At 36.8% G+C, this 135,350-nt stretch overlaps 4 protein-coding genes and 4 long non-coding RNA genes across 9 annotated transcripts; 5 read left to right on the top strand and 3 right to left on the bottom strand.

Annotated features, from left to right (window-relative positions):
- The first annotated feature begins 14,088 nt into the window (after nucleotides 1–14,088).
- LOC105447297 (beta-1,4-galactosyltransferase 6-like) lies at nucleotides 14,089–23,615 on the top strand. The gene is made up of 8 exons (XM_030975091.1): nucleotides 14,089–14,249; nucleotides 14,902–15,009; nucleotides 16,868–16,900; nucleotides 17,447–17,733; nucleotides 18,714–18,830; nucleotides 19,461–19,651; nucleotides 20,695–20,916; nucleotides 23,037–23,615. Exons 1-8 carry the CDS (start codon nucleotides 14,114–14,116, stop codon nucleotides 23,218–23,220), a joined length of 1,278 nt encoding a protein of 425 aa, XP_030830951.1. The 5' UTR covers nucleotides 14,089–14,113; the 3' UTR covers nucleotides 23,221–23,615.
- A 13,088-nt stretch (nucleotides 23,616–36,703) lies between these two features.
- LOC115920305 lies at nucleotides 36,704–38,457 on the top strand. The gene is made up of 2 exons (XR_004062324.1): nucleotides 36,704–37,065; nucleotides 37,105–38,457. It is a non-coding gene; the product is annotated as an uncharacterized LOC115920305 (long non-coding RNA).
- An 8,620-nt stretch (nucleotides 38,458–47,077) lies between these two features.
- LOC115920221 lies at nucleotides 47,078–57,798 on the top strand. The gene is made up of 2 exons (XR_004062267.1): nucleotides 47,078–47,337; nucleotides 56,077–57,798. It is a non-coding gene; the product is annotated as an uncharacterized LOC115920221 (long non-coding RNA).
- A 94-nt stretch (nucleotides 57,799–57,892) lies between these two features.
- LOC115920220 lies at nucleotides 57,893–60,781 on the top strand. The gene is made up of 2 exons (XR_004062266.1): nucleotides 57,893–60,395; nucleotides 60,483–60,781. It is a non-coding gene; the product is annotated as an uncharacterized LOC115920220 (long non-coding RNA).
- A 4,332-nt stretch (nucleotides 60,782–65,113) lies between these two features.
- Nucleotides 65,114–65,572, top strand: LOC115920219. Its single transcript, XR_004062265.1, has 2 exons — nucleotides 65,114–65,188; nucleotides 65,276–65,572. It is a non-coding gene; the product is annotated as an uncharacterized LOC115920219 (long non-coding RNA).
- LOC752270 (E3 ubiquitin-protein ligase Su(dx)) lies at nucleotides 65,509–107,380 on the bottom strand. The gene is made up of 21 exons (XM_030975522.1): nucleotides 107,217–107,380; nucleotides 100,067–100,171; nucleotides 90,442–90,592; nucleotides 84,768–84,892; nucleotides 83,851–83,988; nucleotides 82,563–82,784; nucleotides 81,298–81,703; nucleotides 80,792–80,887; nucleotides 80,339–80,516; nucleotides 79,580–79,637; nucleotides 78,940–79,030; nucleotides 78,398–78,532; nucleotides 78,056–78,209; nucleotides 77,599–77,687; nucleotides 76,867–77,026; nucleotides 76,266–76,399; nucleotides 75,569–75,709; nucleotides 74,535–74,655; nucleotides 73,226–73,427; nucleotides 72,398–72,470; nucleotides 65,509–71,942 (listed from the first exon to the last, which is right to left on the bottom strand). The coding sequence occupies exons 2-21, from the start codon at nucleotides 100,110–100,112 to the stop codon at nucleotides 71,843–71,845; spliced, it is 2,820 nt and encodes a 939-aa protein (XP_030831382.1). The 5' UTR covers nucleotides 100,113–100,171; nucleotides 107,217–107,380; the 3' UTR covers nucleotides 65,509–71,842.
- Nucleotides 107,381–108,882: 1,502 nt separating this feature from the next.
- LOC587761 (L-methionine gamma-lyase) lies at nucleotides 108,883–119,430 on the bottom strand. 2 transcript variants are annotated; one of them, XM_787472.5, is made up of 10 exons: nucleotides 119,297–119,430; nucleotides 115,448–115,735; nucleotides 114,819–114,977; nucleotides 113,396–113,530; nucleotides 112,722–112,894; nucleotides 112,091–112,202; nucleotides 111,496–111,609; nucleotides 110,914–111,051; nucleotides 110,100–110,245; nucleotides 108,883–109,659 (listed from the first exon to the last, which is right to left on the bottom strand). In XM_787472.5, exons 2-10 carry the CDS (start codon nucleotides 115,700–115,702, stop codon nucleotides 109,596–109,598), a joined length of 1,296 nt encoding a protein of 431 aa, XP_792565.4. In that variant the 5' UTR covers nucleotides 115,703–115,735; nucleotides 119,297–119,430; the 3' UTR covers nucleotides 108,883–109,595. The 2 variants fall into 2 exon arrangements, with proteins under 2 accessions (XP_792565.4, XP_011682587.2); XM_011684285.2 differs by lacking the exon at nucleotides 119,297–119,430 and having other exon boundaries at nucleotides 115,448–115,816.
- Nucleotides 119,431–120,874: 1,444 nt separating this feature from the next.
- LOC578115 (GPI transamidase component PIG-T) lies at nucleotides 120,875–134,045 on the bottom strand. The gene is made up of 10 exons (XM_030975726.1): nucleotides 133,848–134,045; nucleotides 129,673–129,853; nucleotides 128,995–129,122; nucleotides 128,122–128,231; nucleotides 127,131–127,412; nucleotides 126,099–126,258; nucleotides 125,203–125,400; nucleotides 124,389–124,554; nucleotides 123,896–123,970; nucleotides 120,875–122,884 (listed from the first exon to the last, which is right to left on the bottom strand). The coding sequence occupies exons 1-10, from the start codon at nucleotides 134,038–134,040 to the stop codon at nucleotides 122,533–122,535; spliced, it is 1,845 nt and encodes a 614-aa protein (XP_030831586.1). The 5' UTR covers nucleotides 134,041–134,045; the 3' UTR covers nucleotides 120,875–122,532.
- Nucleotides 134,046–135,350: the final 1,305 nt, after the last annotated feature.

Genomic DNA, 135,350 nt, shown 5'->3' with positions numbered 1-135,350 from the left:
AAAGTACCCCTTTACCGGACATTTTGGCAACACGCATGCGGTCATTTCGACCTCTGAGTGGGGGGGCCGGGGGGGGGGTTAACATTTTTAAATCGGGCCGAAAATTTCGCAATGACTCAGCCAGCCTCTGAGTGACCTTGGACCGTGTGCGCGCACGTACGTGCGCCAGGGTGACGATCCCCGGTCTCCGCCGTTTTCCAAAATACTCCAGGGTGTTGTGACCGAAGACTGGAGACCCATGTACTATCATGATCGACTATCGGAATGCATGCGCTTGTACGTGTAGTGCACCTGCGGGAGGAGAGAGAGAGAGGGGAAGAGTCGATCCCCGGTTTCTTCGACACCTCCCCCCCCCACCCCCACCCCACCCCCCCCCCCCCCCCCCCCCAAAAAAAAAAACGAAAAAAAAACGGGAAAAAAAAAAATAATAATAATAATAATAATAAAAAATGAAAATAAAATGATAATAATGATAATAATAATAATAATAAATAAACAGTAAAGGAGTAAAAATTGTTTTTTCTTTTCTTTTAACCAAAAAGAAAATAAAAAAACATGAATTGAATCACGTACAAATTATATTCAATAACATGTCCTGATGGAAAAAATGAAGCCAGTTTTGACTAATAAAGACATATAGGGAAGTTTGGTAGTTTGTAAACTCTGTCCCCAGAATTCCAAAATATGGGCCGAGACCTGACTACTATTATATTATCCCATCAAGGTCACTGAATTCTTCGTTCTTCGGAATCACTCATGCGTGACCGTCCAGACGCCCTTTTGTATGTTTTAGGCCTTTCCCATCTTCCTTTGTCCTATAGGATCGAACTCAGTGTTATTTTGCTCTGGTTCCTAATGTTATGAACCAGAGCAAAATTACACTGCATGAGTTCCTAGCTAGGACATCTATTTATTCAGATGGTCATATCTCAACCATATTCAATTGGTTTTCGACATTTGGACATTATTTTTTATGCTCTTTCGGAAAATGAAGAAAAATTGAGAAATTATAAAAATAGTTTTTTTGATGACGTCACACTTTACCACTCTTATCATAGCACGCATATCGTTGTGACACGATTGCATTTCTAGTCAAAACTTTTTCGCGTTCAACTGGAATTCATAACGATGAGCTTTTTTACTTCCTCGTATGTATATACATGTCGGCCTGTTTGGAACGGGGAGTTGACATTGGAGAACTATCCTACTTTCTCAACTCAAGCAGTACAGGTTTTTATCGGATTTGGCCACTTAAATGATTTTAATGGCGGCAATCAAACGGCCGGACAATTAAGAATTCGACTGGAATTATTATTCAAAATCAAGTCTCGCCACAATTTCGCAGTTAACACCCATTTGAGCTGCATGCACCGCTGTTCTTAAGTTCGGAATTTATCACAAGGACTTTTCGTAAGGACTATCGTGGAATTGTTAATCAGCAGTTTATAGTTCATTCAGGAAGGTTCATTATTCCTCAATTATTATTATGTCGAAATAACTCGCCGTGCACCTGAACTAAAGGCGGTGAATGACGCCAATGATCTGCACTGTAAGGCTTATACTCCTGGATTACGTAAGTAGTTCATGCCGTTACATATTTTCAAAAAGCAATTTATTGTAATGCAGAAGTCATAGAATTAGATCGCTATTGACCTATACATCATCTTTACATTAAAGATTTGCAACTCCTGAATAAATGGTATATTTTGATACCTTTTTTTGAGGTAAAATTATCGAATAATGCATTGAGGTGTATCTGCGTCCTTGATGTAGTATATATATCTTTCGTGTTCTTCTCTTGATGAAGACCTTTTTTACTCTTCATCTGATTGGATAATTATGTAATAAATGTATTTTAAACTAATTACCGTTTTATTCAGAAATCACTGCTGAGGAACCTGAAAACATTAATCATGTAAGTGATAAGAGAAGTAATTTTTTGTGAGAAAGGGTTAGTAAATTTTAAAAAATGGTAAAGGCTTTTAATCTCTCATTTAAACGTTAGAAGTCTCCGAAACAAGTCGGACCATATTTGTCATTATCTATCCGATAATAATTATGACTGTGTCAGAGAACTGGCTTGATGAAACTATTGAAACACAACAGTTGAATATAGAAGGATATGTTTTTGAACGGAAAGATCGAAATGCTAGTGGCGGTGGAATTGGATGTAATATCAAAGGCTCAGTTTCTTACACTAGAAGGTCTGATCTTGAACACGAAAATCTAGAAGTGTTATGGATAGAGATCAAATTGAAGCAATCACAACCATGGTTTGTGTGTATTGTATACAGACCTCCAAATAGTACAATGGACTTTTTTTAAACGTTAGAAAATACTATAGAAAGAGCTAATGATAATACATCCAACATCATCGTCCTGCCACATTCTTGCCAAAAACACATGTACTAGAAAAATACGGAACTTATGTGATTGTTTTAATTTCCGTCAGCTTATTAGCAAACCAACCAGTCGATCATGTATTGTTGCCAAAAAACACATTTTCTAGAAAAATACGGAACTTAATTATGTGATTGTTTTAATTTCCGTCAGCTTATTAGCAAACCAACCAGTCGATCATGTATTGTTGCCAAAAACACATTTTCTAGAAAAATGCGGAACTTATGTGATTGTTTTAATTTCCGTCAGCTTATTAGCAAACCAACTAGTCGATCATGTATTGATCTTATTTTTGTACGGCCCGTTGAGAGTAACTTCCATTCAGATGTAATTTGTTTGGGGATTAGTAATCATTCTTTAGTGTATGTCTTCACGTAAGAGGCATTTTTTAATTCAAATTCCAGGAAATTGCATGTTCTTTTCAGGAAACTCTTTTTGAACGAGTGAAAGCGCTGGCGGCTCCGTTATAAAAAAGACTGTAGCAGCTCTCTTTGGATCAGATATATAGACCTGAAACAAGCCTCAAGTGTCCAAGGAGTACCGGTGTCATGATTAAGCCTACTGCAGTGTCCTAGAGACTTTCTGTTACAACGGCATACTATAATATAATCCATGCGGACTGCACATAGTCCCGCTTCTTGTGTTTACAGTCTTTTCTCCTAGAAATCCAAGGCTTATCATAATTTTATGCTGGAAAGAGTCACAGATTTAAAATAATATCCTGGCAAAAAGTATACACCAAATCGTACGAATTGAGTTTGAAAATTATTGGGGGGGGGGGGGGGCTCCTGTCCTCACAAGCGCAGAACGCGGCACTAATGCGCCACTGAATAATAATATTTTCTTACGAATCCCCCCCCCCCCCCCACTCCTCGTCGCCGGCTGGATCCGCCCCTGCCCTTACCCTTACCCTAATTCATAATCATGGATGGTAGATTATTCTGCAGTTAAGCCCTATGGGTGGTTTACCTGATGCTACGTGTGACGTTACACGTAGCAGTCCACTATGTCGACGTGCAAATCTAAAAGTCCCTAATAAAATGCTACTCCCTACCCATTTATATCCAACACAAGCATGATAGTTGGTTCAATGGTGGTTCAGTTACCTGTATATAGGTGAAGTTCAAACTTTAAACAGGATTGTGATGATGATTATTTGATTTGATTTAGGGTTAGGGACCGTCTAGTTTATGGTTGAGGTCTATAATTATTATATGTAAGAGTAATAGCGTTAGGGTCAAATATTATTGTAAGACCCAATATTACAATCCCTTCATTCCCTTAATAACACAGCACCCTTTAAAACAGTAGTTTCTTAGTAGTGTAAATAAATGCAAGATCAGCACATTCCATTATAATATGTCATCCCACTTTCTAGTCAGAAATAGCACTTGACCAAGACCATTTATGGTCATGAAGGCTTTATGTTTAATTCATGAGTAGTAATGTTTAATTCATGAGTGTTAATGTTTAATTCATAAACATTGACCATGTCCAAATATGGTATGAAAATGTTGCATGACAGACCATTGCTGGGACTCTCCGAAAAGGTATAAAAAGGGATGCTGGAGTAAAATCAGCTCTCTTACCAGGTCCTCTCTACCTTCGAGAGAGGAGCTGCTAGTCATAAGTTAATCTCCATACTTATTATATTGTTACTCATTATAACACACATTGTTTATTTTAATAAACTATCTTTCAAAGTAGAGAGCACTATCTCCTTTGTTTTATTTGACTGTGTGCGGATAAGTGACACTCGAAAATACGCCATCAGGAACAATCGTCATTATCATTGCAAAATATAGAGTGTTACACTGGTGGCAGCGGTTTAAGTGGAACTTTTTACTTTGAGACCGCTTGTATTATGTCATCATCTTCGTCCTCGCCACGTGGGTGCTGATACCTCTTCGTTTTTTTTCAACTTGACCGTTACTTATTGTCGTTCCCGTCAACGTGAACGTGACTTATTGTCGTTCCCGTCAAATTGGACGTGATGTCTTGTCCTTCCCGTCTCAACGCTTCTTCTACTCTTCAACTGACTTTCTACAATATCTGCATCATTTTTGCGTGAACAGGTAGTTCCTCTTCACTATTATACAGTCTGTGGAGGTGATATTCTCGGTTACCTTCATATCGTCATTGGCTGCGTCTACAAGTTCTACTACCTATCCCTGTTACCTTCATATCATCGTTGCTGCGTCTACAAAGTCTACTACCTATCCATGTTACCTTCGTATCATCTTTGATGCGTCTACAAGTCCTGCTATCTTCCACCTTGACTTGATTTTGGGACCTGTCTGCCAGAGGGAAGCTGATTTCGTTCTCTTTCTTCGGTGCCATTATCGTATGCTTTATTCATCCTCACTTCGTCATTCTACATATCGATTGGACCTTGAAGAATTTTCGTCCTCGGATTCTCTCTTAACTGTTTTGTGCATATTTCATTGGATATTATGTGCTGTATGATTAGTTTGGAAATGCTTTGGGCTGCCTTTAAGTAAGTTTGTTCCATTCCTTATCTTTCATGTACGATCCTCTACAATATTGTGTACGAATAATTTTTGTTTTCCCTTTATTGTAGGTCATTTAAAGCCAGCTGCGACTGTCGAACATTCATGGTTTTCGTTTGATATTCATTTAGTCTCCCGCCTATTGTTGTTTTTTATTTTGCAGGATAATATTTTTATTTTTCAATATACTTGATATACGATTTCATGTCAGTTGTTTTCTCGGGTGCCCTAGTTAAAAATATATTACTTTGTTTATACTAATGTTTTGATTTTGGAGTGGTCTATTAGCCCATTCAACCAGGCTTGTTTCCTGTGCTCTACACATACTTTTATTTTACCTGTGAATTTACATATAAATTATGCTACATTGTCATTCTCGTTGTGCAGTTGTGGTAGTAGTGTGATTTTTATCACCGCTGCTTGTGTAATATATGTTGGCCTACCTTATTTGCATTAGTTTGTTGCATTCTTTGGGTCTATATTTTTAGACATACATGTACGACTTTATGTATTGACGGGGGACCTCTTGTAATACCATTGATATTTTGTTAATCTTTCTTTTCTTCTTATTCCTTTGCTGTGTGTTTTTCTTTCTCTATCATTGACATTGTTGCCTGTTTTCACCATGCCCGACGTTACAACACCTACTGCCAATACCCCGTTGGATACTGATGTCTCTGACCCCCCTGTTCCATCTAACCCTCACCCCATAATCGACCCACTTACACCTGTCTCTCCTACCCCTAACATGGACGCCCACCGTCCCTATTCTTCCTCGCTCCCTCCTACGATTCGGATAGACCTTCCTCCTCGTTTCTCTGGCGATGGCGGGGAGGATTTCTGCCAATGGTGTCGGCAGCTGGAAGTTGCGGTTAATGCTTGGCCAGGAGCTGGAGAAAATGTGGCTCTGGTGCAATTGCTGCCATCCCGCCTAACCGGCTCAGCATTTTTGTTGTGGGATTCTCTGCCCACCGAGACAAAGAATGATTTCAGCATGGTAAAAAGGAAGTTGTCCTACGTATTTTCAAAAAAGGATGAAGTATCCTCCTTTCGGAGTGTGCTTACAGCACGCCCTCGGCTCTCTCGGGAACCGCTAGAGGTCTATGTGGCTGCCCTCCGTAGGCTCACCCTTGCTGCTTTTCCTCATTTTGATTCTACAGCCCATGACGATGAGGTCTTCAGGCGTTTTCTTGTCGGCCTCAACCCAGACCTCCAGCGAAAATGCCACGAGCATGGGGCAACAAATATAGTCCATGCTTTACGCATAGCCCAACAAGTCGAGCGGGCCGATGAAGCTCTAAAATTTGCCCCACCTTCTTCTGCAGCCTCTATTTCGGTGGTGGCTGCAGCAGTCCCTCCAGTAGACCCTCTTAAAGATCTAACCCAGACTGTGGCTAGTCTCCAATTACAAATAAGAGAACTGGCTGATTCTGTCAGACACGGGTCGGTTCGGCCCCCTTCTCCTTCCCCCTATGGCCGTCAATCCTCTGCCTCATTTTCCCGCCGTCAATCTCCTGCTCGTAATCCTCCTAGATATGACCGCCCCCCTAATCGTTCCCCGTCTCCTCGTCGTCCAGAGGGTTTCACCCCATATCGCCAACGGTCCCCATCTCCTTTTCGTCGAGAACATGAATTCCGTTCTAACTACAGCCATGACCGGTCTGAGGGTGATAGGAATTATTATCCCGAGCGTTCCAGTCGTGCCCAGAACAGGACTTCTGGATACCCCCCTGCTCCTCATAATCAATATGACCCGCGATCCAATGAACGATTTACTTCGTCCCGTCGGGTCTCTTTTTCTGATACATCGCCTCACTCGGGAAACAGGTTCTAGCTGGTAGTGTGGGTCATCTGCCAGCCTCCCCCACTTCTGTTGGACCCAGTCTCACTCCTCCCTCTCGGCCTGAAGTTGCCCACCTCCTTATTTCTGTTGGAAATGTACAAATTCCGGCCCTCGTTGATTCAGGCGCTGTTTTTTCCCTGATTAGTGACAAATTGCGGCTCTCTCTTCCTTCACTTTCACATCGTCGGTGTACACCGCTCTCTCATAGAGCCTCGTCTGTGACTGGCCATGAACTAGACATTCTTGGGTCCCTCCCTATTGACTTCTGTTCACACTCTCAGCAATTTTCTTTTCCTTTCAGGGTGGTAAGGGGAATTCACCCCCCGTTCATCCTTGGATGTGATTTCCTCTATACCCATGGCGCCATCATTGACATGCGAGCGTGCTGTATGACGATCGGTGATTCAGTGTTTCCCTTTATGTCTACTAATGATCTCACCCCTCTTTCATTTGCAGCATCTGTTCATGAAGGAATTGTTGTGCCTGCTTCGAGTGAGATGATATTGCCTATCCCGGTCTCCTCTGACTACCCTCTCCCTTATGATGCTCCCCTCGAAGGTGTTCTTGAACCTGTTACTGACTCCCCTATCATTGTTGCATGCTCTGTTGCGTGTGTCGAGGATGGAATTATTCCCGTCCGAGTGGTTAACCCTACTTCATCGCCCATATCTCTCTACGCGGGTATGCTCCTTGGGGAGTTTCACCCCATTCTGGGCCGACCTGCGGAGCATTATTGTGCAGTGTCGCATCAGTCGTCACCCCTCCCCCTCCCCCCCCCCCCCCCCCCCCCCCCATGTATCATTCGACCCTGCCTCGTTTGACCTATCTTCCTCTACATTGTCGCCTTCTCAACAGACTAGGGTCCAAGCTCTTCTCCTAGATTATGCTGATATTTTCAGTCGCACATCTGATGACTATGGTCGTACTGACCTCGTCCGACATAGTATCCCGACGGGTGACGCTTCTCCTATTCGCCAAAGAGCTTATCGTGCCTCTCCTGTAATACGGGATGAAATTAAACACCAATGTGACCGTCTTTTGAAGGCTGGAGTAATTGAACCTAGTTCCAGTCCATGGAGCTCCCCTGTTGTAATGGTCAAGAAGAAGACAGGGGGTTATCGATTTTGTGTTGATTACAGACGGTTGAATAAGGTCACTTGCCCAGACTCACACCCTCTCCCGCGTATAGATGATACCATAGATGCCCTTGCTGGCAATTGTTTTTTCAGTACTATGGATCTTTCTAGTGGGTACTGGCAGGTTGGCATGCATCCTGATGACATGCCTAAGACGGCTTTTACTACTGGATCTGACCTCTTCCATTTCAAGGTTATGCCCATGGGGTTGCGCAATGCGCCATCAACCTTCCAACGATTGATGCAACTGGTACTTCGTGGTCTACATTGGGAATCTGTTCTAGTTTATCTTGATGATGTAATCGTCTTTGGGCGAACATTTGAGGATAAACTGAGGTGTCTTGGTGAAGTTTTTGATCGTCTTCGGACTGCGAATCTGAAACTTCGGCCCGAAAAGTGCTTCTTCTTCCAGAAGAAGGTCACCTTCCTCGGACATGTGGTATCATCGGAAGGTGTACTACCTGACCCAGGTAACATTGCGAAGGTGCGCGACTGGCCCACTCCTCGGAATGTTACAGAGGTCCGAGCATTTCTTGGCTTAGCTAGTTACTATCGGCGGTTTGTCAAGAGTTTTGCTCGTGTTGCACAACCTCTCTCTTTTCTTACTAACAAAGGTGTCCCCTTTGTTTGGTCTGAGGAATGTGCCCAGGCTTTCAATGTGCTCAAACATACCCTCATCACCCCTCCTCTCATGGCCTTTCCTATCTTTTCTCAGCCTTTCTTTCTCCACACTGATGCATCAAACGCAGCTGTGGGTGCTGTCCTTACTCAACGCCTCAACGGTCTTGAACAGGTCATTGCATATGCAAGTCATAGCCTTTCTAAGACAGAACGTCGCTGGTCTACCTATGATAGAGAGTTGTATGCTATAGTGTGGGCAGTTCGTCACTTTAAGCATTATTTACTTGCCACCCCTTTCACCATAATCACAGATCACAAGCCACTTAATTGTCGGTTTGAGGAAACTACCTATCACCCATGACAACTCTGGAAGGCGTAGCCGATGGGCTCTTGAACTTGACCCTTTTGATTGGGTCATCGAACATAGAGAGGGCGCCAAGCATGCCAATGCTGATGCCCTGTCTCGGATCCCAGATCCTGAACTTGATGTGGCAGCAACTATTCAACAAATAGATGTCCTTGCCCCTATTTCTTCTGGCTACCCTGTTGGTCTTCCTTCTACCGCTCCTCCTTCCCCTCTTCTTTCTCCTCCTAGTACTATACTGTCTCCAACTCAGGACTCCATACCATCATCCTTACATGGCCCTCAGGAGTGTGTAGACTTTGTATCCCCGTGTGATAGTTCTGATCTTTGTTCTTTGCTGGTCAAAGATGGGTTTCGCCTCCACCAGGCTCAGCACCAGGATCCCTGCCTCCAGGAGGTTATATCATGGATACGCTCACGTCAGCCACCACCACAGTCTTCCATTCCTAGTTCAGATCTAACCCTTCGTAAGTACCATTCAGATCTTAGCAGTTTTGTCATGCAGGATGGACTGCTTTGTAGAGTCAGTGACCCTAGCTTCTTCTGACCCTCCTGTCCAGCAAGTAGTAATTCCTAAGTCGCTAGTCCCGCACGTCCTACCATTGTTACATGGCTCCCCCTTGTCGGGCCATTTCGGGGCGGCAAAGGCTATTGAGAAAGCTAATAAGCTGTGTTACTGGAAAGGAATGCGGCGTGATATCACTGATTTCTGCACACGATGTGTACATGCAGTGTCAGGAGCGTAGGAACCCAACCCCTACACTCAAGGCTCCCTTGCAACCCATTCCCTCCTCCCGTCCTTTTCAACGGATTGCTGCTGACCTCACGGAACTCCCCCTCACTGCTAATGGAAATCGTTACGTCCTGGTGGTTATGGACTACTTTACCAAGTTAACCTTTTCCCATTGCCCGATCAGAAGGCATGCACAGTTGCCGATTGTCTGTTTGATAAGTTTGTTCGTCAGCATGGAATCCCTGAAAGTCTTCACACTGACCAGGGGCGCCAGTTTGAGGCACAGGTTATCCAAACCCTTTGCCAGAGAATGGGGATAAGGAAGACACGCACTACCCCATACCATCCCCAATCAGACGGGATGGTGGAACGTTTCAACCGCACGTTGAAGCGTGAACTAGGTAAAAGGCTGTCCGAAGCTGAATCCTCTTGGGATCACGTACTGGGCCAAGTAGAACTTTCCTATAACACGACACCCCACTCTTCCACAGGCTATACCCCTTTTTTCCTTGTGCATGGACGAGAAGCACGCCTCCCTCTCTCTATCCTTTCCCCACCCACTTCTCTCTCTTCGCCGGACGATTATGCCAATAATTTACTGCGTCGCATTGATTTTGCCTTTGACGCTGCATCTACTCATGCATGTCATGCACGTGAAAGTCAAAAGAAGTATTACGACTCGAAGACCCGGTTCACTCCTTACAAACAAGATGACCTTGTTTGGATGTCGGACCCTACAATGTCACGTAATAAATTGGCTGCACAATGGAAGGGCCCTTATCGTGTTGTCAGTGCAGACGATAAAGGCATTCTATATCACCTATCTAATCCTTCATCTCCTTCCTCACCCATAAAGGTTATACACTATAATCGGCTGAAACCATACCTTCCCCCTCCTTCTCCTCCTTCACCCCCGACATCTCTTGGGCATTCTGAAGCCCCTTCACCTTCTTCCCCTTCCCAAGATCCCCAACCGTCTACCAACATTTGGACTATCCCTCCAACAGCACCTAACATAATGTTTCCTGAACCCGTCACCAAACCTCCTGACATTGACTTTGTCCTACCCCCTCCTACCCCATCGTCTGATGGCCATGCCCGTAATCATGACCCGGGTGTTAGAACACGTAGTGGCAGGACCATAACTCCGCCTAAATACTATGGATGTCCTGTTTCTTACTAAGATTTGTTCATTCTTATAACAATTATTGATGCGTTTTATGCTCCGCCTCACATTTTGTTGACTCGTGTTTAGTGATTTTGTATACGTGTAGTATTTTTTCTGTCATTTTGGCATTTTGTAGGTAATCTCTATACCGATTATATGTAAGGCATTTTATTTTTATGTTTTAGAATATTGGGTAGATTGGTTTTGCTTATCGTGCCGGTTTTACATCCATTTCGCAAAATTCTGGTAACGGCGCTAATAACGTGTATGTTTAGTTTTTAATATTATCTATGTATATCTATTCGTAATGACATTTGAGATGTATTTTACATATTTTTGGGGCTACGACGGACAACTTTTGTATTCTTTTCTATTCACATTGAATTTGAAGTTATGGTATTTTAGATTTTAACGCTGCTTTGGTAAATACTTTGGATAAATTACACTATTTACAGCCATAGACCGCAATTCGGTGTATTATTCGCCTGTAACTGCGAATAACATTTTATTTTGTATATTTATAAGTGTTTACATGTCAATGCTATCGCCTCTGAATTTTTTTAAACGAGGACGTTTCTTTTCGGTAGAGGTAACTATATGTAAGACCCAATATTACAATCCCTTCATTCCCTTAATAACACAGCACCCTTTAAAACAGTAGTTTCTTAGTAGTGTAAATAAATGCAAGATCAGCACATTCCATTATAATATGTCATCCCACTTTCTAGTCAGAAATAGCACTTGACCAAGACCATTTATGGTCATGAAGGCTTTATGTTTAATTCATGAGTAGTAATGTTTAATTCATGAGTGTTAATGTTTAATTCATAAACATTGACCATGTCCAAATATGGTATGAAAATGTTGCATGACAGACCATTGCTGGGACTCTCCGAAAAGGTATAAAAAGGGATGCTGGAGTAAAATCAGCTCTCTTACCAGGTCCTCTCTACCTTCGAGAGAGGAGCTGCTAGTCATAAGTTAATCTCCATACTTATTATATTGTTACTCATTATAACACACATTGTTTATTTTAATAAACTATCTTTCAAAGTAGAGAGCACTATCTCCTTTGTTTTATTTGACTGTGTGCGGATAAGTGACACTCGAAAATACGCCATCAGGAACAATCGTCATTATCATTGCAAAATATAGAGTGTTACATTATTGATGATTTATAGCTATAACTATAGGGTTTTATCCTATAACGTTACAGCGATAGGTATAGGTTTGGGGTCAAAATTACGGATTAAATTTAGGTTCAATTCTAATACGATGGTTTTGGTAAAAGATACATGCAAACATGACTTTTTTTTTTTTTTTTGGACTCCAAAAAAAAAATCGCAACGACTCAGCCAGCCGAAAAGTCGCTCAGTGGGTGGGGGGGGGGGGGGGGAGGGTAAGGTCACCTTTTTAGGTCAGCCATGTGCATAATTTTTTTTTTATAATTAAAAAAAAAAAAAAAAAAAACCCAAAGGGGGAGGGGGGCGGGTTTTTAGGTTTTTTTTAGGGGGGTTTACACACATAAAAAAAATCAAAGGGGGGTTCAACCCCCCAACCCCCCCCCCCCCTGCGTACGCGCCTGACCGCTGCTCAAAGTGGTAAAGGCTCTCTATTGAATCTTTTTAGGCCAAGGTCCAATTATCTGGAACAAATTACCACCAAAACTTAAACAGTGTGCATCTTTAAACAGTTTAAAGCTTATTCTAAAACTTCACCTGATATTATACAGAAGCTTTGAATTTGACAACCACGCTTTTTAATGTGTGTAATTACTAGTGTATTATTGTATTATTTATTTGTCCCTTTTATGTTTGTGTTTTACTTTTTAGGATCATAAGTTACTGTAACTTTTTTGCTAATCCAACCACTTCGTAATTTCCTTTAGTGTATTTTCTATTTAATTGGCTTATCTTTGTTTGTAAGAAATATTTTATTGTATTCTTTGACATTGCATGTTTTTATGAAAATGGTGAATAGATTCAATTCAATTCAATTCTTTTTGCAATTAAACCAAAAGAAATTAAACTATGAACAGTAACTTATATTCTTCTTCTTCAGGTTCGTTTACTATTTGTTTGTGAAGCATTATTTGACCTTTCATCACACAAAGTAGAGACAAATCAGATCACAGCAACATCGGCAGTAATGTACCACATCAAACTTTGATTACCAAATCATCTTAAATAAAAGGGTGCATGTCAGATGTCTTAACTTGAAGAAGAAAAAGAAAAACAAGTTTGGTTAGTTGCTATACCCGAAAAAGGCTGCATTTTCACAAATTTATTTTACATGTACATTTCATGGACGACTACGGTGATTATTTAATTTGGTCATCAATGCCGATCAACGTAGTGTTCACATGTGACCAACGTTTTGAAATATAAAAGTTTTATTTTTCAAACAAAGAACGAGTATTTAACTTTAAATGAAAATAAGATTTCTCACTTGACCAACCATACATGTATATGTGCCACGCCCACGATGCACATACATGCCCTGAAATATTGCATGGTTTATGTGCTATAAAGTCACCATAATGATGGGACTATTCTTTTGGAATACTTTTACACTAAAATATTTGTTAAAGTTCATTTGCAAATACAACGTGCTTACTTTGTACATGTTCTTACATGTTATTTCAACATCAGAGACATTTATAAAACAAATACCTGCCACTACTTATTTATTTTAAACCTTTTTGAAGCTATAAGTCCTGCAACCTGTGAATGAAATATTAATGATAATGTCAAATACATACATGTATGTAAACAATATCACTGGTAGCTGGAAATCCCCACCTCATCCCTTCATAATTATCCCGGACGAAACTTGTTTTATTTGTTATACTTATTGCTTTAAATTCCAATGCACATGTTCGCATAGCGATTGTTTTATTTTGATTTTACTTAATCATTTATTTTATTTTATCATTTCTTTATTTTTATCATTTTTTTTTTGGGGGGGTGGGATGGTTTAGGCATGATAATCGTCCAGTTATTTCTATTATCATCAATTTGGCCTGAAACCAGATTATTTGCCTCGACGGGTGGGATGACGAAATGAAGTGGAATTCTCGGGGCGTAAAAAGGAAACATTAAACTAAAATGCACCAATTATCTTGTATTATGAAAGTGGATTAGCAAGCGTATAGGAAACACGTTAAATTTGAAATCGTTTTGACTTTTTCTACCTCATTCACTACCTCTCTATAAGTCAAAGCTACTTTCATTTCCCTGAATCCGTTCCCTCTCTACATTTTGAAAACTAAGTTCTTGATTTATTTTGGTTACCAGTATATTTGCAGGGCTCTATCCTTTGTTGCTGGTGCAAGCAACATGAACACGAAGCTATTTCGGCTATTCATCGCCCTTTCAGTCGTCGTCGTCGTCGCTTTGTACTACTCGATGATGAGCTCTGACTATGACGACGTGAATGTTCACATCGAAGAAACACCCTTAGTCGTATTAAATGGTAAGTATATCATTGACGGTCAGCCATGCACAAAGAAGACGAAAGACTTGATGCATGGCTGATCGTCTACGAAACGGAGTTAAGTCTTTTCTCAACTCTGTTTATTATTGATACGGCAGGCAGTCAGTGAAAACGAATTAGTTTAATCAAAATATGGAAATGCAAGCATTAATTTAAACAAACAGAACCCCCCCCCCTCAATTTTTTTTAAATTAAAAAATGTGCTTACCCCCCCCCCCCGCTTATTCAGCGGCTGGCTGAGTCGTTGCAAAATTCAAATTTAAACCCCCCCCCCCCTCGAAAAAATCCTGCGTACGCCCCTGGTGCCAAGTGCAGATAAACATATTGTGTTTGGTCAAGTCTTCACACGACCCCACACATATTCGTCATCTTTGCATAACAAAATTAAAAGAGTATTATTATTATTATCATTATTTTTAAAATAAATATTACTATTATTGTAATTATTTTTTATCATTAATATTATTACTGTTTTATCATTGTTTAATATTACTATTCCAATTACTCTCCTTATTGTTGTGATTATCATCATCATCATCATCATCATCATCATCCTCATCATCATCAGCATCTCAGCCATCTTCATCATTATTTATTATTTTTTGTAACTAAATAATTGTCTTACTTGCAGATTCAGAGCTACGTCGACTGAAGGAAGAACGAGCTCTCCCACAGAACGTCATCCCAAACCTCCATTCCCTTCTACGTATTAAATTCGTGCACATGGTATCCAGTCAAGGTATGTATTACCTAGCCCAGTCTTATAAAGAGTTACGATTGATCCAAATCAATCGCAGGTTTGCAGTCTCATATCTTTTATAGTTGCAATTTATCGAAACCCTTCCCAGGTCTCATGTATAAGACAATACAACCAGTGCAACCAATTTCCTCTGGAAGGGTCTACTTTCAGTTCACACCCAATATATTTTCCTTTGATTATCAGATGAAGGTATCCCATAGGGAGTCGCCCTGTTCCGCACCTGAGCGACTTAGTATTAGGTATCATAAGAGCGGGTTTGTCAGAATGGTGCCGAATAAGAAAGGATAGGATTTGGTCACCTGGCATGATACTATAAAAATTAATCAAACAAAATAGTAATGAAGGACCCCGACAAAACAGAAAGGAATACTCAAAAGAAAAAAATATGAAAAAAGAGAGAGGTGAATTATTTTTTATAATAAAAGTTCCTACTAAAAAGTAAAATAAAATATTGGTGATAATAGTCAAATTTGACTGATTGCCATTCAACGCTGAACTCACCAACATCAACAACGTCCTCGAGATTTTAGTTTCATTGTCAGTTTTGCTATCTACTTCTTTTATTTAATTTATCAAAACATATATATATATATATATATATATACACATACATATATATTACCACACGTGAAGTATATTCACCAAGTTTATTCATAGACCAACACGCTCGTGACCGTATATATCCAGAAGAACATTATTATCTGCTTCTTTTGTTTCAGTTATCAAAACACATACAAACATAAACACATAATTTGACCACACATGAAGTATATATACCCATACAAAGAATATACAAAATATACAGACGGCACACTCGTAGAGGGCAGTTCATGTCCTAACCTAGAAATATAGAATAATAATAATTTTAACAAAACGGTGCTTATAAAGCGCTTTCCACCAACAATTATAATTTAAGCCTACTCAATTTTTTCGAGAACATTGTATCTACAACCGCCCTTCATCTTTCAAGCTTCATCCAAGTCTCAAGAATATTGTTTTAATTATTAATGAGAGCGTATGGTTTACAATCAACGAGACATCTAAAACAGCAAGAGAGCTGTCCAAGGGTCACTTCATCCTATGATACGAGTCACAAGATTCCGTCATGCCCATGAATAGCCTTGAATCATCCCTTTCAGTTCCTATCTGAAAACAAAATTGATATTTCCCCGTGAAATTATTTGTCTTAGAATACAAGAGTAAGTGTTCTTCACAGTAATTTTACTTTAACTTAATTTGTTTGAAAAAACTTAGGACATAGTAAAACAAATAAGAGGTATTATGTACTACTATCTTAGCAAAAATGTTGCAGATTATAACCATCATTGGCTCCAAACCAAGTCCCGTATTTACAACTCAAAGAGAGTTCGGTAGTAGAACATCTAATTTGTAAAATAAGGTTCTTTAGCACCTTTCCTCAATATCACGGTGCAGTCCAGAATAATCAAGAGAATCTCTATACCTGTGGAGGTGTCGTGGTATAGGGGTTCACTCACTTGACTCTCGGTCCAAGGGTTGAGAGTTCGAATCCCGGCCCGGCACTAACGTCCTTTGGCAAGACATTTACCCACATAAGTATGATATAAATGATTATGCAGAGAACCTGGGAGGCAAGTCTGGTAAGGGTTTGGGACCCTTTTCGAATGAATATACTGTCCAGAAGAGAGTGAAATACATATATCGTGTAAAATGAAGAATATTGCTGCTTTTATTATGGGCAAACGGGACTGACAGAATCAGAATGTCTAAAAAAAGAAATATCGCCCAGTGACTCATTAAAATCTTGTTCTGTTAGTCATTTTATCTGTTTTTCTTTTCTATTCATCACAACATAAAGAGTGCACGTTCCCAACCAACAAAAGTTCAAGTGGTAAGAATAGAAAACGTTAACATAATACTGGTCTACATGTGTGGGTGTGTGTGCGTGAGTGCGTGTGTGTGTGTTCGTGCGTGCGTGCGTGCGTGCGTGCATGTGTGTGTGTGTGTGTGTGTCTACTCCAGTCTCTTTATCTGTGTCTGTGTCTTTAGTTGAGTTCTTGTTTCAGATCGCAAACGCCTTCAAAGTGCATGGTTATTGCTCTTATTCTTATTTATGACATTTCCAGTGCCCTTTTAGAATTTGAAATGGCTTTTAAAGGTAATTGAGACCCCCAAATGTGTGAAAATTAGCCAATATGACCATACCAATTCAGCTCCACCTAAAAAAAAATACTGTGACCGTTAATGAATGAATGAATAATAATAACAGTTAACGGGCCGGCTGGCTGCGCGTATTATAACCCACACGAAAAAAAAAAAAAAAAAAGCCAACATCTTTTTTTTTATTAACTTATTGACTGGACACACTTTCTAAATATTATTTGTCTTCAACTTATTTTCTTATTTTCCTCTTCATCTATAAATTCCTGTGTCTCAGCTACCCACTACATCGCCAATATCACGGAATCTGATTTCCTAACGACAGAGAAGACAGTTTTCAAGAACCTTGCAGAGAAGGCCCGAAATGTCACGCACCAAGCCGATGAGCAATTGAAAGAGATCCTGAAGGTTCATGGAATGGACGCCAACAAGTATCTTTACAATCGAAACCGTATAGTAGATCTGGAGCAGGCTGTAAAGAATGGAATGGGGATAAAGATTGGCTCTTATCTGTACTTTCCTGGAGGGCACTGGGTCCCACTGAACTGCAAAGCCAAATGGAAGGTTTGTACTCTTTAAGGGGTTAATGGTTACACTGGATATTATATGGAAAGTCTGCATTCTAGTGAATCCAACAGTAGGCATCAAGTCAGACGAGTCCTACAAAACGTAGCTGATGTAGCCAGCGTTATAAATTATTGAAAATGTATTGCATTGTCTTTGTTTTTGTTTTTATTTGTGGGAACTGCCCCCTACCACAGCTCCCGCTGCGTAAAGTCATGGTTCGGTGACAAAGCAATGGCCCCGTAACCCGCCCCCCTCCCCACTCAGTGTTATTTAGGGTACGCATATGCGCGTTCCCTCCTTTTGAAAACACCCCCTAAGTCCGGTGTGTTAAGCCAATTTTGTGTATGTATGCGTGAAAAGTACCCCTTTACCGGACATTTTGGTAACACGCATGCGGTTATTCCGACCCCGGAGTGGGAGGGGGGCGGGCCTCGTAACTGTGAGGCCCCAGGATCACAACCGTTTCGATGTGCTATATTAGTGCCCTTTTGTGGGGCATTAATCCTCATTACTGTCATTTATGACTTAAGGGCGTAGGTCCCCTAGTTGATAAGCATAGTAGCATAAACAAGCTTCAGCAGTCACGCAAAACAAACACTGGCAAATTATTATTCAATAAAATCTGAGAATGTATACTGTCATCTAGATCTATCAGGAACTATATGAGCGACAGTGTACTATTTAACCGTTGAGTAAAATATGAAAGTGGAAGGAAGTGGTAGAAAGTGGTAGAATGGCTCATACATCTATATTGATTTCGGAGACACATCAGGAATTTCCGGTCATGACTATTCTTGGACTTCCTAAAAGAGTACTCACGTCTTTCTGTATATTCGTTTTCTAAATGCATTAAACGCAAATTGGGAAGTGCCAACATAACCTTCTAGTTTCATGTTTTTAGCCATAAATTGCATCGGTGTTGGTAACATCGTACTTTAAATAGATTTTTTTTTTTTTTAATTTGTTTTAATCAACAGGTAGCATTGATCATTCCTTACCGGAATCGGAGTTATAACCTCAATATCCTTCTGAGGAACTTAATACCCTTCTTACGAAGTCAAGATTTGGAGTTTCAAATTTTTATCGCGGAACAGGTACATTCAAAGATAATTATTCAAATGAAGAAAAGAAATATTTTCATAAGTGTCATAACTTTATAAGATGCTCAGATATCTGAATCACATGAGTTAATTAAATGGAATTTCTTATTTGTTTGTATTCAGCACAAGTGTTGAATCGACGTCAAATGGGGCTGAGGAATGACGGCATCTCCAAAATGAAGCAAATTTGGATATAATAATCATGACTTTAAAGATAATTGGTTGTATTCAGCAACACGAAAATGTTGTGGAGATCAGAGTTATCCTTCGGTGACTTTTAAGTATTGAATTATGTTTAGTTTGTTAACTTCTATATATCAAAATCCTCTAGTACCATCATGCATAATATTAGCACACTATATAAGTATGGTAAATTCTTCACCAACATTGGATAAAAACGAACACGCCACATTATTTTGTTGGAGAAAATTCAACTCAATATGTAATGTATAAATATACCTCAAAATGGGGGGAAATGTACCCAATATAGGGTACAATTTTAATCTGGCTAAAAAAATTCCTCAACAAACGCACATGTTTTCTTTTACATAACCTTTGAGAGTGTATCGTTGCTGCCATGACGTTTAATCATCAATATTTCTTTTTACCATCATGAATATTTAGGGTTTCTCTGAAATAATGAACCGAGGTCTAATGAAGAATATAGGCTATCAGATGGCCAAGTTGAGTGGAACAATCTGGGACTGCTACGTGTTTCATGACGTCGACTATGTTCCCATTAATTCTACGAACTACTACGGGTGTGATGACTACCCCAAACACTATGCCACCAAGCTTGAAGAATTCAACTATAGGTAAGAATTTACACTAAAGAGAAATACAGTAACATTAATTTCGACAGGATTAATATGATGCAGTTCCTTTTGTCAAAAATGAAGGGAACAAAATTCAGAACACCAAGAACTGCCATCTATTTATCGGTTTAGTGTTTACAATGTATATGTTACATTAATAATGTTATCGTGAACAGTCTTTCACAAGACCTAATTTTTAGTATTAGATTATTCAGCAGTAAGTATCAACAAAAAACACACGCTTCGAAACAGCCTCCAAAATTATAATTTCATGATATATGCATGATTTTGTTCTTATGAAATTTTGGGGTGAGGCTCTATTCAATCGGATATAGCGCTAAAGGTATACTTATTATAGGGGGACATTCTGCGCTTTAGTGATGTCAATCAGTCACTCGATAGTTTCTGACAGTGAAATCTAGAAGGTAAACGGGTTTCCTATAGCATCAGGTTTAAATTTCACAGATAGGACATACATGACATATTCATAATTCCTGCAAAGTTCTACAGAATTTGATGTTGGCTGCTAAAGGGACATAGCATCTTTAATACAGCCTGACCCATAATTTCATGAGAAAAATTCATGCAGATTCGTGCGTTTCGATTCCCGCCGTGGCTTTAATGTTCTTTGGCAAGGCATTAATCTACATTATTTATTTTGCCACTCTACACCCAGTGACCCAGGTATTAAATGGGAATTCCTTGAATGCTGTGAACACTGACAGGTAGCCTGTGTAGCAAAGCCGGGGTTATTATGGTGGAGCGTCTCCAGTACCTTTCCCGGTGGATGTTCGCTTTAAATATCCAATATCGTAACTATTTAATTAAATTACAATTTTGGAGGTCATTTTCAAAGTGACTACCATTTTTTAATACACATGTAATTGTAACCCGCATTGTAAAAACGTTTATTCAACATTTTTATTTAAACGGTTTAATTAATGCTCCTCTTCTGCAAATATTATTGTAATAATTACTAAATAATTTTGTATCCTGCAATGCTATAGCATTAATTTCCTTTCATTTGTTTGTATTCTTTATAGCAACCCCTACATGCAAGATTTTGGAGGCGTCGTGGGATTAACTGGGGTGCAAATGGATAAGATTAACGGCTACTCTAACATGTACTGGGGATGGGGCGGCGAGGATGACGATTTGTATAATAGGGTAAAATTCAGCAGTTTAAAAGTCACCAAAGCAAAAGATGGATATTACCGTGATCTACCTCATCAGAAGAAAACGATAACAGAAAAATGTGAAAAAAGGTGAGTCCCAGTGTGTATAGATGCCGTGGTATAGTGGGTCGCTAAATTGACTTCAATCAAAAGGTTGAGGGTTCGAATACCAGCCCAGCACTACGTCCTTTGGCAACATATTAATCCATTCAAGTGTAAATGCATGTACTCGGTATGCCAGTGCGCTAAATGTTAGGCCACTCGACTATGACCGTGGAAACGATACTGTACATGATTGCTATAATTCATCATTGTCGTTATTGTCATTATCATTGAACAAAAACAAAACTTGCAGACGAAAAGAATCAAACATTCCAATTTCAATAGTATCATGATCGCAAAGACTTTCAAGAAATCAAGTCATCAAGCAGGGAGGTGATAGCTTAGGAAGGAGTGGAATCAAGCCGCTCTCCTTTGACCCCATGCATGCTCCAAGCCGCCGAAAAGTTATGCGCTAAATCTGCAACTGCTGACCAGGTGGTGAGATAAAAGAGTGCACGGAATATCAGGATTTAGAATTCCTACATCAGAAAATGGTATCCCAACAAATGTTCGCTGTCCTTTTCAATGGTTTCTCATCAATTGTTGAATGTGTAATAAGTAGAACAAGCGAGCACAATCTTTTGTAATTTCATCCTTTTCCGACTGCAAAAATACAAAAAAACACGCGAAAACACGCATTAGCAAAATTAAAGTTATCGAAGATTGTAAATCATGGATTAAAATGACGGGAGATTAAAACGTGCGAAAATAAGCGCATTATCCTAAAATATTGAGTTTTTGTCAGGATCTAATTTTTCTTTTACCAACTCTGACACACAAATTATAGAAAGGGCGGAGTACCAAATTTGAAAAATTGGTTGATGCATTATTCCCATTATTCCCAATACAATCCCCATTGGAGGGCTCCGTTGGAAAGCAGTTTCTTTTAACTGAATCGGACTACCCTCCACTGTTTTACCAATTGTAATAAATAAACATGAATAAATAAAATAAATAAATAAAGTTTATAATTTACACTGAAATTTTGCCGGTAATTTAATATTTTGTAATAAATGTGAAACTGGTGCCTGGCCTTCGAAGTTCCCCGTAGTGGAAGAGCGGCTCGCGCATATCTTTTTTTACACAACAGTACTGTTAAGCCATTTTTACGAAAAAGTTCCAAGAAGTGCTCTGGTGAAATAGTCTAAGTTGTCAGCGCACTATGTGCAAGCACGTACATTCAGGGAAGGGGAAATGATAGAAAGGGAAAAACAAGGATAGTGGAGAGGATATGGAGAAGTAAAAACAAGGAAAACATAAGGAAAGAGAAGAGAATAAGTCAAAGGAAGAACATAGAAATACATAATTTAAGAGCTAAGAGGATCATAATTATACTAAGGAAAAACAGGTAAATACATAAAGAAGGAGAAAGGAAATCTATTAGTTTAAAACAAAGAAATAGATGACGAAGGAGAAAAGGATAGATTGAGGGAAAAACAAAGAAATATGTAACGAAGGAGAAAAAAGATAGATTGAAGAAAAAAGAAGAAATACATGACAAAAGAGAAGAGGATAGATTGAAGGAGAACACATAAATACATAATGAAAGAGAAGAGAGGATAGATTTAACCCGAAACAAATAACGGGTATATGTACACTCGCTGTGTAACACTGCTAAGGGTAATGCTAGACTCTGTCTCTAGTCGTTTGTACAGTATATTTGACTGAAGTGGCTAAACAGTTGTGTAAAAAAATATGCGCGAGCTAAATAATATAATCTAATTCGTATTCTCATAAAAATATCCATTTTAATCTTGATTATTAGTCCAATATTTAATCATCATGTTGAATCTTCTTCCAAATTGAAGACTAAGTTACGTTATCATTCCATGTATAATTATATTTGTTTATAACAGAAACGTTTCAACATTAGTGCAAACGAAAATTAATTATTTATCCCATTACTATCCTGGTTAAATGATGGTATATTGAAGGAAGTTGAATAGCTAGTACTATTTGATGGCTCTATTTAGCGAGTGTGTTTTATTTGTCATGGTGAAATTCCATTTATCTTGTACATTTAGGTAATAAATTGATTAATGAATAAGTGAAAAAATAAACCCCCTCTCTCTCTCTCTCTTTCTCTCTCTCTCCCAACCTCTCTACAGAACCTGTCTTTATACCCATGCAACTATCCGGATGAAAACCGATGGAGTTTCAGCGATCCGTTATGAAAATTCCGCCAATATTTCTCTCTCGACATTATATACCAAAATAAGCGTTGATGTGGTCAAAGCAGGCTGGAATCACAACTTCAAAATATGTGGCATCTTACAACCGAAACGGCAATGAAAGCTCCATGCATTTTTTCACCAAACCGAAGGTGCCAACTCCTTAATGTTGTGGATAATGAATTTGAATGGGCAATAAGCAAGAATCCTTTCGAAACTAAATTCCAAATCTTAAGGGTATGTACATGACTGTAGATGCTGTGTTTTTCAAGCTTTCTTCAAGCTTTCTTCAAATGATTATATTTCTCATGCAAAGCATAATACAATAAGTATATAACAAAAATAAATACAGTGAAACGACAAATATATCAAATAGAAATAGCACGAGAAAAGAGGAACTAAATAGAAGCAGAGCTTGTTGAAGTGTTAGTTCATGAGATGCAGCTTTACATTATATCTTGAACAAACTATACTTAAAAAATCAATAAATAAAATAAATATGTACCAAAGAAATTAAAAAGAAAAGTAAAAATTGAGGAAAATAGTAGAAGGCAAAAAGAAAGAAAGATTAAAAAAAAAATAAAAAAATTAATGATTGCAAAAGCTCTAGAAAAAGGAGGTTATATCGGTAGAATTACGGAAAAGGGGATTGAGTCGAGAGTCAAACAAACCGAGATTCATGTATAGCGACGTATCAGTACCGGCGACGGCACGTATATTCTTGCATATATTGTGTTAAAAAATCAATTTCAACTTTTTTAAAAATGTGTATAGACCTTGACCGATACCTTGTTTAAGAGATGGATCTATATTTCCAAAATACTGGACCGGTGTAAATAATTGTTTGTTGTGCGAAAGCTGTTCTCATTCGAGGAGTGTGGAGTGTGGAAGTCTTTCTGTAGGTATTGTTTCAGTGAAACATGGGGTGCGTTTATTAAATCTTTTCTAGCCTATAAACAGTGTTTTCAAACGTGATTCGGGCAAATTTGCATGTAACATGCACTGATTTGCAGCAACGGTTGATAAACGCAAGCACGTTGTTAAGGTTCAACCTTTCAATGCTACCCGCTTATTGTTATGTGCATTAAAGAATTTTGTTAAATGCATTGGGTAGTAGGCTCCACTGCACTACATAGCTCAAACAAATGGGTGGGTGGGTTGCCTTACCTAGCAGTTTAGTGTAACTATCTGCACAGAAGTCATACAAATAGGACCTATGGGTTGAAGGTGATTAAAATTTAAAGTTTCATAGTTCAAAACATGGCATTAATAATAATAATAATAACAACATTTATAATGCGCACATATCCACCCCAAGAGATGCTCAAGGCGCCTAACAAGGTAAGTACATTGAACGAAAATAATTTAACATAATTAAATATAATTCAAGTTTAAAGGTAAAGACTAGTTATAGTCATGCGATTGCATTGTGAAAGAAACGTTGTGGAATCGATCAGAAAAGGTTGATCATCTAGCATATAGATATTGGTGTGTACTGCAAGGTTCTGGAATCATCAAAATGATAAGAAATTTGGCCCATTCTTCGTAAAGTTACAAGCACTATACACAGAAAGATGTATATGGGACTACCCTATATCTCTCACAGACCATGAGAGAAACAAATTTACCAAATATATGAATTAGTAGGCGGTTTCCCGGCAAATTTTTTATCATCATGTATTAGTCAAAACATATTCTTTCACATGATTGGTAATGAGAGCTTCCATTTCATTTTTTGAAATTGGGGCGTTTCCAATACTGGTCTTTACCTTTAAGTTCCATGGAGTATCAAGATCGCTAGGACCGACATTGAGGCCTGCCCCGATTCCCTGCATTTAGTCAACCAAGTCAAACTGTAAGTTGAATTCATATTTGTATTCCTTTTCCTAATGATAAATTACACGTGTTTATTTGTCATTTAGAGAGTCAAGGTCACAAGTGAACCTTTGAATTTGAGATAAAGAATGAAGACTGGGAATCATGTCTCTAAAGTAATCAATGTCACTGTTTATACACTATTAAATAGTGTAGTTCATTTATGAATGATAAATAGGAGGTACATGTTTGAACTTTGCAGGATATAAACTCAGTAATTCAGGCTCTTTCGACTTTTGGAAGGATATACTTGTATGCAATATAGTTCATTCTGACAGAAGCCTTCTTTTCTGTTATGTATTGTATTGTATTTACCGATGATGATTATAGTTCCCGTCATAAGCTATAAGTATATGATGAATAATTTGGTATTATTCCATGTAGACGCTTGAGCTTGGGTTAACATTTAATTCTAGATGGTATTCCGGCTAGGACTTTCATAAAAAGTCCTCTATCAAAGTTTCATGCCACAATGAACTGGGTGGATCCCTATCAGTAACTGCTAAGGAGAGTTGAAGGTGCTACCAGATGGAGCAACACCTTCGTTATGGTGGTCATTGCAGTCAAGCTTTAACCAAGGACAAATAAAGTTTTAGGAACAGTTAAAGCTATGGTTTCTTCGTTCTGGGTGAACAACCATTTTAATCTCACATCTTGGGAGTGATTGCATCACCAAAGTAATAACTCCAGACTTTAAAACGATAAACCTACAAATATTTTAGTGTCAATATGTTACTCTGTGACAGCCAATTAGAATACAATCCCAGGGTTTGGATCAATATAATCGTTATACGTACTGCATCTTTCTTATGATGCATGACCCTTATGTAAAACAGCTTGCGAGCTGATCAATGTTAAAAGATCCTGTTAAAAGATGGTTTTAATAAATAAATAAAATACATGTGTTTCTATTGTTATAAGAATTAAAGGAATAAAGATAAGGAGATGGTTTTCTTTGATACACTTAACAAAATTTGAATTCTTTGTTTATTGTGTAAATCTTTCTGTGAGATGATTAGAGAGACTTAACTAGACACAAAATATGGTCACCTGAGTTTACCCCGTTGTGACACACGTTTTCATACGTCTATATAATTATATGTGTATATTGAAACGCCGTCAAATGTTCGTTTTGATACGCGCTATGAGCCAGAATCACGGTTCTAAGAGATGATAAACGCAAAGCTGTTTTGAAACGCGTAAATATTTCGGACCTTCCCAAGCTAATTTCCGGTTCGGAGAAATAGCGCATCCCATATGCGCCGTGTCGTGTTGTACAAGCATGCCTACGCACTCACTGCTTACGTATTATGCGATTACGTGCTGAAAGAAAGGAGTGGAATCATATGGAAAGCCGTTGGTGACTTTATTCACGTGCCCCAGACGTATGGAACGCGGCACACGTCTGCTAAATTGACCAATCACCGCCTGTTATTTAGCAGGCGCGTGCAAGGTGCGATAGCACACGCCTGTTACTTTGCCAGACGGATGCGCAGAACGCTCGTAAATTGAATTTTAAGACAACCAATCAAGTCCGCTGTTACAAAGCTGCTCAGCTCAGTACGTACGGCGCCTGTTCGCTATTACAAAACTGCTCAGGTCAGTACATATTGGATGGGGGACACACCCACGGCCAGGCACGGATCCAGGGGGGCCGAAGGGGTCTCCCCCCCCCCCCCCCTCCCCCGCCAAAAAAGAGAGAGAGCTAGAGAAAGAAGAAACAGAAGTGAAGGGGAAAGAGGAGATAAAGGAAAGAAAGAAGAGGAAAGAAAAGAGGGGGGAAGAGATCAGCGGGGGGGGGGCGACTGAGGGCCTTGCCTCCGAGCCCCCCTCCCCTCTCCCCCCAAAAAGAGAGAAGGAAGGAAAGGGAAATAAAAAAAGAGAAGAGGAGTCAAATGAAAGGGGGGGGGGAGGAATAAGAAAAGTAATGAAGGAGGATTATCAGTTACGATTTTCTCGCCAACAATTTGTTTATCCTCAGGGGAGGGGGGGGGGGACAAAAAAAGAGAGTAGGAAGGAAAAGGACAGAGGAGAGCTAAAGGGAACAAAAAAAGGAAAAAAGAAAAGAAACAGGTGAAAAGAAAGGGAGGGGGGTCAGATGCAATTAATCCAGCCAACAACATGTGGTTCGGGTAGGGGGTTAAAGGCCTTTGCCTCCCCCCAGCAAACTTTAAAAAGAGAGAAGGAAGGGAAGGGGAAGGTAAAGAGATGAGAAAGGGAAAGAAAAAAAAGAGGAAGAAGAAAGGTAGGGGAGATCAGTTGCGATTTTTCCCGCCATCAAGGTGTGGATCGGGGGCGAAAGGCCCTTGTCTCCCCCTCCCCCCTCAGCAAGAAAGAGAGAGAGAGAGAGAGAAAGAGAGAAAGAAAGAAGGGAAGGAGGGAATGGGAAAGAGGAGAGAAAGGGAAAGAAAATAAAGAGTAAGAGGAAAAGAAAAGGGGAAAATATAATTATGGTTTCGCGCTCATCTCGCCTCCCCCAAACGAGACCAAGCGCCAGATACGCCACTAGACACCACTGGCGTACTAATTCGAAGGGGGAAGACTCCCCCTAAAGTGGTTCATTTTTAATTCGATTTCAGTGATTTACAAATGTCGTAAAATGACATGATTTTTTAGTAAATTATACTGTTTTATGAGTTTGTTGGAAAATGACGAATTCCGAATATTACAGTCAGGCGAGAAATATGCTTATTTTGAGGTCTGCAAGTCAAGGCTCGCGGAACATCCCTGGGAAAGAAGGGAAAGAAAATAAAGAGTAAGAGGAAAAGAAAAGGGGGAAAAGATAATTATGGTTTCGCGCTCATCTCGCCTGCCCCAAACGAGACCAAGCGCCAGATACGCCACTAGACACCACTGGCGTACTAATTTGAAGGGGGGCAGACTCCCCCTAAAGTGGTTCATTTTTAATTCGATTTCAGTGATTTACAAATGTCGTAAAATGACATGATTTTTTAGTAAATTATACTGTTTTATGAGTTTGTTGGAAAATGACGAATTCCGAATATTACAGTCAGGCGAGAAATATGCTTATTTTGAGGTCTGCAAGTCAAGGCTCGCGGAACATAAATTGGTGTGGAGTCTAGGGGCGGAGCCTCCGGAAGTTCAGGGGCAATGGGCATTCATTACGTTCAGATGAGCATATTTTGATACCTTATTAATGACACGGGTAGGTCACTAATTGGCGTGGGGTCCAGGGGCTGAGCCCCCGAGGAAACTCAGGGGCTATCGGGGCATTCATTACGTTCAGATGAGCATATTTTGATACCCCGGAAACTCAGGGATTTTTAGGCATTTTATAACTGTCAGATAAGCATTCAGGGGCACGCCTTAGGGCCCTAGGTGGGGTCAAGAGGGTGAAGCCTCCGAAATTTCATTTAATTACGGTCAGTTGATCATATTTTAAGACTTCATTATTTTGTGACACTGGCAGGTCACAATTTATTTTTCTTACTTCTCCCCACTTCTCTTGAATAAACTTTTTCAAAATAGATGGGGGACCCATGCCCCCGAGCCCCGCTGTGCCGCGAGCCTTTACATGTAGACCTCTAAATAAGCATACTTCTCGCCTGACAGTAACTTTGGGACTTCGTCATTTTCCAACAAACAGTAAGTAGCAGTAACTAGGCTTGTAGTCCGGTCAGCTCCGTTTGGTATCCTGAGGTTTTGAGAATTCCAGTGTCATGGACAAACGAAAATCTTGAACATTTTCATTGGCTAAAATTGTATAGTTTCTGGGTGCCTGGAGATGGTAGGTCCATAAGTTCTAATAAAAGCTTCGTTCACATATGCCTTCCGGTCACAAAACCTTATTATCTTATTTAGCTCAAAATCTTGGAAATCTAACTTCCTTACTTATTTGGAAAATAAATCGTGCAATATTGTATATTTACGAAAAGCTTGAATGTGGTATAACCTAAAGGGTAAATCCACTTCAAAATAATTCGCTTTCAATAGACCTTTTGACTTGATTTCCCCATGCCTTTGCCCAGGTTATATGATTTGTATCGTTTTGCGGGCATGACATTTCACAAGATTTTTTATAAACTTTGAAAAATTGAAAATATTTTCAGAATATTGTATATTTATAATTATTGACTTTTATATAAATAATTTTTCAGAATTCACATTTTTCATGATTTAACTGAAAACAATTTACTCTACATTAGATTATTAGTGCATCCACACAAAAACATATTATTGTCAATATGACTTGGATGCTGGTGTTAGGAGATGAGATTCTCAGGGGGAAAGTGAGAAATGTATATTACCAATAGAAAGAAAACAATAAGAGGATAACGAGGCAATGACGTCAGGAGCGGATCCAGGGGGATCGAGCGGTCCTTGCCCCCCCCCCCCAACCCCGCAGAGAGAGAGAGAGAGAGAAGGAAAAGAAGGGAAAGAGGAGAGAAAGGGAAAGAAAGAAGAGGAAGAAGAAAAGAAAAGGGGGGAGGAAGAGATCGGGGTTGAAAGGGCCTTGCCTCCCAGGCTGTTCCCCCCCCCCCAAAAAAAAAAAAAGAGAGAGATAGAGAGAAGGAAGGAAAAGGGAAAGAGGAGAGCTAAAAGGGAACAAAAAAGAGGAAGAAGAAAATAAAAGGGTGAAAAGAAGGGAAGTTGCTGTTAATCCCGCCAACAGCGTGCGGAGCGGAATGGGGGCCGAAAGACCCTTGCCCCCCCCCCCCCCCGGTCAACCTATAAGAGAGAAAAGGAAGGGAAGGGAAAGGTAAAGAGGAGAGAAAGTGAAAGAGAAAAAAATAGAAAAAAGAAAGGTAGGGGAGATCAGTTGCGATTTTTTCCCGCCAACAAGGTGTAACGGAGGGGGGGGGGGGCTCTGGTGTACTGATAGGGAGGCGGGGGCGGCTTGGGGGAAATAAAATTCAAACGTGGTTTATTTCTAATTCCATAACGGTGGTTTACAAATAATGCTAAAATGACATAATTTTTCCGAGATTTGTCCTCATTTTTTAGTAAATTACCTATATTTTTGTATGCGTTTGTTGGAAAATGACAAATTCCTAAATTTACAGCCAGGCAAGAAATATGCTTCTTGAGGTGCCTACATGTCAGGGCGCGCGGAACGGCGGGGATCGGGAGCCTCGAACCCCCCCCCCCCCCACACACACACACACACACAATTAACAAAAAAGTATATTAAAGAGAAATAGAAAGAAAGAGAGCAAGAAAGAAATAATGGTTAACTGCCAGTGGCACAAAATAATGAGGTATCAAAATATGCTCATCTGACCGTGATTAAATGCCTATAAAACCCCTAAGCTTTCGGGGGCTTTGCCCCCTGGATTCCACCTAGGGCCCTAAGGCGGGCCCTTAGATGCTCATCTGACGGTGATTCATTGCCTTAAACCCCTGAGCTTCCGGGGCCGGGGTGGGGCTGTGGGGGCGGTCCTCCCTTAAACGCTGCCCCCCCCCCCCAAAAAAAAAAAAAATAATAAAAAATAAAAAAAATAAGAGAGAGGAGAGCAAAGGAAGAGGACATAGGAAGAAAAAGGAGCAGACAAAGAAGATTTTCGAAGGATTAAAATCAGATTCGAGAACGGTACAACGAATCGTCTTCTTTCTATAATGATTTAAAGGTACTATGTCCCTTTTGCAGCCAACCTCAAATTCTGTAGAACTTTGCAGGAATTATGAATATGTCATGTATGTCCTATCTGTGAAATTTAATGTTAGCAGTGTCCTCATATTCAAATTATGCAAGGAAACCTGTTTACTTGCTGGACTTCACTGTCAGACACTATTGAGTGACTGACTGGCTTTTTTCCTCTTTGGTAATAACATACATGAAAAGAGTTGTGAAGGGTACATGAGCATTTGTCTACATCAATAACCCACTTCTTTAGATGGCCAAGATTAAACTGATTGAATCTTTGCGCAGCATAAAACGTATGACCATTCGGTACAATTGTCTGAAAATTAAGACTATTAATTTTGGGCTCTATAGCCCTAAAGTCGATTTGACAACTAATAGTCGTTATTTTCCCACTTAAAGACATTTTCAAGCCCCACCTTATTTAGGGAAGTTCTAAATTAGTATTATCTTTCAAATGCAATTGGAATTTAACTTTTTCATTTTTTTGGCCTGCAAATGGGACATAGTACCTTTAATGAAACGTAAAAGCTTCCGCGCTTCGCGCAGGAGGAGGGGGGGGGGGGCTGAATTTAGACGAGGATTAAGAGACGAGAACGGTACAACGAATCGTCTTCTATCTCTAATAATTTATTGTAACGTAAAAGCTTCCGCGCTTCATGGAGGAGGGAGGGGGAAGCTCGCCCGTCCCTGTACCCACCCCCATTACGTCACTGCTGGTCACCATTACGTACCAATATTTGGGTCGCATGATTTCAAATTTGGCCCCCCCCCCCCCAAGAAATCCTGGATCCGCGCCTGAATGACGTCACAGACTTATGAGTGAGTTGCCAATTTGTCTTGTGATTTTAAAAGTTTTTCATGTCATTAAAATTCCAAACCTTTATTATTTATCCTATTTTGCAAACGTTTAGTTTGATTGGTTTGTTATTAATTTTTGAAGTGGACTTGCCCTTTCAGTCCATACAACCCCCTCTCTGTCGATTCCTTCCTTTGCTGTGAGTTAGGGACATGATACATCAGCCCCTAGATGGCAACGCTGTTACACCCACCCCCCCCCCCCCTCGAAACGCACACAGGCTACGCCATCTATGAACTACTTGAACGAAAATTGTCGGTAATATGTACTTGCACTACGTGGTCAGACTGATGGGGGAGGGGGGGGGGGGTAGGCCCGGGATGATGGTTCGCGTTTAAGGGTCGTTATTCATAACATATGGGTTGAGGGTCGCTTTTCATAAACAATAAAATTAAAATTAAATTAGAAACAAACAAAATGATAATAAGAAAGCGAAATAATGAATAGGGAACACCCCACGGCTGTGGCGTAGGCGCAGGGGGGGGGGGGGGAGGGGGGTCGCCATATGGCCTCGATTATTTGTAGAAAACATTTATTGAAAACGTACAATTCTGAACAAATAAAGAAAAAAGTCGTGCCCCAATAAAGTACGCGACCCATCATCCTGCCCCTGCCCCCTCAAAAAAAACCATTACGACCACGCTACGCCATTCGGTCTACCCTCCCCGCAGTATTCCCTTGGTACGGTACGAGTAAACAGCGGGGGCTAGGATACGTCGCCGCCCCCAGAAATAAAAAAAAACACACAAAGAAAATGCAATAAATTATCAATAATTCATTGCATTTGGCCCCGACCCCTAACATAACAAAATTCTCTATGTGGGCATGCCTTGAACCATAATGCATGGTCCTACAGAGTTCCTATTAACTAACATCTACATTATTATAAGAGCAGTTTCATTATCAAATCGAATAAACACTTACATACAGATAATGTTATATATGTTTTGTTCTTATACACATCATATTTATACCTAATATGGATCAGGGGCGTCGCTAGACCTTTTTCAGTGGGGGGGGGGGGGGGGTGTAGAGGCCAACGATTACCGACAAAACTAGCCACCAATTACCGACAAAATTAAATTTCCAATATCTACAAATTTAACCCTATAAACCGGGGCCGAAGGCTAAATTGTTTTTCCTATGGACTATCTATTGTACTTGCATATGCCCAACAACCCCCTTCTCTATTACTCCCACTCCTCCTCTCTCAGGCTCTTACCTCCCCTCTTTCTCCTCTCTTTCATCCCCCGTTTGTTTTCTTTCCCTTTTACTCTTTTTTCTTCTTTTTTTTCCTTTTCTTTCTTTTCTTTTCTTTCCTCTCCTCCCTCTTTTTCTCTTTTCTCTTTCTTTCTTCTCTTTTCTTTCCTTTCTTTTTCTTTCTTTCCTTTCTTTTCCTTTCTTTCTTTTCTTTTCTTTTCTTTTTTTCCCTTTTCTTTCCCTTTCCCTCTGTTTTTCCCCTCCCCCTTTTCTCTTTTTTCCCGACGGCAGCGCAATTTCCCGACAATATCCTGACAGCTAGGTGGGGGGGGGGGGGGTGTCGCACCCCCACACCCCCCCCCCCCTTGGAGACGGCCCTGATGGTGATTCGTTATACCCTAACTTTAAATTAGACCTTCATTGTACCTAGGCAATCTCATCTAAACGCGCTAATCTATTATCCTCTCAGATTTAGAAATAATAATACTAACATAGAAATATGTTGTATTCCTCCAGCACACAACACATACATAATCTCAGGTGTAAATATCGTTTTAGGAAAACGAACTTATCAATCAATACTGCAATCTGCATGTGATTCACCTATAATTATTGCACTATTATTATGCTTCGACTACCCATATGACATATAACATAGAAATATAAAGGAATAATCATAAACTATATACAAGACAAGAAATATAGACTAAAGAATATTAAATTGATTGTCTCTAAGAAATGTGATAACTTCCACTTATGCAATATACAGCAATACATGTTGTATTATAAGCCAATCAACATCCAAACATCAACCCTTAGATATAATTAGGCCTATGGGATAAATATGAGCAGGTTTATTCGATTGAAAACTACCAAATAATAATGGTCAGACAATCCCTTGTGCCAAGCAAATGCAAACTCTTCACAGTGTTTCCAACTTCTAATCTGATAAGCAAACATGCCTCCTATCACTAATCCCCCTGTCCTAGCCCAATGGAGAGTGTTGCTCAACAACACAACATTAACGAGAATATTGGGGGAGAAAGGGAGAGAAAGAGACAGTGTGTGGGTTCCCCTACCACGAGTGAGGTTGACCTGACCCAAGAGAGATAAAGGAGAGATGGAAGAGGGGGAGAGATCTTGTTCCAACACTATGTATCTACACTGGATCATACACATTATCACAATGGCACTGTTGCATAGTATATCACCTAATTTGCAATTAAAGTAGGTTCTGAATGATAGACTGTAAATCTGGAAACTACCATTCATGATATTAGACTTACCTTTTCTTTATCAACCCTAGACTAGCTTTATAGTATTTAGAAACTCCAATACTAGGTGGAGGATAAACGTTAATCATATAGCAGTTCGGTACCTCGTTTATAATTTGACATACTATTCTTTGCATCAGAAGGTTCCAACCTCATTGGAAGTACTCTTACAATTTATACTTCTTTTCTGACATAGAAATCAAAGTCAATACTTTTAAGAACGGTAAGAGTACCACGTGCGTCGATCACCACGTGCAAGGCACATTTTTGCTTGTCTGCGCTGCATGCACTCACCGTACACACACATTAAACTCCATATTAAACAAGATATCTGATTGGTCAATCAATTCCAGACGCATGCGCAGTAAACAGCATCCGTCTGGAAAAAGGCACACGTGTGCTAATAAAGTAACAGGCGTGTGCTATCGCACCTTGCACGCGCCTGCTAAATAACAGGCGGTGATTGGTCAATTTAGCAGACGTGTGCCGCGTTCCATACGTCTGGGGCACGTGAATAAAGTCACCAACGGCTTTCCATAGAATCAAGCCGCTTTCCTTTGACCCTATTGCTCCAAGCCGCCGAAAGTTATTCCGGTAATTTAACACTTTGTAATAAATGTGAAGCTGGTGCCTGGCCTCTGATATTCCCCGCAGTGGAAGCGCGGCTCGGAGCAAGTGGACTGTTTATACATCCCATTGTTACCCTTTAGAACTCACGAATGCGTCTCAGCGTCTGAATAAATTACAAGAGTTTCGACTCATTTCTTTCACCTCCCTGCTTCAACTAAATTTCCCTAAGTTATTACCGTATTTTTGACGCCGTTATCATAATGTCTGCGATGATGCGATCGAGTTCAAAGGCAAAAGGTTTGAACCGGGATCCCGATCCCTGCTCACTGTGGGCAGTACCAGATATTCAACAGGAACTGAAATCCAAAGATGATAAGTAGAAGTAGTAGTATTTATTTCTGTATAAAAACATAGTGAAAATGCATAAAAATACGGTGGATAGCCCACATTCAGCTAACCCGACATGGGAAAGCTGGTCTTCCGAGAAATGAACCAATATTCGCTAGACTGGCAATTCAACTTGCCCTTCATAATAATGCACTGGCGCATATTACATGAGCCAGGGAGGGACCAAAGTGCGTCAAAATATCATTTTGGTTGTTTTTTGTTCGTCTTCTTGTCCAGTTGAAAGATAATACATTGAAGAATACATAAGAGAAATATCTACTTCCGGTATCATTGCACAATAATGGTATAAATTTACTCCTTCAAACAGCAAAATCCTACATATTCACAGTTTTAGTGCAAAAGTGACTCATTTTAAAAATCTTTCAATTTGTGGAGCCCCACAGAATACCCCCCCCCTATTTTTTTGTATATCTTTGACTATGTATGTATGACACAGGTATATTTCTAGCCCCCATATAGTCCCTCCTCTTAGTTAATTAGGTACCCCCTCCTGCGAGAGTGGCCTCACCCACAACTAACCTAAACACACCAGCTGGGATACCAGGAGTGGCTTCTCACTTTGTTTTGCCATGCATCCTAGTCAACACTTTTCTTATTTTGTCTTCCTTTAATAGGTAAGAAAGAATCTTTTATTATTCAATTGTGTTATATTCTTGTTCTCCATAATATGTGTATTTCTAAACTATTATAGCTTCACTATTCATATATCTTGTATTACTGTATAAAAAGAGATATTAATGGTCTTTGGCTAGGAGATGTTAGATTATATGACATGTGGACTATGAGAGGAAATATAAGAAATGCCATGTGGGAAGAGATGCCATGTGGGGAGAGAAAATGTCATTGATGAACATAGTAATCACTTGTAGAAATGATAGGAAAGTATTACCGTGTGTGTGAGATTGATGATTATGTTGTTTGACTTAGACAACATTTTAAGTAAGTTTTGAGAAGAGAATATACTTTATTACTGTCAGTTTATTTGTCTTTTGCTCGATATTCATGTGTAGATCTATATATATATTCTTAGCCAAGGACATGTGCCATTTACTATGCATTATGCCAAAGCACATTGTTATATATTCTAGTTCGAGTTAGATACAGTTTGAATAGCGAAACGAGTTGTTCAAGTCCAGATTATCTTTAACTTTCAGTATTATGGTATGAGTGAGTGTGGACGCACCATGTGTACAATACTAGTGTGTTATTAGGATATGGCAGTGCGTTCAATGTGAACACAACTTCTTATCAGAGTTCTTAATCCCCTCTCCCCCCAAGCTTGACCATCCACTGCAATGCATTACACGCACACAGTGTAGATAGAGTATAAGTATGTTGAGAAGTGTTAGAGATAGAATGTGTTTGTTTTTGACCCATGCTGGAAATGGTATCTTAGGCGGGAATGAAAGTTTGGTAGAGTCAGCAAAATGAGAAGACAAAGGATTTGAGTTGGGGAATACACTTGTTGAGAAACACATGGTCAAACCATGGAGATAAAAGTTATCTCCATGGTCAAACTGTCTAGTAGTTAGCTAGTGATGGATGGGTTGATGAAATATTGTAGTTGAAGACTTGCATAATCACTGTCTGGAATTCATTGTATTATATTGTTAGGAATGATAATTCAGGTTAAATGTTATTGGGAATTACTCTCTCTCTCTCTCTCTCTCTCTATATATATATATATATATATCTCCCTCTCTCTCTTCCCCCCCCCCCCCTCTCTCTTTATATTCTCTCCCTCTCTTTCTCTCTTTCTCTCTCTCTCTCTCTCTCTGTATGGTTCACCCTTTCTCTTTCACTCTCACTTTGTTTTGCCATGCATCCTAGTCAACACTTTTCTTATTTTGTCTTCCTTTAATAGGTATGCTCCCTCCCTCGGGGTGTGGGCGCTACAAATTTGGCGACCTTGCCAGGACGGCCATCGTCGAAGAGACACGAGGACGATGTGCTGTCCTATGACACGAACAGTTGGATCAATCGAAAGAGAAGAGCAGCGAGCAAACGATACAGGACCAGAAGACAGAGTGACGGAGAGAACCTGATTTGACAATGACATTGGCTCAGCATCACAGAAAATGGGACGAGCTACAGAGAAGAGAAAAGGCTACCGTGCAGTACGCAGCAGGGTGCTACAGCAAGGGGATAGGGCCCTGGTGCGAAGTCTGGCCCCTCCAGGTGGCCAAGGAAAGCTTCACCCTTACTGGGAGGAAATAGATGGCGGAGCAGTGAGTGGAGTCAAGGATGTCCAGGGGTTCTCCAAGCCGCCATCCTCAACAGCCCAGCCTCCAGCACCTTTCTAGTACCGGTATGACCCACCATTCTACCCTCATCAAATGCCTCTACAGATGCAGACGCCGATAGCCCACGAGCAACTAACCCTCTACCAACGTCAGATGACAGAAGACCAGCTGAAATTTTCCTAGCGAGCGAGTCAATCATTGAGGAATGCCTCAAACAGATTCTTTTTTTTTTACAGTAGATGCATCGATGTATAGAATCATGTGCTAGCTGTTTAGTAAACCAGAAATACGAGTAATGAGAAGTAGTAAGATGAAACAAGTTGTAAATCGTTTCATGAATTGTGGTGTAATATAAGGAAACAAGCGATGACACTCGATAGTGATCAATTGATCTTTGTGATAAAGTCTTCGGAATGAGTCTCGAGCTTTCCAAGAAACCTTCACCGTATGTCAGGCGCGCCCGTAGAATGGGTTAATGTTTCGCAAAGTTTATTTGTATGGAAGAAAAAGCCACGTAATTCTGATATGATATTATGATATGTAATTCTGAGGTTCCAAGTACCTATTAGGTTTCGCTATAACAAGTTGCAACAAGTGTATATGAACTCGATGTACTACATGTATTTCGCAGAGGAATTGGAGCTCGATGATCTGGGATTGTGAACGTAGCAAGGATATGGACTATAAATAATCATGAACTTTGGTGATAAGTCTCACCTCCCTGATCTGTCCTAAGTTCATGACGACATTGAACAAGAACTATATGAACGTTAGAATTGTTATACTATAATGATGAATTGATGTAAATGTTTGAAAGTTGAAATGTCCAGGAGACATTTATTTTTGGAGGGGAAGGTGTGGAGCCCCACAGAATACCCCCCCCCCCTATTTTTTTGTATATCTGTGACTATGTATGTATGACACAAGTATATTTCTAGCCCCCATATAGTCCCTCCTCTTAGTTAATTAGGTACCCCCTCCTGCGAGAGTGGCCTCACCCACAACTAACCTAAACACACCAGCTGGGATACCAGGAGTGGCTTCTCACTTTGTTTTGCCATGCATCCTAGTCAACACCTTTCTTATTTTGTCTTCCTTTAATAGGTAAGAAAGAATCTTATATTATTCAATTGTGTTATATTCTTGTTGTTCATAATAATGTGTATTTCTAAACTATTAGCTTCACTATTCACATATCTTGTATTACTGTGTAAAAAGATATATTAATGATCTTTGCCAATGACTTGTTGGATTATATGACATGTGGACTATGAGAGGAAATATAAGAAATGCCATGTGGGAAGAGATGCCATGTGGGGAGAGATAATGTCATTGATGAACATAGTAATCACTTGTAGAAATGATAGGAAAGTATTATCGTGTGTGTGAGATTGATGATTATGTTGTTTGATTTAGACAACATTTTAAGTAAGTTTTGAGAAGAGAATATACTTTATTACTGTCAGTATATTTGTCTTTTGCTCGATATTCATGTGTATATATATATTCTTAGCCAAGGACATGTGCCATTTACTATGCATTATGCCAAAGCACATTGTTATATATTATAGTTTGGTTAGATACAGTTTAATAGCGAAATGAGTTGTTCAAGTCCAGATTATCTTTAACTTACAGTATTATGGTATGAGTGAGTGTGGACGCACCATGTGTATAATATTAGTGTGTTATTAGGTTATGGCAGTGCGTGCAATGTGAACACAACTTCTTATCAGAGTTCTTAATCCCCTCTCCCCCAAGCTTGACCATTCACTGCAATGCATTACACGCACACAGTGTAGATAAAGTATATGCTATACCCAAATGCTATGTTGAGAAGTGTTGGAGATAGAATATGTTTGCTTTTTGACCCATGCTGGAAAATGGTATCTTAGGCGGGAATGAAAGTTTGGTAGAGTCAGCAAAATGAGAAGACAAAGGATTTGAGTTGGGGAATACACTTGTTGAGAAACACATGGTCAAATTGTCTAATAGTTAGCTAGTGATGGATGGGTTGATGAAATATTGTAGTTAAAGACTTGCATAATCACTGTCTGGAATTCATTGTATTATATTGTTAGGAATGATAATTCAGGTTAAATGTTATTGGGAATTACTCTCTCTCTCTCTCTCTCTCTATATATATATATATCTCCCTCTCTCTCTCTCCCCCTCTCTCTTTATATTCTCTCCCTCTCTTTCTCTCTTTCTTTCTCTTTCTCTCTCTCTCTCTCTTTCTCTGTATGGTTCACCCTTTCTCTTTCACTCTCACTTTGCTTTGTATATAACCATGAAATGAATATACATGTATTTAGTAAAACTATTGGTTGCTGTTTAGAATTAGAATATGAACTGTATGTGAAGATGAGATTATACAGTAAGAGGAATTCGTAATATTGGTTGTAAGTTTGTTAGAGCTATTAGTACAGACTGCAGACTAAGACTATTTGCCAGTTCTGTGAATATTATAAGGAGTTTAGGATATAAGTTGTTGAAGATGTATCTTTTCAAGTTTAGTAATCTCGCTGAAAAGGGCAGTATTAGATCAAAGTGATCCAGGTGCCTATTGGAAAATACATGAGCTAGTTAAGGAAGAGTTATGAGTTTATTCAGTATTAATGTGAATACCTATACAAGAAAGTGACTTGTGAATTTAGGGATTAGAGAAGACTGAGAGTAGAATTGCATTCTAAGGGTCTATGTGCACAGTGGATCCTCAGTCTTGGAGCGTAAAGAGTAGAAAGCTTATTAGGCAGTATTATAGGGATGATTATGCCAACATTCTTGTATTAGGTCTATATATGTGATTTCTTGAAAGAGACGCTACGTGAAGAGTTATATGATTAGAAGCTAAAGTAGATTGACTGATACCGCAATGTTATAGACATTTGATAAGGGTTAAGTTATTTATTAGTAGCCAAGTTATGATTATGAGATCGATGAAGAGTTGCACTTTTACATAAAGCATGGAATTAAGGATAGTTTCGTTTAGAGATAGTAATGTAATGAAACTTTCCCAGATGATGTTCCTAGTGATATAGTAAGAGAACACGGAGAGCTAATGAATTCAATGTATGCGAACAGGTAGATTTATTTGTGTTTAATACTTGAAGAGTATTATGCCATTTGATCGTATTGTTATTGTAAGAAAAGACTGTAATTGTAGAAGATTAAGTAATAAATGACTTTGTTTTGCCATGCATCCTAGTCAACACCTTTCTTATTTTGTCTTCCTTTAATAGGTATGCCCCCTCCCTCGGGGTGTGGGCGCTACAAATTTAACATGAAATTTTTAAGTTATTAATATGAAATTGCTCTCACATATTCCTGATAGTTCATTTCAATGCATGAATGGGTTAAAAATGGATATAAACACAACCTTCATAATAAATTATAGGGTAATTCACTAAAAAATGGGCTAATTATATCCATGTTTTTTATTAATCCAGAGGAAATGTTTAGATTTCCAGGAATATCCACTTTCATTTTAGAAATACCATTTTCTCTGATGTCTAATTACAGATTTAGCTGCCATCTTTTGCCTATTATTATATTAGAGCCGATTTTCCTTGCCACATTGCCCTGAAAAATGTCACTTATTTTGGTCCGCAGTGTCAGAGAGATTTGTCATGCGCCCCCATGTAGAAATGTCCAATACCTTTATAATGAACCTTAAGTGATGCATTGATCTGGGCAATTCCACGGTAACGGAAGGACACTCAGACAAGATTTTTTTACACTTTTTGCAGCACTTCCTTTTTTCTTTTTTCTCATGAGGGGTAATAAACTACTCTGTCAGAACTGTTCTAAATTACAATCACTCAAAGACGATGCATTTTGTATTACTTGCAACTCTGAAAATTTTCCTTTCAATCATCACCTAGACAACGATGTGTTTTTGTTATCTATTTTTACTTTCTTTCACTTAGACAAATGTATCGATGAGGACAAATACCACTCTCTGTCCGTAAATCCTCTTAGTCTAAATGAACTTAATAATGAGCTGAGTTCTACAAAAATATTACAACCTAACAATGTAACCAATGATTCCTGCAAGTATATGTTTTCTGATGATTTTGTACAAAAATATAAATCTACTCCAGATAATTTTTCTATATTACATGTTAATTCAAGGAGTCTTGTCCGTAATTACGACGATCTACAACTTCTTCTTAGTTCATTAGATTACAAATTCACAGTTATTGGAATTTCTGAAACATGGTTTCGAAACAACATTTCAGTTAATATGTTTAATATTGACGGATATTCACTTGTTCATATTGATAGACTTAACAAACATGGGGGAGGAGTAGCTTTATATATAAGAGATGATATTGATTATAACCTGTGTCCTAATTTATCAGTTAGTCGTAATCATTGTGATACTGTCTTTATTGAAATGCATCAAGAGAAAAAGAAACCTATAATAGTTGGCTGTGTTTACAGAGTACCTAATACTGATGTTAATGATTTCAACGAAACACTCACGAGTCTGTTGGTCGAAATAAATCCCCTAAATAAAGATGCTTATATATTAGGCGATTTCAATATAAATTTACTTAATCAAGATACTGATCACAGAACTAATGAATTTCTAAATATAATGTTTACATATGGGCTATTCCCTACTATAAGTAAACCAACTCGTGTAACTAGACATTCTGCTACCGTGATTGATAACATATCTACAAACTGTATTCACATGCATTTAAACTGTGGTATCATTTATTCAGATCTTTCGGATCATTTTCCAATATTTTGTATAAGTGACAATATATCTGTCCCTATTCATTCATTCTGTGGCAAATCAAGAGTAATCACCAAAGAAAAGATTTTGTTATTTAAGAATAAGCTACGATTGATTGACTGGTCTGTAATTTATGGTAGAACAGATGTCACTGTGTCATATGATCTATTTATTCATAAGCTTAGCTCCCTTTATTTTGAATGTTTTCCCCTTACAAAGGTAAAACTTAAAAAACACGATAAACCTTGGATCACCCGTGGTATTTTAAAATCTATTCAGAGAAAGCAAAAGTTATATTGTCGTTATATGAAGAAAGGTGACACCCGTACGCGAAAAAAATACGTTGAATATAAGAACATATTCACAAGTATCATTCGCCGAAGCAAAAAGATTTATTATGAAAACCTATTTAAACAATTGAGAGGTGATATGAAAAAAACCTGGTCTCAAATAAACAATTTATTAGGTAAAAAATACAAAACATTACCTTCTCACATGTATTACAATCAGGATAAGATACTTAGTAAAGCATCTATTGTTGAAGCATTTAATAGGTATTTTGTTAATATTGGAAAGATTACACAAGAAAAGATACCAACTTCTTCCTCTCACTTTCTGGATTATTTATCAAACCATGTACCAAGTTCACTGTTCTTTAATCCGACTTCCAATACTGAAATAATCAATGTTCTCTCATCCATGAAAACATCTGCTGCACCAGGTTCGGACTCTATTGCTGCACGTGTCATTAAGGAATGCATTCATACAATTGTTGATCCTCTTTGTTATATATTCAATGAATCAATGTCACAAGGTATTGTCCCTGATAATCTCAAGACCGCTAAGGCAATTCCAATATATAAAAAGGTGACAAACATGACATTGTTAATTACAGACCAATTGCTCTATTACCTTTTTTTTCAAAAATGTTAGAAAGGATAATCTACAACAGGCTGTATAAATTTTTTGCACTAAACAATATTTTGATACCCCAACAATTTGGATTTCGAAAGAATTTTTCTACTGATCTTGGCGTACTGAACTTGGTTAATACTATATCACATGAAATAGATGTTGGTAATTATTGTCTTAGTGTATTTATGGACCTGTCAAAAGCATTTGACACCATTGATCACCACATCTTGTTAAAAAAATTAGAATTTTATGGAATTAGAGGGGTTCCACTTCAGTGGTTCGTCAGTTACTTGTTACATAGAAATCAATATGTGGTGATCGATGGTGTCAAATCTCAACATATGGATGTATCCTGTGGAATTCCTCAGGGATCTGTGTTAGGGCCCCTCCTTTTTCTCGTCTACATTAATGATATAGTTAAATGTTCTTCAATTCTAAACTTCTCTTTGTTTGCTGATGATACCACTGTTTCATTATCACATAAAAAAAATGACAATCTTATATCATCAGCAAACAATGAACTAGACAAATTAAATAAATGGTATGCTTGCAATAAATTGTTTTTAAATTTTGACAAAACTAGGTATATTATTTTTCGTGCGAGAGGAAGGAGGGTTCCGTCAAATCTGTCAAACCTCATTATTGGTGGAAATGTCATAGAAAAGGTCGATAATATGCAGTTTTTAGGTGTAATTTTGAATGAATATCTTTCTTGGAAACCACATCTTAGCTCAATTTCTACAAAAATATCAAGATCTATTGGTGTTCTTTCTAAATTAAGACTTTTTGTGCCCCAGTCTATTCTGACGACTCTTTACAATAGCATTATACTCCCTCATTTCAATTACTGTAATACTGTCTGGGGTCACACCTTTAAAACCCATTTAGATAAATTATGCATTTTACAAAAGAAAGCAATACGAATTATCTTTAATGCTCCCTTCAATAGTCATACAAAACCTTTATTTTCACAATCAAATATATTACCGTTAAAGGACTTGATAACCTTGAATTCCCTTGTGTTTATGTATAAATTTCATTCGAAAATCTTGCCTCCTCTCCTTAGCGATATCTTTGTTTTGAATTCCTCAATTCATTCTTACCAAACTCGCCAAATTAATTTAATACACTTACCTCAGGTTCGTTCTTCCGTCGCCTCAAATTAATTTATAATTCATTTTCCTAAGTTATGGAACAAACTCCCCAACAATATCAAAAACAGCTCAACTCTTTCCAGATTTAAAAAGCTGAGCAGGGAAATCTTACCTTCTTTATAAAATATTCTTGATATTCTTGTTCGCTTTCATTTGTACTGCCCTCTTATACATGTAGATACAGTTTTTTGTTGCTGCTGCAGAAGTGTACTTCTCTTCTTTTTTTTTCTTGTTTATATTAATGTTCGATGTTGATATTTTTTAGTATAATTAATGTTGATCTTTTTATGTATTGGTGGCCCCTTTTTATAAGCTCTGCTTTCTCCGGGGTCACCAAACCATCATTGCATTATTCTAAATCTTGATGTAACTTATTTTGATTGTATATATATATTGATGGTTGAACAATAAATGAAATTGAAATTGAAAAATTGAAAACTTCAGGTTCATACTAAAAGAACTGTTTTATTAGTATAAGATGTGAAACAGTACAGATATAATACCTATATAAGTGCCTTTAATTCTCCCCAAAAAAATTGTCATTATAGTTAAGTAGTTTAAAGTGTGCATATTAATTATCTCGGTAACGGAAGGACATAAAAATGGACATGGTTTTTCCAGTTAATTAGTGTTTATCCAAACTTTGTGAAGTTGATGAAGCTTTCCACTTGACTGAAACACATTTTGTTCCCCATAGTTTAATACATACTAATAAAACATTTCTTTTAGTATGAACCTGAAGTTCAAAAATCTTGTCTGAGTGTCCTTCCGTTACCGTGGAATTGCCCATCTGTTATCTAAAAAAAATTACAAGATCAATAAATTAATATATTAATGATAAGAAAGTCAAGCACAACAATGAATAATGCAACAAGAAACTGGCCTTTGTTGATCCATGTCATACATTTTCATCTGTTTATTAATGTACATAAATCATACCAATCCATAATATGCTTTTTTGTATTATTTACTGATTTACAAGTGCTTTATTACAAGTTCTATGATACAATTCTGAAGACTATGTTATATTCATGTTCTTTCTTACTTCAATAAACTTACCACAGAACACATAATTCATTAAAAGGATTACATTACTTGCAAGCATGCCATTGAGACTTAACCAAAGCAATTTTACACCTGACTTAGGCCAAGAGAATCCTGGAGTTAGTGACATAGGCAAACCAGTTCACTTAATTTATTCCCATTACAAGGAAATTAACACATTTCCATTTAAAACGAGTTCTCCCATGTTTCTCAGTAGTTTTCGTTGATGCCAAAGTCACACTTCTTGATTATGCCAAACAGTAAAACGGTCTAAGTCACACGCCTGACTTAGGCCATTAGCATGAATATGCTCAATTCAGCACATAATAGACTATGTCAATAAATTAACAAAGGTGGATAGCCTCATGAAGAGATGACTTGTAAAAAAAATATTTAAGCTTCAAAATGTGATTTAAGCCATTATTTTAAGAAGGGGTATAGAAATGAATAGAAAATTCAATACATGTATGACCTTAAGATTAGCAACATTTTATAAAATTTATCATTGTTCATTTCATCATTTCAAATTGTGTCCATAGGCTCTCTCCTCTCCCGCTCACTCACTCCCTCACTCAATCCCCCATCTCTCCCCCTCTCTCTCTCTCCCCTCTCTCTCTCTCTCTCTCTTTCTCTCTTTCTCTCTCATTCACTAACTCACTCGCCCTTTTTCTTCTTTTACACAAACACACACTCTCTCGATTATTCGGCCTAATCGCTTTGGGTCACTTTACCATATCTATTCCTTTTTTCTCTCTCTCTCTATCTCTTTCTAAATTTCACCCACCCATGTATGTATTATATTTCTTTCTCTTTTCCCTTTCTCTATCTGTCTCTCTCTCACCCACTCCCTTACTCAATCTTTATCCCTCTCTCTCACACACACACACGCACACACACACACACTCTGTATGTCCCTCTCACTTACTCCCTCACTCAATCTCCCCTTCTCTCTCACTCTCTCTCTCTCTCTCTCTCACATATTCTTTTTCAAAACTGAAATACAAATGAAAGACCCTAGGTGCAACCAAAGAAAACCCGTCACAAATACAAATTAATATGATAATATATGTATGTGACCATGCTGTGCAGTGCATTGTTACATTTCTTTCATGTTCTCTGCATTTTCTAACGCTGTGTGTTATTACATCCTTGTTTGCTCTACCTCTACACACTCCAGCAAAGCATAGAAAGTCAATGCCAAGGCGTATTGACCTCTAGCACTGCATACATGCAGTGAGGCAGGGACCTAGAAGTCTATACACAAATACACACACCACACAATATCGCATAGACTGTACACAATCATGTCGATGCAGCTGTAAGCAAAGTTTGATACTAGACTTACAATTTGAATTTTTAAATTATTCTTTTTAACATCAATAAGTTGAAAAAAATGTATTTCACTGCTATTTAGGTGTCATCAATTGTCACTAAAGTACCGATTTTGAGTGAAATCAGTTGAGTTTTGTACAGTGGTGTTTGAAATGTTGAGAATCAAAAGCACAGCTTTTACTACACAGCCAGGATAGTGATGCTCCTATGTGTGCCTCTACATGCACGTCGGTCTGTTTGAAACGGGGAGTCGACCTTTAAAAAATATCCCACTTTTTCAACTCAAGCAGGTTTTATCGGATTTGGCAAATTAGGTGATTTTAATGCAATCAGAGCCGGACAGTTTAAAATTCATTCCTCAATAATTATTACGTCGAAACAATCCGCCGTGCATCTGAACGACGCCAATGATCTGCATTGAAAGGCTTACTCCTTGAGTATTATACACATAACGCAAGTAGTTCATGCCGTTACATTATGTAGTGGACAAAATCGTTTTTATTATGACTTTCAAAACTTGTATTATAATTCATGTAACCATGTCATAAGATAGAGGGAAATTAACTATCGTTCTCCAGTATTTTATAAATAATTTCATTCCTGTAAAACATGTCTTTATTCATTATAATACGTTTTTTAATCATTAATTGTACGAAAACGACATTCATGACAATAGAGGTGAACAAATTTAACCAATCAGCGAAAGCCCTGTTGGGCGTTTCCTCAGATTAGCGTCATTTTTGCCATGCATAGCACCATCCGCCATTTTACTTTCAGCCGATCAACACGTTGCTCGCTTGTTACATAGGGAATTGAGTGTTTTCACTTTTGCCCTTTTCGACATTTCTTTGTAGACTTGGTCTACTGACATCTTTAGTCCATCGAAAGAGTATTTTACCAGCATTTCATTCGTATATTTTGGTGACAATCTATTTTCGAACTGAGTTTGCATCGCAGACATCAAGCGATCTCCGCCACCGTCGAAGACGAACTTCGATTCCCTCTCCGAATTTCTGAGGTAAATCTTTTCGTATTTAATCTCCTTTAATCTTAGGTATTAATACCACACGTCATATTGCCGACTAACGTACTTTATTACTTTACTTATAAATAGTTAAATGAAGGCAAGATTTTTGTGACTGATTTCATTACTGCATCTGTATATGCTGCCTTAATATAAGGCCTAATTTTTTTGTACTGGTACACACCCCGGTGGGGTCACTCCCCTGCAAAGAGTGACACGTATGACCGTTACCACCAATGCATATAACCCCCTTTTGCGGTCAATTTCAAGGACATTTTGTGAAATTTAACCCCCTTTTTTACATCAAAACAAGGACAAAATCGTACTTTGGAATACCCCTATTTATAAGATTGTAAGGACACTTTCGCAAATTTACCCCTATTTTACCATATTTCAAGGACAAGACTCGGCTCCGAGAATTTTTCTTCCCGGTTTTCTCTTTTTCCTTCCCGGTTTTCTCTTTTCCCTTTTCCTGACCCCTATTTATCAATTTCGGGGACACCTGTGCACCCCTATTTTCTTTATTTCGAGGAATATTTTGTCCGCGGACATTGCTTGAAATTGACCCCTTTTTCCGCGATTTTGGTAACGGTCATGCGGTCCGGAAGTCACATTGAGTGACCCCACCGGGGTACACACCGCCTCATATATTTGGCATTGATGCACGTCGCCCCATTAAAGGGGCTAAACTTTGTTAAGTCATTTTAGGTTCGAAACCAGGACCATATAGTTCTTGTACCTCGGGGCAGTCTGCCTTAAGACAAGTAGACCACCATTTAAGGTTGTCATTATTGATTGTATATATTTATACAATATATTTAAATATGCAATTGATGATACCATTTAAATACCACAAAGTTTTCCTCGTCTGATTTCGCAATTTTTTTCAATTTCAATTTATTATTTCATAAAAAATCACATACAATATAATTATATACATTGAGAATTGTGCTGGATCATTTACACCCGATAAAGCCGATGGCTTGAGAGAAGAGGGTAGACCCATAACATAAATGACAAATGTGGAAAATACAAAACATTAAAATTCACAATAAAACAAAATGCAAGACGTATACAGGACATACAAACTAAAACACAATAATAATACAGAACGATATAATTTATATGGTAATTGTATGTATCATAGGTGGTAAGAAGACGCAACTTAAATTTGGACTTGAAAGAACTAAGAGTGGTTACATGTTTGATTGAGTTGTCAATATTATTCCATAATTTCCCCCCTTTTTGTTGAATAGAATTTACCTTTCGTAACTTTAAACGGGCATATGGCAAGAAAATTTTATTTTTTTGTCTTGTGTTAACATTATGTTTCTTGTCAACTGTAACAAAGTAATTATCAAACACGGATAGTAACAAAACATTCGAATAACGGTACACAAAGACTCCTGTTTTAATTGTTATATTATCAGAGAAATTTAGTACATTCAGTTTCTTAAACAACGGCGGGGTATGGGCAAGATAATGGGAGTTTGAGCATAGACGAATGGCTTTCTTTTGTAAAGTATATAGCCTGTTTAAATGACACGAGCTGGACCCTCCCCATACAAGACTACAATAATCGAAATAAGGCAGGACAATAGCATTGTATAAAGTGAAAAGGGTTTTGAGCGGTAGAAAATAACTGAGCTTACTCAACATACCTACATGTATAGACATGCTAATCTTTCCACGAATGAAGTTGATGTGATTAACCCAAGTTAGCTTATCATCTATCTGTACTCCTAGGAAATTGATACTGCTTGCTCTTTGTATTTCAAGGTTATCTAATTTTATCGAAAAATCAAATTGAAGTTGTTGGCGCTTATTTGAACAAAAAAACATATATTTAGTTTGTCAGTATTGAGAAATAATTTGTTAGCTTTGAACCAGCAAGAGATCTTGTTTAATTCGACATTTGCATAATTATGAAGAGTATTTTTATCAGCATTTGAAATAAATATGTTGGTATCGTCTGCATATAAAACAAAATGTAATAATTCAGATGTATTAATTATATCATTCATATATATATATATATATCAGAAATAACAAAGGACCAATTATACTCCCTTGTGGAATTCCACATACCACAGGCATTGTCTCAGAACTTAAACCTTTAAAGCTAACAAATTGTTTTCTATTGCTGAGATAATTAAGAAACCAGTCATGTGGTATACCACGTATGCCATAATTTTTCAATTTTTGTAACATTATGTTATGATTTAAGGTATCGAATGCCTTACTTAAATCAATATATATATCCCTAAAGTATATTCTTTTTTATCTAAACATGAGGTTATATGCTCTAAGGCGTGTAAAAGTGCAATTTCCGTGGAGTGGTTGGGTCTAAATCCAAAACTGGTATTTTGTTAGAATGCTATTTCTAGACAGATGGCTATAGAGTCTTTTAAATGTAATACGTTCGAGGATTTTTGAAAGAGTTGGAAGTAGAGATTTAAATTGATTGAGAAAGTGTTTGAGTGTTTTTTTGATCGATTGATTCCGTGATTGATTGTCGGAAAGTTGTTTTCTTTTCTTTTTTTTAATAATTTTTTTCCCCTTCCACAGGGTTCTTTATTTTCAAAACAAATTTCATCATATACAGAACATCCATAATATATCATATACAAATAATTAAAGAAATAATTTCCATACATAATGGCTTGACACAGATAATAATCACGGCCAAAAACTTTTGTGGCAGATAAAAACAAACATTTATGACAAAATTAGTACTTTAAATATATAATTTTAAAAAAATACCAAAAATAAAATACATGATCATGTTTATGTTAGCACATTTCCAACACTCTCAAAATATTTTCTAAAGTGAAACCATTTCTTTTTCAGTTTATTCTCTCTGAGATTTGTTTGGTATATATATTTTTCCATTTCATAATAACGTTTTACAGCTGATAAAATTATATCAAATGATGGTAGTTGATTTCGTAATTTAGCTGAAAATATTTCTTGTCTTACAACCATCAGAACACAGTTGAGTGCATTATTATTGCTACCGCAAAATCCAAACAATTTATTTTGATTTGTAAATTTGATCCTTTCCCCCGTATTACGAAATATCCAGAACTCTAACTTCGACCATACTTCATTAGAATAGTTACAAAAGCAAAAAACATGTATGATAGTTTCATCATTGTTACTACAAAAAGTACACTTCTTGTCAGCCACTACACCAAATCTTAAGAAACTGTCCTTCATATATAATATTCTATTTAAAATCTTGATTTGAAACCACCTCATGTTGATATCTATTGTTGACTGAAATGGAATTTGACAGTACGAAGCCCAAAGTACATCTTGAAAATCTAAAAAACTTTTCCACTTTGCTTTACATTCTTTTACTTTGTTTTTTAGCAAAGTTGTTTTCTATGTGGTTCCACTAAGAGCGTTCCATAAGCAAATTTAACCCCCCAACACCATTGAACTCAACACATATTTTGAAAAAGGAGTCCAATGGCCCGAGAGACTGTTTTTATGGCCGGTTCACTTTAATATGCACCATATTTCCACGCTAAAAGGGCAAGGAGTATATCCCCTAACGACATTGGTAACCGGTCCCTCCTTTTTTGACCATTTAGTAAAGTGTTTTTTAGGCGGGTAGACCCTATATGGCAAAATATCTCGCAAAATGTAGAATCAAAATATGCACTAAGGCCATTAAAAAAATATATATACATGTTTAGCGTCCCCGCCCGCTTCCTTTTGGGGGCCGCCTTGAAAAATAGCCCGACTGTCAGGGAAAATGTACCGAGCGGCCATTTTGAAGAAGAAAAAAAGGGCCTCCTTCTTCCTAATTTCAAAAGAGCAGGAGGCTAAACATGTCTTTTTTATAATGGCCTTAGTGTTCCTTTGTGTGAAGATTCTATGTATATCGTTATGTCCCTTTTCAGAAATTTCTCAATTTTAGTAATATAATCGCGGTAGAGGTTTACGGTACACCATGTGTAAAGTCCTAGAAGGACTAAGGAAAGTGGATAGAAAAACATAGAAGTGAAATAGAAAGGCGAGAAAGTGGAGGTTGGAAGAAAGAGTATCTTTCGGAAGTTAGTATAGTCCTGAAAAGGACTGTAAACCAGAAAGTTGTAGATAGGATGAGAGGTTTGAGTAGAAGACTGGATTGAGTTGGAGTTTTCCTCCAGGGCGGAGCTCTCAGAAGCTCACTCGTCGGGGGGGGGGGGGGGGGGGGGGGGGGGGGAAGTGAGCACTATTTTTTTTTGTTTAGCCCTCGAAAATTTGAAAAATCGCACTCCCCCCCCCCCCCCCTTGAACGCCAGGGGGGGGGCTCTCTCCAAAAAAGGTAAAATTTACGTGTTTTTACACGTTTTTTCCCCAGGGCAGAGCTCTCAGAAGCTCAGGGGTTTTATACATCAAATTATCGTCGGGGGGGGGGGGGGGGGGGTAGTGAGCACTAATTTTTTTGTTTAGCCCTCGAAAATTTGAAAAATCGCACCCCCGCCCCCCCCCCCCCCCCCCCCATGAACGCCAGGGGGGGGCCTCTCTCCAAAAAAAAGGTAAAATTAACGTGTTTTTACACGTTTTCCTCCAGGGCAGAGCTCCCAATCTATCGTCGGGGGGGGGGGGGGGTAGTGAGCACTAATTTTTTTGTTTAGCCCCGGAAAATTGGAAAAATCGCACCCCCCCCCCCCTTGAATGCCAGGGGGCCTCTCTCCAAAAAAAGGTAAAATTTTTACACGTTTTTTTCCCAAAGGCGGACCCCTCAGAAGCTCAGAGATTTTATACATTGTCGTCGGATGAGCATATTTTTTTTACCTTATTTGTGATTGGGTCCAGGGGGCGAAGCCCCCAAAAGATCAGGAGTTTGGGGCAATAAATAACGGTCAGATGAGCATGATTTTATACCTTATTTGTGACACTGGCAGGTCACGAATTGGCGGGGGGTCTAGGGGGCGGAGCCCCTGGAAGCTCAGGGCTTCATACATTAAATTATCGTCAGATGAGCATATTCTATACCTTATTTGTGACACTGGCAGGTCATGAATTGGCGTGGGGTCCAGCCCCCGGAAGCTCAGTAGTTTTGGGCAATAAATAACGGTTAGATAGCATATTTTTATAATATCTATTTGTGACAGTGGCAGGACACAAATTGGTGTTGGGTCCAGGGGGCGGAGCCCCAAGAAGCTCAGGGATTGTATACATTAAATTATCGTCAGATGAGCATGATTTTACCTTTTTTGTGACACTGACAGGTCACGAGTTGGGGTGGGGTCCAGGTGGCGGAGCCCCCGGAATTTTATACATTAAATTATCGTCAGATGAGCATGATTTTATACCTTTTTTGTGACACTGGCCGGTCACGAGTTGGGGTGGGGTTCAGGGGGCGGAGCCCCCGGAAGCTCAGGGGTTTGGGGCAATAAATAACGGTCAGATGAGCATATTTTTATACCTTATTTGTGACACTGGCAGGACATGAAAAACGCTTTTTTTTCAAGGGTTTTGGGCTATAAATTACTGTCAGATGAGCATGATTTTATACCTTAAATGTGACACTGGCAGGTCACGAATTGGTGTGGGGTCCAGGTGGCGGAGCCCCGGAAGCTCAGGGGTTCATTCATTAATTTATCATCAGATGAGCATATTTTATACCTTATTTGTGACACTGGCAGGTCATGAATTGGTGCTCAGGGGTTTTGGACAATAAATAACGGCCAGATGAGCATATTTTGATACCTTTGATATCTTCCCCTTTTATTTCCTTTTTTTTCCTTCTTTTTTTCCCCTTCTTTTTTTCCTTCTTATTTTTTGCCAGGGGGCCCGGGCCCCCCTGGATCCGCCACTGACTACATGTACTACTACATGTACTACTACACGTGCTTCTACATGTACTACTACTACTACTACTCAGGGGCGTATCCAAAGGGGTGTGGGGGTGCGAGACCCTCCCCCCCCCCACCACCTGTCAGGATATTGTCGGAAAAATAGCACTGCCGTCGGGAAAAAAGAGAAAAGGGGGAGGGGGAAAAGAGAGGGAAAAGAAAGAAAAGAAAAAAAGACAAGGAAGAGAAAACAAAGAAAGGAAAGAAAGGAAAAGAACGGAAAGAAAGGAAAGGAAAGAGAAAGAAAAAGTGGGAAGAGAGGAAAGAAAAGAAAGAAAAGGAAGGGGAAAAAAGAGAAAAGGGAAACAAAAGAAATGGGGGGTGAAAGAGAGGAGAGGGAGGAGAGGTAAGAGCCTGAGAGAGGAGGAGTGGGAGTAAAAAAGAGAGAGGGGATTGTTAGGTGGTGTCGTTTCATCGAGGGAGCAAGAAAGACACTGGTAAATATGTTGCTGTGTCGGTATTCTTGCTCGATCCTCGTTTACTATATCAATGCAGAATTTTGAAGTCGGTAAGATAATGTATATTGTCTGTCGGCCGACAAGTTTTTTTCCCTACGAACTGTTACTTTTATTCGCTGTGACGACTTCGAGAGTGACTACAATTACAATACTTGTATTTTCTCGAAGTTTCACTTACCTATAATATCAGCTAAAGAAATCCGAGGTTTAAAATTTTCGGGCAAATTGAATTCAAACAAAGATTAAGAGTCAACAACAGTACAACGAACTGTTACTTTTATCCGCTGTGACGACTTCGAGAGTGACTACAATTACAATACTTGTATTTTCTCGAAGTTTCACTTACCTATAATATCAGCTAAAGAAATCCGAGGTTTAAAATTTTCGGGGAAATTGAATTCAAACAAAGATTAAGAGTCAACAACAGTACAACGAATCGTCTACTTTTTTCATAATTTAATGAAACATCAAAGCTTTCGCGCTTTGCGCGGGAGGGGGGGGGGACTTCATTCAGACAAGTATTAACAGTCGAGAACGGTAAAATAAATCGTCTTCTTTTCCTAATAATTTAAGGAAACGTCTAGCGCGGGAAACCTATCACCCACACCCCCCTAATGAGCGCGCTTCGCTTGCTCACTACCGCCCCTCCCTAAAATAAGATCCTAGCTCCGCGCCTGCATTAAAATATATAGCTATGATGCTGAATAAGTTGATGAAATAATTCGTATATTTATGTCGTCGAGGAAAATGACCATTTGCGCAAACGCAAGCACTATAGATAGTCCATATGAAAACAATTTAGCCTTCGGCCCCGGGTTTATAGGGTTAAATTTGTATATATTGGGACATTTAATTTTGTCGGTAATTGGTGGCTAGTTTTGTCGGTAATCGTTGGCCTCTACACCCCCCCCCCCCCCCTCCCCCCACTGAAAAAGGTCTAGCGACGCCCCTGCTACTATTACTACATGTACTACTACATGTACTGCATGTACATGTACTAAAGCGGGCTTACATTCCCAAATCACCACCCAATTACCACATAATGTATCTGCAGTATAATAACAAATACCGATCTTAAAACGTGATGGTTTAAAGTCCAGCTAGTGAAAGAAGATATTTGGGGCCAGTCACCACGAAATGAGTCCAGTGTCGCATTAGGCTCAATCGTAGTAATAGCGATGTATAGTGTGTATGTAATGAAAATTGACCCACCTACCACATTTAAGATTTTTCCAAAAATCGACTTATTAATGTCTTGTAGTTTATGTCCCCAGAGCTTAGGTCACGAAAATATCTCCTAACATTTTTTGGCAAATAATATAGGCTATGTTACGCATCATTAACTTTACACCTAATTATCTCAAAACTGGGTAATCCCATTGTTTATAAAGTCCAATTAGGTTTTTGTTCATATTTCTGGATATAATTTATCAATTTTAATGTGTGACCCCTTAATTTAAAGCTTACTTAATGTAGATTCATATAATACTTAAAAACAGAAATAAAAATTTTGACCAACTGGACTCATTTCGTGGTGGCAGGCCCCATTTTAAGGAGCTGATGGAGATGGAAAGGGGGAAATGAACGAAGAGAGTGGGAGGGGAGAGAGAGAGAGAGAGAGAGATAATAAATTGGAACTTGATTGTTTACAGATTTTGATCGATTTTGCTAGGTAGGATAACATAATCAAATCTCAATTTATTTATTTCTTATTATGTTACATCCCCCCGAAAGAAAAAAAATTCTCCAACAAATATTTCCAGTCAAAATGACGAATCCTTTTCGATTCTGTTTAAAACACATGATATGACACTCGCAGGCACAAACTGAGAAATATCAGCCCAAAGAGGGAAAAGAAAAAAAAAAGAGAAGATTTCCGACCGACCGACCCGTGTTTTGGCACCTAAAGGGCAATACAACATTTTTTTTTTTTAGGCCTAATATTTATTCATTTCTATGACGTCAAATTGAATGGTAGGTACCTGCGAGACTAGGGAACTAGTATTTCCAGATGAATGTCCTTCATAATTTTTCCATTTAGAAATGCCAATTATGAAGCAGAAATTCGGAGATATTCATATTCATGCTCACCTAGCTATATAATTAGGTATTTTTAAGCTCTTGGTTGCTGTGTTGTGCTGATGTATTCAGACTTAGGCTTTTCCTTGGAAAATATTGGTGTCCCTATTGAAAACCAAATGCTACTTTTTCTTATAAATTATAAATCTTCTTCATCAAAATTGTACGCTGCTAATAAGATCCTTCTATTTAGATGTCCCTGAGACTATTGGAAGACTTACTAACTTTAGTTACTGAAAGAAATAATTCCACGCATTCATTTTTATATCATTTCTTGGAGGAATTCTCTATTCCCTGGCTCCAAAGACATTACATTATACCTCTCTGTTCCTTTCCTGCAGTGTAGCAGAGACTGGCTTGAGGTATCCTCAACGAACGTCAAAGATGGATGTGACTGAGGCACAGATGGGGAGGCTGACTGAGAAGCAGAAGAACATTGTGGGGCTGCTAAGGGATGCCGGCATATCCATCGCTGATGTCCGTAATTTAATAACATCTACAGAGGAGCGTGTTGCTGCCCCTATTAAGCCGGCAGAGCAGAATGAGGAAGGAGGTGCTGACTGAGGAGCTGAAGGAGACTGCATACTTTAGAAGCAAGCACAACCTTCCTTGTGGAGATGCTATCAGCTTTAATACCTGCAGACTGCATAAATGTATTTTGTGCTCGGTGCAGTAGACCATTTATTTTATGTTATGTAATCAAACGGAATACATAGTCATAAGTGCCTGTTACAAATGATTTCATGTACCTGTTTAAGTCAGAATGCAAATTTCATACATTACCTGTTAGGTCAGACAAACCATGATATTTGTCTGACCTAGCAACAAATTATTTAGGCAATTTGCATTCTGACTATTGAGATACATAATAAGTGCATTTAAATAGTGCATTTAAAATATATTCTTTCTTTATCAAACAGTTTTAGCTAAATTAATTAATTATTTAGTTATCCCTTTATTACCCAACGTGTTTTACTCATTATTGTGAAATATGTGTGTTTTTGTAATGTCAGTTGTACATGCTTATTTTAAATGTAACAGGCAAATAATTACCAAAAGTATCAAACTTATACATATGTGCCAAAATATCTGTATCCTTATATCGTTAACTGAATAATACAAGGGATAATACTTCTCTGGGATATTTACAGTTTGAATCTAAATATATTTTACCTAATGAATTTGATGATTATGTTAATTCTTGTGACGGAAATGGTATGTTTTCTATCGCACATTTTAATTGTAGAAGTTTGAAGAGAAATTTCGAAAATATGAGTAATTTTTTGAAATGTTTTACACATACGTTTTCACTCATTGGATTAACAGAAACATGGTTAACCAATACAGAAACACCCCTTTTAGAATTGCCAAATTATATTTTTATTACAAACAACCGTCAAAACAAGTGTGGTGGAGGAGTAGGTATTTATCTTAACAATTATTTAAAATTTAAAAGACGAGAAGACTTAGAGATATTGAATGATTGTGTAGAAACGATTTGTGCTGAAATGTATTGTCATAATAAAAATGTTGTTATTATTGTAGTATATAGACCTCCAAGTAAACCATTATCAACATTTTTGGAAGGTGTTGAACTAATAATGCATACAATATTGAATGAGAAGAAAGAATGTTACTTTCTTGGTGATTTAAATTTTGACCTACTTTCTCCAAGTCCTTTTGTTGACGTATTTACGTCAAACTCTTTTTTACCTGTGATATCAAAACTAACCAGAATTACACCTCACTCTGCAACCCTCCTCGATAATATATTTACAAACGAATCTGATTATGTTATTAAGTCAGGTATACTTGTTTCTGATGTCAGCGATCACTTACCGATTTTTTTTAATCATTGATTGCGATTATGTGAATGAAATAATAAGTTATGTAACATTTAAACGTAAGATTGAAGATGATTCCATTGTAAGATTTTGTATAATTTTACGTAATCAAAATTGGGAAGAAGTTTATAAATCAAATGATGTTGATCATAAATTTAGTACATTTCTTGATCAATATATTTTACTTTATAATGCATGTTTTCCATTGAAAAAAACTGTGCAAAAAATAAAAAAAAGTGATAAACCATGGTTAAATGCATCTTTGAAGAAAAAATGCAAAAAAATAAATAAATTGTATCATATATAGGTTTATAACTAATCCTACTCCTCATAGGGAAGCTAAATTTAAATGTTATAGAAATGTTGTAAACGATGAAATACGAAAATGTAAACGTGATAATTATTATAATAATAAATTTGATAATTGTAGAGGAAATATCCATAAGACCTGGAAAGCTATAAATGATGTTTTGAAGAAATCTAATGGCAACAAACAATGTAAAACTATATTTTATAATGGTGAATTAACTTATGATAAAAATGTAATTGTTAATGGTTTCAATGAATATTTTGGTACTGTTGGCATTAAAATTGCTGATAACTTAGTTTGAATGTAGATTTTAACAGTTTTTTTAATAATGTAAATTACGCTCAATCAATGTTTTGTGAATCCATAACATTTGCAGAAATTTTAGATATTGTAAAAAAAAATAAGGATAATGCAAGTCCAGGTGACGACGACATTAATACAAAAGTTTTTAAAAAATCTATCTGTTTTGTTTTACAACCATTGTGCAATATTTTTAATCTCTCTCTGGATCAAGGAGTGTTTCCTCATAGACTTAAGATTGCTAAAGTTATCCCAGTTTTTACAAAGGGGGATCGAGCCCAATAATCTAATTATAGATCAATATCGCTTTTATTAATTTTTTCCAAGACTTTCGAAAAACTTGTTTATAAGAGACTAATTTCATATATTGATCAAAATCAGATTTTATACCAAAGACAGTTTGGATTCAGAAAAGGTTATTCGACATATATGGCTCTTGTAGAATTAACTAACAAAATATCTCAAGTATTCGAGGAAAACAAATTTCTTATTGGTATATTTTTAGATTTATCGAAAGCAGTCGACAGCATTAATCACGAAATACTTTCAAACAAAATGGAACGCTATGGTATAAGAGGTACACCCCTAAAATGGTTTCGGAGTTATCTCAGTGATCGTAAACAATATACATTTATAGACAACCACAAATCTGATTTATGTAATATATCTGTTGGTGTGCCCCAGGGATCCGTTTCGGGGGCCCCTATTATTTCTATTGTTTATAAATGATCTTCAATTTATTAGTGATGTATTATACTCAATTATCTTTGCCGATGACACAAGTCTCTTTATTTCAGGTAATGATGTAGCATAAGTTAATAATGTATTGAACGTAGAAATGAAAAATGTTACTAAGTGGTTCTCTGCTAATCGATTGGCTGTAAATATTGATAAAACTTGTTACATGATATTCAAACCTAAGAATAAGTTCATTAATGAAGACTTAATACAAATATTTATTGGAGATTGCTTAATACAACAAGTTAAACAAACAAAAATTTAAGAGTTACAATTGATGATAAAATAAAATGGAAATAACATATTGATGACATTTGTTCAAAAATTTCTCAAGCCGTAGGGGTAATGAATAGATTAAAAACTGTTGTTCCAATGGGGATTCTTTTAACCCTGTATTACACAATGATTTTACCTTATTTATCATATTGCAATATTGTATGGGGGAACAGTGCAATGTATCTTAGAAATAGAATTGGAGTACTCCAGAAGCGTGCAATACGAGTTATTTGCAATTCACAACTTCTTGCCCACACAACCCCTTTATTTCAACAGTTGATTATTTTAAAGGTGGATCAAATGTGTAGTTTGCAAGTTGCAATTTTTATGTACTCCTATTTTAAGAACATTTTACCAGATAGTTTTAATAATTATTTCACTTCAAATTGTACAATTCATAGCCACAGTACCAGAAATTAAAATCACTTAAGATTGCCGTTATATAAATATAGTTTCTCTCAAACAACAATTTCTTACACTGGTGTAAAATCCTGGAATTCAATACCAGTAGAGATTAAGAACAGTCAGACACTTTCTAATTTTAAACGTAAATTTAAACTGTATATTTTACATAAAAACAATTCATAAATAACTAGTGGTACAATTTAATTTTTTTGTTTGCCTGTTTAATTTGCCAACTTAATTTTGTTTTATCATGTACTGTACGTCGCTATTGTTTGGGGGTTTTGGGTTGTTTTTTTTCATTTTTTTTTTGTATATATAAATATCCAAAATATCTATTGTTCTGGGGATTAGCCTCGACAAGCCCCTGGCCTTTGTTGGTCCCCCACATGTTTTTTTTATATCTACATGACTTATTTAGTTCTTTGTTTATGGACTTTAGATTTTGTTCGCTATGTGTTTCTCTTAATATTATTGTTTGTTAATCGTGTATTTTTTTATATGTCTGAACATGTATGTATACTTGTTTTTTTTATGAACCACATGTGGAAATAAAACTTGAACCTTTGCATGTATAAGCTCATCACTAGTTAAACATGTATAAATTTGAAAGCAATTTGAAGAAATGGTCTGTTGAAAAATTGGGTGTTCTCCTGAAGATGTATGAGATGTACACATAACACGCCAATGTGTTTCGAGGTCAAGTATTTCAATAATTATGCCATAAAAAACAGCCCAACAGAAATAGAAAGCCTATCGGGCCAACAAATAAGAATACACAGACCTGCAGGTATTTAAAATCTCTTATGAACATGGTAACCCTTTTGTGTATGTAGGCCTACCAATTATAGTGTAGTCCATGATATTACAGATGTAGGTATTTAAAATCTCTTATGGAACATGGTAACCCTTTTGTGTATGTACCAACTATAGTGTATTCCATGATATTACAGATGTAGAAATGTCCAATAACTTTTTTGTATTGAACTTTATTTTCAAAGTGATGCATTGATCTGTTATTAAAAAAATAAAAATACAAGATCAATCAATAAATACATTAATGATAAGCAAGTCAAGCGCAACAATGAATAATGAAACAAGAAACTGGCATTTGTTGATCCATGTCATACATTTCATCTGTTTATTAATGTACATAAATCATACCAATCCATAATATGCTTTTTTGTATTATTTACTGATTTACAAGTGCTTTATTACAAGTTCTATGATTTTTTTTTTTTTTTTTTCCTCTTGTCAGAGGTACTTTATTCATTTACAAAAATAACCAACACACAAATCATTACATCATAACAAAATTTTACATTCACTTTAAGTATTTTCTTAAACTATTAAGAGAAAATCTTCAGTGATATAAAATATCCCCGAAGATTTTCCTTAGTTCCCAGATGCTATTTCAAAAGCTCTCAAAAAACTCTCCAAAAAAAATACTATGTCCCGAGAGCCCCTGAAACAACATCCGAGATGTTATCCAAGAGTAACTCGTATTGAAAAACATGCCATATGAAAAAGCTGTTGTATGGTTTACCTTGAAAATAATTTAACATATACATCAAATAGATTGCGTATTGAGCATATGCAACGATTGTATTTATATCTGCTCCATTTGCATGTTTGAAATCAAAACCAGCAATTAATAATTCTTCGTTTAATATAATTTTTTCTTTAAAGTTCAATTCAATCAATTCCACAATACGTTTCCAGAAAAGCTTTACGCTCGGGCACTCTAAAAGAACATGAACGAAAGATTCTGCTGTTTTACAAAAAATGCAAAGGTTTTCATTTACAATTTTCCATTTGCACAGATTGTATCTAAAGGGTAAAATCCTATGAAATGTCTTAAAGTTGAGTTGTTTTATTTTATTGTTTTTCAATGTCTTAAACTTAAATTTTAATGTATCTCTCCAATCAAAATCAATGACAAGGTTCAGTTTACCTTCCCAAAATGTTAATACAGCTGGTTCTCTTTTCTTAAAGTCACACAATAGGCTATAGAAATGGCTAGATTTCATTGAAGATAGTCTTATAAAATCAAGTGTTCTTATTTCGTATAAGTCGCCTTCGAATTGTGAATTTGTTTTATCGTCATGTGCGTAATTAACATCTTGAATTCTTTCGATCCACATTTTTGGGATCGCATTTTTAAGCTTCGTATACATAAAATCAACTAGCAAAGAATTTGAGCCAAGCACTCTACAAATATGTTCTCTTGGCCGAAAACGTCCATTTTCTACAATGTCATTCATTGTTATAATGCCTTTTCTAAACCATTCTTTAAAAAAGAGAGGTTTGCTCTCATGTGTAATATTACTATTGTACCACAATACTTGATTTTCAACATTCATAACTTGTGGAAATTGAATATATTTAAGTTCGCTCCAAGTTACGAGACAGTTAACATAAAAATTAGGTATTTTTTGTTTTAAGCATAACTTTAACATGTCTTTACTGGAACAATTTGTTTTCAAAATTATTAACAACGGACATATTTTTTCAATCCAGTATCTAAACATAAACTTCCACGGTATATCATAATTATTTTCAAAGAAATTGTTAAACCATGATAAATGTAGCGATTGAAATTTAGAGTTTAAGTCGACCATGCCCAATCCTCCCTTTTCAATATCATTAATTAAGACTGTTCTCTTGACTTTTTCTCTTTTTGAATTCCATAGAAAATTATACATCAGTTTATTCAAATCAACAACTAGCTAGTTTCTGAGGGATAGGTAATACCGAAGCAACATACACAAATTGTGAGATTACAAGTGATTTAAGAATTACAACTTTACCATAGTAAGTTAAGTTTCTCATTTTCCAAAAAGTCAAGATTGATTTTACTTTTTCTAGTTTCACAAACCAGTTCAATCGATCAGACTCCTTTTTATCCCTTGTTAGATACATTCCCAAATACTTGACAGGTTCATCGTTCCATTTAATACCTTCGATAAATGCTTGTTGCTGTTGTATAGTAACAGCATTTGTTTTCATCACATTTAAGCTCGGCCCAGCGAAGTGTCCGAAATGTTTTACTTCTTCGAGAGATATGTTGGCAGATTGAATGTTGTTTAAAAAGAGAACAGTGTCATCTGCCAGTTGGGATATCTTAAATTCTTTTGAAATACCAGTGTCAGTAGTTACGACTGTGATACCATCTATATTATTATTTTGCTTTATTTTTAATGCCATAATTTCAACAACTAGAATAAATAATAGAGCAGAAAGCGGACAGCCCTGCCTAATGCCCCTTTTTATTTCAAATTTTTGCGAGACCCAACCATTATTTATGACACTCCCTACAGCATTTGCATAAATGACTTTGATCCATGTAATAAAGGATTCTTTGAACTTTAACTTATATAATAGTTGAAATAAGAACTCATGAGTAACCGTATCAAAAGCTTTTCTAAAATCAAGAAAAAGAAGGATACCTGAGTAATTATTTGATTCTTAGTATTCAATTATATCTTTAACTAAACGTAGATTTTGCATAGCGGAACGCTGTTTTAAATAACCTGATTGATCAAAAGAAATCAATTTATCTATGACATTTTTAAATCTTTTACATAACACCTTTGCTACAATCTTATAATCTGTGTTAAGCAATGATATAGGTCTCCAATTATCTAGGCATTGTTTATCCCCTTTCTTGTACAGCAAAGTTAGTATAGCTAACTTTTGAGTTTCGGACAACTGTTTTTGATTAAAACCTTCATTTATACTATTTATTACAAGGGATTTAACATCCTCCCAAAAACATTTTAAAAATTCAGCAGATAAACCGTCACTACCTGGTGACTTGTTGTTTTTCATAGAAAATATAGCATTTCGACATTCTTCCTCGGTAAGTATTCCTTCACACGACATTGCTTCTTCTTCCGTTAATACAGGAAGCATAGTTGAAGCTAAATAATTATCAATATCAGACGATTTAACTCCATTGATTGTTTTAGAGTACAAACATTTATAATATTCAACAATTTCACTAAGAATAGTTTCCTGGTTTGTAACAACCCTTCCATTCTTTTTAATACAATTTATTTCTTTTCTTTTTCCGTTTCTTTTTTCGCATTGAAAAAAATATTTCGTTGATTTTTCACCATGTTCTATCCACTTTTGTCTGGACCTGACAAAAGCTCCTTTACATTTATATGTTAACCATTGGTCTAATTTAATTTTTGTTCGTTCTAGTTCTTCCTTATTTTCTTTAGACGGATTTTCATCAGTCTTACAGCTCATTGACATAAATTCAGTTTGTAATTTGTTAAAAGCTTCGTTCTTTTCTTTCGAATACCTGATTGTGTATTCTTTAATCTTTATTTTGCACATGTCCCATTTCATTTGCGGGTTCATATAAGCGTTTTCCATTTTAAATTTTCTAATCAAATGTTTTATGTTTACTGTATAGTCATCATCTTTTAACAATGAATTATTCATTTTCCATAAACCACACCCCTTTCGGGGACTATTAGTTGCCAATTTTAGAGTAATTGCACAATGATCGCATTTTGGAGCAGGCTTAATTTCAGTCGTCTGCACACAACACCACATTGAATCTGTTAATAGCCAATAGTCAAGTCGAGAAAATATATTTAATGACAATTGTCGCCAAGTGTATTGTTTTTTGAAAGGAAACATTTTCCTCCACACATCAATCATATGAAAGTGTTTAAGCAATTTCTTAAACCCCTGAATCTCTTTATAAGCATAACACATACCCCGAGTATCCAGCTGGGCATTTTGAACACAATTCCAATCTCCACCTAACACTAATGAATCGTTTACTTGTTTCACCTTTTTTAACCATTTTAATAAGTTGTTATAAAATCTTTCTTTTTCATTGTATTTTGTCGGTGCGTAAACATTTAAAATAAAATAAGAGTTTTCACCAACTTTCAATCTTATCGCAAGTGCTCGACCATCAAGGTGTACAAAATGTTCAATCTGTTCAGAATAATATTTACGTACAAAAATAGCCACACCTTTTGAGTGATTTGTGCCATGATTAAAGAAACAGTGGTAATCTAATTCTAACTTAATAATTGCTTCTAATCCGAGAGTCAAAAAAGTTTCTTGTAACATTATTACGTCTATTTTTTGCTTATGTATCCATGAAAAGATTTTGTTTCGTTTCAGTTTATTCCTGATCCCCCTTACATTGAGGGATAAAAAGGACATAATTTGTTTTCGTTCACCAGCTAGAGATTTTCATTTCCGTAATACTTGTCTGTTGATCCAAATTTCAGTCTACTCACTTTCTTGTGTTCCCTTTCTTTCTTTCTGATTTCCTCTTTTGCATTTTCTTTGGTGTTGTGGTTTTTTGTGGAGTAACTATCCGCTCTTCCTGGGTACTTTCACCTGAAGAGAGTGTACTCGAGTCATCGCTATTGTGATCAGTGTCTTCGCGGCGGCTGTTTCTGGGTGGGGACGTTGTTGTCGATTTCGGGCGTAGATATTGCGATATGTCCGGCTGGCGAGGAGTCTTCAATAATTATGCCATAAAAAACAGCCCAACAGAAATAGAAAGCCTATCGGGCCAACAAATAAGAATACACAGACCTGCAGGTATTTAAAATCTCTTATGAACATGGTAACCCTTTTGTGTATGTAGGCCTACCAATTATAGTGTAGTCCATGATATTACAGATGTAGGTATTTAAAATCTCTTATGGAACATGGTAACCCTTTTGTGTATGTACCAACTATAGTGTATTCCATGATATTACAGATGTAGAAATGTCCAATAACTTTTTTGTATTGAACTTTATTTTCAAAGTGATGCATTGATCTGTTATTAAAAAAATAAAAATACAAGATCAATCAATAAATACATTAATGATAAGCAAGTCAAGCGCAACAATGAATAATGAAACAAGAAACTGGCATTTGTTGATCCATGTCATACATTTCATCTGTTTATTAATGTACATAAATCATACCAATCCATAATATGCTTTTTTGTATTATTTACTGATTTACAAGTGCTTTATTACAAGTTCTATGATACAATTCTCAAGACTATGTTATATTCATGTGTTTATTTTTTCTCCAATATCTCTGCCACAGAACACATAATTCACACAAAGCAAAGACAGAGTGCAAACAGAATTTTAAAAAGACATTTATACAATGAAACATTAGTGTTTGGTACAATATCATGAAGAATATAGAGCCTAAGATTGAATACAGATATCATAAGAAATTTGAATGATTCTTTGGAGGTTCGCCATTAACCATCAAACCCATTGCAAAGGTCACATCAAAAAGGAGTTAAATACATCACTTTGAGAAGCTATCTATGACCGGATGGTCAAATTGAGCAGAATTTATATCTACATAAGATGAAGGGGCAGAAAGAAATAGAAATATTAATACATGCATGACCTCAAGATGAGCAACATTTTATAAAATATATTATTGTTCATTTCATCATTTCAAATTTTGTCTCTCGAAGAACATGCCAAGTTCTAGACAACATACAAAATATTCAAATTCAGACTATTTGTTTTCTTCAAAAAAGTACTAGTATGCTAAATAAATGTATTTATTTTTCACAAACACAGAACCTGAAATGGAATCTACTACTTATTCACACTCGATGCCAGTTTCATTTTGGGCATGTCACATCGTTGATATTTTAGAAAATGTCTTTGTCTAGAAGCAGGTCTTTGAAACCTAAAGGACAACATATATAATGTAGAAACAGAGTCAATCTTTAAAAAAAATCATATTATAAAGGTTGATATCTCTCAGATGTGGTTAAGAGAAGATTCAATCTGTACAAGAAATGAGCGATTTTCTATGTTTGATGGATGTGTGTAAAAAAGAGACTGCCTGGTATATATGACATCATCTGCTTGGAGCAAGAAGGGCATTGACTCAATTTGCAAGCCGTGGAGTTAATGTCTTCTTGCTCTTTACATTTGTACAACATGGGCATTACTGATGTAAACTGCAGGAAACAGAAATTGCAAGTTATACATTGTCAAAAGTACTGGGCCCCGTTGCACAAAACTTACCATTGATGGTAACTTTGCCATCAATGGTAACTACCATGGAAACCTTGATTTTGATTGGCTGTTGAGCCCTGTTACCATGGTAGTTGCCATTGAAAGCAAATTTACCATCAATGATAAGTTTTAGGCAACAGGACCCAGGAATTTCTTTTTTAGTACACTATTGAGAAATGAAAAACTGCCTAAAACAGATACATTAGGATATAGAAAGGTATCTATGCAGTTATCCCCTCTTTGAGAGTTGACAGAGAAAGATTATATTCTCCTGATTATCAAGAGAATAAAAGGCACTTACTTTTATTTGGACTAAAGCATACATTGTACCCCTTTGAGCAAATATGATTCAGGAGCTAAGCGAACAGAGCAAGGGAACACACTGATGATTACATAACACTATAAGATGTCATATTCATACTTCTAGATGACAAAAGACAACATTTTAGTATTACACAACACTTTGCAAAGTGATAATGGGTACTAAACTTACAATCACAGGTGAATATAGGTATGAAAGATTTACAATTGAATGCCCCTTCTGATGAATGGCGCTGAAAATTGTCAACACAAAAAGGTCTGTTGTGAAGACTCATACAGCTTGCAGTGCTTGCCTGACAGGTTGACAAGCATAATAAAGAAATTATCTCATGTAGACCCACTATTCTATGCTGTGGTTTGCAAATTGGGATCAAATTACTCTTGTTTAATTCATTAAAAAAAGGATTTAACATTTGAATGACTGAAGACAGATCCAATATATACCTCAAGCGTTGTTATGGTATCTTACAAAACACAAATGGGAGTTAAATGTACATGAAAATCATATAAATTATATATATACCGGTAGATAATTAAATTAAAATTTACATCATTCTATGAATTGAGAGGGCAACATGTTACCACAAAGAACCATGTCGATCACATTGGGCTTGAATCTCCTATGACAAAGGGTACATTCTCACTGCTACTACTTCTTGTGCTGTGGGTACTACTCATACCATGCACAACCCCTTTGTGGGAAGAGTGAGAACATGTATGTCTATGCTGTGTCATGGCAGTACATTTATCTTACAGCACTGGTAAAACATGCATATTGCATACCACACACAAGGTGACATGGTAAATAAGTAAACATCTGCTCAAAAAACTGATTGGAATCAAGGGTTTCCAACAGACAAGAAAAATTTGTACCAAATATGACAATCGCATATCAATGTTACCTGCCTCTCTCGCAACATGATTCAAATCATGTGTATTGTATATGTGAGAAGCATATAAGGGCACATATGTTTGTTTGGTAGCAATAATTAGATAAAATTTCCACATAAGAGAAAAGACAAAGTAAATCACACTTGCTATACCTTTGCCCCAAACACAAACTATACAAAGTAATATAAGCCATTGACAAGTAAGTACTACCACTACAGTGTGTTGTTAATTGCACAAATTAGAAAGCCGAATTAGAAGTATGCACTATTACATGCAGCAGAAATCACAGACAAAAGAAATATTTCAATTAGAATGATAGAGCAAGAAAAAAAACAAGAAAAATCAACATTGGCCCAAATCAGTGAAGATTTGACTTTGAAAATCATCATGCATATGCAAAAGTAATATAAATTTTGTTGGAAAATGCCAGAAAATGTTTTATTTTCCTTACTTTACAAGGCATCATTCAACCTTGAGGGGATAATAAAACAATGACTGGTTTTTAAAAATATACAAAGCAGTTTCGTCTAAACCAGATGTTCCAGCCAACTCTTAATCTATAGATGAGTGAGCCAAGAACTGAAATCAAAATTGACCAAGTCTGTCCTTGTCAAGTGGTGTTTATTTCTATGTAGAACTTTAGAATAAATCCTATCAGCCCATTTAAAAAGGCAAATTGACATTACCCGAGGAGAAGGTTACCTCACGACAACTAAATATGAGACAATTCCAAATCAATTTGAATGTTACAGTGTAAACGACAAGATAATTATCCATTTTGACAATTTTGGCCAGAAGTTTCCTATTCCAAGGACGATTGGAACATTGGGTTTAGACGAACATGACGGGGTGAATGCACACTTTTACAAGAAATGAATAAAAACATAATGATATGTCTGAGATTGAATAAATCTGTCTATTTATAAATATATACAAAATGCATAAATTCAAATTAACAAACCAGAATGGCACATTAAAAATATTACTTATTTTATTGTAGATGATAATGTTAGACATGGGTACTGGTTTAGTTAAAGCATACCGTAAATCTAAAATGAAAAATAAAAGATTAATTTGGGGAATTCATCAAAAATACTGTAAATGAAAACTTTTCCTCACAGTGGAGATGTAATATTAATTTAACAGATCGAGAAAAAAATGAAACTTCATCTATTATTCTTCATTAAAGTACCAGTATCAGGATGTTTAGTGACAATATGTAAGTTACAATACACTCCTTTTTAAATGAACACCAATGTTAAGCCTAGAAATAAAAAGTACATACAGGTGTACACCGAAAAGTACAAAAATGACTTCTTCCTGTTTGCCACTTTCCCTATTACAACAGGACTGCCCTATAATAATTAATCAGTCTTGGACAAGCATGAAAGTTTATGTGACACATTCTCACCCATAAGAAAGTCGTAAAATATACGATAAGGTAGCAGAATTTTGTATAACTGTAACAATGTTAAATAAAATATTTCCATAGAACATTTATTTTGACAAGAAAAAGAAAGATCGAAGATAAATCTTTTCTTGTCCAAATATTGGCACCACAACCTAACTGCTGGAACAGGTATACAATCATTGAAGAGAGAACAGTGAATATATGACCACCATATGCTGAAAGCCAAAAGGGCATTATTCCTTTAATATGTAAAGTATCTTATTGAATGCATTTTTGGCTCTGCAGATTCATTTCATACCGGTAGTCTTCAATTCCACCTTCTAGGACTTTGTCCCAGGATTGTTCATTTCTTCAGCACTGGCTATATACCTATGGTGAAAGTTTGTTGCAAAGATCTGCTACATTGCATTATGCATTTGTAGTTGTAGGACACCATAAATCTACGAGACTCACAGGTAGGCTATAGTCCTATGTGATGTATGCTTCACAATGGTTCATCAGATTATTAAACATAATGCTTCATTCTCATTAGTTACCCGACATCTATACTAAATCAACGCATACAACTGAAAACTTTGTTATTCTTTGAAATATATGATTATTTTTTTCTTTGTTCTGTGTGCCTTCACAAAGAATTGCACAGATAGTATCGGAACAATATTCCTTCCATCGTTTAATTCATGATAAATAAAATGAAGAACTAGATTGTTCCCCTGTTGACTTCCTAGTTGATATAGATCACAGAGTCGACCAACTTCCTATACATTTGAAAGGGAAACATGAGTTTTGTAATCACGGACTCTCATGTTTTATATAAATTACCGGTACTGCCTCTAAAATGAAGAAAATCCTGATCTCTGATGTGACCATCCTTCAGGAACATCTACACATGGTTTCTCATCTCTGTTCGACTCTTAATATAGTGGATCTCCATCTGAACAGGATATGTCTTTTACACACTCAACGATTAATGGTTATGATAAAGCTATGCTTTGCTTGCTTCCTTCCCATCAGCACCTTCATTGATACTGACTATTTCTGCCAGCCACCTACTAAATATACAGAGTTTCTCTAGAAGGAATATAAAAATAATTTGCTACTCTTGTATCTTTAGCGATATTGCATCCGGCTGGCAGATATGTCATATCCATCATCTCCCTCTCTACAAGTCTTTATCACATCATGCAGAACAGTAATCGTCTTCCATAAAAACAATCAAGTATAAATTTAAAAAACAGCATCTTCACACTTTGTTCCAGTTAAGGTCAGCATAGGTTATCCTGAAGCGTAACAGACACACACGTCAGTCATCGACACCATGCAAGGTCTACGTCACGCATTGATGTCCCAATATCATTGTCAAAGCCAGGCATTTCCTTGTACTTTTGAGGGTGTGTATTCATTGTATGGCAGTGATTGCAGAGCTGTGCTTGGGGTATACTGCACGTGGTCCATGCCTGATTCCTGGATCTATCTTCTGCTGAGAGCCAGAAGGGTGTTCATTCTGCATTAAGGATCAGCCAACGTCCTTCTGGCTCTGGGCAGCGATATCAAAGCTAATTTCCTTCTTTATTAGATCTGCATGCATTATGCAAGGATCAATCAAAGACTTGATGTCATTTCCTTAAAACTACTAGGAGTGTAGAGGTATCTTTTCATAACCAGTACCAAAACATCTTAAATCTTTTGTTTGAACTCAAAATGTACTGGATTTGTATTGTATTGAAGGCATATTTACCTGTGGTAAATAACTAGATGAATGAAATCTCACTTCAAGCAATGTTAGAGAAACAAACTGTTCTTTCATAATCATGTCTGCTTTTGTTCCAGAACAAGTACCATTACATGTTTTTCCTTTAAGCTGAAGAAAATATAAATTTTTCAACTTAGAGCTGCTGAGCCAATATTTTTTCTTCTAAATACAAGGTAGATTGCTTTTTTTTTTCATCTATAGATTATGCAATGATCCATTATAGAACCAATTAATGAGTGAAGTCTCAAATGAAAAATACCACTGGGTAGTTCTAACATCTGTTATGTATGGCATGAGTATAATCATGTCATCAGTTCTAAAGCTACTAGAATCACTTTTCAAACGCTGCTCCATGTAGGACCTTTTGATCTGCCGAGACCCTTACGACGCAAAAGCAGATTAATTAAAGCTTCACAAGAATCATTTGCTCTGTATATTGATAATTTGAATAAATATCACACTGCATTGAGGGAAGGTTGTGATGAATCCTGACACAATGATGTAGCTATAATCCAGGCTAAGGATAGATGCTGTTTAGGGATGACAAAAGCTGATCAGTATGATGAAATTGTTCATTATCTCCATGACGATCGTGATAATATCATTGATGACGAGCTAGCTGTCTCATAAAGCTATATCCCATTCTCATTGGCCACAAAGATTTTGAATCACAATAACCTGTCTGTATGAAAGCTTGTCACATTTCAAGTTCATATTAGTCAGATAGTGTAGCTTCAAAGAAATTTCTGATTCCAGTGGTCAATATAATTTGGCTGAATTAGAATTCCAAGGATGGACATGACAGTCTTGCTGGGAGGAGTTAGACGGTCATCTCACTCTTGACCGAATCCTTCCGTTTCTTCGATGGCAAAGGTCAGCTTCTCTGTTAGCTGTTCGTAGCTCTTGTAAGGCGGCAGGTCAAGACGGTTAAAACTGGAGGGAGTAAACAAATATGAAAGTAGGACAAGTGTGATAAATACGAAAGCTGATATACAACAACATGTTAATCAACAGCAGTGAACATGTTTGCTCCTTAGATAAGGAATAGCACTATAAATTTCAAGTAAATAGCACTTTGGAGGTTGACTTTAACCAATAGATCAACAAGATCAACAATAAATTTGCTCCAAAAAATTTCCTTCGTATACACAACCTTCCACGATTGTGAGCTTAATGTGCAGTAATCTGTTGATGGTTTCTGTTTGGGAACAATAATAGAATATACTCTGGATACTTGTTCACATAAAGAACATTTCGGTGTTCTTTCTGGAAAGCAAAGACAATAGATAGTTTTTATAGTATCATAAATATTGTTAATTCCTTCTTTTTGATTTGTTCAGCAATCAGCAGCAGGAGTTTCTATCTCTATACGTTCAGATGCTACTTACCATGTATGACTCCTGGGTAACCATGTTTCTTTTCCAACCTTCTCAATGCAGAACTTCTGTGGACCATTGCTCCCTGTGCATTACAAAAGTAAGTAAGATGTTACACCAAGCTGATGGTTTATAGGTCAATACAACAATATTCTTCTAACATCCCGTGAAACTATCTCAATCCTATCCTTTGAAAACAACCAATGTGATTCCAAACATAAAAATGACTGTTTAGGGTACATGTCTCACTTCTTCTCTTTTGTAACCAAAACATCATCATCAAAGAAATTGGGATTAGTCTTCACTTGATATTTTATCTTGAGTCTTGATCTTTCACAATCACAACAAGACACATTGACTTTCATTGCAAGGCCGGACCAGTGTTATTTAATGTAGGAGGGTGGCTTGTACAAATTAGGCCAGCCTGGTTTTTAAGAAACTACTACTACAAAACATACAAGACAAAATCAGAGTACATTGCCACAAATACAATAGAGAACAGCGTTTAAATCTCACGATATCAAGCAAATTATCATATCCATCTATTCAATTCAATTTATAATAATACTGAACATTATTAAGTATCATGGTATAGTGGTTCGTTCCCTGGACTCTCAAAGGGTCGAGGGTTTGAATCTCAGCCCAGCGCTAACGTGCTTCGGCAAGACATTAATCCATCTTTGCCACTCTCCACCCAGGTGTAAATGGGTTTGATAAATGGGTTGCTGGGGTAATGATAATTGCAGAGCCCTCCGGAAGAACAGCATTGGAGCTGATGAGGGTTCCCTGAGTAAACAGAATCATTCTTATTACTATAACTCTTGAAGACTAGACTCTTACCCATAAGCTCAGTGAATCCACCAACGGGCAGACGACACGTTCCAGTGACAAACTGGAGTAGACGCGCTCTCTTCTCATTGTCCATCTCACGTACAGCCCTCCAGAACCATTGTACCTGCTTGCTCTCTCTCGTATAGTGACGGTAGATGGTGCACCTGTACCAGTCATCTACGTCAAACTCCTGCATTCCACATAGCATCAGCTACATAGGGGTTACAAGGGCAAGGAGATGTGTCATTGGAGATAACTTGAAATAATTATATGTTTAAAAGTACTATGTCCCAATTGCAGCCAACATCATATTCTGTAGAACTTTACAGGAATCATGAACATGTCATATGTGTCCTATTTGTGAAACTTAAACATTAGCGGTGTGCTAATATTCAAATTATGCAAGGAAACCTGTTTACCTTCTAGACTTTACTGTCAAGACACTATTGAGTGACTGACTGACTTCTTTTTTCTTTGGTAATAAAATACATAAAAAAGAGCTGTAAAGGGTACATGAGCATTTGCCTACATCAATAACCCAATTCTTGTAATGGCCAAAATGAAACTGATTAAATCTTTGCGCAGCTCAAAACGTACGACCGTTCGGTACAAGGGTCTGAAAGGCAGACTAGTACATTAGTGATTGCAATCACTTAAGTCAATTTGACTCTAATGGTCGTTATTTTCCCACTTAAAGACATTTTCGAGCCCTTTTGTTTTGAGGGAAGTTCTAAATTAGTATTATCTTTCAAATGCCGTTGGAATTTAACCTCTTCATTTTTTTGGCCTGCAAATGGGACAGTCCCTTTAAGACAGCACTTTATAATATAACGGACTTAGGGATGATTGAAAAATCTCAATTGATTGAATATTGTAGGAAAACATTCATTAATGTTTTCCATATCATATCATATCACTCCTTTTGAATGGATCTAATGAAAAGACATTTAACGAGACTGCAAAAGCCATGAGCAACCGAGTTGGCAAATACCAATGCTATACAACACATTATTACTGGTATCTCGGTATGATATTTATACATTTATATGCATTAGAACTGTATCTTTATAGACTATTCATTAAGTTGTATGTCAGATCCAATACATTTTGTGAAAAAATTTGGTGTTATAGATAATCATCGCTTGCCAATTTGAAGAGAAATGCGAGTTCATTCTGCCATTGGACATATTAATATATTTGTTAAAATACAATTTTCAGTTAAAAAACCCTGTGCAATTCAAAAAATGAATCTGGTTTTTCTCTTTAAATTAGTAACGTTGACAATCTTTGGTTGTAGGATATGGAAGATAGCGCTTACCTCAAGTTCCCTCTCGTCAAAGTACTGGAGCCACTGTAGAGGAACGACCTCATTCATACCCTCTAAGAAAGCCTTGGTTTGCTCCTCTATACCACGATTGAAGCGGAACTGAGTCATCAAACTAAGATTTAAAGACAGGATGTGATACGCAGGTTTCATACAGCAGTCAGGTTAATCTCTAATTGATCTGATCAATCTCAAAGGTAGCGATACTTTAATCTATAAACCCAACTATTGCAAATGATCTGATGTATGATAACCCTCGATACTCAGACATGACACATAGACCTACAAATAAAATCCTAACAGACTTACCAAACAGAGGACGCATTGTGTTAAGCAGATACAGTGATAAAGTTAATCTCTAATCAAGTTGATTAATTTGACGGTAACAACATAAGCTACATGCCCTAATATTGCACTTGATTTGTACCTATGATAACCCCCTACTACTGCTGGTTGGTACTTGGATTTGACACACAGACTTATTACAGAAGTTGAAGTGAGTCATGAGACTTAGATCAGGAAGAGAGGGGGGTTTCCTACAGCAGTAAAGTCAATCTCTGATCGATCTCGTCAATTTCGAGGTGCTGACACCAAAATATGTACATGCCCTGATGTGCATGACAAACCTACACCTCCAATCCATCCATCCATAATAATAATAATAGCTAATTCATATATAGTGCTTTTCAGGACTGAAGGCCCTCTCAAAGCGCTTTACAGATATAATATTACCCTATGTGTCACAAAATGATATATCAACAATTCAAGTATCCACAAGAGATATTCTGACATTGGAAAACAGGCAACACAAAAAAAAAAATAGAGTAATGAACTGGGGGAAATTTGTTCTTGATTTCAATAATGTATGTTCTTATTTTATTTCTAAATCAAGGACATGCAATACTTCCATCTTAGTAATAGCACATTTATGCACTTCCAAAGTGATCATTTGACACAATCCAATGTCCTCCTTTTATCACAATCCAATGTCTTTCTTTTATTCCAAGCAAATCTGGCTTATATCTTACTGTATATATTCTTCTTTGTTCTCCTCTGATACATCGATGTCTTTGCCACCTTCCTTCAGGTCGACTGTCTCTACCTTCCCCAGAATCTCAAAGTCTGCAACAAACGCCATCTCCATGTCTAGTTCATCTATGTCGTTGTCCCTGCATTTACAACAAATAAAAATAGATGATGGTTACATGGAATGTTGCATTACCAGAATGAGAATGGATTAACATCAATAAAACGAATGTGATTGAAAATGGAGAATAACCTTGTTTTAATCCATCGCTGGGTGGTAATTTCTGAGACATAGATGAAGACAGTTTGGAGAAATTTTGAAAATTAACACAAGGTTTGGAATTAGTAAAAAATTAAGATCATCGAACATGGGGAGTCTGAAGATGGCAAATAAGTAATAATAAATGAATACAGCATTTGTTATCCGCCATCGATATATAGTAAACTATTCTGAGGCGCAGAGAGATAGACTTAGAATGAGCTACATAGAGAAAGGAAAAGTAAGAAGATAAAGTTCAACTCTTGTTATGTTTTGACAGAAAAGACATTCTTTTCATAAACGACATGAAAGACCATCGTATCTATTGGATACAAGAAGAAACCTTAAACTATTAATGCACATACATTTTCACTCTACAGAAAACGATGGGATTAAACTATCGATTCATAAAAGACAAATAGAGATAGAAGATTTCTTACTTGATCCAGACCAAGGAGTTATAGAACTCTGGGTCTATACTCTCTAGATCCCTGAGGCTTAGAGGCTTGTTGAGCATGCGTTTGTAGAACGGCATAGTGAAGCCACTGTAGATGAATTTACCATGGTATAGTGCCTGCAAATAAAAATGATACCGAAGAAATTTATCACACACTTGGATGTAGATCTTTTAGATGTAGTAGTTTGATTTTCAATTACATTAAAAATGAGAGTTCCTGCAAGTATACCTCTACAATATTGCTTCATAGTTATGATGAAAGATGAAATCCTCACACAGTACTTGTGCAGGTAGATAAGTCATTCTAGATCAATTTTGACCTCTTAACCCATATGTAGACAATGAGTACCTCGAACAAAACAAATCCTTCAACATTTAGCATTTGCTGAGGATAACATTCAAAAGTAATAGCATAGAATATCTATAATTAAGCAGTACATTCGTGGATTGATAAAAAAAGATTATCACAGACAATTTTTTTGACAGCATCTAGCGCTACTACACACATTTTTAAAGATCATCACTGAATTCAATGAAGAATATGTCATACTAGAATTTTCTGTTGAAATCGCCAGTACACTTACCATAGCAATAAACCTTCCTACAAAACGGAAGTACTGGAGATGATCAGGGTTGACTGATGAGGCTGGGTTGATCTGTAGACAGTAGTTATTCTTGTTAGCATACTCAAACAGGCAGTACATTGGATTGAGCACCTCGTGTGATAACATGAAGAACCATTCCCTGGACAAAGAGAGAGAAAGCAAAGAAAATTAGATTTAATGATGAGAAGGAAACGCAAAAGAAATGGGGTTAGATTGTTCTGAATGAGCGAGCAGATGCGCAGCAAAGACAGAAAAGAGGGACGAGGAACAAAGTGTGAAGAGCAAAGGAGAGCAGAATGGTACTGAGAGAGAAAGATGACATTGAACAAAGATAGCAGGAGGAAAGAAAAGTAGTCGTAACTGAGGATGCCAATGGTGACATTGATTGGTTGAAAAGAGTGAGGGGAAAAGAGGCAAGGTATCATGGAGACGTATCTAGAAAGTCAAGTAAAGAAAATAGTAAAAAATAGAATCTACAACAAAATTATAAAGAGGTTACATGGGGAAAGCTGAAAGAGAGAGGAGAAATATATGGATAGGACTAAAAATAGTGGGAGGAAAAACAGGACAAGGACAAAATATAATCAAATATAGATGAAAAGAACTTCAGGTACAACAAGCAAAAGAGAGGTGATGGATGGATAAAAGAGGCAAAGTGAAGAATATATTTCTATCATAATTAAATCAACTTTGGTCGATTTTTGTTCTCACCTTGCAACTCCACCATAATCAAGACCTTCTTCCCCTCTGAAAATGATGTACAATCGTCTCCTCAAGTCAAACGCTTGTAACCTCATGATCTATGGACAAATGAAAGGTTAATGATATCAAATTTCAAGACATTAAATTAATCTGCTTTTCACAGGGAGCAATATCAATATGACCAGTATAAGAGGTTGCCTTGAAACTTAATACATGTATCACTGTATATCTTAGGGTATTTGGAAATGTGTCTTTTCTTCCAATGATTTATAAGAAAATTAAAATGCAATAGAATGAATTGAAGATTTATAAGAAAATTAAAATGCAATAGAATGAATTGAAGAATATTCCTTTGGGGCTACAATGACAAAGAATCAAAATGGTTATTTTTCTGACTTCTGTAGAGATACATACAGACTTATACATGTAGTAATACAATGAAATACATGAAATATGAATATCTTACCTGATGGAAAGAATCTTCAAACAATGTATTCCTTGTAACGCTGATCTTGACATGACTAGGCAGTGCATTGATCTGACATAGATAGCGGAATTGACCCAGCTTCCACCTGAAACTTCTCTCGTATGCGACAGGCACACCAAATGCACCTTTGGGACTGCAAGGGGGGGGGGGAAGATAGATGAGGAACTGCATTAATAGGTTTCCTAAATTAAGATTCCCTCATTTGATATCAACACCAATATTACCATCACTGTCGTTATCATCATCATCACCATTGCCATCATCCATCACCATCATTATCATCATCATCATCAGTCCTGAGATATGAGTGAGGTGTCTTACCCTTTAGAGGCACTCGGCCTTGGATCTGTGAAGGTTGTTCTTCTGTTGTTATGATCTACAAAGTACATGACACCTTCCTTGGTGTACCTGATCTCCCAACCATCGGGTAAAGGGGCTTCCTGCATACTTGTTGATCTGTAATCAAACAAACAAATTCAACAGAAGTCAAAGCAGGGGTCATCAATAATGAGTGTCCCGGCACTTAATAAACAAAAAGAAGAAAATCACAAGGAAAATCAAAATGACATCTCGGTGTTTATAATTATTCCACTTAACTATCCTGTTTCTATTCATATTAATAAAATAGAAAAATTCAAGAAAAAAAGCTCATAAGAGTTCTTCTGCGGTAAAAGCTATCGTGTTATTGAATGGCATCAGGCAACATTGTAGCGGTTAAAGTTTGCTTATGTGCACAATGCCTCCACCTAAACACTCTCTGATTTGTGTGAAGCACACACTATTTTCTATCAATTGCAGCACTTTTTTCGGTAAAAAAAATGCTGACCACCTCATCTTCTGAATAAACCTCAAGGTCTACCTACCCCTGTCCCTGTGTTCTTGGGTCTTCCCACTGTGTCGTTCTGTTCAGATGATTCACAAAGTATACTCTCTGGTGAGGATCAGTACGCTTCTCTGTAGGAGGAAAACAACATCAAGTTAGCAGGCTGATTATATATATACAACAGGGGCCCGTCTTACAAAGAGTTATGATTGTTCCGAATCAATCGCAAGTCCTCCAATCAATCGCAAGTTTGCAGTCTCCTATCTCTTATGTACATAGTTACGATTGATATCAACTCTTTGCAAGACAGACCCAGGTCAATGTGATGTATGAAATCTCAAATTCATGGATCATGTTTCTGTATGTTCATTTTCAAAGGTTTCTATTTATTTACTACAGAATGTGTATTTGATCCATTAGCTTTTAAAAACCACATTTACAATGATATCAACATCAATTAGAAAATGTGCATCAAGGTTCCTGTAGTACTTCTCTCAACAATTCATTTTCAGAATATATACAAGTAGCAATAAGAGAAACGAATCAAGTTTGCATGAAAACTTCATCCTTTGAAACAAAGTGCATGGCTTCCTGTCCCCCCACCCCCCCCCTTCCTTCCCCACCTCCCCTCCTTCCCCATCTCCTCCTAATCCTAAATGTAATTGACCGTTCAAACTCACCCCAGCCAGATGGCATAGCTCCCAGGGGATCGCTGGGGTCTACACCTCCTGCGGCTTGCTGCATAGGAAAAACAAAGTTTAACAAAATAATAATCTACAGAAATGTTTAACCACAAATATTGTAACCAATCAAATGATTTCATATTCATAACTGTCTTTAAATTATCATTATCACATGCCAGGAAGCATAAACAAATCATCTAATGTGGTAGAATGATACCCACTGAAGGGCATATTAACATCATGAATTAATCATGTCAGGTATCTAAACAATAATTGGCACGAAGGTATCCTTGGAACAGGAAAGCAAGAAATACGAAGAATTCAAAATCTTAAAGACTCATAGTAGTGGGTGCTCATGGGGAATTTGTGCCATTTGGGTGTTTACCCAATATTTAAACAGGTGATGTCAATCATCAGGATCAGCCTTCAGTTTATTTACCAACAAGCTTCATGTGATGATCTGCATTTTCCACCAATCTCCCCATATGGAAAAGTTATTATCTTACATTTCCCTCAACCGAAGACTCTCCAAGAAACTAGGGAGGGGGGGGGGGATATTTCTTGATGGGACCATGGGTTTGATGTGTGCAGATTTGTACACCCATTAATGGTATTTCCACCAAATCTGGTGTCAGCCAATTATGACCCACTGCACCTGGAAACTGATGACCATCTCTCTTTAAAGTCATTCTATTCAAGTTCTATCTAAGCAGAGAGTGGTCCCTTAATAAAGCACTACTACATCAAACAACATACCGGTAAATAAAGTCGTTGTTGCAGCTGTTGCATGGCAGTTTGTTGGAGTTGTGCATGTTGTACCTGCCACTGCTGGAAGTTTCTGACTGAATCCAGTGTTGGCCTCTGCCATGTTGTGGTACGTGTGTTGTGATCAACGTAGTATATCCTGCCTTGAGGGTCTTTCCTTCTCTCCCATCTTCAACGAATACAGATATGAAAGAAGTAATCATAAGATTGGAAAAGTCAAGTATAAAGACATCCTACAAATCAGGTAATATTTTTTTTGCAAATCATTAATGGGATGTCCCTTGCAACAGGCAGTCTCAATTACTGGAAAGATAATGCTCAAATTCTATCTAACCTCCTAATCTCTCAAATGTCACAATTTTATTGAATTAATGAAATATTGTAAATTATTCTATGGAATGGGAAATTGATTTCCCATTTAAGAGTTTGATTAGACTGACTCACCCTGATGGTAGTGGCATGGGTCTCTCCCATGTAGTAGTCTGTGTGTTATGATCCACATAGTATGGTCTACCATGCTGGTCCAGTCTCATCTCCCAACTGAAATAAGAAAGCAATCACAACATTATTATTATTATAAGAGAAATCTTGTTCTCTCGTTCGATGTTTCTCTTTCAATGCATAAATAGGTAAACATGTAACATGAGACACAAAGTATGTAATGAAACTATTTCTTGTAAATGACAAGATAGATTCCAACAAGAAAATTTAATTTCAATAAAGATCTTTAAAAGATATCTAGCAGAAAAATAGAACAGATTTACAGATTTAAAGATAATTCGAAGGGAAAGAAGGGGACAAAGAAGCATATGTTAAGAGATAAATTGTAAAAAAAAAAGATGAAGTAAGACAGCGATGGAGAGAACAAAATGGAGACATATCATTTTAAACTAGAAATTTCACTTCAACATGACAAATACAGAGCATAACCGCAAAATCATTTAACTTACTTTGATGGTAGAGGCTGGTTGTTAAGGTCTACACTCCTTCCAGGGGGTGCTCCTGCAGTAGACTGGTTTACACCAGGAGGAGCTCCTTGGGGAGCTCCTGGAGGTGGTCCTGCTCCTGGAGCACCTGCTGGGGGTGGCGGTCCTGTGATAGGGGGTGGTGGTCCTGTGATAGGGGGTGGTGGTCCTGTGATAGGGGGTGGTGCCCCTGCCCCCGTCTGAGCTGCACTGGCAGCCGAGGCGGCTCCAGCAGTGGCTCCAGCAGCTCCTGCTATTCCTGCTGTGGCTGCAGGAAGTGAAGGGAGGGGTCTGTTGGCCATGGTGGTGTTGGTGGAGGGCGCAGCTGAGGATCGGTTACCACCGGAGGCAGCAGTGGTAGCTGTGGTTGAATTTGTGGATGATCTAGGGGCTGATGAATAAAGATACAAAGGGAAGCACAAACAAATGTTATATGAATGCTTCCCTTTCATATGAGCTCCTCTTTCTAGCATAAATGATACTTCGTTACACTATACCCAAGATCTTTTGTACAGAAGGCCAACTACGAAGACTAACCTCAAATTTCTTTTACAAGCAAACATTAGCTAGGCACTAAGAAGTCACTAACAGTAATGGACATTATGCATTGGACCTTGTGGCAAGTTAGCCTCATGCTTAACAAGTTATCCAATAAAGTCTATTATATACCTCACTTAAGAAATCCAGCCATCTGATTGGTCGAATTTGGAGTCCTGATTTTCGCCATTCCCGTAAAAGAAACGAAAAATGCCAAATCCCTGTAATAGTCCAAGAGTAAAATCCCTCAAAATTCCAGTAACCGGGAAAATAATAAAATTTTGCTGCGATACCCATTACGTGTTAAAATGTTCTTTGAGCAAGTGTGGACACCATACAGTGCTTTTTGTCTGCGATTCCCAACTGATTGAAAATTTCAGTCATTTTTCCGGTTCCTTTGAGCATATAAACACAGCCAGGCCTCTCAAAGCAGTCGATATCTCTATACTACTACTACTCCAACTACTAACAGTTTAATTCCTAAACCAGCAAATATTTGAAACAACTTTGGTCTTAATGTACAAAATGACCCAATGCTGGAAACTGGAATGTGCCATTGAAGAACAGGGGGGCGTTTCACAAAGCCTTTTTTCAGTGAAAAATCTGCTGATAACCAATCAGAAGCAAGGATTTCAGTAGCTTATAACAAAACTGTCATTTGTCACTGATGACAAGTTTTTTTAAACACCCCCCCCCCCCTAGTAGAATCTTACCAGGAGTGGGTCTGGACGGAGGTTGTGATGGCCTAGCAGGTGCAGCAGCCCTCCTTCTGGCTCCAGACGCTGATGAGGAGGGAGAATTATTGGCACTACCACCGGAGTCTGATTGAGTACCGGCCATGGCATTAGCCAGGGCAGCTATCCGACCATCTGATCTACCGTTGGTCATCCCCTCAGCTCCCGCTGACACCTCTCCATTCACTTGCGATGATGGACCTAAGCAAATGAAGAATTACAAACAAATATAATGTTGCTGCTCTTTTTCAGGATTTTTCTCTTTTTTTCAAATGAGTTTCCTAATTATTTCAGTGATACATACAATCCAAATTCATGGAGGTTTAATCTAAACCATAGTCTAAACCTTGCCTTAAATCTTGATATGTGGACTAAAATAAGCATGTGTATAAAGCCTAAATGGACCTGTTTACTATTAAATGTATTTCAAGCTATGCAGGTTTCTCTCCACAACCAGTGATACTAACTGTTTATTAGCTGCTATGAACAACAGCATATCAATGGTTTGAATCACTTTGCGTACATAAGATGTTTCTAAGTTTAGACGTTTCTAAGTCTGGCAAGTCTCTTGGAAGTCTTCATAAAGTATGCATACGGTCTACTGCCTGTTTATTGGACACAAAACTGTAAGCATGAAATAACTTTATGAAATAGACCATTTGCAAAATGTATCAAAATTCATACACGTTTACCCAGCGATGAGCTAACAAAGACAAAGATGTATGTATAAAATGAAAATGGCCAATTTCAAAACATGGTTTGAATAAAAATAACTTTTGTAAATTCTTGCCTTGTCTTCATTTATTGACGAGGTTGATTTTTATCGAATGGGCACCCCTCCTTTACTATTGAGCATTTTACTTTAAAAAGATCTAGTCCTTGGTTCCCCAATAATTGAATATGTATCAAATATTTCACATAAAGCATTGACTCACTGCAGCTTCGCATATATTGGGAAAAAAGGGTAATAATATAAATGAAGAACTTCCTTTTGTTGTCCCAAGTTAATTAATTGTACAGCAACTGCTTCCCCAAGCATTTCTTTTATTGGCTTGAACATTTATGAAACCACTATAAAAATAGACCAATTTGTTGAAAAGTGGAGGGATTGTGATCTTCACACTCAGGATGTTTTCTCACAAAGAATACCCAAGGCGGCTGAAGGGAGGCTTATCGATAGAAACCTTATACAGCATTCTCTATGGTAGGAAATGGGTAATTTCTCCTCAGTCCCCCCTCCAATTGGGTTGGAGTAGCTAGGTCTCACCGTTTTGGCTGACTGCTCCAAGCGCAGCCAGGGCTTCCTGGGATATACTCAGACCATCCAGGATTAGATGGAGCTCCCCGCTCTTCTGCGACGACTTGCCCTCTGACCTCAGCTCTACCGGTAGCTTCACGTTCTTGACTGCATGGTGGGACAGAAAGGATAGGAGATATCAAACAATTAAAGCCTATCTGCACTAGTTTGGCCAGGAGGGATTAGACCTCCCTGCCTGGTTACTGGCAGGTGGTTATCTCATCAAATCAGTTCTCTATTAGGGGACCATGGGGGATCAACGGGTACCACTTAGGCATTGTTGGCTGTATAGAGGGCGTGAGCAGCTACAAGTAGTGCAGTCCCACTTTAAGAAGAAAGGGAGTTGACATAAACGTGAAAGGAGTAAAGGATGAAGAGCAAGAAGAACAATTTACGATGAAGAGTGGAGGAAGTGGAGGAAGAAAGAACAACAATTAAAGATAAATGGGGAAAAGTAATTGTGAAAGACACAACAAAAAGGTTAAGTTAATACTCAACTATATTACAGGTAGTTAATGTTGTAGGCTTAATAAGGCATTTCTTTTTCATTAAAATAAAATTAAACATAGAATGAAGACTGTTTATATAGAACGATAAGATTTCTTTGCATCAACTGGTCTTTGGAACGAAACAAAAAGGTTGCATGAAACAAATTAACCATTTATTTTTGTATTTTCTTCTTGCTATTTAATGCATAGAATATTGTTCACTAAATCAACATTTCAAAAAACAGGTTTAAAATTAAAACTTACATTACCATTTCATTGTATTTGAAGGGATGGAGTTACCTGTTCCTACTTTAACATATTGAACAGGAAGAGATTTATAAGGGACATACATATTAGTGTTCTTTATTCTCTAGAAATGAATCAATCAAATATTCATACCATTGCCATTATGCTTGGCCAGAAGGGGTAGAATCTTGACAGAAGCTGTTCCTAACATGACATCGCTCTTTATATTGAAGTGATTCAGGACCTTAAACTGTAGCTCTGCTGTCGGTTTAACCAACCTGTGCAGGGGAAAATAAACAAAACAAAAGGATAAGTACATGTATAAGGTGGTATTATAAATTGCAATTGATAATAATAGTCAATATTGATAGAAAACAGTCTCAAGTGTAATTTCCTCCACTGGAGTGACAAAAAAAATATTTCAACAGCATATGTTCTCCATTTTCCAATATCTTGGAACATATCATGTTACTTCAATCAAAAGTGTGATGTATAAAATTGCAAACACCTACATGTATAACGTACTTCAGAATAAAGTTGATAGCACAATTACTGAGATAAAGTAATAAACTATATAAAAGGCAGCCTTGCATACTTATTGTTAAAATTGAGAACAGTGGTTCATTTTCTTCCACAACATTAACAAAGAACATTAGAAATCATATTATTGAGTGATTTAACATAATACAGATGAGATTTTCTCATTCAACTTTCATTTTCTGTTACCAGCTAATGTTCATATATAAATATTCTAGAACTTCTCTACATGTACATGTATCTGAGTCTCTTGTTTATACAAAGATCAGGATGAGAGGCTAAGAGCACAATTTTTCTGAAACAAGCTTTCTGAAACAAATACCGGTACTCGTACATTTACTAGAAATCTGAAATCTAATCAAGCATAGCAGGGTATCACACTGGACCTCAAATCACGATAAAGAGGAATTGATCAGATGAAAACAAATGATAATGAAATAATTTGGCTTTTTCATTTTCCTTCCTCATTCTTTTTTTTCTTCACCGTTGTACTGTACATGTATTTCCTCCTTTCTTTACATGGTTTGATTTCATTATTACCTCAAGTACATATACATTATGCATACAATCACTTAGTGAACTTTGTTTACTTTTGTTAATGTATGCGAGAACAGTCAGAGGCAGAGGTATTGATATGAGCAAGTTTTATATTATTATGCAAACAACCTTGTTCTATTTCAGTATTTTGAGCTTCATCAATACACTTTACATGAATATGTAACAACTGTATTTCCAGCAGATAATTTTGCATGCAATTCATAACATTACACATTGACAGGACAACATTATATAAAATGTTCATGAACTTATCTCCTAGAGATATTCACAACGTACCAGTACATCCATACCGTATGTACAGTACATAATTGCTGGGCTGTTTTTCTTTCTTTCTTTTCTTTTTTACAACAATTACTACACCTCAGGTATATCTACTTGTAAATATAAATGGACAGAGCTAAACAAAAATTGACAATCTCAATTTTTGTTTATGGAAGCTGTATTTCTGACACAGAAAATGATTCTGATACAGGTGTATTTTTCTCTCTTCTATTTCTGTTACTTGTATTTCCATTTTCAAGTTTTCCCTTTAGAGTTTCTTTTAGACCTTGCCAAATTTCATTTTGCTGACTGCTCTTGAATAATCTTGTGTGTGACTGTAGACAGGTTGAATGGAAACTATTTCTTATATATACGATCCCCTTTGTACCATGCACTACCCTCCCTGTACTTAAGTACTGAGCACTGCATCCATACATTGTATCATATTGGTATGAGTGTCATGTCCGAGTACAGCGAGGGAGTGAATCAACTCATCCATGCAAAGTGGGTTGAGCGCCATAGACAGGGAAGGAAAGACAAACAAGGCATGGATCCCAATAGGTCACTGTCTAAAACCAGAGTATTACCACATATATCATATCAAGTCAGTCAGTGCAAAGGTTACAAATAATCTGATGTGTATTAGCAGTAGATTGTACAATGTGTAGGTGACGTAATGGCTGTACAAGTACATGTTAATAATTAGTAGCACATCATTTGTATGGACCATTAAATTTCTTTGTGGGTGAATATGAATACACAAAAAAGGTTTATCTTCTTTCTCGATTCGTAATCCCTATCGACAATGTACTTGTGAAATAGAAAAAGAAATCAATAGTTTGTGTACGTATACCATCATTAATGTGCACATTGAGCAGTTAATCATTAAACTCCAACTGAGACATGCCTTATAAACAAGGATTAGACTTACATAAAATGCATTCACCTCTTGCATTTATAAGTTATAACACTGACATAAGATTATATAAAGTGTCCTTTATAACTATCAAGTCCATTACAAAGAGGGCATACTGTACATAAACACCTATTGTGCATACTGATGTAACATTGTATCTGCTGATTTCTACAATAAACATTGTGATGTACTTAGGGTGCGTTTATGCTTGATTTTGAAGGTAGAATGAGCGATCTGAAACGCTCATCGTAAACGCTCATCGTAATCGCAGTTGCACAGCGTACTGTTTATGCTCACTTCTCTGGCTCCTCCAGGCAATTCTAGCTGGGTGGCCTTCGGTGGCCTTGCAGCTGGATTCGCAAACCTGCACTGCGCATGCTACGTAGACCCACTAGAGGTCAGTGCGTTGACCCCATTTAAACGCGTTTACAAATGATTGTGCGTTTATGCTTCCCAGAATCGCTGATTTTGCAGCATCGCCGATCGTAAACGCACCTTTTTGTGAAATTACGATCGGCGATCATGATCGCCGTTTTTCAGTGATTCTACAAAAATGAGAAAGGACGCAAAAGTGTTTTGAACTAAACGCGTAACAGATGCCTGATTCCGGCCAGAAAAAGTTGAGCATAAACATACCCTTATTCACTGTACGCTCTACCCTGCATGTTCATGTACATGTAGCTTGTTTACACTGTATACTGGTACAGGGAGTACATGCAATTATGAGTCAAAGACAAAAAATTTAGTGAGCATACCTAACCACATAGTCATGATCTTAATAACAGATATCAACGATTAAATCAAGAGTCATGTTACAAATAGAGAAACACTCACAGGGACAATAAACTTGTGACTGCACTCGCAACATTATCCAAATTGAGTCATTTCTGGAGAAAAAGTTTCGGCTGAGAGATTGTATTGTATATGTAGGAAATCACCTACCAGTAGTGTCCTTTTTATTTGACTTGCAAAGCATTTACCTCCATGTGCAACAACTGTAGTCTTCAATTATTTTTGTCTTCACATTTTTGTTAAGAATTTATCAGACTGTGTATTGGTAGGTTGTCATTTGATGTATCAAAATAGGTGAAAAGTTCTCATAATCAAAAAATTATGTACATGTAATGAAAACATCATTATGATCAAAATAATACTAATCTACATTTAATCCCCAAATTGTATTGATTAAAATAGTGAAAATACAATTAATTACTTGTGCTTTCTTTTTCAGCACATTATTTAGTTGACATTAGTCTTCTTTTGTGTAAACAATGGCTGTAGAGGTAGCCAAAAGGCAACGAACTGTGGAACTAGGTCATCTCAAGAGTAGTTCTTTACCATGGCAACATCTAAACATTAGTGAGTAATTTCAGTCCAAGGGAAATGATAGAGAGACTCACTACGACACCTCTGCAATCATGGTAATCTCTCCGACTTGAAGTGGTATTATTATTATTACCCTGACCTTAATATGATTTTTATGATCGTTTGTAAGTGCCTGTCAAATAAACCACTGGTACATGTAGGTTCCCTCCACTCATTTCCAATTTACAACAAATTAAAATCAAATGTGCTCTGGATACACTGGATAGATCTATAAGCGAAGGGTATTTTATTTGCCAAGTGAGGACTACAAATAGAGGACTGAGGGAGGGATGCCAGAAAATTAAATGTCACATTAGTCTGCAGAATTGTACATGCTCACGTACATGTACATGACTGTTGGCTTAAAGCTAAAGACCAGTTATGGTCATGCGATTGCATTGTGAAAGAAACGTTGTGAAATCGATCAGAAAAGGTTGATCATCTAGCATAGATGTACTGCAAGGTTCTGGAATCATCAAAATAATAAGAAATTTGGCCAAGTCTTCATAAAGTTAGAAGCACTGTACACAGAAAGATGTATATGGGACTACACACATGTGCGCGACACGTGCATTTCATATCTCTCAACAGGCGAGAGATACACTAATTTACCAAATATATCAATTAGTAGGCGGTTTCCTGTCAAATTTTTTATCATCATGTAATATTCAAAACATTTTCTTTCACATGATTGGTAATAAGAGCTTCCATTTCATTTTTTGAAATTGGGGCGTTTCCAATACTGGTCTCTACCTTTAATGTTGACAAATATGACCAGGTAAATATATGTACATGTACATGTACATGTATTTTAACTTGTACATGTCTGTAGAATCAATATGGATTCATGAATCTAAAAGCTTCCTGTGAGTTTTTTTCTTCTTTCTGTTAGTACATGTACCAGTATTATTTTTTTCTTCAATAGCTGGTGATTATAATTACACAAAAATCAGAAAACAATGAAACAATTGCAAAGTCTGTCTGAGTTATATTTTTTTAGGCACGGATATGATCATGTATTGCACAGGACTGCAATTGCCCTCCAAGAACCCGAGGCTAAATTGATCCCTTTGTTGACCCAGAGTATTAAATTAGGCTGCCTCTGTCTCAAATTGAACCCGTTCCTGGTAACAATCACAGCCGAAAAGGTTACAATGGTTCTGACTAGAATATATATGTACATGTACATCCCATGACTGTCGTTCTTGCGGACCTGATTATAACAAATGGTACCTGGGGAGTGTTTCACAAAGACTAAGATTGACTTTAAGTTGGACTTAACTATGGCAGGCTGTTCATGCCACTGTTTGCTCTCACTATTATGATCTTTAGATAATATTGTAAATTCTGTAGATTCATGACCACGATTTTTACGTCCATTGAGAGACCAATGCCAGTAAATAGTGAGAGCAAACAGTGGCATGAACGGCCTGCCATAGTTAAGTCCAACTTAAAGTTGGAGTTGATCTTTGTCTTTGTGAAACACTCCCCAGATCTCTCGCCTCTTATGTCTTGACAAAATGGCTGATTTTGAGAACTAAACCAATATTAGGGAGCCATTATCATATCTGCTATGAATAACAACCTGGAATCTTGTTACGGTAATCGTGAAACTTTGTCTCCATAGATCAAGCTACATGTAGCTGATTGCAGGTACTTCCTAAATTGTATCCTTGGCTCTAAATTTAAAACAAATACAGATCTTGTAACTACATAACAAGTTCCATGTTAGAGATAGGGCTCCTGTTACCATAAGGTAACATGAATATGCATGAGAGTTACAAGAAAATGGGAGATTGTTTTTGGCAAAACATTTTCATTCAAAAATAATGCTGAACATTTTTATTTCTTTAATTTATTCTAAAGAAAATAAGAATAAGGTCTGCAGCATTCCTGGAGAAAATAAAATGTACAAAATGTTCCAACATTTGTTCCCATCAACAACAATTGAATTCCTTTTAAAGCCACACTGTACTACTTGTAGCTACTTGCTCCCTCTATATAGAAAACTTCCCCAATTGGTGCCTGTTGTTCCCCATGATCCTCTTTTTCTTATGTCAATTGAGAGCTGAGTTAATGATCTAGCCACCTGTCAGTGTCCTCGCTGTGTGGTCTTATCCCTTCTGGCTGAACTAGTAGAGCCGGCCTTTAAGGTAATAGAATTAACCCTACAACAATGAATATACTTACACAGTGAAATGTTCATCCCACTTGGGGTTCCACGTCTTCTTGACAACCTCTGTCTTGCGAGGGGGCTGTGAATCAACCACCATCTCAACGTAAGGATCTCCTTTTCCACTGAAGAAACTGCTGTTGGTGTCCTTCAGATTTGCTGATTGAACTGAGAGAAAGACAACAAAGTGTGTAATGCTTGTTAATGTCATGGTCAAGAAAATGCAAACATACTTCCAAGGGCATGGAGGGTCTCCTAGCATTTAAGATACACACTTTCTTGATTGACAACTAGACTGGAGGCTGCCAATAGCTTTTCCAGGATTGGCATGTGATTTGTACTCTTCCTAGCTTACCCTTAGTCTTGGGCTGTGTCACATGAAGCCATCATAAATCCAAGTTCATTGACAGGCTGACAGGCCATTTTAAGTTTGTAACCGTTTTATCAAATTAAAATGTGTGTCGATGTGTGTAAATAGTAAACTCTGACTTATTAGGATGCTGCCCTTTTTCCTACAATATTATATTTCCAGTCAAACTTATCAATGAAAAATATCTGACATGACCACATAATAAGGTTTTAATAAAAATCTTGATGTACCATTATCTGGAACAACATCCTGCAAGATTAATGAGGCAAATCAGTTAATGTCATATTCTACAGTCATTTTGGCGATTAATATCTCAAGGATACATGTACATAAAAAGTACTTGGCTAATTAATCTAAATATATGAAGCCAATGGCACAGAAGGTAAATACATTTATGACAGTCTATACAAAAAGAATAATGGCCATCTCCAGATTAAAACTAACTTACTGGCATTCATAATAATTGAAGGAGCAAATTAATTTCACAACTAAGACAACTAGATTTGGTCTAGAATCATTCTACAGTCATTTTGGCGATAAATATCTCAAGGATAGATAGAAAGTACTTGGCTAATTGATGTAAATATATTACCGGTAAGCCAATGGCACAGATGCTGAGAAGGTATAAACACATGTGACAGTCAATACAAAAAGAATAATGGGCATCGCCATCCCCATATTAAAAGCTAGCTTACCAACATTCATAATAATTGAAGGAGCTTATTAATTTCACAACAAAGACAACTAGATTTTGTCTAGGGTGTGATTAGTTGGTATGTACACAGACAAATAGAATTTCAGTTAATGAGATTGATCTGTACAACAGAATTAAAGGATTTGAGCACTAACCGAGTGCCATCAGGGAAAACTAAATGTACAATGTACATGTCTTTATTTGTGCCTGGTACAAGTACTGTATACATTGAACACAGTTGCATGTATTATTCCCGATATTTATTTGTGATCTGGCCAGTATGGCTGGGAAGTTACATCTACATAGTATGTTCATGTAGGTTTACAGTATGAAAAAAATACAATGTACATGCACATTGTATTAACAAACACATTCTACAGGTACATGGTATATATTATAAATGGTACGGAAGCTACATGTGCATTTAGGTTTACACTATAAGCAATATTTATAAGCAATATACATGTATGCACATCAGCTAAACACACAAATACACATATACATGTACATGTTATGTTATACAGTAAATGAAATGGTAAAAGAATTAACACATCGATAGAACTGACATGGACACAATTTATTATAGCCTACATGTACACAAAATGTACATGTAGAGTTGATTGATCACCAGAATGACTGAGAATCTGTTTGTGTAAAACATGACAAATTAAATGTTATTGAGTAATACATGTACATGTATTTACCTGTATGCTTTATAGGGCCTACATGTAAATATACAGTAGGCTTACTTGTACATGTTGGCATACACAAGGGGGCTACATTGTACATGTACACTGTATACTGTAATGAGTGCAAATGCAGGTTCAAATTCATAAAAAGACAGACAGTGCAATTTTGTATTTTTCCCTGCTTTTTAATAACAAACCTTTACATCCTGGTTCACGCATCATCATGGCATTTGGTTATTTATTTAACGATATGTATGATACATGCATGTGGCAGTTGGCTGCATGTTGAATTATATTAATTTTTTTTATTAATGTTAGTAATGTTTGATCTTCTTGTTAATTCAAGTAATATTTGATCTTTTTGATAATTTAAGTAATGATAATTTGTTAAGTTAAGTTAGTAATATTTTGTTTTCTTGGTAATTTGAGTAATGTTAATTCCATTAGTAATATTGATTTTTTTTTTAAAGTAATTTTGATTTGTGTACATGTACAGCGCTTTGAAACTTTTGTCACAAGCGCTATATAAATTTTTCATATCATTATTATTTTCATATTATTATATTACAGGAAGTATCATACATATAGGTGTCAGTCATTGCTCAGTCATCCGTTTAGTATCGTTTAATATCAACAAACAACAGTGATGTGAACAATAAGCATTGAAGATAGGTCTACAGTACATGTACCCTACATGTACAGTACATGTATGAATCCATAACCATTACAACAACAAAATGAAATACATTTACATGTAGAAGCACCTCCATCTTGCAACCTGCAAAACTTAAAGATAAACTTGAGTTCTGGTAACAAAAAGAAAATGAATTCTCACAGAATCAAACGAAACTTACACTGAATGTTCAAGATTACAAATAAATGTCATTTGCCAAACAATTTTGGTAGAAAATGTATACTGGCTGAGTAATGGGCATAGAAAGATAAGGAGATCAAGGTGTACTAACCCCGACACAATTTGTGTTGTCCCATATACATCTTTCTGTGTATAGTGCTTGTAACTTTACCAAGACTTGACCACATTTCTTATCATTTTGATGATTCCAGAACCTTGCAGTACACACCAATACTTATATGCTAGATGATCAACCTTTTTTGATCGATTCCACACCGTTTCTTTCACAATGCAATCGCATGACCAGAACTAAACTTTATCTTTAAGTACAACCTGGAGAACATGAAATACTCTAATAGTCAACATTTACACATGAAGGTGTGCAGGTACATGTAGATATACAGTGTGCAATGTCCATGTACAAATTCATGTTGAAATGCACCTAATATATAAACGGCCCCTCTTTCCTCCTACATAACGACTGTCTACATCAGCTCGAGTTTGCCAAATATAGCCTGCTATTCCTGATTTGGGAAATTAGCCTGAAATTACAAAATCGCATCTTCATCAGCTCAAAACTCGAGCTTGGGAAATAAATTAGCTCGAGATATTTCGCTCAGTATTCACGCATAGAGAGAGTCTTCAGGCTGGTCAAGACGGACCGAACAAATAGCGGACTATTTTGCAAACTAGCCCAAGATATCTTGGGAAGATTTCCTGAGCAAATAGCGCGCGATTTATTTGCGTCTTCACCTGCCAAATAGCCGCCATTTCGTGATCTGGCTAGTTTCCAGAATCAGAAATAGCGGCTATTTGGCAAACTCGAGCTGATGAGGACAGGCCTATACTGTATAGCATCGTAACCATAACCTTTACCATCGGACATTACAAGGACACTGTGACATGTTGCTCAAGAGGATATCTCACTCTCAGTAGTTCCTTGATAATATTTTGTGGTTCTGAATACACATGCACTTCAGTGTACTGTAAATGCCAAGAGGGTGATTAGAAGGTAATTACACAGGCTGCTATGACCAATGAAAGCCATTACAAGATGTGAATAGAGCTCATGTACAAATGAATGGGTAGGACACATACCAGGTAATGTACGTTCATGGGTATACATATAAATGTGTTCCAGTACCTTACGAGTTACGAGACTACCAATGAAAGCAATTGAAAGCAATTAATACAAACGATTATGCACTTGCATGCAGGTGTACATAAACAAAACACATGTAGATAAAGCTATGGGTTTTTTTAACATACACCCTGTAGCTAACAAAATATGATCATTCTCTACCTTTAACTAACTTCAAGTGAAAATATTATGAAGAAAATCAAGCATAAAATGTATAGCGATGTTGAAAAATCTATTTTTTATTTGATGTATGAAATGGGGTTAGATCCTGCAGCAAGTCCCACATTACAAGGATAAATCTCATTTTGTTCAATTTGAAACAGGGAGAGTCCCAACAAATTAGAAGATTTTAAACAAATGTTTTCATGTTACCGGTAGCTTTGTTGCTTCTGTACAGTCCGAACATGTTCACATTTTAAATAAAAAGCTTTGTTACTGCAAACTGCAGACCTATCACACATACCGTAGGCCTACATACATGTATACAGTATGTACTGATCATGAGGCAAATGGACATCATTCACCCTGTCAAAAGCATCTGGTGAAAACTAAAAAATCAATCATAGCAACAATATGCGATTCCCACATACTGTAGGCAGTAGTCATCAAGATAATTTACACAATCAATAATATGTACCAAAATATCCTCATGCACCTCTCCTCCCTCTGAACACATTCTTTGATCCATTAACATAGCCAAGTGATCGGAAGAGAAAGAAAAATGAATGCAGCAAAGTCTCTTACAGAGCATTAATAAGGGATCTTGATTCATGGATTTTCTTTCTTTCTCCAAAGGGGCAAAACTTGAAAATTCAGGGCTTGGCATTAATATACATGTAGATCTCAGGGCAAATGACCCTGTATAGGACACAAGTATTTGAAGCAATAACTTGACATTACCATTACTGTTCATGGTCATTAAAATAATTGAATTTGAAATCAATTTGGCTTTGAATGTAAGAAAACAAAAATACTGGTACACTGTAAAAAAAAAAAAAAATTGGAAAATGATTAATATTTCATAGGAGTAAAATTAATAATCCTTCTCTAAAAGTCTAAGGAATAACAGGAATTCAATTTTTATGATGGTTTGAACAAACAAAAACTATAAATAACCCTAAAATCATGGATATCATCATAATTAGAGAAGAATTTTCACAGGAAACCTATACTGTCGCCACAAGTATACACGAATGCCATGACTTTTAGACCACTATTAAAAAAAAACAGAAAGTAAGATTTCAAAATTCCATTTCTAGACAGAGCATGACCTCCTGTGTTGTGTGTGTATAACTACAATGTACATGTAATAATAAATCCTCTTACATGTACATGTATATACACTGCAGCAAGATTTCATTTTTTTTTCTTCCAGCATGGACATAAACTCCAAGTGGTTACGTTGCCTGCCATATAAAATGACAGTTGGGATTAAATATCTACCGGTAGTTACTCTCATTTGATTGTGACCACATACAGTGTACATGTACATGTCCCACAAAAACCACTGTTTACAGATACACTGTACATGTAGTATCAATTACTGGACATATTGCTCAGTCCACCAATTATTCAAACTATGAAAATTCATTTAAAAGAGAAGAGGTTTGTACAAGTATCCCATTATGGTGGGCACCTTTTATTTTTTTTTAAAAAGAGTGTTTTCTAAATAGCTATTTGGTAAATTAACTTGTCATATATGTCCTACATATACATGTATGCTATATAATATTTATCAACTCCCAACTTAACACTATCTTAACATTATGCTATTTAAAGTAGTAAATAGTTCAATTATTAAATAATTCAATTACTCTGCTTATAAGTTACAATAATTGTAGGCCTGTATTAATAAAAGTATGAAGTTTCCAAACAAGCAAATTCAAACAGGAAAGAAAATTCTTACGCCCTACAACACATGTACATCTACACACTGTACCTGTCAAGTTCCTTGGGGATTTCATTTCATCTTTTCTATAGATCTTCTTTCAATAAGAATCTGGCTACATGAATGCTTACAGCAAACAAACCCACTATACTCTTGGGCAAACAAATGCAAAGCACTTCCTCAATGAGTCTAGAAAAGATTTTTTTTTTTACATATTTTCTTTGTAACTAGGGAGAAATCAATACACGCATGTACTGGGTATAAAGTGAAGAGTTATGATGAAACTTTGAGTGTTTTACAGCAAACTGAAGTACCGGTAAGATTTCTCACATCCTCTTCAACAAGTCATGTATTCTCAATGGACCTGTCATTTGAAGTGAGAACAAGCACAGCTTGACACGTACACTGTACATGTACATCTGGCATGAATGTTTATAGTAGTACCTTCCCTCATCTGGTCCACCTGATATGATTGAGTATTGATTATGATGTTGCTCTGTATGAGCACTCAAGGACATACATTTCTGATTTCGGGACCCTGTCAGTAGGCCTGTCATCATCAGCTCAAGATTGCCAAATATCCCGCTATTTGAACTATCCTGATCGCAAATTATCCAGTTAATCTGCGTCTTCATCAGCCCGAAGCCCCGAAGTTGCAAATAGCGGGATATTTGGTTGAGATAATCATCCCAAGATATCTTGGGCTAGTTTGCAAAAATATCCCGCTATTTGTCCGGTCCATCTTCACCAGCCTGAAGACTCGCACTACATGTATGCGTGAAAGCTGAGCAAAATATCTCGAGCTAATTTCTCAAGCTTCTGGCTTATTTCCCAAATCAGAAATAGCGGGCTATTTGGCAATCTCGAGCTGATGAAAACAGACCTACTGTAGTGTGCCATGGCTGACACAGATTGGAGAGTTGATGCTTGATTGTACTGTAGGTAGGTAGGTAGTGCTTTGTAGTGATACATAAGCATTGGGTGTCATTGTTATGTAGTTACGCACACAGTTCAAAGTCCATCTGTACACAATACATGGCTTATTACTTGCTTGGAAACAGACCATTACAGATAATCAGTTTGATAAAATCACATAAATCAATTGCAATGTTATCTTTTGGGTATGGTGCAGTAAGGACAGTTTTAGGAGCAACTTGTGAGGAATAAATAGGTACCTGTACATGTAGCCAGGTGTAGGCTTAGGAAGCTTGTGTTTGTCAATGATAAACACATACACCTGAACATTATGCAAGTGTACACAAAACTAAATATTAACCATTCAATGCTACATGTAGTTTCATAGGGGATAAGTCCACATACAATGTAAACACTATGTGTAGGCCCTATGTGTAGGCCCTATGGGTTAGTACATGTATACACTGTATATGCTCTATAGATGTGGTAAAAAAAATTATGCTAACAAAACATTCAAAATCCTCACTTTAAAACTATCAAAAATAATTGATCTTTTTTCTTTCCTTTTTTTTTCTTCTATTTTCTTTCTTCCTTTTTCTTCCTTTTTTTTCCTTCATAGATCTTCTCAAGGTATCCATAATACATGTGCAAAATGGCTATAAGTGTATAGATGTAATAAGACATGTATACATGTAAACATGTATTTAATAAGCCTACTAAGAAACAAAATCATTCCTCAGTACATTGCATGCCAGTCTCATACTCCCATTATAAGCTGGGTCATGACACTAAAGCACACTTTACATGTATGTAGCAGATGATTCTATAATGAATGGAGGAGTCCACTTTTGTATTGAAAATTAGCCATCGCACATCTCAGACTCAGCTTAAAGGTAAAGACCAGTTATGGTCATGCGATTGCAATGTGAAAGAAACGTTGTGGAATCGATCAGAACAGGTTGATCATCTAGCATCTAGCATCTGCAAGGTTCTGGAATCATCAAAATGATAAGAAATTTGGCCCATTCTTTGTAAAGTTACAAGCACTATACACAGAAAGATGTATATGGGGCTATCCTATATCTCTCACAGACCATGAGAGAAACAAATTTACCAAATATATGAATTAGTAGGCGGTTTCCCGGCAAATTTTTTATCATCATGTATTAGTCAAAACATATTCTTTCACATGATTGGTAATAAGAGCTTCCATTTCATTTTTTGAAATTGGGGCGTTTCCAATACTGGTCTTTACCTTTAATTGAGCTTGAAAACATATTAGAGGGAGAGAATACCAGTAGGTCACTTGCAGGTCACTTAAAGTGGCATAGTACATGTACATGTAGCTTAGGTTTGATTAACAGGCGACAGGGACGAATGGGGCCCCCAAATCTCCTAGCTCCGGACCCCTAAATTTCAGAACTTCAATAGGACGCTCATGCATAGCGCATACAGACCTTAGACTTTCAATTTAGATCACCTTAGAGAAGAAAAAAAAAGGTAGTGTGGAGCTTTGTTGTCGAGCTTGTCATGAAAAGTTTTACATAGCCCATGTCCCCCAAATGAACATGTGTACTTATCTAATGGGCCGGAGAAGGCTATAATAATGTTTTTCCAACTGAAAATTATCTTTGTGTAAGTATCACTTTAGCTTTATAATTTACATTGTACATATGTACATGTAGATCACTTTTCAGAATAATAACATGGCTTTTAAAAGCAGAGGCCTCTGATTAAAATAATATGACACAGTGTGCAGAAAATGGAACGAATGTCTTTCATCGCAAGCGCATTTTTTCTCCCAACAGACAGACACTTTCTGATTAACTGTGCATCTCAATTTAGCATCAAAACCGGCTTACATTCACACCAGAGTTTCCGTAACATTGACAGTATCCTGCGATCTCGAGGCTAACTTAACCCAAGAGGGTCATTGCTCTTTGATTGTTTCCCCACAAGAGAGGAAGACCCCTGGAAGAAATTGCCCAGATTGTTTTCAGATCACGGCCATGATTCAGGTTTCCTACATGTGGTACAAAGTTTCCTTTGAAGTCCTTTATATACCTAAAAAAACATCAAACACATGTAGCAACACCCCCCCCCCCCCCTCCCCTCGTGCCATTTTTATTTTTTTAAGACTCCCTTTCTTTAGACAAATCTATAAACAATGTTGTCCACTTTCAAGCAATGAGTAACAGAGGAGGAATAATAATGCATACACACAATTTCAATTGGGTAAAAATGTGAAAAAATGTATCACTTTGTGTGACTTTTGTAAAACTAGACTGCTAATATCAATACTATACAATTTATTATAAACTCAATCACATACCAAATATTAACCATCCAGGCAGAGCTTTATTAAAGAGCTACGTCAACGATGTCTACGAACTACAGCTGAACCTAGAAGAAGAGTTCTACGACCTCTTTTCATTGCTGTTTTCGGGAGGATATCTATTTCAAGAAGTTGTGACGAGCATGAACATATCATCGTCCTTCTATTCTAAAGTCCCTGTAGAGAAGTATTTGGCAATCATCCGAAAAATCACATCCATCTGCAGGCTACAGCTGGGGGAGTACTGGGGAATAATTAGGGACTGCCAAAGGTACCAAACACCCATTTCACAGTAGATTAATCTTAACACAGATCATAACCAAATGGATTTAAAAATAGATGTAGACAGGATATAAGTAAATGTAACATGTCATGTATCTACAGTTTGACTGACTGCAAACCAAAAATGATGATAAAAATTAAAAAGGGACAAGGCTTTAAAAAAAAAAATCACCAAAGTCTTGCTTTTTATAATCTTTGAGCAAACCAACATTTCCTTTTCCTGGGAGAGACTTCCAAATGAGTTTGTTCAAATTATAGCTCCTATTCATATTGAAATCTCTGTATACATAATGGCATACGGTAGCTTTTTTACAAGGAATAAGAAGAGGCGAATAAGAAGAGGCAAATAAAAAATAAAATGTTCAAATTTCTGCGAGGTACATATCATGAAGCAAGAAGCAGATTAAATGTGCAGATCATATTCACAAGCTTGATAATTGAATAATAATATGTATAAAAGAATGGATAGACTTACTAGTAACGTGGAGTTGGGACAATGTCCCACCATCTTGCTCAGCCATCGCTGCACTGCTTAGTAAAGCACGGTTTGAACTATCCAGTGATTAGCTATGAAATGTACCTGAAAACAAGACAAAAATACATTATAAGCACACAGGTACACCCTGCAATATGATGTCATACACTCATGTGATAGAAAATAGAAACTAATTCTGCCACAATTAATCAGCTTTGACTCGACTAATAGCTTGTGTATATCATTAACAAGTACTTCTCCCAATTAGTAATCAAAGAGAGAGAAAAGCTGTTCTTCCTCTCTAACTGTTACTGCTACATCTGCTCTGAGTTTAATTTTGGCTCAGGAAGAATGATTTTTAACATTTCCAAACAGTCTCTGCTCTGCAGTTACAATTACTAGATTATCACACTAAACATCTTCCATAATGCATCCTGTTGTACTTAAATCAGTGACGATCAACACCTGAAGCAAAGGTGTTCTAAACTTGCCTTGCTTTGGAAAGGAAGGGTTTGTGCCATTCAGCAACAATTAAAAAATACTCAATGACTCAACGCTAATTGGCCTGTCAAATGCTTATCCCAAAGGGAAACAGTTATAAACATGTGTATACATGTACCTGTTGAATTCTATACTTGATGACATAGTATACCTAACATTTTTTACTATGGTAAAATATCCATTTAAAATGTCAGGACATGAAGATATATTTTAATTTTTTTTTTTTAAACAGGGAAAAAAAGAAAAACGAGTTTAAAACTTGAGTTTCTAATTTGTTAATAATGTTGTCACTCATTATCGAAATGCCTGAAATTAAACTTTCAATTATCATTTTTGAAGCTACATGTACATGTACATGTACATGATGTAACAAAATGAAAATTCACATTTTATACACTTCACTTTTCTCAAAAATGTTAATCAGTTCATTTAAAAATTATAAGAAAAGGTTCAAGAACTAGGGCTATATAATATACAAAAAAGTTACACACAAAAATAGCTACAAATCATTTCTTTTGATAATGCACATACTGTTCATTATAAACTGTACATACATGAAGGAAACAAAATTGTGTATTTCTTTTACTTTTATTTTGAAATAAATCACACTTTTTCTCACCAAAATCCAAACGTAACACGTGTACATATACATGTAGCTAGGCACATGAACGTAAAATGTCCATGCATGAAGAGATATAAATACACACCAAGAAGAAATATTGATTACACCAAGCAAGGTTTGTTTGTTTACAGTTATATTGATTCCTAAGTAGGTCTGCCCCAGAATCCTATTCATGGCAGTCCTTGTGGTCTCTTACACGGAATTAAATGTCACCCACCAGCCAGTGACATAATTTAACCTCAAGTTGTCAAAACCACATCAAGTGCTAATTTATGCTGCAAAATAATTCAATAAAAATAAAAATTACACTACATTTTCACAATTCATGAAAGTTCCTTGTGGTGAAAAAGGCCGTCTTTAACAATTTGTGAAAGTTTAACGCGCGATAGTTTCTAGTTTTACAGCTTATCCAAAATAGAGATCGACCAGAAGTAAGATAATTGCATCGATTGCAAGGAAAAATATCATACATTAAGCTGCTTTCACTTTTCATTTACAATTTTGCTGACACCTTCTCTAGAAATTAAGATTTCCAATTCCAGCCTTACTTTAAAATGTATTTATTCAGAACGAATGCAAAAATTCTTTATTAACATTTGTTCAAAGACATCTTAGATCTACCAAATTCCAAGGAAACTTTGTCCTACAGTGTACAGGTGTATGTTAATTTAGGTTTCTGTTTCCATTAGTAGTATCAGATACATTTATATTATTAATGTTCTTTAGATACTTTCTGTGAAGAACATTAAAAATGAGACAACAGACACCCAAAAAGCACACTTGACACTTTAAATAGCCACTATCATAAACTGTGCATCCCTTGGCCATAAGAATTTAAGAGTTATATGCAAGCTACATTAGACATCTAAACAGGTCATGTTTTGTCAAATTGCACTTATACATATACCTCTTTTTTTTAGGAACAATAAATGAAATAAATCTTTAAGTTTACCAGTCTCCTAAAATAAAAATGTGTACATATGTCTAGACTAGTCTGCTAGACTGTATACAGTCAACCTTTTCTTGGAATGCTATAGGCCAGCGGATAACGAGAATGAATAAAATAAGAATTTACATAGAACCTCGCTGACGAAACTGAGTACATACATGTACATCGAATAGTCTAATCACCAGTCGCTTTTATAATTGAGAGTCTAGTTTAACTTTCAACAGTACCTCTTTATAGGACTACCGTAATATGTGAAACTCACATTTTGAATATAGTATTAGCCACATAGAAACTCTAACATGCAGAAATACTTTGAAGTGATTGGTACACTTTATGTGGGAATTCTAAAAGACGTACAATTATACCATATGCATACTCATTGCAAACATCCACGCAAGTACATGTACTTAGGATTGATACAGCACGCTTGGATTACTTGGTAATGATTTTCCACTGAGCTCAAGTTGCCTCTATTGCAGAGTTAGCCCAGATCCACACCATCATACAGAAAAACAAAATCTTGTTAGACACTTGGGCCATCTCATGAAATATGACACTGGTCATTCAGTGTGTACATGCTGTCTTCAGTGTCTTGTATGTAAAATCTATGGAGGCAGAAAGGACTCTGCTGTGTTGCATACATGTATGATGGAGCTTTTCTATGCAGACTCGAGATGAGTACTGGTACATGCCTTATTTGGTCTAGCCAATCTCCATTTCATCTGCCTCATCCTACTCACACATATGAGGGGTTATATCTTTCAATAACCTCACATATCACTTACATGTATACTGTACAGACATGTGCATGACTGCATGTACAAACTACAAAGTTAGTGGATATAATCTTCTATCCCTGCATGGCTCAATTTTTAAAGCTAATATTTACCTTACTAGTTACAAGATTATTACTTGAGAATAGACAGTGCAGACATATGTTTTAGAAAGCCATTTCATTTTCCCCAATACTGTAATGTTGGAGAGGCCAACACCATGCCTCTACTTCTATTTGGCCTCTACTTATAAAAAAGTTTTTCTTAATTTCAGATAAGGCATGAAAAGGTACTAAACATCAACAAAAGATTGTCTATAAAACTTCCAATGACAATTATAATCCAAAATGGCGGCTCACATGTGTCTGCCTCTACAATTTGTTCACATTGAAAGGCATGATAATTAGGGCTGGGACAAGTAGTCGAATGCTCGAGTACCCGCACTGTTGACAACTACTCGTACTCAAATTAGGCCGCAAAAAAAAAAAAGAATTCAAAAATCTGTCCAGGCCGATGCTTACCCGTGCCAGGGAGAGCGGCGGCCGCTGGCATGGTGCCGTCGGTAAAAATGTTTCCCAACTCAAGCACTGTCAAACTCACCACTCAAAAACAGGGACCAAATGTCCGGATTTCTGTTTGGACTTGGAGGAAAATGGATTATTCTGCCATCTTTGGTTTTTAAAACAGCATTGTTTACTGTTATTATTATTATTAAATCGGCGCCTTCGACTGCAACTCGAAGTAAAATTGAATGCGTTTTCGGCGACGGAACTGGGATACTGCTCCAGTGGTATGGTGGTGGCAAAAATTTAAAAAACATGGCGTCCGAATATTCGAATATTCGAGTATTCGCTTGTAAAGCTTGGGAGTGTACTCGGGTACCTCAATGCACTGTTGTGCACAGCCTTAATGATAATAGCATTCCACATCGACAAAATGGACTACAAAAACTTCAAATGACAGAGTAATCAAAGGTATTATTTCCTTCGTTAAGCATCCAGACAGACATTATCACTCCAGTAGGCGTTTTGAATCAAAATCTTACATTTCATGTTTATTTTTTTGACGGAATTCAAAATTCTTTTTATGAGAAGAAAGAAGAGTCCACTAGCGAATTTTAAAGGTGCTGAGCAATATTAGTCGGGTGCAGGAATGGGCGATTTCGGACGCATTTTAGCCTTTTTTAAGGTTTTGTTAACCTGCCTCTCCACGCAGGGCTATGGATTCCAGTTAAGGCTAAGTGGTATCATATATTATTTTACATTATCACTTAGCCCTTAACCCTAAAAAGGCCGGGCTATTTGAGGTCTTGATGCCGGGATGGGGGCCATTATGCCACCCCCCCCCCCCCCACTATGGTAAATGCAATTTTTGACTCATTCACTCAATTCACTCATGTGCATATTTACACTGTATGGTAATTTATGCAAATAAGGTAATAAAATTCACCTTTTTACCCATGTTTCATATATTCTTTACATTGAAGCATTCTTTTTCACTACATGTATCCGTTAGACCATTTGAAAAAATAATAAGACAAAAAAAAATTGGAAGAGCTAGGATTCCTTATGTTATCTGTTGTTTTGATAATTTCTTATGTATTTCATTGTTTTTGTTGTTTTATTTCATTTCTAACTACAAGTCAACTATTTTGACTCCCAAAACAAACTCCTAAACTTTAAACAAGACCCAATAACCAATGTTTTTATCTCTTTTTAGGAAAAATTACATTTTCATATGTTTTGTACACAAATCACAAAAATTAGTGATTTGACATGCAAAGACCGAAGGTCACGTGACTTTGTAACTGTACGTCTGATTTTCAACAAAATTGTTTTAACAGATGTGCAAGACTCGAAGCAGCGGGGCGCCATCCGTATGCGTTCCCGAACAATCAGAAAAATTGCGGAGGGGGTGCCATAATGGCCCCCTCCCCTGGCCTTATTAGGGTTAAGGCTACATGTACATGTACCTTACCTTTGTTTGATGGATTGCTTTAATTGTATAAATCACTTGTTAACTCTTGCAGAAATTTCGCTATTCATTTGGTATTAATTGATTTGATTTAATTTGTGTACTGAAAGATTATTAGAAATCATGGAGCGAATATCACATTCCAAATTATTTTTAATTTCCACAAACTTTGGACACCCCAATATACAGAGACTGAAGCACATCATATGGGTTAGTGATTGGAGGTTACGCAATGCAGCTTGTGTGTGACTGCCGATCTCATCGGGCGCTACACTGTAGCTTCAAGAAAAGGGACAGATATTAGCTGAAAGTAAATCGTTATGTTTGATGTTTTACAATGATTTTTGATGTTATCTTTATAGTACCAGTATCAGGTATATGAAAATTAGATTTATTTTCTTTCAAATCATCATTTCGCTCCATCAAAGTCTCAATTTCTTTTTTAAAGGTTGGCAATTTGCCTAATTCTGGCAAAAATCAGCTATTTAATCCCCCTCCTCCCTCCCCTTGAGCAAGGGTTACCATCTGTGTATAACATAAGAAAGGTTCTCAATTGTCAGTTATATTCAAGAATTTCCCAGTCATACCAGACAGTTAAAGGGGTGCAGCATGGCAAGTACACACCAGCTAGTCTGCCCACTCCTGCCAGAGCCATGCACCCAAGATGACCTGGAAGCCGTGAATTGCCATGCCAGAGCCTGTGTGGACCACTGGACGGGACTTGTATTAGGGTGTCTGATCAGGCACCCGATGTTGCGTCCTAAAATCCTTCCCATAGAGATCGGACGCATTCATGTACATTGCGCGATCATGTAAAATTGGTCAAAGTTTTTATGAACAAATCGAGATTCAAACCTTTATTTGTTGTGATCCTGAAGGTGATACTCAATAAATGAGGTGTCATATGAAAGAGCAGATTAATCTCCATATTTCTAAAGGGGTGTCATCTCAGAATTCTAAAAATTTCTTGGTCAAAACAGCAATTTTAAATGTTGTTTGCATCCTAACTCAGAAATTTGCCACTTTTTAGAAATGACCATCCGATCGATTAGTAGTCCCAATTGTCAGGAATCGATCCATGTGCTTGTTTTTTTCGCTAGCCCCAAGGGATCACAAGTTATTACAGTTTGAAAATACTGTCCCCCCCCCCCCCCATTTTTCGGATCTGCTTAGTACATGTAGGAAGGTGCCGCTCAGCCCAAACCCATGGCGACGGCGCATAGAATCTGCACATGCATATGCCATTCGGACAGCGTGTGTGTTTTTGTATTGGTTGCGCTCAAGTAGAGCATGCAGCTAAGCAACACGCGTACGCTTGCATATTGCGCAATGCTGTTGTTTTGCTAAATTTAGCAAAACAAAATAACTCTGCGTGTACCTCTTTTTCATCGATTCTGACAAAAATTGGATGAATATTGCCTAGATTTGTAGATTTTGAGGGGCTGCATCTTTTGATAGAAACATTGGTGTGTCTTGAAATTTGAAATGTATTATTCTGATTAAATGTTTTTTCAATTAGACTATCCAACCATGATGGTGAAAAACGTTCCCAAAGGATTTTTTTTTTTTTTAAATGGTTCAGACACCCTAGCCTACTTGTGCAATTGTGTATTGACTCGATAAGAAGAAGATGGCAAATACTGGTCAACGCCATCTACAACTTCTTTTGGACAACTGCACTAAGTTAAACAATTGGACTTGGTCAACGGTCAGCGCACGCTAGCATTCGCGAAACAGACCAAAGTTCTCCTCACGCTTCGGTTTCGCGAATGTTGCACGCACGTGTTGTGAATACTACGTTCGCGTCGTCCGTAGTCGTATTATACTCCATTGTCCCCCGAGTCAGCCACGGAAAAAAGACATGAAGTCTCATCATGCTACACCCCTCTATACTAGGCTTACCGTTTAGACAATGATAGATGCCTTTCTCATGGTTCTTTGGCGAGTGACAGTGCAGTGAGCCGAGTGGCCCTTATTTATTAATTATGTAATATCTAGATCTAGATCTAGTTAGAGTAAGAGTCTAGACAGTCTTATTAGGTTAAGTACAGTGGGTCTGATATTATATGATAGGGTTCTAGTTTATATGATATCTATCTTAGACCGCAAATAGATTCACATTCATCACGCAGCGAGGACGATATTGACTCTATTGCACAAGACTATGCACACACGTCACTCAGGCGCTAGCAGACTCAAAATAAAAAAACAAGTTCATTTCAGCAAATTCAGGTACGGAAGTACACGGCAATTTCTTGCAGAAAGAACGTTTAAACAGCTGAATTAACAAATTTAATGGAATGATATATCAATTACAATAATGTCACTTACTAAAATCGTCAAAAAATTGTCGACATTTTGCTGGAAATAATTAAACAAGTAATCCTGTAACTCGGTACCTTGTCCTTCTCAACGGGCAGCACATAACAATCGCAATCTGCATAGGATTACTATAGGAATAACACTAGTACCAGTCACAAGATGGATTCGTACAGATAGGATTGGTCACGTGACCTGTCGCCCAATGACGTTATATCTCGGCGAACTCCGATACTCAGTTACGAGAGGGCGACAAATAAGAAATCAAATTTGGTAACGTTGTGATGTATGGTCAAATGGGAAAGAACAAAAGTTAGGTTGGGATGGGTGTGTGGGGTTTGTGGGTATGTGGGGTGTGTGGGTAGGGAATATCGGGATAGTCCTATGGCATACTGTACGATCACCCCCACATCTTTTTGTACCCTGCATAGGTGGGCGAACAAAAGAAAACAAAATAGTATAATACGCCTCACATTATTTATATACTATAATGGTAAATTCTGTGTCTGCAACATTATGTTTGACTTCTGTTTTATTCCAATAACGATTTTTCTAGCTTTTCTGGCGAGTGTCTTCTGTGCAATACTGGTGTAATTAATTGGATAGAAATTTTTAAATCTTCAATACAATTTGTATCTCATTTAAGATCATATTTCATCCCCTTACCCCCCCCCCCCCCCCCTCGCCCCTCCCGCCCTAACTCTCTCTCCCTCCCCCCCCCCCCCCCTCTCTCTCTCTTTAATCTCTTTCTCCCTCCTGTCTCTCTTTCTCTCTCTCTCTCCCTCTCTCTCTTTCTTTATCTCTTTCTCTTTATCCCTCTCTCTCTCTCCCTCGCTGTCTCTCTCTTTCTTTCTCTCACTATATCTCTCTCTCTCTCTCTCTCTCTGTTTTCATCTTGTTGTCTTCTATCTCTTATTCTCTCTCCCACTACGGTCGTTTTCTTTTAGATTACACCTGTATGTATACGCAACTAAACACGAAAAACAATCATTTGGAAAAAGAATTGATCCATGCTTTACAGTACTAAGTTTTATTTTAATAGATTGAAACCTTTTAAAAACAAAATACTTGTATATAAAATTTATCAATGAGTTTGATTTACAAAGTACCGGTAAGTAAAAGTAAGAAAAAACAGGAAAAATACAAATTGCCATTATATTTCATATGATATTCCAGGTATTTGATAAAGAACCATAATGAGAATATGCTCTGGACACATGTACTCTATTAAATTTTAAAGATATACAATTTCATTTGAGTTGATTCGATATGGTTCATTATTAAAGACATTCAAAATAGCAGCCACATATAGCTGAAACAAATTGAGTAAATAACGCCATTTAATTACGACCACGTTTCCTTATTTTTTTTCAATAGAATCTACATCTGATGTTACTTATTTTTAAAAAAAGTTTAACGACTTTTTGGGGCATTTAAATCCATTTGGAATGAAACATCTGAAAACGTTGTTTAGAGAAGAGAAATTGTTAGTGTTTCTTCATTTTTTTCTCCAGAAACGATCAACATTTGAAAACATGAAAAATATGCTTTTCTATGATAGCAGCATTAATGTGTTTTGCATTGAATTTAAATCCTTAAAGTGGCTTAAACGTGCAAACAGCGAAAGTCGTCAGAACCTTCATTCACAAATAAACTAGATAAACTTAGATTTCAGAAATTAAAGTTAGGAAAATTTACGAAAAAAGGGATTTATTGCTTGATAAATGTTTTTTTAAAGATAATAATAAATATGTAAGGCAATATTCCTATTTATATATAAGTGATAACTGACAAGAGAAAGTGGTAAATAAAAATCTTTAATTTGCTCAAAAACGCTAAAAGTGGATTTAATCCCTCTTGGAATCAAACTCTTCATAATAATGCTTTAGAAAATAAGGGGTATCCAAGTCTGAAACAGTAGTATGTGACTGTTCAAATAAGGACATTTTAGACATAAATATATCATACACATGAAAATGTATATTTAAAAATTCATCTAGGCCTATCTAATGTCCAGGTTTCATTATTTGCTATTATTGTCTTGAATTGAAAACCAGGGTCGACCCAACTTTAATTACAGTCTAGCCAACAATTTTCCAAAAGGCAAAAAATACCAAAACTGAACCAAATCAAAGGAAATAGATTTTTTACATTTGCAGACAAGGGTAAACAATTCTTGTCATCAGATCTTCATTTTTTTCCAACAGAAGTTAAACGTATTTCCAAACAAACATTAAAGCCAAACAGCGAGGCCATAAACAAAGCAATGTTCTTTGTGACTTGCCGACAAAAGTCGAAAATTCGAAATTACTCGGGCGAAAATTTCCAATAGCTCCTTCAGTGACTCCCCTAAAAAAAAACTTCTACAAACGGTTACCGATTCGGGGATCCCTATGCCTTTGCTAGTGCTTGTTCTAAATCTCTTATGAGGTCAGCAGGGTCTTCCACACCAACGCTGTGAAATGAAAGGGAATAATATGAAAGCAAATAAACAACCAGCATTTGAACAAGATAATTGCCATATTCAAATTATCTGTGAATTATCACCCCGTTTGTTAATGAAGTGCATCGCTGGCAGTAGGAATTATTGTCGTAATAATAATATTCATTGATATAGCTTTGTAAGAACAGACAGTAGTCTCTTGTTTAAAATGTAACAGTAAAGTCAACCTGTTTCTTGAATGCATATCGTTAATTCTTGTACTAAATAAGTCACAGCTAGTTAAAGTATAGATTAACAATGAAATATGTGGTCTAGCGCTATGTCTTTTGTTTAAAACATTATAATACTCAATGCAAAATTGCATTGCGTTAATTTTTGTATCAAAATTGGTGTCTTGCGCCATCTCTTGTTTCAAACATTACAATGTTCTATTTGCTTTTCTATATTCTCACCTGAATCGAATCATTCCATCTGAGATACCGCCAGCCTCTCTCTCCTCTTTGGTCATCACCGATGGGCCATGTGTCATGGATGCAGGATGCTCCATCAAGCTTTCAGTACCTCCAAGGGATGTAGCCATTAAGATCAGCTTGATATTCTATTATGTAACAATAACCGGTAGCCAGTTTGATATAAATCTAATTAATTTTTTCATCTCTCCATATTTGATCCTTTTAAAAAACGTCCAGACCACCTTATTTGTCTTCAGTGACGAATTCTTATCTAGTTTATCCTTGGATTCTCAGATAGATACCTTAGTCAAAATTATTTCCCTAAAAATTGTATTAATATTTTTTTCTTTTATAATTTTGAATGTTTTTTGTGTAAACTGTTATAAAAGCTTTTAATCACTGTATGTGATCAAAGTTTAGATCGAGTTAATTGATTGGGTTTTTATCATGAAAAATCTAATTAATTTGTGAGCAGATCGCTTGTACTGGCATTCATCATTTTTATACAGACAAACATTGTTCAAGACGAATGTAACCACGCAATAGGCCTAAACACTGCACAATTTTATTGAAAGATCACTGGAAGAAGCATTAATTAGGCTTTCCTTCTAATAGGGGCCTAAACTGGAGGTCCTCAGTGTAACTTAAGGCGCATGTCTAATAATAATTTTTTGCAGTAGTGCTAGGCCAAAATCTTGAATAACTTAGTTTGCAAAAATCTGTCCACCATAGCAGCGTAAGTCGATGTGTCTTTATATATAACTTAAATGCAGAAGAATACGTCTGTGTCGGAACTATTCGTGATTCAGTATACCTCCATGACAATCCTTCCTGCTTCTAAGCCTCCTTTCATCTCAAAGATCACCATACCCCCGAATCCTTTCTTCATCTGCGATGCTGCTACATCATACTGGGGATGCGATTTAAGACCAGGATATTTAACACGAGCAACCTGGAAATGAGAAAGAGAAGCTTATACAAAAATGTATTAATCTATCTTTTTATCAGACGATAAAACACAATGTAATTTGATAAAAATAAAGAAAATGAAGTACAGTAAACAAAAGAGATAGATACTGGAAAATATTTTCAGTCGGATGCATCGTTGACTGTCAAAATTTACTCGGAATGGTGACATTCCCGTTTCACATTTTTTCCTCAGAAATGTGGGATTTTACAGTCAGTAAGTAGTGATAGGAGATTGTCAGAGGAATATCATTATTTCAACTAATCTCCATTTGATTTGCTTACAATGTCGTAAATAACAATTTCGATTACAACAATTATTGATAGTTGATGTTTGATAACCATATCATCTCTTATCATAATATTCACAAATTAAATCACCGTCTTATTTTTTATCATGATAATGTGTATCTTTGCTAGTTTTACCAACCTTAGGATGAGTTTCTAGATACTGCGCTATCTTGAGAGCGTTACTGCTGTGTTTCTCCATCCTCAATGGTAGAGTACGGATTCCACGGAGCAGAATGGATGCTGTGAAGGGACCCTGTCAATCAAGCAATATAGATGTATGTATTTACTACTACACTAATGGAAAAAGAGTTCTGCAGAATATACAATGATATACCGACAGCTAGGTTGCCAGTTGATAAGCCTTTAAACAAGTCAGAGAGTAATTAAAATAAATAGAGAGATTATTGGTACTACCATATAGAATAAAAGTTCGGAACTGATAACAGACATAAATTATATATAATGAAGTCATAGTTTTGTCATACACCCATTAAGGTGTTGATATGAATGTTAGATTGAAGGAGTGGAATGCGGAATTTTAAAATGATTCTCATGTCATTCACAGACAATTTTAAAACAAAACATTTATTGCAAGACTGCAATAAAATTGCTTCAATTAAAATTTGTTATAGGCTTACAATCGATTCAACAAAAGAATAAATATAGTTTAAATGCCGAGTAGTTGTTCCGTATTATCATTAGAAGTTAAAATATAGCTACACTATTTTATTCACCATTGTGTTGCCGATTTGCCTCTGGTATTCTGTCAAAAACAGATACAGCTCTGGATCCTTGGTGCACATCGAACCTCCAAGTAGGTCCCCATGTCCTCCAAGATACTTTGAACTATTAACAAAGAAAGTTATTAACTTTACATTGGGGTAACACATGCTTTGTAATATCTTTATTGATAATTATAATATTTATCTATTTGTCTTTTTGTGAAAGGGAAATTCAGAACATTATATCGATTTTTAGAACTTTAAGTGGCTTGTATGGGCTTTTCTTGAAGAAAATTAATTAACGTATGTCAGGAATAGGCATATCTTTATACGAGCTAATAGAAAAATCATAATGCTGGCTTGTTGTTGCTTTTTCTCTCATCCAGGATCAACATAATATCAGAGGAGGAGATGGGGGGGGGGGTGTGACAATACGCTTGGTCGACAACCCAAAGTCAATGGAAAAAAAAACTTTGTTGACAGGTTTTTTGTTAAGAGTGCATGAGGACCCTTTTTTCTGGGGAAGGGGATGTCAACTAATGTTAAACCCCTATTGGAATCTTAAAAAAGAAAGGGGATCTGTCCGCAACTAAGTTGTATATTTGTGTATTCACAATGGAGAAGATAAAAATGTGTCCATTACCAACTTTGGAAGGAGATATCCACACCAAGGCCAAGCGTGTCTTGAAGATAGGGTGTGGCGAATGTAGAGTCACACATGCTGATGGCTCCAGGTACAGACTTAGCAACATCCGCAAAGGCTTTAAGGTCCAAGAGGGTTAGGGTGGGGTTAGTAGGTGTCTCACCATAGAAGATCTTCAAAGCATTAAACAAAGGGGGGGGGGGGAATGAATCAATGTGTCTTTTTCAGTTTTTGTTATTGATAGTCCATCCTACAAAAATTCGATCTAAATAATAAGTATTGCAGTTGATAACCTTTGAAGATGAAAATTTAACTAAAATAATAGAGGGTGAAATATTTATAAATTTTAAGGTATATGGCAGTTTCAAAAATGCACGTATTTGTCTGTTCTAGATAACGTATTCTTTGCGTTGCAGAGAGTGGAAACAATCCACATTATTTTTGAATTTTTTAATCACTTTTCATTTAATGCGTACGAATTACTATTTTAAAAGAGTATTGAGTTTGTTCATTTTACATCCCTATAAAGGAATACATTTTCCCTGCACACTACCAGTAAAATGACAACTTTGTTTTTGTGAAAGTGAAACATTATGAAATACCGAATGAAGACACTATAAATGCAATTTTAATGATTAGAAACTAAACTGAAAAAAAAACTTAGTTATAATAACCTTTGTATTTGGTTTAATTGCTTTCCTGTAAGCTTCGATATCTCCAGCTGGAACAAATGTTGTCTCCACGCCAAAATCCATTAGCATTGAATTAAAGAACTTGTAGGTTCCTCCAAAAACTGGGTCGGGTGCTATCTGAAAACGCAAAACGAAATATGAATGGCCTTAAATTATATATGACATTTTTTTGTTTCTGTAAAGTACATGTAGTTCTGTCTGAATTAGATATACAGGGCGTATCATAATAAAGGATATTGAAGTTTAATGACGATTTATATGATCACTACTGATTTCATAATCAAGCATTTTATGTCTGTTGTAAAGGACAGAATGTCCTCTTTTTAATGACACCCCGATCATACTACTACTGTCACAGTTGACTGAATAACAAAGCATTGCTGTCCACCATGTGAAAGGTGCAATGTGCCAAGTTTGATAACATTTCCTTCTTAGACACATAATCCACTCATTGTTCATCATTTCGATATGTCGGGGCTGACACAAGCACTAATCTTTAGAATTTATCTGTGAATGCTAACTTGTCACAGTGCACCTTTCACATGGTGGACAGCAATGCTTTGTTATTCAGTCAACTGTGACAGTAGTAGTATGATCGGGGTGTCATTAAAAAGAGGACATTCTGTCCTTTACAACAGACATAAAATGCTTGATTATGAAATCAGTAGTGATCATATAAATCGTCATTAAACTTCAATATCCTTTATTATGATACGCCCTGTATAGTGCGTCCCAGAAAAAACGAAACCGAGAATTATCGATGTTTTTATCATAACTGACTCACAATTATAATTAATAAATGACACATATTTTGTAAGTTTAGATCCTCCTCTTTCATTCGATGCAACTCATATGATGCATATTTCACGCATGAGTGATTAAACATAATTTGAAGAGAAGAAACCAAAAAGTCATTTGGCGGGCGGCATCTGAATTTCAAAGAGAAAATCACATTTCTAGAAAGTTCATTTTTTGCCCTTTCATATGACACCTTAATCAGGAAAATTGAGCCAGGAATAACAAAGTTCTGTTTGTTTTAAGTAATGCTTGCATTTCCATAATTTGATTAAACAAATTCGTTTTCACTGGCTGCTGCCGTAGTAACAAACAGAGTTAACAAAAGACAAACTTCGTTTCGTTGACGATCAGCCATGTACAAAGAAGACGAAAGACTTGATGCATAGCTGATCATCAACGAAACGGAGTTATTAAGTCTTTTGTCAACTCTGTTTGTTGCTACGGCAGGCAGCCAGTGAAAACGAATTCGTTTAATCAAATTATGAAAATGCAAGCATTACTTTAAACAAACAGACCTATGTTATTCCTGGCTCATTTTTCCTGATTGAGGTGTCATTATGAAAGGGGGGGGGGACACGCCCCTGTGTAAACGAGGTAAGGTTCATACCACGTGATCTCCAGTCTTGATGAGTGCCAGAACAGTGGTGGTGATAGCGGACATACCGGTAGAGAACACCAGGGCTCCTATCCCTCCTTCAAGGATGTTGATAGCATGGGAGGCATTGTCACATGAATGGTTGCCATAGCGACCGTAGATATACCCATTCTGATAATTTAGATTGACAAATTATTAAAAATATCTTGCCTCATTTCTGAGCAAAAACGAATTTAAGGAAAAACATTAACAATGAGAGGAAATACAGAGCTGTGTAAATCTATTTTAATATTTATCAAACAGAATTTTGAAATGCCATGATAACACAATTAAAAAGGAAGGAGAAAGATGAGAAATCAGCTCTCTGTTTTATGCATTTCAGAAAGGAATAGCAAAGAGTAGGTAAGTTAGAAGACATAGCCATAAAGTTATCTCACCCCAAACAGAGATCCAATATGATTTTTTGCTTTAAATTTCTGATGGAACCATCGGTAAGAAAAAATTCTATAAGAACAAAGAGCAAACGTATATGTCAAACAGAGGAAAGGGGTAGAGAGGGAGGGAGAGAGAGAGAGAGAGAGAGAGAAACAGGAAGAAGAAGAAGAAGAAGAAGAAGAAGAAGATGAATCGACCACTCTAACCTTAGAAAATTCCTGATAATCTTCCACCTTGCCACGGAGTTCATAAGAACTTGACAAACTGATAGATGGAACGATTGGTGTAGTGAGTGTAGGCATTCTGAGCTTGGTCTTAGCCGTGACAGCTAGGGTATCCTGGCTCACATCATCATCGTAGTCCTTCACGTCTTCCAGTCTTCTGATACAGCGTTCGGCGTCGTCGAGTGCGACCTTGAAGTGGGAATCGATCCGCGGCCGGGTGTTCTTCTCGTCTGACATGGCGCTTGGTGATCGGAGACGACGATGGAATGACTTTTAATCAAGAGGCAATGACATGAACATCGTTACACGAGACTGTCTCAACTCTCAAGGATAACTTCACCGGCATCCCATTGAAAGGTGCATTGAAATTAACAAACGTTTCAGTGGGATGCATTTTCAATATGTTTTTCACTAGAACCCCTAACAACCAACTATTTTATTCACCTGCTTGAATAGCCTAATGGTATATTTGCATACATATTATGTGGTTGTTGTCAAGAGAAATTTGTGTTCCAGTGCATGCCAGTAAACAGGTCTATAGAATGGTGGAAGAGATATGTTGTAGACTAGTGGTTTTATATGACTGTATTGTATTGCTCTGATATCAAAGACGTTATAATTCAATTATGATCCAGTTTCGTGATTTTATTGCTGAAATAATATATGGATAATCATTCTCTCAACTGTTGTCCACCCCCCCCTCTCCAAAGCAATACAATCTGAAGAACAAAAACAAGACATTTTAAGAGTTCCATTGATGTTTCAGATAATTTGTCAAAATGGCTTATAATAGAAATCCTAAGCGAAACCAATGTAACTGTTGTCTTTTTATCACGCGTTTTGAGGTTCAAAATGTGACCCGTATATTTGTTGTTTGCACAACACGTTATTGTTTTCTAATCTGAATAAGTCAATCCCGATCTTTATCAGGCAATTAAGTTGAACTTTCGACAGTCATCCGTTTCATGCATTGACTTAATGAAGATGTAATTAATCTAAGATTTAATATTCATTGTCTTTGGCACACTAATCGTATTTCATTTGATATGGTATTATGATTTATCAACCCTATCTGACTCCAGAACCATAGTCATTAGTTAATGTGATTGCATAATATTTCCCCAAAAACATTAAAGACAAAGAATCTTACATTTTCTATTTTTCTTAAGCAATTGCAACGAGATGCTCACAGGCCGGCAAGATCTCATGTGATCTCATGTATAAAATCTATAAATTTGTAGAGCACCATTAACTGGTTACTTTATCAAAGGCGCTGGTGAGACTGGAAAATAGATTCACATTTGATTGGCTGGGAAGTTTATCTATTTGAAAAAAAGAAAATATACGCTCCCCGCGGAAAATAGAACTGTAAACCATAGGCCTATTACAGCAACAGAGATTCTAATTTGACTTTACACGACCTATGCACAGTTAAAATTTTTGTGAACAAGTTGTTTAAAAGTTTAAACAACTTTTGATTAACGGGTGACCTGATCTGAGAGTTGTTTAAAATGTTAAGCATCTCGAGTTGTTTAAAGTTTAAACACTTAGTTGATCAACATTTTGAACAACTTGTTTAAAATCACAATTTAAACAACTGGTGTTGTTAAAAGACGGTTGATTAAAAAGGAGCTGTTGTTCATTGGGGGTTGTTTACACCAACTGGGTTGTTTAAAGAAAGTTGTTTAAAAAGGAGCTGTTGTTCAGTGGGGATTGTTTACACCAACTGGGTTGTTTTAAGAAAGTTGTTTAAAAAGGAGCTGTTGTTCAGTGGGGGTTGTTTACACCAACTGGGTTGTTTAAAGAAAGTTGTTTAAAAAGGAGCTGTTGTTCAGTGGGGGTTGTTTACACCAACTGGGTTGTTTAAAGAAAGTTGTTTAAAAAGGAGCTGTTGTTCAGTGGGGATTGTTTACAGCAACTGGGTTGTTTAAAGAAAGTTGTTTAAAAAGGAGCTGTTGTTCAGTGGGGGTTGTTCACAACAAAAGGGTTGTATAATGGGGTATAATTTGGGTTTGATACTCTGAATAAGTGCACCACTACTTCTGGGTCTCTATATAGGTATATGAAGACTAACAATATGGTAGGGTAATTCTGCAATTCATGAATTAGCGCCAAAACAGTGCCCATTTTGCATGAGCGCGCATGCACGCACGTATAAACTGCATATATAGGGATGCATGCAATCTCTATGGCAAGGAATTTAGCACACGTTATAACCGAGTGCGCGATCAGTGCCGCACTGCATGACGCGACGATTTTAAGTCTACCTATATTCTGACATTTGCGTACAGATACTGAAAATTGTAACTGTGAACTTACGCTATAAGTTAAAAACTTCAAATTGGTTAATAGAAAAATAATTTCAATTAAGCCATTGAATCCCCAGTCACTTAGAAGCGCTTGGTCGGCCATGATGTGTGTTGTGTTGTGGGTTGGAAAGTAAAAACTATTAAGCTAAATAAATGTTAGTATAGAGACAAACAAAATGGAGCCTGCAGAAACACGTGTGGTTGCTTTGGTAGTTTAATCCAGACTCAATGTCCATGTGCTTTTACATATGTATCAATCTGTGTAGTCAACAGAAGACCCTTGCATATACTTGCATTGTGTGTATGCATCTAATATGAATAACAATGAGCTGTGCCTGAACAGCTGCACTGCATTTCTAAGTGGCATGTTAATTTCAACTGCATGTTAGTTTCAAGGAACCTGTTTCTAAACATAACAATGTGAAATAAAGCTTTTAGCCAGCGCGCACTTTACTGGCACGAGACACATGACGTCATATGTAAACAACACTGTCTAAAAGCTCTCGTATAGTAAATATAGCAGTCATTAAATTTCAAACAACGAATGTTTAACAAAATTACTTTCGTTTCGAGCAACATTGTTTACAATTTGTTCAACTGTTGTTTAAGATAGTGTAAAACTGTAAGTGAACATCACTTTTTTAAGCAGCGTTTTTACTGTGTGATACGGCCGGTGATTCAAGGGGACAAAACAGTATTCTCCCCGGAAAATGTTTAAAATGTCCCCCACCCCCTCCTCGTCCCCGAAAATTACGAAAAATTAAAAAAAATGATTCCTTAAAGGTTAATGATACATGTCCCCGTTGAAATAAAGGGTTGATATTAAGATCACAATTTGATTCGGCTGTTTGATCAAGGTACTCTAAATCACCAAGTTAAAAACTACAAAACGTGTTGAACATTTTCTATATCGGTCGATATGCCACGCCATACAAGAAGATGGGCGTATCAATAAAAAGGTTACCCAACTTTGAATTGCTTTCATGATGAAAAGCAACATTTTTTCTGTCCAATGATACCATATTCATAATATTTTTGCCACAGGTGAAAGAGCACCAAAAGGTTTTGTCAAAATCACCTTGTTCCAAGGTTGGGCCAGAGAATTTTGACAATACGTTTTGACAATCCTGTTGGGTAAACTTTGTTTTGATCCGCACTGTATATCTTACCAAATGCGTCGCTATAATGCAAAAGTTATTATACTGCAAAATACACAATCACTAATTGGACCGATTTGTTTTTGTTGTGTTCCTGAAGTTCTTAAGACAATATTCAAATTCTTATTTGTTCAGCCCCCTCAAAATGTTTTCTTCATTACGCCACAGACTGTTTGTAGTAGCTAGTTGTAGGCAATCTCATTATTAGTTACATTTATTCATGGCGAATAAAAACGAGGCCGTTAACTTAAGAATTGAAACCTCGATCAGTGATAGTAAATTCCAACTTTCGACTCAACATTATTTACATGCATAGATATTCTGTTCGAAAATTAAAGTTTAAGGTAGTCCTTCTAGGTACTTACCTTGGCAATATATGAGACCGGTACGTCCACAGCTATGGGCTAATGTAAACTCTTTGGACTTTATCCCATGCCCTCATGACCAGAAACAGAGGAACTGACCAAAGTCTAACTGCAAACAAATTTTAAGTGTGCAAATGCAAATAAAAGTAGACCTAAAATAATTTCACAAGATCTAGGAACTGATGTACAGGTAGCCTAGAGCCGGGGGGGGGGGGGGGGTGGGGTAATCACATATTAAGACATACGGGGGTGTGCCGCTTTAATGGCTCACTTTTTCACACCAAAAAATCCCTAAACATGGGTCTCATTTTCAACAAAAGTACCATTAAAAATGGGTCTGTTTTTAAAATTTCCAAAATCAAATTGTGAAAAATGGGCCTTACTTCGAGAAAAATCCCCACAAATGTAGGGGTTTCGAGGCTTCAGCGGCACATCCCCTATCAAACCAAATCTGAGTACCGGGGGGGGGGGGGGGAGGGGGGGAGGGGTACAGCTCCGTCCCTACAGGCGGAGTGTAAAATGTCTGGAGCTTCTAGGCGACGTCACCCGATGTCCACCCCTGCAATGTGTACTGATTGTTTTTCTTCTTTTCTTCCCGGTAGGTCTACTTCCAAACGAAGATGTACCATTGCACATCTACACGTCTTATATTAGTATACCAAACCATGAAGAAGAACGAAAAGGAGCTAGAGAAAGGAGGAGAGAAAGAGAAAGAGAAGAAGGAGGAGGAGGAGGAGGAGGAGGAGGAGGAGGAGGAGAAGAAGGAGAAGGAGAAGGAGAAGAGAAGAAGAAGAAGAAGAAGAAGAAGAAGAAGAAGAAGAAGAAGAAGAAGAAGAAGAAGAAGAAGAAGAAGAAGAAAAAGATTCTGTTAATTTAGTTAATACAGAAATTTGTTCAAGCCGTTTGAATGAGCCAACCGCTTGATTTGTATCCACCATAGGATAGAGCAGGCATGTGCCGCCCCCTCCCAGTTCGTGGGTACCGAAAATAAAAATCATCAAATCTTGCAGCAGGTCTGCAGCAAATAGAGAATACATTAACATCATATGTTGCATGTTGAATATAATGTTGAATAATTCTGATACAATAATATCATCCATTATTTAAGAATGAAACCAATAGCTCTGAAGTCATCAATTTATTGTTAGACAATTTGCTTTTTAAGAACTTGCTTTTTGCCATTTAAAAACGTTACAAAGTAACTTTGTAAGCTATTCTATGTAAGCCCTTTCTAATTTATGAAGATAGTGCACTTTCAACTAATAATGTCAGAGTGAGAGGAGCCCTTGTATAGATGATACTTCAACCTATCAAAATCTTTAGGCTAACTTTACTTTTAAACCAAAACATGAATTTATTTAGATGAAAAAAAGCTAAATTGTATTACATGTATTTTATTTAATGAGATATTTCCATTGTAAAAGTATGGCAGCAATGCCCATTATCCAGACTGATTCAGTACCCTATGAAACTCTAACTTTGTGTAAATTTACATTCTTTTATGAAAACAGAATCTTTCAACAAGTTTTACCATTCTGCAAGACTACAATAATAACAAGCACACACCAGGACGAGATGGAGATTGTTGTCATCAAATTTTATTTGATATAAAATTGCATGATAATAAGGCTCAAATGTAGTCACATTCATTTGCACAAAAGTTACAACACATGGCAACAAGACACATGTGTTTTGAGATAAAGCAGGAAAGATTGAAAACATGACATTTCAGAAAACAAAATTGACAATTACTCTGTAATCTTGACTTGACAAAGTTCATAAATACAATAAAGAATGTTATTTTAAGGAGATAATATCAATCTAAGGAGCTACCATTTCCCTATTATGACTGGTAAAGCTCAGGCAATGATAATTCGTATAACGCTTAGAAGAATTACCAGTTAGCGTTTCATAATCTATCAATGATGTAAAGCGCTGTATAACAACAGTTCAGTTTGTAAGAGCACTATGTCAAAGAAATTATTTTATTACAATGTCACAATCAATATCCCATAACATGCTTTGAGATGGGAATGGAAAGCTGTTTATCAAAATGCTTATACATGTACCTTAGTATTAAGCATCATAATAACCTTTGTAACAGTAGGTAATCATTAAACTAAATATATCAGGCTGTCAATCAATTGAACTACAATTTCTCTTCAGCTAGTGTCTATATATTCATTACTCAATCTTGCTGACTATGTAAAGAATTAAAGTCCATTAGTATTCTACCTGAGGATGCATAATACAGTGAAACCTGTCTATAAAGACCACCCAAGGAAGACAAGCAAGTGGTCTTTATAAGCAGGTGGTCTTTCTATACAGGTGGTCACTAAAGCAGGTTTGACTGTATAGGAATGTTAGAAGCAATCAATCTTATCTCAATCGTAATCTTAAACAATCTTAACATGAGTGATGAAAATATATGCATTATCCCATACAAATTAAAAAAAGAAAATAAGAATAGCAATGAAAGAACCGCAGCCATTTTTACAAAACCATACAGACACAAAACATGTGCTTATACAAACATAAAAGTTTGAACACATGGCTCAAATTTATCATTCTTATCTTATTCTTTCAAAGTGAGATACCATAACCATATTCCTTCAAACTTACAGCAGCAGACGTGTATACTCTGTATAACCTATGAACATAGCATTATTATATCTGAGGGAATTATGATTTGCTATATTTCCAATTTATATCCACAAATTCAAATTAAAGTGATTATCAAGCCATGATACAAAAGCATGAAGGTGCTATTTTTTATATGATGAAAATTCCATCCAAAATATCAAGAGATTGAATAAAAACAATAAATAAGTCAATTTTTTCCATCTAAAAATGAATATTTCCAGGTAACGTTGACATTTATCCTCCCAGCAAATTTTCAAAATGCAAAAAGAAAACAGAATCAGAAAAAAGAGATGCAATTAACAAAAGAAACAATTACCTTTTCAAAACAGGGAATTTGCTGGCAATGATCATTCTTTTTATCTCCATCAGTTTAAGAAAGACCTTAATATGATTAAATCAGTCTTTTTAAAATTTTAAGCTGTCAAATAGTATCGGTACATGAGTGAACAGAATACGAGTTGATCTTGACATGCCACAGACTCTACTACTTTTCAAATCAATGCATGAGGATTTGGGGGGATTTCAGATGTATAACCCAATGTAAATCACAAAAGAAACATTATAAAATTACAACATCAAATCCAAAGCCTTCATCACGTATCTACATCATTATCTCCTGAATTTTGTATACTACCCTCATCTCCTGTTTGCTCTTTCTTCTTCTCCTCCTTCCCATCCCCACCTCCCTCCTTCCCTCCATCATCCTTCTTTTTCCTGAACTTTGCCAGCAACCTCGTCACCAAATTGCCGCCGTCGCTGCTGGATTTGTCCACAAAGTCAAACTTCCTGGTGGTGAGGTTGTGGAGAGAGCCAAAGCCTATGGCAACCACTGTACAAGCAAGGCAGATCACATTGTATGGCATACTGAAGTCAGGCGTGGGAAGCTGAATTAGCAGAGGCTCAGTGTACAGCCGCAAGAAGAAGCTGGATGCCATATTGACATCACTGCGGAACGAAAAGAGAGGACATGACATCATTGTTGTCACTTACAATATGCGCAATTAATATAGGGTCTATTTTGAAGAGATGAATACATATATTAAATTCACAGTTGATTCAAATAATGAAATATGATATTCCATATGAAATATTCCAATAATTCAAGTCGTTTGAGATGTGCAAAAATTATCTCATCAACAATAGCCTCTCTTGATTAATCATTTTTGCAGATATGATTCAAACATAAGAAGAATTTGAATGGATGCTTAGAGAATGGATTAGCAAAGAAATAGAAATATGCCTTTGCATTCCAGATTTCTTGAATCATATGTAATTTTGGCAACCTCTCATCTAAAACCACTTTTAATGCACGGCCCTATGGAATTTTGAACAAGTTTCTACAGTTAAAGATAAAGGTGAGTTCTGGTAAAAAAAAGAAAATAAATTCTCACAGAATCAAACGAAACTTACACTTAATGTTCAAGATTACAAATAAATGTCATTTGCAAAACAATTTTGGTAGAAAATGTATACTGGCTGAGTAATGAGCATAGAAAGATTAGGAAATCAAGGTTAGTAGCCCTGACACCATTTGTGTAGTCCCATATACATCTTTCTGTGTGCAGTGCTTGTTACTTTGCCAAGACTGGGCCAAATTTATTATGATTTTGATGACTTCAGAACCTTTCAGTACACACCAATACTTGTATGCTACATGATCAACTTTTTCTGATCCATTCCACACCTTTTCTTTCACAATGCAATCGGATGACCAGAACTGACCTTTATCTTTAATGTTATTTTCCATTCATAGTCTCATAATAATTGGAGAGAGCAAGAACAAGGTGGGCTAAAAGGTCAGCGATAATATACATGTAAACCTACCATGTCTTAACTTGACTATGTCACAGCTAGTTGTTTTCATCTAATCTGGTCTTATAGCATTCAATAAACATGCAAGGTAGATTACATACTCATTATCCATTTACTTCTTACTATTGTATCAACATAACTAACCTTACTGCAGTACCGATGATACCAGCTCCTGATATATTACTTGCCCTTGGAAGCATCACACTCACAATGGCAGAACTAGAAACAGAATAAGAAAATAACAAAAGGAATTAAATAACATATTTCAAGTGATAAATAGAAATGGCTGAACAAAATTTGTCTCTGAGAATTATCTTCTATGTGTACTATTTTTGTCATCATCTTAATTTCAATTTTCAGTTTGTCTTCACATTTAGTTCTTAGTGTGATATGTAATTTTTTGATTTATTTATTTATCAACAACAGTAACAACATGTGAACAAATTGTGTCTTTACAATAGTAAAGACATATTACAGAATAAAAACACATACCGGTAATTAAGGATGATAAATGGGACCAGAAAATAGCACATGTGCTAGTCGAGCCTCTACAAAATAATCATTATTATTATTATTTTGAAGTGAAATTAATTATTTTAAAGTACATTTAGATACATCAAAAGGAGAGTCCTCTTACTTGATAAAGAATCCAATGTTTGCATCTGGTGGGTACTCTGTCCATCGAAGAAAAGCCTTGTCAAAGTCTATCCTCAGGGTCGTGTCAGAGGTCGCCGGCAGGGTCAATACGACCTCTAGCATGTAGGGGTTGGACCGATCTCTTCCAGGTACGTATACTACATTATCTGCAAAGTGACAAATGTTAATTCATTTCTTCATTACAAGAGCTCTACGTACAAAGATGATGAGATGGTGGTGGTAATAATATATTAGCAGTCATGTAAGGGTGGAAGGCAAATCCACTGAATATAAACCAATACTATATAAACAAAATATATAAAGAACAGCTAAGTGACCAGATTCCATTGGGGAATATCAAGAAAACTATGTTATGGGTAACTAACTCCTCTCTCACTAACTTCAGGACAATTTGATAACCACACACTCTTAAACAATTTCCCCCTCCCCTGCAATAACTACCAGTTACTATAGTTATTATCTGTATTATATATACAATATAAATGTAACTATCATTACACAGATAAATAAATGGTGTCAAGATTTATAGTCCGAGTATTAGCTCTTCAGAGGATATTCTATTTGTATATCATCCAGACATAGCTGATGCTGGGCCCTGTTTTATAAAAACTTGTTATCAAGAACAAGAGCCGCAGGTTACGATAAATCTGATCCTAGCCAATCAAGTGCACAGATTTCAGTAGCTTATAACAATTATTGTATCTTGTTATTGATAAAAGTTTTATGAAACAGGGCCCAGGTATATAAATAACACAAGTCAAATTTAAAATGTGGTAACATCAACCCTGTTATACCTGGTTCAATGGTCTTGTCTCCAGTTCTTATCTGTAGAGTATGTAGGTAGAGCCTCATGTACCATGGGATGGTCTCGGTGTATATGACCTTGAGAGGCTGGTCAAGGTTATTCCGTAGCAGACAGCTCACTCCTCCCTTCTCCTGTCCATAGCCCGACAGGTATCGGTATGCCAGGAGAGGGGGCGAATCAACAGGTCCTAATAAGAATTGAAAAATACATTTTGATAAATATGTAGCTGGCAGGAATTAATGTTTTACATGTGAGAGAAGGGTAATAGTGATTGTGCTAAAGCAGGGGAACATGCATGTGAAACTGGAGTACCAGAGGTATCGCGCTTCACTGATACAGGTGCCATACAAGAACACTTTTTATTGAATCTATAATACATACTTTGGGGACAATTGCTCTATGGTCAATTTCTAAGACCAACAGAATTCTTAACTTCAATCCTGGTCCCAACCCTAAACCTAACCTAAAACCAAATCATAATATGAGCCATAACTCGTTATATTTGACAAAAAGGCTGGAGCGAAGGTCAGAACGATACATGTATATGTACTTTTACTGTTTAAAAGAATCCTCTAATGTTAATCATAAAGCTGAATTTTTTATGTACACAAATATTTATTTCTTATATATTTTCTTGTTGAGCTTGGATATCTGGAAACGGTTTACTCAATAACAAAGATGTTATACTGGTACTGAAAGGTTCATCCTTAAAAGAGCTCTTGATTTTATATATGAATAAAAAAACACTACACTGTATACACAAAATGCATCCACTGCCATCTTATAAGGAAGAGGAACAAAAATACAGAGATACACATTATAGATTTGAGTAATAATTACTATATAATAAAAATACAGGCAACAAGAAGGGTTGTCGTGAATTACCATATTTGAGAGCTTGCGTCCATCTCAGAGCAACGTTGAGTGTCTCTTTTCTTGCAGACCATTCCTTGACATCGTAGACAGCGTAAACGATGCTCCGCTCTCCGGTGGATTTGATGATGGTTTCAGAGGGAGGAGGACTTAGGGTCAAGGGGTTGGAGGACTTGAAAACAACAACAAAGGATAGATAAATTAATTTTCAAATGAATAATTTCATTACAATTTAAAGGGATCGTTTAACAATGTTGAATCTGAGATGCACGGACTTCATGTTATCAGTGTCTGAGATATGGTGTTACATTGAGGTCCTAAATGCTTCAAAATGATCAAGAAGTGCCTCAAAAAAGTAAAAACCTTTGAGAGACCGGTTTTATTATACTTGTTTTCCCCAATAGACTGGCAAACAAAAAATTTGATTTCGATTTTCAATCACAAATATCTTAATAATCAGACAGGCTTGTAAAAGTCATGGGGTTCCTGACTGACCTAAAGGTTTGTAATTATCATCGCAGCATGACCTAAATCAAGGATATTTTTAAAGGATCTAAGACAAAGTTACCGGATCCCTTTAAAAAGAACATTGTATCATCTCATAAAGTATGCTTACAGCATACATAAATCTATGATATTACTATTCTGTGTCAACTCACATCGAATTATACATTTTATCATGTTCCCAATAATGTATAACACATAAAAACAATAAAACATGTTACTAAAAAATCATATTGAGCTATGGCACAGATTTTGGTAAAAAGAAGGTATTCTAAAGAAAACTGGGTTGTTGATTTGCATACCTAGAAAACATCTACATTTCTGATATGTTTAAACAAGATCTCATGAATAAATCTGCTGCTTGGCTTTTTGTCTGTGGTGATTATACATGAAAAAAGAAATACACTGACCACAATTTACACAAAATCTGCAGTTTTCCAAAGGAAACATTTCATCACAACAATGTATAGGTCTGAAATGAATTGATATTTGTTAGGGTTAAAAAGTCTTTAGTGATATTAAATCATTCCATTTACTTACATGATTCTTGGATAAATCCACCATAACTCTACTGCTGGATGCCATTGGACATGGCCCGCTCAAGACCTTGCCAAATAGGGCCCTCAAGGACACATCCTGTCGAGGGCCTTGCTGGCTCTGTACCAAGGGTCTGAAGACAACGGTCAGCGACTGGGTCAGCTCTACTGCAGACTCCACACAGGGTGTCTCCCCTGACCGACACACCGGCCGTAGGTCAACTGCCAAGGAATGATAGTGGGCATTGTACAGCTTGTCGGCTTTGAAGAGCGATGCAAGGCCAGCCTTAGGATTGAAACAAATTAGAGTTAAAAGTTGTGGAGATTGTTTGAGACAGGAATTGTTCTAGGAACATCAATAACTTATTACAGCAAAAACTTTACGCTTTCATAGGGGAAATGTGTGTAAACATACACAGAGAACTTTTCTGCCTCTTCAACCCCATGTTCTTAATGATTCTGATAACTTATTTTTTTTCTTTCATATCACGTCCTCTATCTCCCAGTTCTTTTCTGAGAGGCACCGATGTTCTCCCTTGCTTGTCTTCTACTTGATAGATTATTTTGTCACTTCACTATTATTGTTAGTATACATTGAGATTGTTTGTATTTATGTTTGTTAGTATATGTTTGTACACCATCGATTAGTGAGGAGAAAAGGAATTAATTTGGTTTTGGCTATCCTCAGGCACCTGCGGATTTCTTTCTTCCTTTGGATCTGTACATTTTTGCTTTTGTTTGACTTTGCCTGGAAATAAATAAAAAATATAATGAATGAATAAAATGAAACCAGAAGATTATCAATCTGTATGTCAAGTTCACAATCTGATACCATGTTTTTGAATTTCAGGATATCTATGGTACATTCCACCAAGACCACTGATACATTTTTGCCTCTTTCTTTACTCCTCTATGCTTTTCCACTTTTGAATACAATCAGAAAAATGCAGAGGAGGTTTCTTCTTTCCTACATACTTCATCTTTTCATCACCTACCTTTGAGTCACATGGGAGGAGTTTCTTCCAGGGGGTCAAGTTCTCAGTGCAAACGACCTCACGAGGAAGGCTGGCATAGCGAAGGAGGCTGGTGTTTCTAGCATAGGCTTCTACGGACATCAAATGAAATGAGCAAACAAAATTGTGTGACAGTCATACCATAGCTCTCTAAAAAATACAATGATAGCAATGCTTTATACACATAGTAGCAATTATTTATACTGACACATTCTTCTTTTAGAGAGGGATGTTACCAGCAGCAAGTCTGCAAGTAAACTATTATCAGAGCTGCCAACCTTGTGGGACCAAAAAAAGGAACCATGATGGCAAAAAAAAAAAAGGAATTTCAAGCACAAAAAAAAAGGAATTCATTAAAACAAAACTTACAACCGCACCTGACACACTTCCAATGCTGTTTTTTTCCTTATTAGGACCTATAGTTTATTTACAAGTAGGTTTTATTTTTTGGTTATTTTGGTATTATCAGCATTTCATTCCTTTTGAGAATATTTATCTCTTCAAGTATGTTTCAAGTCTTAGTTTTCTATTGAATTCGTGATCAAATCAACATTTTAGGGCAGTTGTTTGACATGCTGTATGTAATGAATGAATGAATATATATAAAAACGTACTACCGTAATTTGGAGGAAAAACAGAATAATTCCGGGAAAAAACGTAACGGTTGGCAGCTCTATATTATCCATCAAGAGTGAAACATCAAGAAAATTACTGTCACCTACAGATAGGCAGATAATGTCAAGGGGAAAGATGTCAGATGTTACTTTTCCTTACAAAACCTCCATTAGCCCAACGACTTCAGGAACAGGGGGGAAACCCCCAAGTACAGGAGAAAGTCAAGTGATCAAGGCTTACCTGAAGCTATTCCTTGTGGTCTAAAAGACAGTTCAGGCTTGACTGTATTTGTTTCATCAATGAAGTTTAAGGATGCACAAAAGAGCCCAGAGAGAGCATTCACAAGGTCACCCCACGCCTGGTCAACACTGAAAAAGAAAAAGGGCATTTTAATCTAATCAATTTTTCTGAATTGTATCAATTATGCAACAAGTGATTGTAAAATAAACAGGTCTTCAGAAATCTCCACAAAAAAAGTTTTGATTTTCCCTATTCATATCAGAATCCAGAAATGTTTGCCAATTCCTTCAATGGTCTCTTTCTTAAAATGTTAAAATTAAATAACTCTCCCGAAGACTAAAGTCTTCGATGATTTTGAATGGTGGGAGTCAGGTTGCTTGCAAAACTTTTGAAGTTGCATTTAGTTGCAAATTAAGCAAGATGCCCCAGCAAACACGAATTCAATTTAATTTTCAAAATAGGTAAAAGTGTGATGATGATGATGAACAGCATTTGTATGGCGCCATATATCTTGTTTGAAAAACACATTCAAAGTGTGTATGTATGATTTTGGTTTTAAAGATGTGTATCAATCAGTTCCAATTGTTCATGTCGGTGATAGATTATAACGAAGAATCATGTTTAAGACAAACAAGAGTGCTCCTGATTGGGCTTTGCCTGACCTATCAACCAACTTACTCTCTAGTTTCCTCTGTGAACCAGACCCAGAGCTGGGTGCCTGGTGGAGCCCCTGCCGGTGGATAACCCCACTTATCATGCCTCCATAGACCCTGGGTCAGAGACAGGTGTAGTTCCTGGACCTGGTGCTTCCTAATGACCTGGCCCAAGGATTTGGGGAACAGGTTGTAGTGGAGCCTCTCTGATGAAGAAAAGTAACCAGTTTTAATTTAATGCAAATTAAAGTACACGACTACCAGCTGAAGAATATATTTGTATATGTTCCACGTCAGATAATTCTTGAAATAGAGCCCACAACCCTTTTAATCAATGTGCATCTGGACAAAATTTTATTTGCAAACCTGCAATCAGAGGGAATGAAATATTAGATATTGATGGAATTATCAGGACATCTAAACAACTAAATGAAATTGTATTATATGTTTGCCTATTTGTTGGATGAGGGTTAGAAGTTGCCAATTCATCACCACTTTTCACCCTGAGTATGGGCCCGCGACACATAAGCCGCCATGCTCGATGGGCTGGGCTGTGGGTGGAAAGGGAGGACTTGGTATAATACTAATTACTATATTACGTTAGTGCTACGGTGCTACCTCAGCTGTGCGGTCTCAGAGGGGATTAACTCTTTGTTTGCTTTGTTCGCCGATTTGCACGGACGTAGGCGTGCCAACTTCGCATTTTTGCACAGATGTATACGAGTCAATTAGACATTCATAATACCGCTCGCAGTGTGTAGCCACGCGTTGCGTTTACTATTGTTTACATTGTATACATCGCACACTTTCCGGTAAACTGTTTTTCTTCATAGTGTTACATTCGAAATTACCGTGTATTTAGCGGTTTTCTTTGGATTTTTTTTACTGATGTTACGATGGCACCTGCTGGAAAACGTCAACGTGTGTTTAGTGTAGAGGAGGCTCGAGATCTTGTTACTATGGAAGCATGGAGCATGGACTCTGATTCCGACGAATCGAGCAGTGACGAAGACTCTAGTGATAAAAGTGTTCCCTGAGAGTAGACTGATAGAATAAGAATGAATAAAAATTAATGAAAGAGCTAGAGATGACAGCAAGAAAGAGAGTAGACTGATAGAATAAGAATGAATAAAAAAAAATGAAAGAAGGAGATAGAGATGACAGCAAGAAAGAGAGTAGACAGTGATAGAATAAGAATGAATAAAAATAATGAAAGAAAGAGATAGAGATGACAGCAAGAAAGAGAGTAGACTGATAGAATAAGAATGAATAAAAATTAATGAAAGAGCTAGAGATGACAGCAAGAAAGAGAGTAGACAGTGATAGAATAAGAATGAATAAAACTAATGAAAGAAAGATGTATCCTGTCTTGCCGTCATCTTTATATCTTTCTTTTATTATCTTTATTCATTCTTATGCTATCAGTGTTTACTCTCTTTCTTTCCGTCATCTCTATCTTATTATTATTATCATTTTCCTATCTATATGTACCCTATGTCTTGCCGTCATCTGTATATCTTTTTCTTATTATCTTTATTCATTATTATGCTATGAGTGTAATACTCTCTTTCTTGCCGTCATCTCTATCTCATTATTATTATCATTTTCCTATCTATATGTACCCTATGTCTTGCCGTCATCTCTATATCTTTCTCTTATTATCTTTATTCATTCTTATGCTATCAGTGTTTACTCTCTTTCTTTCCGTCATCTCTATCTTATTATTATTATCATTTTCCTATCTATAATTATGTACCCTATGTCTTGCCGTCATCTCTATATCTTTCTCTTATTATCTTTATTCATTCTTATGCTATCAGTGTTTACTCTCTTTCTTGCCGTCATCTCTATCTTATTATTATTATCATTTTCCTATCTATATGTACCCTATGTCTTGCCGTCATCTGTATATCTTTCTCTTATTATCTTTATTCATTCTTATGCTATCAGTGTTTACTCTCTTTCTTGCCGTCATCTCTATCTTATTATTATTATTATTTTCCTATCAATATGTATCCTATGTCTTGCCGTCATCTCTATATATTTCTCTTATTATCTTTATTCATTCTTGTGCTATCAGTGTTTACTCTCTTTCTTTCCGTCATCTCTATCTTTTTATTATTATCATTTTCCTATCTATATGTACCCTATGTCTTGCCGTCATCTCTATATCTTTCTCTTATTATCTTTATTCATTCTTATGCTATCAGTGTTTACTCTCTTTCTTTCCGTCATCTCTATCTTATTATTATTATCATTTTCCTATCTATATGTACCCTATGTCTTGCCGTCATCTCTATATCTTTCTCTTATTATCTTTATTCATTCTTATGCTATCAGTGTTTACTCTCTTTCTTTCCGTCATCTCTATCTCATTATTATTGTTATTTTCGTATCAATATGTATCCTGTCTTGCCGTCATCTTTATCTCTTTCTCTTATAATCTTTATTCACAGTAAAGTCCTTTCATTTCATATCACTATTTCTCTCTCATAATGTCTCTCACGTCCGTTCTCCATATTTTATTCATTGCATACTCCACTCGTCAATCATTTCTGATAATAAGCTCTCTCACAATAAAGTAAATGGAAAACAATGCAATATAGTTTATATTTTAAGATTGATTCATTCTTTCTTTGTATATCTATGGCTGTGATAAATGTACTTGAAATCAATTTTATTGAGGGGTAAAGAAGGTGAGAGAACAGATGCGGTGAACATTCATAATGAGACATTTCAATAAGATGCTGATTATGTCATGTATATCACATATAATATATTATGCCTATACCATTTTTACATGCTCATACCAGTGGGCAAAATCAATAACATTCTCTTATTTCTTATTGACTTATCATGGCACAACAAAGAAAAACATCCCCACGACGTCCCTTTTCATGCCCCGCTAAACCGGACATTGACAATAACCTGGGGTAATAGGGATTTCAATGGGCAGATTAGCCCATTGTCAAGGGTGGCTGAGCGGGGTACTTTCAAGTCTCTCCCTATTGAACTTCTTTTCTTCAACAACCTAAATACTAACCTTCTGAATTGTTAGAATACTTGAGCAAGGTATGTAAAGAAAGGTAAGAAGTCCACCTTTCTAATAGATTCGATTTGAAGATGTCTTATCATTGCTAAATAAGAAATTCTAGAGGGATAAAAAACTGCCGTAAATAAGAAAAATTAAACATTATATAATTATGATTATTATAAAAATGATAATTCAAAATATAACAAATGACGGTTCATCGAAAAGCACGTTTTCCGGTCTACAACTTTGCTGCACAATATTTTTCATCATGATCATCCAGTGAAGAGTTATAGCCTCTTGATTCAGCAGAGTCAATAAAGATTCCCTCGAAATGTGTGACCCTAAAAGAATGTGGCACAGGGGGGTTTTTTAAGTGGCGCATAAAGAGTTAAGGGGATAATGGTAGGGGGGAAATAGACATGCAGTGCCATGGATGACTTCTAAGTACAGAAGACAGAACTCGACATCACTCTAGAAAACTGGAAAAGAAATATTCAAGGCCAAGGCTAGATATCTGAAAATACTTTTCTAGCAATAGAGTCGTGAAGCTGTGGAACGGTCTCACAGAAAACGTTGTGGCAGCTGGGTCGGTCAACACATTTAAGAATAGACTTGATAGTCACTGGTCAAAGAATGCAAGCCTTCTGTATGACCCGGTCTAGGTGTTGTCTGTAGTCTCATGTTAGTACACAATCTCCTCCCTCCACAAAAGCAGAACCATGGAAAAATCCTGGATCAACAGGCTTAGGTCTAGACCTACAACATTGTTTATTATAGTAAAGTAAAGTAAAGTAAAGTAAAGTAAAGTAAGTATTGGGCCTCTTGGATGGTATCTCCATCCATTCCAACTCCCTGCTACGATGTAAGTTAGTCTACTTTTCTACGTGTAGGAATATTTGAAATGTGATTGCGTTCACGTTTGACTCTCTAGTCTCCACAAACCGACAGTGACAAAGGTAAAAGCATGCCAAGTATGGCTTGATGATATCAATATCACATTTTATAGAACAAGCCTGTAAGGCTACAGTCTGACATCTCCCCTACTCACCCACCCTCCCAGGGCCAACACACAAAGACACAAGCACACGCAATGACGGCATGCATCAATTCAAATTAATAATACCAACACAAAAGTAGACGAGTGGGACTGATCTTGTTCTGCTTACCCAAAGGGAGACCGGTGTTCCATTCCGTTGTGAATTTAAAATACGAATTCACAAAGCCATTTTCAAGAGGCGTGATGAGAAGGTCTTCTTTGAAGTTATCATCGGTAACGCTTGCTAAACTGAGCTGAAAAGTTATCAAACCCAGCAAAATTTTAAAAAACATAAATGCACCAAACTTCTTCTGCAGCGCCATCTTGTGATAATAAAATAGGTAGGCGCTGGCACTACATCCTGATTTGTATACGGGGCGTGAGGTGAAAAATTGACCCACATTTTTTAAGGGGCGTCTGACACCCCATCCCCACGGAGAATGTTGTCATTGTGTGTTTTCGTGTGTTTTTAAATGTATTAATTCCTACGGATACAATTTGGTGTGTAGGCTAGATGAGATGAACTCGACCTGATCGACTTTGGGGTCTAGTTGGGGTCTAGTAAATTTTTGTCAATCTAAGTAACTTTTAGGGGCCAAATAAAATGGGGTGACTATTTCGGGACCGGCTACCGGGATATATGCGATACTATAGGGGAGACGTCGTCAACATAAGCTAATGGAGGTGATTATGATGAATGATGTGATGTAAGAGGATCTGTGTGTAACTATGTTTATTATAACCTGACAGACATGATTTTTAACACATTTGAGTTTTCTTCTAAAAGAAAATGATGCCATTTGGTTTTCTCCACTATACATGCGGTCCCAGTCTCTCATTCCAGTCTCATGTGAAATTAAGTATGTTAAATCCTCAGCGATATACTTATCTAGGCTTACATGGCGTTTAGTTTTCATACAAAAGGAGGCTGCACCCTGGATGGCAATTGAAGGGTCATTCAAATTTCGGTTTCAGTGTATTCGATGAAAGGAGTATAATAGGCATCCCATTAGTATTGGGGGCCTCAATAAATTTGATCTGCCTTCCAAATCGGAATCGTTGTTAAATTCACGCAGGTTTGAGGAATATAAGGCACCCGGTTGTCATTATTTTCGTTATTCAGGTTTGTATCCCCAAATGAATGAACTCAATGAAGGAGGTGAGGGAGGGGGAGCACTCGCTTAAAAATTCAGAAAATCTTGCAAGAGCTTAAACATGGCTTTATATTTAAAAATTAATACTATAAATTAAGAATGGAATAAACAGGGAGGGACACTGATTGAGATGAGCGGACCAAGCAGGCAGAGACAGGAGTGTGGGGGAGGAAAAGAAAACATTTGGGCATTAGGTAAAGATAGGTAAAGGAAAAGAGAGAAAGGCTCAAAGAGGAAGAGAGAGAGAGAGAGAGAGAGAGAGAGAAGGGTGATGGGTGGGGGGAAATGTCATAAGAAATTGCGATCAGAGAGTTTTATTAGGGTGCATAAAAGAATATTTACAAACGTTGCATTAAAAGGGAAATGTTTAAATATAGGTTGTCTCATTTTGAAAGAAATGTCCCAATCTGAGAACAAAATCACTTGTGTGAAAATGACACTGCTCGAGTTATGACGGTAATATAAAATCTTTGGCACAT

Source organism: Strongylocentrotus purpuratus, unplaced genomic scaffold (genome assembly GCF_000002235.5).
Source record: "Strongylocentrotus purpuratus isolate Spur 01 unplaced genomic scaffold, Spur_5.0 spur5_scaffold_8, whole genome shotgun sequence".
Classification (NCBI taxonomy): domain Eukaryota; kingdom Metazoa; phylum Echinodermata; class Echinoidea; order Camarodonta; family Strongylocentrotidae; genus Strongylocentrotus; species Strongylocentrotus purpuratus.
The sequence above is the reverse complement of the archived record's forward strand: the minus strand, read 5'-3'. Positions and strand labels throughout refer to the sequence as shown.

Coding starts and splice junctions, on each gene's coding strand:
- LOC105447297 (XM_030975091.1), top strand. CDS start 14,114: ATGAACACGAAGCTATTTCGGCTATTCATCGCCCTTTCAGTCGTCGTC. Junction 16,901..17,446: donor AACCAACAAAAGTTCAAGTG/GTAAGAATAGAA, acceptor CCTGTGTCTCAG/CTACCCACTACATCGCCAAT. Junction 17,734..18,713: donor ACTGCAAAGCCAAATGGAAG/GTTTGTACTCTT, acceptor TTTAATCAACAG/GTAGCATTGATCATTCCTTA.
- LOC752270 (XM_030975522.1), bottom strand. CDS start 100,112: ATGGCTGAGCAAGATGGTGGGACATTGTCCCAACTCCACGTTACTA. Junction 80,517..80,791: donor CCCATGCCACTACCATCAGG/GTGAGTCAGTCT, acceptor TATTCGTTGAAG/ATGGGAGAGAAGGAAAGACC. Junction 78,210..78,397: donor AGGCCGAGTGCCTCTAAAGG/GTAAGACACCTC, acceptor CCCCCCTTGCAG/TCCCAAAGGTGCATTTGGTG.
- LOC587761 (XM_787472.5), bottom strand. CDS start 115,702: ATGTCAGACGAGAAGAACACCCGGCCGCGGATCGATTCCCACTTCAAG. Junction 112,203..112,721: donor GATATCTCCTTCCAAAGTTG/GTAATGGACACA, acceptor CTTTGTTAATAG/TTCAAAGTATCTTGGAGGAC. Junction 109,660..110,099: donor GATGGAATGATTCGATTCAG/GTGAGAATATAG, acceptor TTCATTTCACAG/CGTTGGTGTGGAAGACCCTG.
- LOC578115 (XM_030975726.1), bottom strand. CDS start 134,040: ATGGCGCTGCAGAAGAAGTTTGGTGCATTTATGTTTTTTAAAATTTTG. Junction 127,413..128,121: donor TCCTCCCATGTGACTCAAAG/GTAGGTGATGAA, acceptor TTCAATCCTAAG/GCTGGCCTTGCATCGCTCTT. Junction 122,885..123,895: donor ATCATCGGTACTGCAGTAAG/GTTAGTTATGTT, acceptor TTCGTTCCGCAG/TGATGTCAATATGGCATCCA.